The 144,179-nt window shown below is 36.3% G+C and overlaps 3 protein-coding genes across 4 annotated transcripts; 1 reads left to right on the forward strand and 2 right to left on the reverse strand.

Annotated features, from left to right (window-relative positions):
• Nucleotides 1-3,691: 3,691 nt before the first annotated feature.
• Nucleotides 3,692-8,257, reverse strand: LOC134372612 (heterogeneous nuclear ribonucleoprotein A1-like). Its single transcript, XM_063090057.1, has 3 exons — nucleotides 8,164-8,257; nucleotides 7,534-7,903; nucleotides 3,692-4,875 (listed from the first exon to the last, which is right to left on the reverse strand). The coding sequence occupies exons 1-3, from the start codon at nucleotides 8,255-8,257 to the stop codon at nucleotides 4,002-4,004; spliced, it is 1,338 nt and encodes a 445-aa protein (XP_062946127.1). The 3' UTR covers nucleotides 3,692-4,001.
• A 4,905-nt stretch (nucleotides 8,258-13,162) lies between these two features.
• CEP152 (centrosomal protein 152) lies at nucleotides 13,163-98,832 on the forward strand. Of its 2 annotated transcripts, XM_063091771.1 has the most exons (26): nucleotides 13,163-13,249; nucleotides 22,046-22,149; nucleotides 22,367-22,439; nucleotides 22,518-22,805; nucleotides 23,972-24,137; nucleotides 26,769-26,909; nucleotides 28,046-28,185; nucleotides 30,688-30,888; nucleotides 35,493-35,640; nucleotides 37,464-37,555; nucleotides 38,327-38,490; nucleotides 59,417-59,618; nucleotides 65,229-65,354; nucleotides 65,967-66,076; nucleotides 66,844-66,972; nucleotides 67,111-67,246; nucleotides 70,978-71,259; nucleotides 73,647-73,778; nucleotides 77,744-78,394; nucleotides 81,459-81,600; nucleotides 85,505-85,672; nucleotides 88,959-89,055; nucleotides 89,596-89,699; nucleotides 93,631-93,787; nucleotides 94,036-94,139; nucleotides 97,755-98,832. In XM_063091771.1, the coding sequence occupies exons 1-26, from the start codon at nucleotides 13,163-13,165 to the stop codon at nucleotides 98,792-98,794; spliced, it is 5,184 nt and encodes a 1,727-aa protein (XP_062947841.1). In that variant the 3' UTR covers nucleotides 98,795-98,832. The 2 variants fall into 2 exon arrangements, with proteins under 2 accessions (XP_062947841.1, XP_062947842.1); XM_063091772.1 differs by lacking the exon at nucleotides 85,505-85,672.
• Nucleotides 95,722-97,430, reverse strand: LOC134371720 (UPF0729 protein C18orf32 homolog). The gene is made up of 2 exons (XM_063088548.1): nucleotides 97,377-97,430; nucleotides 95,722-95,961 (listed from the first exon to the last, which is right to left on the reverse strand). Exons 1-2 carry the CDS (start codon nucleotides 97,428-97,430, stop codon nucleotides 95,722-95,724), a joined length of 294 nt encoding a protein of 97 aa, XP_062944618.1.
• Nucleotides 98,833-144,179: the final 45,347 nt, after the last annotated feature.

Consider the following 144,179-nt stretch of genomic DNA (forward strand, 5'->3'; position numbering starts at 1 on the left):
TCTAAATTTCCATGTCAACGTTCACTTCTGGGAACCTGACCTAAGACACATGTACATCAAACAACTTTAAACATGTATCCCATGACTGTACTATATTAAGCATTCAAAAGCATTAGTATTTTTAATACATTCTGTAATTCATTTTGAATGGTATCTTTATATTATGTCGTATTTTGTCAATATGCATTATGACAAGCATTATGTAAGCATTTAAAATATACACTGATTTTATAATCTTGTTTTGGTACTTTCTTTGTTAATATACTGAGTGTTTAAAGAAACAGAAATGGAATGGTCTAAGCATCTCTTGGCATTTGGAAGGGTCTGCATTCCACATGCAAATATAATTCTTGAAGCTCTAGACCTTTATCAAATGGTTAACGTCACTTCTTCTGATAGCTTTTACTGGTTTTCTGATTAAAAATCTCATTATGATTGAAAATCCTAAACATAAAATTTAGGCAGTTGGCTGTCACACTCTTTTGATCAAAGACCTTACAGAAGCAAAAGACCTGTTGTTCCACATACTTTTTATCCTGCCCACCCCTTCTTTTGGTAGGAAAAAAGAACTCAGTGACAACAAAGAACTGAAGAGGAACAATCAGAATTGTTTATTTACTTATTTTTACAAGAGGGTCATGATCTTATTCACAAGCTTTTATATTTCAAAATACTACACTGTACATTTTACAAAAAACTTATTTTACACTTGCCTCGATAATATGTTGTGAGTTATCTAAATAGAACAAATTCATAGCCAGCACATTTTCATAAAGAACAAGGATATTTTAGAGGCATTGTAAGTTGACTGTTTTAGTAAAAGATTACTAGTAATAAAGACTTGAACCTCAACATGTATATTATTTTAAAGTGAAGTTATAGGAAAAGTGCAAGTCAATATTTTAAAGTAGTTAACACATAGAGTTGGGTTAACCAAACAACTTACATCAAACTTAAGATATTGATGAAATTAAGCAAAGACAGTAACTAATAAGCAGGAATAACGCTCTCAAAAACCATGATATCCTGGGGAGTGACACTATTAACATTCTTCTCCCCATAGTGGGATTTCTAATTATCATCAAATGTGCATGAGTGTGGGCTTTGCAATATTGCACATAGAAATGATGAATAATCATTCTCGGTATCCTCATTTTAGTTTACAAATTCTAAACATTAGTAACCCCTAATATCTTATTTGGTAGTTTCCTAGTTGTATATAAAAATAAAAACCTATAAATTCGCAAGTCATTTTCCCATGATAACCAAAGAAAAAGCTTGTGTTTTATATCATTTTATGGCCCATCAGAAAGATCCTTGAGGTAGACCAGTAAGCTATGGACTATATTTGGAGAATAACAGAATCTAGACAAATATAATCTATTGTTACAAATGTATCTTAATCAAAAACATTCAGTTGCTAGGAATATAAACCCACCTGTATTAATTTCCCAGGGCTACTGTAACAAAGTACCGCAAGCCAGGTGGCTTAAAACAAAGAAGTTTATTCCCTCAGAGTTCTGGAAGCTGGAAATCTGAAATGAAGTTGTTGGCAGGGCCATGCTCCCTCTGAAAGCTCTAGAGAAAAATCCTTCCTTGCCTCTTTCAGCTTCTGGTGGCCCCAGGTATTCCTTGGCTTGTGGCAACATAACTCCAATCACTGACTCCTTCGTCACCTGGCTGTCTTCTCCTTGTGCATCTCTCTGTGACCAACCCTCTTCCTATAAGAGGACTAGTCCTTATAAGATTTATAAGATGTGGATTATAAGATTTAGAGCCCACCCTAATCCAGTATGACCTCATATTAACTAATTACATCTGCAAAGACCTTATTTCCAAATAAAGTCACATTCTGAGGTTCAAGGTAGACATGAACTTTGGAGGGTGGGGTGGGATCCTATTCGACCTCTACATGACCCAATCAACTCAAGTCAAACAGTATTTTAAGTTTCAGAATCCAAGAAAAAGTTGAACTGTCAGGTTTTTTTCAAAGTGCAGGAAACAGGCTGATCCTTGATTTTGTGTGTGTGTGTGTGTGTGTGTGTGTGTGTGTGTGTGTGATTTTGGTCATTGAATTATTTTTTTAAGTTTATTTATTTATTAATATTATTACTTTTTTACATTCTAAGATGTTGCAGAGCAGTTGGGCAGAGGGAGAGAGGGGATGGGGTAAGGAAATAGGGTGGGAGGAGGAAGGAGGGGAGGTGCGGTTGAGGCATGTGGCACCCCCCTCATTCCTGCAGGGGAGACCAGAGGGCTTCTGGCAGTGGCTTGGTCATTACTGGGTTGGATGTAGATGTAAGGGGGGTGTGGCTGAAGCCCTTGGCCCCCCACCGCCCTGACTCAGGATACCAGGGGGCTTCTGGCGGTGGCTCAGTGGTCATTCCTGGGTTGGAGGGGTGTGGCTGAGGCCCTTGGTCCCCCACTGTCCCAGCTTAGAACCTGGGGCACTTCCTGTGGTGGCTCGGTTGTTGTCACTGGGCTGGTTGTGGGTATTAGAGGGGTGAGGCCAATGCCCTCGGACCCCCATCACCTGATCCTTGATTTTGAGTGGCAGAAGTTCATGATCTTCAATCTCGGCTTCACCATATACATGACACAGATAGGGAGGTAGCATATTTCACGTAAAATATGAACAAGTGTTATATAATGCCGCTTTTCTTCTGTACTGTTACCACTGACTCTGTTTTATGGAGTCCTATTCAGTTATCTGGGAAGGGAATATGATTGGCCAGGACTGGAGGTTCTGGGGTGGTGTTGGTGATGAGGTCATAATAGCTGTGAGAAGGAGCAGATTCTATGAGAAAAGGCTTGAGCAGGGCAGGCATTTTGACCCTTTTCTATATTAAATGAGCCCTTAGAACAGTGCTTGGCACAAAGTAGACACTCAAAAACCATTGTTGAATGAACTATAAATAATGGTCTGATCTTCCTCAGTTCTTTCCAAGGACTCCTTTTTTCATCTCTAGCACTTCCTTTTTTTTGGTCCTGTTCTCATATCCTTTACATAGACTCCTTTTTTGTCCCATTCCATAAGCTCCTGTTGCCTTCTGTGCACATCCACCCTTCTCTTTCTGTGACAGCCACTCCCAGAATGCCTTAGTGTTTGGGTTGTGGCAATTATACCTTCTTGACTTTTTCTCACTACCTAAGACTCCAGTGTGTACTGTAGTCCAATAAGCCATAGTATGTAGCAACATGTTTTAAATCTTTAAGTGTTTCTACATTTCTTTTTTTGTGTGTGTGGCTGGCCAGTATGGGGATCCGATCCCATTATCTTGGTGTTACAAGGCTGTGCTCTAACCAACTGAGATAACTGACTAGCCCAAGTGCTTCCACATTGTAAGAGTGCTTTCACATAATCTCATCTCCCACCATCCTGAAAGGTAGATATTTTCAGATAAAGACTTTGAGGCTTTTGAGGGTTAAATAAATTGCTGTAGACAGAAGCTAGTAGGTAGGTGAGCTATAACTTAAACATGGGTCTTCTTACTCTAAGTTCAGTCCTCTTTTGAGGATAGCGCTCCTTGATGATACTGCTTTGGACAGCAGTTTTGTGATGGCATTGCTTTGACCTCCTGACAGCTTTGACACCAAAGAGAAGGTGGGAAAAAGGAGAAGTGATGGTTTTTTTTTTTTTTTTTTTTTTTTTAAAAGACACATTTATTCAGCGTCATGATCAGACTATTACATTTAGCAATCAACAGCATGGGTGCAAAAAAAAAAGAAAAAAAAAATCTACATTAAAAGCCTTTGTTGGAATGCTTTACACTTTCCACAGAACAGAAACTAAAATAACCTGTTATACAATTAGTCACAAATACAGTCCTCAGTTTTTTTTTCCCATACACATGAGTATTGTCTAAAACATGTCTTCTTTGTAGCAGCTAGGCCCTGCCACCACTGTGCTTGGCTGAGTTCACAAATCTGTTGTAACCTGTAGCTTCCCTGTCACTTCTCTGGCTCTCCTCTCCTGCTAAGCTTTGTTTCCTGGAAGTTAGTTAGAACCTCCTGCCACTGCCATAACTACTGCTGCTGCTGGAACCACCATAGCCACCTTGGTTTCGTGGTTTGGCAAAGTATTGGCCTCCACCACCATAAGGGCCAGAGCTTCTGCCTCCAAAATTTCCTCCCTTCATGGGTCCAAAATTTGAAGACTGATTGTTGTAACTGCCAAAATCATTGTAGCTTCCACCACCTCCAAAATTGCTCCCATCATTACCAAATCCATTATAGCCATCCCCACTGCCACCATATCCATCACCACCACCACGGCTGCCACCAAAGCCACCACAACCACTGAAGTTTCCTCCACGACCAAAGTTGTCATTCCCACCAAAACCACCTCCACGACCACCACCAAAGTTTCCAGAACCACTTCGACCTCTTTGGCTGGAAGAAGCACTAGCCATTTCTTGCTTTGACAGGGCTTTCCTTACTTCACAGTTGTGGCCATTCACAGTATGGTATTTCTGAATGACAATCTTATCCACAGAGTCATGGTCATCAAAGGTTACAAAAGCAAAGCCTCTCTTCTTGCCACTGCCTTGGTCAGTCATGATTTCAATCACTTCAATTTTCCCCCACTGTTCAAAGTAATCTCTCAGGGCATGTTCTTCGGTGTCTTCTTTAATACCACCAGCAAAGATCTTCTTCACAGTTAAGTGGGCACCTGGTCTTTGAGAACCCTCTCTTGAGACAGCCCTCTTTGGTTCTACAACTCTTCCATCCACCTTGTGTGGCCTTGCATTCATGGCTGCATCCACCTCCTCCAGAGTGGCATATGTGACAAACCCAAAGCCCCTGGAGCGCTTGGTGTTTGGATCTCTCATTACCACACAGTCCGTGAGTGTTCCCCACTGCTCAAAATGGGCTCTTTAGGAGACTCTGACTTAGACATGACGGCAGAGGTAAGACTTTAACGATGCTTCCTCGGCAGCATCCATGAACAGAAAGGGCGAGAAGTGATGGTTTAACTCCACCTTTGTAAGTGCTTGTTAGTGGGAGGGATCTCATCTCATCAACAACATGATATTTCTCCTTGAAATGTAAACAAATCAGGTAAAGTTAGCATCCCACACTGCTCACAGGTATGTTTGTTTAAAAAATGTGAGAAAAACATTAACCCAACATTCCACAGATAATCTCCTGTCCAGCATTCAAGATCTTTGGAAGCTTTCCCCTCATCCCCCATACTTGTCTTCATTACCCCAGAATGCCTCTGTTTGCTTGTGTTTCTCTGGACGTGTTAAGTTCATCTCTTGTGCACACCATGCCTTACCTCTGTAGAATGCCTTTCCTATTTCTCTGGGCTTCAAGCTCTTCTATAAACTATCTCCATACTGTCTACTTCTCCAATCCTTCTCTAAACACAAGAATCCTTCACTTTTGCTGGTCTGGTATTCACATTGCACTCACTCATGCTAATCAACCTGCCTGTTGAACTCTCTCCTTTTCCTCTTGGATCCTTTCCTGATGGATCCTTCTTTGGATGTTCACTTGTCGCATAATAATTGCCTATTTGACTTATACACTAAACTTTTTGGTGTATGTGTTATCATTAGTCTTTCTATATAAGCATCTTGCACCCCAAACAGAGTGTTGCTACCTTGAGGATGGGGGTCTTGCCCTACGCTTTACATTCAAGCATGTAGGCCAGGACTTAAACAGGATAGGAAATCAAAGAAAATTTTGTTGATTATAATATATCCATAACTTCATTCAAATCTATTTTTAGAGGTGGGAAGGCTCTGATTTCTTCTTTATTCTGCATCTTTTGTCACTTATGTGCTATATTTTATGTACTAAAATATTTTGTATGTGGTGATAAGCTTTGGATTTGGAGATAAAAGACGGGTTCAAATTCTGTGTGTCTCGTATTCGCTGCGTAGCCCTGGACAAGTCACTTATTTTTTTATGTAAGTTTCTTCAACTGTAAAATGGGGGTAATACCTGTCCTGGCCCCCCACAGGGTTGTTGTGAGGACCAAATGAGATAATGCTTGTGAATGAACTTACCAAACTGTAAAGCACTGTGTAAGGGATTATCAACACTGCCTTGTCATGTGCTTTTCCCCTTACATCTTTTGTGCTCTTATCTTTCTAAGAAGCAATTATGTGTGGGCAGGGATCACTTAGCATTCTTGCTAGAGCATTCCATCATAATCCTCATCCCAGGACACTACAGTTTGCCAATGGACTTCAGTGGGATGTGAAAAGTGCCTAAGTCCGGTTTTTACTAACAAACAGATACTTTGGCTCAAGTTTAACAAATGCTATTTACCTGAATGCCTTTTATTTGCTTTTTCTGGCCCTCCCAAATCCTCATTTATTTGCTCATTATTTCATTTACTTACTTAACACAATTTAACACAATTGTTTTGAGTGCCTACCAGGGGCCATGAAGCATGCTAGATGCCCAAGAAGCAAAGTGAGTACTTCAAGATATTCACATTTGTACAGACACACAACTAATTATAATATAAGAATGATAATAGGATACGTACACTGTGTACGGAGGTGGGAAAGATTATTTCTGCCAAGCCAGGGAGGGTGTCATGAAAGGCTTCAAAGGAGGTGCTCATCTATCTTGAAGACTGAGTAGGTGGAGAGAAGGTAGGGATATACATCTTGAAACACCTTGAGCTGAAACACCTTGAGCAGAAACAGCTTTTTCTTTTTTGCTTTTGAGAAAGAAACAGCTTGAGCAGGGGGAAAAAAAAGAAGCACTCTGGGAACATTGGTATCTCAGCCCGTGATTTAATTTGTTCCATTACTATGGGATGAGCACCGATTATGTGCCAGACCCTGTGCTAGTTGACAGGGTTACAGGGGTCAGTGTAGGCATCACAGGTTGGGATAGTGAGGTAGTAAAGGAAAACTAGCCAGATTATGAGGAGCCTTTAAACAACCATTTTACTCCATACGAGTACACATGGCAAAGGGATAAAAGGATATGTGGACCTGCTGCAACTAACTCCTTGATATTCACTGGAATCCTTTTAACCAGAGAAGGTAGATACAGTACCAGGCTTTCCTGGAGACTGGGTCGTGCTGTATTAAAGGACAGGTTACCATATACCTAACTGACAAGAACATCACCCTTGAGGAAATTAAGTAGTGAATAGATATGTGGGAAAATGTGCCGCCTTATCAGTAACGAAAGAAATACAAATTTAAGCAAGGCGGGAACGAGTAAGCTAGAAGACAAAGCAAGACAACATCTAAGGCTGTTAGGTGATGGGGAAGCAGGCGCCCTAGAGAACAAGAAGGGCAAATGCAGAAACCTCCAGGGCAACAGTTCGGTGGGGGAACGGAGGGATTCTAAGTGCTGCAGCAGAGAACCGGGTAAGTTTAGGAGTGGAATGTGCGGGGGGCACGAGTCACCGCTCCAGTCTCCTTCTGCACCAAGGGGCAAGGGGACCCTGCAAGGCAGGTCCATCCTAGCCTCAGATAGCAGGGGAGGTGCTTCGGCGTCTCTAGGCAACCGATAAGCCCGCTCACTCCAGGGTCAACCCTTTCGTAATTGGCTCACGAATCCACCAATGGGCGCATAGGGGGAGCTTCCCGCCACCGGTGGCGCCGGCTTTCAAACAGCCTTACATTTGCAACTGCGGGCCTACTTCTCAACCAAGCTTCAGGAGGGCGGGGACTTCCGCCTCCTCGCCCCGCCCCTAGCGGGCACGGCCCCGCCCACCAGGCGAGCTTCTGGCCAGCGATTGTAGGAGACGATTGCTTCTCAAGGGCCCGGGCTCCGGTGTTTGATTGTGACCAGGAAGGACCTAGTGGATTAGGGCCCGGGTAAGGGGGTTTGCTAGAAGTTGGTCTTCGGTGGGGGCTAGAGTTTCCCGCGGCGACAGCGTCCGTGTCCTGCGGTGAGTTCTGCTTCGCAGCTAAGCTTGGGGCTGGGGTTAGAGGAGTTGCGGGGTCCTCAGCATCCTGGGCGAAGCTTCCCGGAGCGCTGACCCACCCCCTCCCCCAAACCCGCAGTGGTGGACTTCCCGCGGCTTGCTGGGTTCAGCTTTTAACTTTGAAGTGTCATGGAGACCTCTTCATTCCCCCAGGGACCTAATTAGAAGTAACGCCTGGGAAGCCCTTCTCGTCTCTTCTCCAGCCTGCTGGGGTCGCCCCGAGACCCTACCCTAGGGATCCCTGCTGCGGTCACCCGACGCCACGCCTGCCTCATAGTGGGTGCTCTGTGCACGTGTGTTGACCGAGCCCAAGTGACGCTGGCACCCAAAGCCAGTAGCCCCAGGCATCCTGGGCTTCGTGCAGCTTTGGTCTCGTGGTATCTGTTGTGCTGTGTGTGACGCCAAACTGAGTTCCTTGGTAAGGTCATTCATTTATGCAAGGCCATTCATTGATACATTCGTTCAGCCTGTGGGCGCTTACTGTGTTTTTGCATTACTCGCTTCATCCCCTGGGCACCTTGAATCGATTTGTCCAAGCTGCTGTCATTAGCACTGATCACAAGAGGTTGTCATCATTTGTTTATATGTCTATTTTAACCCCCTCCATAATGTCCTGCTAAACTCTGTAATCTTGAGCAGTGCTTGATAAATTGTTGAATGAATGAATAGGCCTCCTCAGCCAGAGTTGTAGGTCAAAAACAGGCTAGTGTGTTCTGGCTGTTTCCACTGTAGAAGGGAAGCTAGGATGTAAGCAAGAAGAATTTCCTGATTCGCAGGGCCGTTCTTATAAACCACCTTTGTGGTACTTAACTCTTTTCATCTTGTAGTCATGGACTTGAGTCTGATTTAAGCTGAATGTCACCCTATACCTACATAATGAGCGAGCACTCTCAAGATAGCGAATGCCCTCAACTGAGAGAGGCTGAAGTTGAAACCATATGATCAGCATAAGAAATAGAGTCTGAAAGTGCAAATAAATGACTAATTCCAAGGGAGAACAGAATTGGGAAGGGCATCTTGAAGGGAGTGGCATTTTCATTCTAGAGGAGGTTACATTATTTGAAGCAAGGTTTCTCACAGGCTCCACGTTCACTTTGTCTAAGATACACTGAATACTCTTTGTTCTTGTAACCTCTTTTGTATTTATCAGACTCCTATTTATCAGTAATGTCATAATAGTAATAAAACTAAAATGTATTGACTGGTACACAGTGCTAAGCACTTTATGTGGGTTATCTTGCGAATCCTCATAACCAGTCTTTGAGATAGATACTGTTTTTACTACCATTTCATCAGTGCAGAAATGGAAACCATTTGTTCAAGGTTGCACAGCTGATGAATAGAAGAGCCAGAATTGAGCCCAGGTTGTTGGGAGTGCCCTCATTCTTTAGGGACTTATAACTATATTGTGTCCTTTAAGATCTATTTCTAATCTAAAAGCTCTTCTTTCTGTGAAACTTCTCTAAGGCTTTCTTTCTTCTTAGGCAAAATTAATTTGTGCTTTGTACTTTTCTCCTCTACAGAATTTGTTACAATGTATCATTGTAACTGTTAGTTTATGTCATTGTCTCTCTAAGACACTATGGGCTGTTCATGGCTGGTTGCATGTTTTAGATGCATGTAGGATGTAAATTGGCCCACAGTAGGTGTTCAATAAAATTTTATTGAAATAATGAATGCCTATAGGGTAACATGCATATATTATTTCACTCATCAAGTATTTGTTGTGTACCTACCATGTACAAGGGAGCAGATACATTCTTCCTTCAGGGTACTTATAGTTAATTAGATGAGGCAAAAATAGTGCTACTTTTGCTGTGTAATCTTTTGTCCATCTGAACATCCATTGGTCTTGTTGCAGTGAGGGCAAAGGAAAAATAACCAGGGACAACAAAATGAGTGCTGGGACAGAGCATTGTCTGATCTGAGTGTAACAGATGGACATACCTTTTATAGTCTTCTTAATGGGTTCAGAAAAAGTTACATATCTAAGAAGAAAGTCTTAACTACACTGCTATTTTTAAAAACAGTATACTTGTGTTCTTATTCTGCTTCTTGATTTTTTAAATGGTCAGCCCTCTGAGTCAATAAATACAGAAATATTTTATTATTTTTATTAATGGCATAGTATTGCCAGATTAACTCAAAAGTAATTTTACTAGGGAAAATGTTTATTGATCAGTATATTGATATTGATAGTTTTGGAGATGGTTTTAGCAGTTCATATTTTACCAGCAATTCACAGCCACACAAAATACAAAATAGCCACCACTAGTGTTATCAAGTTTTTTTTTTTTTCCAATCTAGTGGTTGAAAATTGCATTTTGTTGTATAAATGACACTTTGAATACTTCATGAGTTAAGCACCTTTTCAAATTAATTGAGTATTTACATTTCTTTTTCAAAAGAATTGTCATGTCAGTTGCCCATTTTAAAATTGGGTTGTCTTTTTCTCATTTCTTTGTGAGAATTGTATATTGCGACTTTGTCATGTGTTTTGCAAATATTTTACTCATTTATTATTTTATCTTGCGACTTTGTTATGTATTTTTCCATACATAATATTTGACTTATTAACGATGTATTTCGCCTTATACTAATTTAATGTTTTGTGCTTAAGATTCCATTAAGCTTTTCCTTTATGTCTTCTGGATTTACTATCTTGCTAATTTTTTTTAAAAGCAGTCTCTTCTATTCTGAATATTACAGTAAAGTCTCTAATAGCAGTGGTACTTAGTGGTGATTAATAAGTTAAAGAAAAGCATTCGTTTTTATTTTAAATCTCAGTTAAAATACTAATTACCCTTTTTCACCTTAAAAAACAATTTTTTTTTAACCACAGTAAATTGATCAGATTTCCCTTCATTCCTAAAATTGTTTCTTAAGGTCTCCGGTAGTTTGCAATTTTCTGAAGAAAAACTTATTTATGCCCTTTCTTCCCCAGTGGGGCAGATTCTGGTCTTTTCAGGTATTTTCAGATATCTTCTTTAATGACATGGTTTTGGTTTAAAATGCCATTTAAAATACAATTTAGTCTTTTACATTCTCTTCACTTAAAAACAAAAACACTTTATAGAGTTGATTATTCTCTAAGAAAAAGTAATTCTTTATTTAAAATAGCTATATTTAGGAATAGGCTCTTATAAATCTTAATGTTCTTTTTAAATATTTAACATCAACTGATGGCAGGTTAATGAAGGATCCAGGGGAAAAAACCTCTCTTCGTTTACCTAGTAAAGGAGAAATTAACCCAAATTCTATACTCTGTCTTGTATTTGTAGTTAAATGCAAGAAGAAGTGGAGAACACAGTAAGAATTCAGAAACAGAGAAGATTTTTTTCTGCCAGGAGGATTCAGAGATGTCTTTAAAGTCCAGCTTAATCTTATCTCTTAAGGAGATGGGATTTAAATAGGCTAGTATTTTCATATTCTGTATATTCTGTAGACTATCAAGTCCACTTTGCAGTAGTGAAAAAAACTCCAGGTAAGTGATTTTGTGTTTTTTCCCCTCTCACCATTTTGGCTATATTATAGGCTCTTTACAGTGTTCAGATCTTCATCCTATGCTGTTGTATAAGAGGATTCTTGTAGGTGCTAGGTAGAGACAAGGATTTAGACTCCCTGAGCTTATTTATTTTCCCTCTCAGTGAAAGAGTGTCCATGTCCCTTCTCCCTTTAGCCCCGGCACAAGAGTAGAAAGGAGTAGGTCTGTTCTAAGGAGCAGAGGCTGAAAGAGTTTAAGTTGATGTGAGGAATTTGAGTTGATATGAGTTGAAAGGGATGGGCTGGGTGCAGGAATCAGAGAGGAAGGCATTAGAAGGTGGACTGCAAATTAGAACTTGGCCAAAAAACGTAATTCAGTCCTTGAAAACAAAAACCAAAACTTGACATAGGAGGATTTTCAGCACTGCAATTAGTAATTTGTTTTAATCTGCAATACCGTATTTATGTATTCAAACATGCACATTTTCTTTTCTCATTTTAACATCTACAAGATAGGCTGCATTTTAAAATTAATGCGTCATAATTTAATTGGGCTGCGTCTCTGTGGTAGAAATGGAACTGCGTCATACAATCAAGGGCGCCTTAGATCTGATGAAATGGACTATCTTTTCATAGTCCATTTCGTCAGATTAAATAGCTTACATAAAAGATTGTGAAATATTTCTTAACTGTTAATACCAGGAGGCTATGTTCTTTATGGTAAAATGCATTTGGATTGCTGGGTCTCTATGCCTCTTATTTTACTTCCAATTTAGTGATGTTTTAGAACCCAAAAGGTGTAGTGCATGAGTAGTGGCTCAGGCTCCCATCAAAGTGCACTTTACTGGCACGAACAGTGGACTGAATGGAGAGCAATATTAGGCCGGGTAATTGAGGACACCTGCCTACTTTTTTTTTGGTCAAGATTGTTCAGAGCTTTGAAATTCTGCAGATTTTGTGTGTAGTGTCAGGATCCCTAAGGGTAATTTAAATCTTCAGCATCCTTTGGACTGTAAGTAGTTGAAAACCCATTTCCTGTTGCTGCTTCTGCCCCAGCAGAGACGGATCCCCAGGGAACTCTAGCTGTTGCTTTTGGAAGTGGATCCTACAGTGGTATAGCTTCACAGCCTTCACTTCTGTTTCTCCTGACTATTTAGCCAGAACTTGATTTTATCAAGATTAAGAACAGGACATTTAACACTTACTTATATTTTTGTTGTATGCTCTAGGAATTTACCAGATTGTAAATGGTTTCTGGGTAGTAATCATTAACTCAGGATTTAGGGGCTCTCTTTTTGTGAAGAATGAAATTTGGATTTGTGATATTCAAAGAATGAAACAAATTATAGAGGGTACTACCTGTGCCATGTTTGATACATCAAGTTTGAAATTTTGTTTGAGCTTAGTCTTAAGATTTTTATCTTTGGCATACTTCTAAGTCTATTATTATTATCATATTTTTTGTGTGGGCAAAAATCTTAATGTTTAAAGTTACACTTTTCAGACCACTAGAAAGGTCTGTTCATAGTTTTATTACCTATTTGCATTTTTCTTTTCTATGAATTGCTGTTGTACATATATTTTCTACGAATCACAATTAATTTGTAAGAACTCTCTTTATGTTTGGAATACTGTCATACATGAGTTACACATATTTTTTTCCAGCCAGTTGTTGTCTTTTGACTTTGTGTATGGCACCTCTTATGTAGTTTGGTCTGGGGAGATTTTATGGGATATTTAGAAACATCATCTCGTTCCCACAGGAGAACCATGTCATTAGACTTTGGCAGTGTGGCACTACAGACACAAAATGAAGACGAAGAATATGACAATGAAGACTATGAAAGGGAGAAAGAGGTAAGTCACTCAGAGAACAGATCCTAAACCCAATCCTTACAACTTTGTTTCTTAATCAAAATGATATCATCTTGTATCATTTTGAAGAGATTTATAATTCTTTAAAAAAAAAAAAAAAAAAACCCAAAACTCTGAAACCTGATTGATACTTGAACTTCTAAAGGGTAGATGAGTGGAATGCTTCCTTTTTTGAGAAGAGGATAAAACACAACTGTGAATGATACCATCAGAGAGATGGTTGAATTCTTAAAGATCTTTTCATTTAGGAGGTAATGGTTGGCTTTGAAAGCAGAGGCCTAATTTCTAGGTGCTTGGAACATGGCTGTGGTGCTTTGGGTAGTTTACATCCTAGTGGAGGCAGACAATAAACAAGTAAACAAGTGAATAAAGAACTTTGAGTTAGTGATAATGTATTACTGATAAATGTAATAAATGATAGGGAAGCAAAATAGGGTGATATATAAGTGATTGGTAGGGGACTGCAGTGGATAGGGTGGTGAGGGAGGAGGCATTGTTTGGGCTGAGACTTGATTCATGAGAAGGAGCCAGCCATGCAGAAGACTGAGCAAGAGCATTCTATGCCAAGACACCAAGGAATGTAAATCTGGGAAGTTGGGAAGAGACACTGTGTATCTGTGGAATAGTCTGAGGCTGTGCATTCAGGAATGTGTGAGCAAGGGGTGAGTGGGGGAGGTAAGGTGAGAATGTGGGCTGGGTCCAGATCATGGTAAGTCATGATAAGATGTTTGTATTTTATTCTGAGAGTGATGGAATCCAGTGGAGGATTTTAAGAAGGGAAATGATATATGATCTTATTTTTGAAAAATCTTTCAGATTGCTGCATGGTGAGTAGATTACGAGAAGAAAGGAGTAAGAGGAGATCATATTATTTGTCTGTAAAGAGTTTAGCAGAATTTTTGGCATAAAGTAACTGTTCAGTAAATGGTAGCAGTAATATAGTTGCAGTAGTAGTGTTATTAGTGGAAGTCAATTTACTTGTTATGATTTGTTTTAGTTTGAATCAAAATTCTTTATTGACTGCAATAAAAAGCTTCCTTTGTTCTGAGACTATGCTTGACATGACCCATTTTCTTTTTTTTTTTCCTTTTTAATTAATTAATTAATTAATTTTATTTTAACTTCTCAATATACATTGTAGTTGATTTTCCTGTCCCTTTACCCATTCCTCTTTCTCCCTCCCTCTCTCCCATCCCCCTCATCTACATCAGATCTGTTCACTTGTCTTAAGAAGTTCAAGAAATTGTTGTGATTGTTGTGGATATGACCTATTTTCTAATATGTAATTTTTAAAATAGTTACTGTGGATCAGTATTAACAGGAAACAAGGAATAGGGTCAACTGACCATTACCCATGTGGCTGGAGTAGAGTTAGGGTTGAGACAGAAAACTGGCAGCTCACTGGATTTTGTCCATACTCATGCATTGTTTGGTTGCATAGTTTTTTAAAAAATTGAATCTGTATTTAAAGATTGAAAATTTTCATGTAGCACTCTGGAGTTTCTGGCTTATCTTGAAATATCTTAAGTCCTGGCCACACCTGGCCTGTATTTGCAGCTGTCAGGAGGCTGCAGGAGTTGAGCAATGTCTTTCCTTTCTCAGCTGGCCACAGTCCCCACTTGTCAGACACCAGCTCACACACTTAAACCCACCTACTTTGCTCTTGTAGATTTTCTGCCAGGTCCCGGAGAGCATTTGATATTGTGACCCTAGAGAGGGCTTCTGGATTTTGGCAGAGTCCCTCACAACAATTGTTTTGGCAAGGATGGGGATGATAATTTTCTGTTGCTTTGTGAACCTGCAGCATGAGGTTTTCATGACCCTGACAGCTTTGGGTAGTTGGCTGGGATTTAGCCCCTGTAATTCTTGAGGGGTTCAGTTGAATTAATCACTATCGTAAAGAAGAAAAAATATCTGACAGGTGATTTTTTCATTGTGAAATATATTAGAGAGATGGGTAGGATATTAGAGAGAACTTACTGCTGGGTGTATTTGTTTGGTGAAAATTTTAAAGGGGGTATCGGTTAAGAAGGTGATTAATTCTAGATAATATAGAGAATAGTCATTGTGATCACCTCTTTGAAAGATTGCATGCTGGGGAAGAGAATTTCCAGAGGAAAAGGAGCTCTTAAAAGATGAAACATAAGAGAATCAGTGTTTCTAGCCCAGTAGAAGAAAAGAATATTTAGCCAATTTGACTCTTAATGTTATGATTATGATTATATTCCTAAGAAACCTCATATTAATAAAAAAATGTTAAAAAAATTTTTTTAAATAATTGCTGGAGGGGAAAAATTGGTATTAGAAGCTAGAGAGTTTCAGATTTCCAGTGACAAAATTCAAAATTGTTCATAAAAATTCAGCTTTGTATACTTTTTCACTTCAAATGAAAATAAATGGGCTGATCAAACACAAACTTGCTTGCATATCCGGAAGGCTTTTCAACCTCCTCAGGCTCCCTAAGCCTATGACAGAACAGTTCGCAGCCTTGAGAGATTAAAGAAAAGAGTAGTCTTTTCCTTCCCACCTGGTGGGTAGCTTTGGGATCGCGGCTGGGTTACAACTATTAACAGCGGGCTAACGCATATTGCTTTCTCTGCTAAGTGAATCACGTTGTATTCACTTCACTTATGTAGGAGGAATGTCTGTATCCCCGAAGATGTGCCATAGGACTGACTAAGCACACTGCATCTGACTTAGTCCACTCTGCTAAAGATTTGTGAGAGCCTCTCTGTCAGTGGTAGGATAGTCCTGATTGTGACCTTCTAGTATGAACGGCCAGTTACTAATACAACATGCTTTACGAAGCTATGTTTAATTTTGTTGCTTTGGGGCCAGTTGGGATTTTGTCCACATTTGTCCATAACTCAATGAAAAAGCTATAGTCAAATTCCAATCTCCATGCTGTCCTAAGTAGCACCTCTACAGTTATGATCTAGCCTTTTCCATTTCTATTCCCTCCATTGTTTGCATTGAAGATCAGTTGGAGAAAGTGCATTTAATCTTCAGAAAAGGAAAGGATTTGGTAAATAAGTGATTCAATATTCAGAGAACGTTAAGACCAATGGAATATCAAGCCATGGACTGCCATGAATAGGCCCACATGTTTGAAAAAACCTCCAAGAATTGTGCAGAAAAGTAAGGCAGTATAATCAATTCTAAATTGTTACAATTCTTAATGGTACATTAGTAAAAGTCTGAACACTGTGGGCCACGGTATAGCAGATAGTTCCATAAACCATGGCCTCTCACAGTATTTCAAATGAAACTCCAACTCTTAGCAGATTAGGGTGCAAGTGAGTGAGGGTAATAATACTATGGAGATATGGTATCAAGTCAATTAATATTCATGTCAGATAATTCATATCAAATAATCAAATAGCATAACTCATATTACAACTTATCTGAGCACATTACTTGCTTGCTGTACCATTTGAGAGCTGCTGAGGTAGTTGTCCTTGCTACTAAGTAGAACTCATCTGAAGTATTTCAGGCAAACTTTTACTTATAAAACTGATTCAGAAAAGAATTCAAAACTCATTTGTTAACTCATTCATAATGTAACAAAAAAAAATGTGACTTTACAAAATACTTTCCATCTAAAGTCACTATACTTTGTGATTTCATAGTCAGATATACAGAGATATACAGTCGTTGTTATTTTTGTGGTGAGAATGGTTGCTATGAGCTTCTAAGTTATTGGGAAATCCACAATAATAACAAGCTATTGTCATTTGGGAATCTCCCAGTCTGCTGGCATATACATGTACTTTCTGCAGCATCATCAGAAGTAGCTCTGTGATTATTGCTTGGTTCTCATTGGTAAAATTATCTGTGTATGTATGTATATATTCTTCAGCTGTTGGTTTGGGACAGAAATACTTGATTATCTGTGCTATCAAGATTATACTTGCTTATAATGGTTCATTTAGTGATGATATATTGGAAAATGCTCTTGGCAGGTGTTTTGAGTAACAGATGGCAGACAGAAACTTGCACCTGGCAGTACGGATTTGGGCCTCTCATTTTTTTTTCTTCTTGGTTTTTGTATTGTTAATTCTCTAGAAGAATCATAAACCTCCATTGAGCTTAGAATCATGTGTTTTAGAGGTAAGGCTATTGCATAGCCTTTCTTCCACTTATTACGTGCCTTGTTTGATGTAATTATGGAAACATTTTGATATTTTGTCTCCACTAGAGGGAGTTGTAAAGCTAGTATTTATTTACATTTTATATTATTTGACTTATTCAGTGGAATTTTCTTGTCATCCCCCAAGAAAATCGAAGAAACAAGTGGTTGAGTCTTCACGTTATATTTTTCTCTGATGTTTTTCTTTAGCCATTTCTTATACTTTATCTGGATAGTGCCTTGTGAGTTTTCCCCCTACTATACAGGTATTTTTTAGGGATTATCATGATTGGAGCAAAGGTATTTTTTAGGGATTATCATGATTGGAACAAAGGTATTTTTTAGGGATTATCATGATTGGAGCAAAGACATTGAACGCTTGCTGGCAGGACTGAAGCTTGATTATATGCAAACAGTAAGTGTCTTCCACTGATAGACTGAATGTCACGTAAAAGGAAAGAGGAGAGTGGGAATGAGGAGATTCAGGCTCTGGTGCCAGCTCTGGGACTGTGTAACTCACTTTTCATGGGCTTACCCGTTACCTTCTGTGGGCCTTTGTTTGCTCACCGTTAAAAGGAAAGTCTTGGTTTACAGGAACTCCGGTATTCGTTCCAGGCCGACATTCTTTTAAGGATCATTTGTAGTGCAGCCGATACTTGTCTAATAAGTGTCGCCATATTTCTTTTTCAGATATGTGGCAACCTAGACAAGGTATTCCCTGCTAACAATATGAAATTTAGTTTTAACTAATGAAATGGATTTTTTTTCACAGTCTGAACATAGCGTAATTCATAAACTAAAACTGTAGCTGCTAAGTTATTTTGGCCCTTTATCGATCCCATATTGGACCTTTTCAAATATGTTTTTAGCTTGGTTCTTAGGTGAAAATAAAGATTCTGCTTAGTGTATTGTTACACCTCTTTTCCCTGTGTAATGGATACGAAGAAAAGAATTACGTGAATACTCAAGCACTGTGTATGCATTGAGGCCCAGACAGACTGCACTTCAGTAATTTCCTCATTACGAGGGGCAAAGCTGAATGTGGCAGCCACTTCCAAACTTAGCCTCTCCCTTCTATTGTAAAGACAAGGCAGTTTTACAAGAAAATTCAGTTGATTTAACCATTACAAAGACAAAAGGATATCGGCAGAATTATGGCTAACAGAGGAAAACTAGTAACATCATTTAAATAAACAAAGTGACACTCCATAATGCAGTCTTCAAAAGGTTAAGTCGATCCATCAACAAAAGCTTGATCTTAGCAAACATTCTCTCTCCCTACAGCTATTTCTCAGTATCTTTACAGTTCAATCAGTAACTTGTCTGACCTTGAGCCAGCAACCTTGCTGTGCCACAACTCTGCATCCACATCAGAGACCCTAGCCTGAGGAAAGTTCCTGTCTTTTGCGAGGTTAACATTTCTATAATTAATATTAAGAAGTTAGGCTAAACCTGAAACTGCAGGGTTTTAGAAACTGGGCCCCGTGAAATACATTTGCTTTTATAGTATTCTCCACAGTGTATAACCATGAAAGCATTATTTAATAATTTCTATTTTAAAATACCAGAATCTTTTAAGGAGTGTACTTAAGTGGTAACCTGTTCAAAGGGAATATGACTGTTGGCTACTCCATTTGCTGCTTTTCTCTTGGGAGAAGATATATTATGTGGCTTGTAACTTGAGAACTCTTGCTTTCATGAATATCGGGGATTATAGTCTCTGAAGACAGTCTGTTTAGTTAATTTCAGTTGAAAATTCTAACAAAAGGTTTACACGTTTTCTGTTTTATACTCTCCCCAGAACATAAGCTTTCTGTATGTTCTACATGGATCATTGTAAAGTGTTTTGTTGATGAAGTTCTTTGAGTAAAATGCCCCCCTCCACCCTTTTTTTTCTTTCTAGGAAAGAAAAGTGAAGTAGTAAAGGGAGAGGACTTTATAGAATGATTGAGAATTTATTTCAATACAAGCCTTTACAATGGCAAATTATCTTTTTTCTAGGGAAGGTATCTTCTAAATTTTTAAACTTAGTTGATACACAAATAATGTCTCACTGAGAAGATTGCTGCTTGCACCCAAAAAACAGTCTGATGAATTTGAAATTAATGATTGGGATTAAATATTGTCATTTGTGAGGGTTATTATCTCTGTCCTTAGATCTGTATTTGAAAGTTGATAATCTTTAGTAAGGAAAACGTATAGTTTCTAAAATTCTGTTTGGTAACATGTGCAAGTTGATAAGGCAATTTTGTATTTTATGGTACAAGGTTCAATGACCAAAAGCAAAATCTATTTGACAGTGTATATGAGGAAGGAACACTTTGATCCCGGGAAATGGAAATGTTGGGGGTGGGATTTTGTTCCTGAATGGCCTTATTAGGATACTTCACCTCATTTAGCTTCTCTCTGCCCTGAAAGTTATAGCACCAAAGAATATGAACCAGCTATGCCAAAGAACTTGATGGAGAAATTTTTTGAAGGTGAATAAAACTATTTAAAAATGTTAGTATATATGTAAAATACCTTATAAGACTCTAAATACTATAGGGATGATTTGGAAGTTGATAAGTTTACCTATGAATTCAGAAACATTTTGATTAGCTGATTGCTTATGCTCCAATTAATTTTCCCCTGTGGATGCCAATTTTGTTAATTTTGTGGTGTCACAAAGAAAGTTACAATAATTGCTTAATTATTGGGTAGTTTTTTTCTGTCTTTGGGAAGGGGGAGGGAAATGCACTGTTCAGATGTCCCTGTCAAGTTTCCCCCAAATAATAAGCCTATGTACTTGAACATCACTGAAGGTTTAGAAGAAAATATTCTTTCTGTTCAGGAGTCTTTATTTGCTGTAAATAAAAATTATTTATTTTGTTATTATTTTTCTCTGTGTAATGTGTGAAGTAGTTTTTTTCCTTAAAGCAGTAAGGCATAATCACAGACTACTTTTAAAAGAAAGACTTCATAGATGTGATTTTTTTTTTCCTAGTGCATTTTGTGTCTTTGTAGAATTGCTTTGCTATCTTTCTCTTGAGGCACGTAGTATACTATGTTGATGCGTTCAGTTTTGTTTTTAGTATTGTTTCTTTTGTGTTTCTTGTTCATTGCATCTTTGAGTCAACTCTAATATGACTAATTCTCAAAATGACTTTCAACCACCCTGCCTGAGCAGGTGGGCAATGAATCAAGGCCTTGGTTGTTAATATTAGCATCAAACAGATTTAGGGATGAGGATAATTTTTCACTGGAGGGAATATCTTTTGTTTCATCTTTACATCTTTAAAGAGCCAGGTGGATTGAGAGAATTCTTTTTTAATCCAGTGAGTATCAGAAATACATATGGGAACAGGAAGTTTTCTTCCTCTCTACCTCACATACTCCATTACCATTCCCAAATTTTATTTCACCAAAACTCCAAGTTAACAATTTGAGGCATTCTTTTCAGACCTTTCTTAGAATATGTCTTTTTAACTTTTATCATATGTATTTTGTTTAAGAAACTTTTTTTTTAGTTCTAAACATGATACTCACATGTATTTTATAGCTACACTCTATTTTTTAAAAAATACCAATGACAGAGAAAGTGAAAAAAGAAAAAAAGCTGCCAAAAAAACTAAGGAGCATCTCAGTTTTTTTCTCCAAGATTTTACAGAGTATTGAAGTCTTTAAACTTCATAATTTTATGGGATTGGTTTATGTACGTTGGAGGGACTTAGTCAACTTGTTAATTAAATTGGTGCTTAGTTTTTTAAAGATAAGTTATTGTGAGCTATCTCCCTACAAACTAGTAAAATAATATTTGAATCTTCTGATTGTTACAAATTTTAAGACACTTTATATTGGGATTTGAACAAAGACAATTGCGGATAGATTATTAAAATTCAGAGCAAATCAGGTGAGTTATTCATCTCTTTATCAGTTTATCTTGAAATTTGAATATTCATTACTTTTATCTATTTATTTAGGCAGAATGCTAAAAACATGATTTTTCTAGAGAAAAATCAGAGTGCAAAGTCAAATTGTTTATGTCAGTTTTAGTGTTATGTTTTTCAGTGTGCTATCTGTAGAAAACTGAATCTTTCAACTCTCCTTTTACTCAAATGTTCTATAGGAGCAGAGTATTATATATCTTTTCATCATTGGAATCAGAGGGCTGTCTACTAATTAGTTGCTACCCAAGGGCTTTCTATCCTATTATCAGAGCTTTTAAGGGCTTCTAGGCCACCTGCTGCTGCTGCTGTTCTCATCACCTGGGCAAAGTCCATCTGGCTACTTAGATTCCCCATGGGATGACTGATTGTCAAGTGGTAAAACAGGATTCTGAGAATCGAGTCTGCTCTGTGATAACGTAATACAAAGATTGTGCTTTTGTGACTTGCTGTTTCCATAAAGAAGTTTTTTCAGCTCTGTTGCAATGTATGTGTATTTAAATCCGAGACCTTTGCAGGAAAAAAAAGCCTAATAATAGCAATTCCCCTTTTCCCAAGTGAAATTATAAACGTAATTCATGTGAAGTTTAGGAAATTAATTTACTGGAGGAATTAGGACCTTTTTTGACTTCTACAGTTAAAAATCACTTGTTCCAAGGCAGCCTTGGTTTGGCGTCTTGTATTTCAGTTGGTGTGATATTGATGCTGGCTTTTCTGACTCAGTTGCAGCAGTTACTCACAGACCTTCCTCATGATATGCTGGATGATGACCTCTCCTCTCCCGAGCTCCACTATTCAGACAGCAGCGAGGATGGCGTAGAGGAAGAGTAAGGATCTGACATCACTGTCAATTATCTGTTGCTCTTCTATAAGTCTTTTTCTTTTGATTTTCTGCAGGTAATAATAATATACGTGATTATAAAACTGTAGACTGGTTCTTAAAATTTTGGGTGAGGGTTGGAGTTTAAAATCTTGGGATTCTTTGTGTAATCTGTGTCCAAAGAAGTGGTAGGCTTTAAATCTAAACTATTGCTTTTCCTCAAGAGCACATCATTCTGAGCAATCGGAGATGAACTGGAAAGAGCATCAAGTGCTGCCCAAATCTCAAAGTGTAAATGTAAGTATGTGGGGTGATGATGACTTTGTGGGTGGGAATAGATCTTAGTGCTTTTGTTTTACTCTTGTTATCTAATAGGACTATAATGAACTAAAGGGTTTCTATGTTGGAGAGAAATGTGGCAATGGCTGGGAAGAAAATCGAAGTAAAACTGAAGACCGGTATCCTGGGTACCATCTTGAAGAAGGAGGAGATGAAGGCGGAAGTGGTTATAGTCCTCCAAGTCCTCCTCACATTTGTGAACAGACTGATTTATATCACCTTCCTGAAAACTTCAGGCCATATACCAATGGTCAGAAGCAGGAATTTAATAACCAACCAACCAATGCAATTACATTTTCGGATTCTCAAAGGAACCATTTTCAGGTATTGCAAGAACTTGACTTTCAAGAATGTGTGCATATGTGCACATGCCTTTGCATGATGTATGTGTGTGTGTAAGAAAGGTATGTAAGTGCAATGGTAAGATGATTTATTTTAACTACAAAAATTTTTGGGAGTGCACTTATTCAGGTTCTTGCTCAATTAGTCAGGCTGTTTTCTGTTTACTGTCTAGTACAACCACGATCTTAAGTCAGAAGTTTAAAATAGAGGCTTTGTGGAAACACTTATTTTAACCTAGAAAGTTAAGTCTGCCAAAGAATAACTGTCCTCATTTACTGCTGGTTCTGGCTTTTACCACTTCACTGTGCTTCAATGAGACATTATGTTCAGGTATCTTGGTATAGTTTTTAAAGCAGTAATTCTACGTAGATGAGAGCATTTAGTTTACTCAGTTTTCTTGTTTAACGCTCTTATAACAAATTTTAGGTCAGACACTTCAAAGCTGATACCTGTTTTAGTTCAGACACTTTTACAAATTTTAGGTCAGACACTTCAAAGCTGATATATGGTGATATAACAGTAGACAGGATGAATGTTAAGGTAAAAAATGCACCTTGTTTTTACTGTGGGAGAATTTAATATGAAGTAAGACCTCAGGAGACAGTTGCTAATTTGAATTTCTTAATGACAACAAATGCATCGTATTTCCAATAGATATTCTGTCACCCAGTGACAAGATGATTTTTTGGTTCTTTTAAGGTGGTTATTTTCTCTTAATTCTATCTCTGTAGAGTGTTATTTATTCCACAAAAGTTATTGAATATTTATTACATATGAGGTATTGTATCACATGTTCTTGTTATTGAGCATGAGCATTTTTATGTTTCCAAGATGTTCACATCATCTGTATCATTTGTAATAAAATATTTATATGCAATCTCATTGAAATTCTCTAGTTTTATTTATGAAATTTGCTACATTATATGCTCAAAAGTACAATTAAGGTATCTGTAACTGATATATTATAGACTTTCCATTAACAGTGTTAAATAACAATAAATGCTATTTTTGAGCAAAGATGTATATATAAAATTTATACTTATACAACAATTAAGATCTGTAAAATAAAATTAAGGTGTCAAATTCAGATAATTTTGGAAGAAAAGGCCAAATGCTAATTGTCAATTTCGTTTGTCATCTTGTAATAGCAATTTGGTTCAGCACAAGGTCCCAGTTGTCAAGCTTTGGAACCATATAAAGTGACATATAAACCTTATCAGTCTTCTGCCCAGAATAATGGCTCACCAGCCCAGGAGATAGCAGGAAGTGACACATTTGAAGGCCTGCAACAACAATTTTTAGGAGCTAATGGAAGTAGGTATCAAGTCTATATTTATTTTTTAATAACGTAATTGGGGAATTTTGAACACTGAATGGATATTTGGGCACATTGAAGAATTATTGTTTTTTTAAGTATGACAATAAAATTATGTCTGGTATTTCAGAGCCCTTATTTTTAGAAATATATACCAAAGTGTTTATGAATAAACTGATATGAAGTCTAGGATTTACTTCAAAATAGTATGTTGCTGGGGGGTAATGTTGGGTGGCAGTATAGAGGAAGCAAAACTGGCCATGAGTTCACAATTGTTGAATCTGGGAGATGAGTTCTTGGGGATTCATTGTGTTTTTCTCTGAACTTTCTATATATGAGAAGTCTTGAAAAAATTCATGGAAAGATTCATATTGTCTTTTAATTCCATTTTTCCACAAACCTTTTGAAGTATTCTCATATTTGAAATTTTCCATAATAAAAAGTTCAAAGAAATTCTTCTCAACTATGTATTTCAGTCATTCTCGTTTTATATTTTTGTAAGCTTTATGTTTGTCTTACTAAAGTCTAATTTGGAAGATAAAATATAGTTTTCTCTTCAATTTCAGGTTTTTCATTATATAGAAATGTAATTTAATAAATCAACCATTATCTTACTTTTTAAAAAAATTTGTACAGTTTTGGTGTAATAATTACTCTATATTTAAAATTAGACTTAGATGTCAGGCTCAGTCATGTGGCACTTGATTAAAGGTTTTTTTTGTATAGTATGTATATAAACATAAGAATGAGAAAAGTGCTTATAGCTACTAGAGAATTTTGAGATGAAACACTGGTTTCAAAAGAAGCCAGAAAAAGCAAAAACAAAAAATTCAGTGACTATCCTGAATTAGTGTTTTTGTGTGTTTAACTTTTATTGTTATACTCCCTGGCATATTAAAGGATGTTTAATTGTTGTGCATTTTGATGAGCTAGTGTGATTCTTAAGTGTGATAGTGAGTTGTTTTGTTTTGTTTTGTTTCACTTTTATTAGTAGGAAAAAAGTCATACTGGAAATTCTGTGTTACCTGGGCTAGGCCAAAGAAAAAACTGGGCTTGTGTGCCAGGGCTTCATAGCATTGCTTCCATCATATGCTGGGGCCACAGGATAGTTATGGGGGAGGCCCAGAATTCCCTGTCCCCTGAAGGCATCAATAGCAAATAGGGGGTGGCCTGTCTTTGTTCATAAGTGTTTGTGCAGTGAAGAAGTGGACATCATGTATGGCATTACTGGTTTTAGGTTGAGTAAACAGCATCACAACAGTGACCTGACATCTCCTTGGTGTTCACTCTTTCAGTTCTCCCATATTCAGTTAACGTTTTTATCTCCTGGTCTTTCTGCACATGTAACCTTTTATCACTTTTCTTAACAATCAGCAATTTACAAGTTGATTTATTTTTTAAGTCAGTTACACATTTGCCTAAATTTGACATTTTGAAGTTAATTAAGTAACTTAATGGTAGTGCCAAATTTAGGGATTACAGCTTCTTAGCAACAGTGGTTTTAAAAAGTGCGTTTGGGGCCGGCCCCGTGGCTCTCTCAGGAGAGTGCAGCACTGGTAGCGCTGAGGCGGCAGGTTCGGATCCTATATAGGGATGGCCGGTGCACTCACTGGCTGAGCGTGTGTGGTGCAGACCACACTGTGCGATCCCCTTACTGGCCCAAAGAATAAAAATAAAAAAATTTAAAAAGTGAGTTTGAAGAGAGGTGGGGTTTGGAGACTGTAATTATTTTTGGGGTAGCCCTGCTATAAGGCCTAAGAGGAGTTTGACTGATAACAAAGTTTTCAATCTTCAGTTTTTTAAATTTAACCATATCTCTTTTTAAACAAAAGACTGCATTATTTTGTTAGCAAGTAGTTAAAACTCAGTAAATGCACTTAATACTGATTGTAAATTTACAGAATTATTATTCTAGTAGAAAATTAAGAGTATTTATTATTACATAGTTGAAACATTATTCTTCTGTCACCAATCATTTTTTCCATTTTTTCTCTAGACTTTTTAAAGCAATTCCTGAAATGTTTTTGTTTCTGAAAGAAGACTTCACAATTCTTTATTAATCTATTCATTAGTTAATTAATTCAGCAGTTATGTAGCAATATAAATATAAATACAGTATATTTCCTATTCCTACTTAAAGTATTTTGAGAATGGTGTCTGGAAATTTTCGTTAAAAGTGATTTTTTAAAAAGCTGATGTACTTGTTTTGTTTTTAATTTATGAGAGCATTTTACTCTGTGCCATTGTAGTTGTTATATACTGGTTTTTAATTGGCCAAAATGGTAGTGATTCAGGGTTATACTTTAAATCAGTGACTCTCAAACTTTTTTGGCAGTGACCAGCAGTAAGAAGTAAATTTTTATGTTGTGATGTGGTCTACAATATATATTTATATAAGTAAGTACCTATACATAAACGAAACATTTTATAATATAATACTTATTCTTACTACATGATGCTGTCTGATATATTCTATTATATTCTACCTTTTTTTTTTAAAATGCTAGTCACAATCTACTGAATTGATTTCATGTTACTCTAATAAGTTGTAGCCACAGTTTGAAAAACACTGCTCTAAATGACCACAAATGGTGTTTTTATCTAATAACTTGTCTTTAATTACAAAGCAGATTCTGCAGAAAATATACACATTATTCAACTTCAGGTTCTTAACAAAGCAAAAGAGAGACAATTAGACAATTTAGTTGAAAAGTTAAATGAAAGTGAACATCAAATTCGATATCTGAATCACCAGCTTCTGATGATCAAAGGTAAGATAACTGCTGGGTGCTGTCATTTATAAGGTACACTAGAGCTAGATATCTTATTTCCAATAACCCCACTTTAATATGAAGCTTAGAGAGTTGAAGCACTTGGTCAGAGGGCTCAACGACAAGTCAGGCAGAGCAAAACAAAAACCCAGGGCTTCTGAGTCCTTGCCTTGGATTACTTCTCTCCAGAACGTACTATTTTGTAGTCCACATTTTTTTCCCTTTTCTTCTTTCCCTTCTTTCTATTCCCCCACCTTCTTTCTTAGGCTGTTAGAATCAGTGAACATTATTTAACTATGCTGATGGCATTCTATCCTGAAAGGTAGTTTATTTCTTATGTCATTACCTTGGAATGATGTATTCTAATTCCCAGAGTGACTTGTATTTAGTTTGCAATGCGACATTTTCTGAGCCTACAAAGTAGCATAAACATTTTAAACCCAGTAAGAGTTAGTGATCCTGAATTGTTTTAGGTGTGCCAGAGAGAAAATGGTGCCATATCTAGGATGAGCACGTGGAGTAAACACAGATTCACATTATAATTTCTTGCTCTTTGTGCTTTCTGTAGTTTTGGTCAATGTTGAACTTTCATTTGTAGGATCATTTTGTGACTGAACTCTAGCTCATTTCAAAGTTAATTGATAGTGAAAAAGTCTTTTTCTGTATTGCTCATAAAATTTACTTTGAGAGAAGAACTTGTGAGGTGTTATAGCAAAGTATGTGGGAAGATCTTAAGATTAGGTGTTTTGAAGAGTTCATTGCAAGTATGTGTAGGAGCTAATTAGTCTTCAGATACCTTCTTTGATTAGCAGGGGTTTGTTATATCTATGTAGCTTCTCAGTAAACAGATGCTGAAATTATTAATAAATCTTTTGGACCCAGAAGGGATACAATAAGATTTTTAAAGGAAGTGGTTCTGGTTCTCTAAAATTTTTTTGTCGTCTCTTGGGTTTTTTTGTTTTTAATAATTTCTTTATCTGGTTTTCTGTAAGTCAACTAAAAGTCATTTGTCTGAATTGAATTTAATTCAATGACATTTGTGTATGATATAGGTCTGATATCTAATAGGGATTATGACAATTGGAGTTCCTCTACAGTAATATATATTATTTAGGTAAACATTTTTAATGCCCTAGATGAAAAGGATGGTTTGACCCTCAGCCTTCGAGAATCACAGAAACTCTTTCAGAATGGAAAAGAAAGAGAGATACAGCTTGAAGCACAAATAAAAGCACTGGAGACCCAAATACAAGCACTGAAAGTCAATGAAGAACAGGTAAATAGTTTAACTTGATTATTTATGGTAAAAAAGTTAAGTGAAAAGGTTAGTTAGGAAAACTTTTGGTAGGGTAAGACTAAATTTAGAAGAACTGTGAAGTCTGTTGTCTTCCTCCACAAGAAGTCTGCCTACCTTGGAGGAGTGGTACTGAGTCCACCTGGTCATCTACAGCCGACATCTGGAAGAGAGAGACTTCACGTCCTCTGTTCCCCTTTGTCCAGTTAGCCACTCAGTTCTGTTGAGTCTCATTTTTGTCTATACAGGATTTTACCCTCTTATTGCAAAAGTTTCTTACTAGTTTCTAGTCTTTTACCCTTCCACAAATTCTCTCTTTTGATCATCTGAGTCATCTTTCTAGAATGCAGTTCTGATTATGTCCTTTCCTTGCTTAAAGCCTTTCAATCACCCCACTTTTCCTGTGGGCTGAAATATGGTATTAAGATGACCATCTGATCCTGGCCTATCTGTTCTCTTACTCTCCCCAAACTCAGTAGTCTCTCTGGAATGCCCTTCCCATGGCACAGGCACACTGCTGTGTAATTAACAGGTGCCTGCACACAGGTTTCCTTTTTCATCCAAGCCAGATGAGCACTTCTGTTATAATAGGCTGAGAACTCTTGAAGGCAATGGGGCTGCCCTCATCTTTGTACCCCCACCACCTAGGCTCAGCACGTGGCATGTAGTTGGTGGTCAGTGTATGCCAAGTGAATATTGCTGTTCAAAATTGATCTAATCTATTTATATATAGATTTTCTTATTTATTTCTCTATTCCCACTCTGATACTATCATGATTAGAGCTTTATATGGTGTGTTTTGTAATTTGGTAAACAAAGGCTACCCTTAATATTCTTCAAAAATTTTGCAACTCTTTTCCACATTTTCTCTTCTAGATTTTGCAAATCAGCTTCTCATGTTTGTTAAAAAAAATCTTGGAATTCTGATTAGGAAGGTATTATATCTTACCATTTCATAGATGAGTTTACCAAGTCTTAGAGAGGTCAAATTACTAGCCCAAGGGTATAAAACCAGTTATTGACAGAGCATCAGAACCTAAATTTCCTGAACCAAATAGTTCCCCTTCAGAGTTGTCACCCCATTTTTCTTTGAGGAAGGCAGAGATAATCTTGCTGCTTTTTAAACATTTGGGGGACTGTTTTTTAGACTTGCCTTTAAAGTGGTGACACATTCTTTGATTAATGAGATAGACAGCAATATGATATATGGAAATAGTCACAAGTCATTAGTAGCCAAGCCTGGTTGGTGGACAATTTGTGTTCTTTATTGAGCAAGTGAATAAATGTCTTGGCAATGAAAATGGTATTGGAATAAATAGGCAATCTCTAGAATAGAATGAAGAATAATTCTCATTTGAAATTTTAATTTTTGTAGGTAATGTGAATTATTTCTAACTTTTTGAAAACTGACAAAGTTATTAGATTAAAAAGTTCAATTGCTTTTATGTAGTAACAGGCTATAACTTTGTAATATTTTATAATCTAGAAATTGCATTTATAAATAGAGTAGCATAAATAAAAAGTGAAATAAAGGCAACAGAATCACCAAGTATATTAATTTCCTACTGCTGCTGTAATAGCAAATTTAGTGGCTTTGCTTAACACAAATGTATCTCTCAGTTCTGGAGGTCAGAGTCTGACATGGATCTCACTAGGATAAAATCAAGGTGTCAGCAGGGCTGCATTGCTTTCCGGAGGTTCTAGGGGAAAATCCATTTTCTTGCCTTTTCCAGCTTCTAGAGGCCAACAGCATTCCTAGGCTTGTGGCCTATTTCTTTCTTCAGAGCCAACAGTGACTTGTTGAGTCTCACTGGATCTGACTTTTCTGCCTCAGTTTTCCGCATTTATGGACCCTCGTGGTTATATTGGGCCCACGCAGATAATCCAGGCTGATCCCCTAATTTTAAGCTTATCTGATTAGCCACTTTAATTCCATCTGCAACCTTAATTTTCTCTTGCCACGTAGCCTAACATATTCACAGGTTTTGGGGATTAAATGTGGACATCTTTTGGGGGCCATTATTTTGCCTACAACACTGTGCAGTTCTAGCTTTCAAAACTTTGTTTTTAGTAAGTGACCATTGGCAGGTTTCATGCCTTTCAAGAAACAGTCATCATTTTTCTATGACCTAATAATTGGGTTGCCCCATGCTTTGCTCACAGAGCAATGCAAATAACACTGGGACCAATACAGTAACAGCAAATTCCTTGCCTGATACATACATTGCCATCATGCTGCGGCTGCGTAAAATCCTCTTTCACTCTCCTCAGGTAACTACAAAATCTGTTTTCTCAATAAATATTATTTCCAACAACCACGAGCCTGGCAGGTTCCAGCTAGGGAAGTTTTAAAGAGCTGGAGCCATGATGGAGGGGAGACCCCTTCTTTATTCTCATTAAAGTGTGGTAGTTTCAGAGTTAAAGTCTACAGAGCGTGCAGAGTAAAAATGCCATAGACATGGGTCTCCTGTGTGTATTTACCAGATGATCAAGAAGTCCAGAACAACAGAAATGGCTCTGGAAAGCTTGAAGCAGCAACTAGTGGACCTTCACCATTCTGAATCACTTCAACGAGCCAGAGAGCAGCATGAAAGCATTGTCATGGGCCTCACAAAGAAGTATGAAGAGCAAGTGTTGTCCTTACAGAAGAATTTGGATGCTACAATTACTGCACTTAAGGAGCAGGTTGGGATGATTTCAAATGAACAACTGTTATCAACAAGTAAAGCTGGTTATTCTTTATAACTGATATTTTGTGGTTCATTGTATAGAAATCTTGGATGTTTATACTCGATGTTAGACTGTGAGTGAAACTTAAGAGCCAATGATTTTTTAATCTATGAATACATCCTGAAGGTATAATTTTAGAAACTCTTCTTCTTGTAGGATTGGTTTGTACTTTCTCCATTCTCACATTACTTGTGCTTTATTTGTAGAATATTTATGCATATTGTTTGTATGGTCCTAGAATAAATCTGGACCGAAAGGAATGAGTGTGGGGGCTGGCCAGAACCTGTGAGGTTGTCTTGAGAGCTTAACCAGTAGAAAGCCTATCTGGGGCCTCCCAGCATTTGGTAATACACCTGTCAATAAAGACTGTCGAGATATGGCTTTTGGGAGAAGAGTTCATTTTGAGAATAGTGTAATATATAAAATAAGGGAGAAAGTCCACATTGACATTTGAAACTTGAGCATATTGCACAGTCAATTTTTATTATTTTTTCCCAAAAGTGAATAAAATATCGTTAGCTGTGGATGAGTCAGGTGATGGGCTTGTTTGTGCTCCAAAACTCTAGGTAATCACTTGAATGAATAAAATTTTAGAATGCATTTTTTGTAATGTAATTCAAAATTGATTTCACCCAAGGGAAGAAGAGAAGAAAAATATGTTGTGAGGTTGTGGAGAAACCCACCACGCTTAAAATTCATCCTGATTTGTTATTTCTGACTTACATAGCTGACTAAATTTTTCCATGCTTTTAGCTAGAGCTATAAAAGATCGCATTATTGACAATAATAATTGTTTATATACCATTTTATTTTTGTATGTATTTATATGAATTTTTATTAGGTGTATTTTACTAATTATGTTGTTATTACTTTTACATAGAAACATTGTAAATTTGATTAATGTGGAAGATATATAGGGTGGAGAAAGATGAGAACTATACTAAATTATTAAAAAGTCTGCTTTATAGAAAATTTAAACAAAAATAATTTGAGATATAGTTTCATTAATTTTTATTTGATTTGATCATTTTAATTTTAAAAGTTTTATTGTTAAAATTAATTTTGGCCAAACACAAGGTAGTAGCATTAAAGTTAGTTGGACTTGGACAGTGGTCCATTTTGGATGACAAGAGAAGAATGGAGTCTGGTGGCTTTTCCATGCTGGGTTATTTGCCGATCTCTCCATTCTCTGTTGATTTAGACACAATTACATTGGGTATGGCCTGGAGCGAATTCCTAGTGTGTTCTACTCTATTGCTCACTGCGTTCTTTATTCTCATTCCCCCATCCCACGCCCCATACCCGCTTGCTTCAATAGAAGAACCCTAGACTAGAAGACAGAACAAAATATTGATTCTGTGCTGAGTGGGCTTCAGACTCCTGAACCATAAATCGAAGGTGTTGATTAAGATCTTTCCCCACTTTTATGTTCTATAAATTTTTATTTTATTACTTTTTTAACAGAGCATGGCCTGATGTTAGGTTCTGCATTTAACTGCATAGCTGCTTTGCAAAGTAGTGATTCTGAAGTGTTTACAGTTTGTTCTTTCTGGGAATATTTCTTATGGTGTCACTTTTGTGCTGTGAGTTTGCTATCAATTTGCTCAGCAGTATTTTTCAAAAAAGGTCAGGGTATGTTTATTCAATCTATATTATCTCAGAGTCCAAATTTAAATTCCTGGTTGGAGAGGTACTATAAAAATCAGCCAGGACCTAGAAAGATGCCTGCCTATAATTAGAAAAATGCATGAATGTGTTGCACAAAATGAATATGGTTTTCTTACATACCTGGTAACCATATACACATGCTGCATTTTGCCCCTTGCCCTCTTTTTTCTTTACAAAAGTTATTGAGGAGAGGTACAATATTTCCCTTTCAGATAAATCTTTTCCCAGTATACTCCATTCAACTGATTACAAAGAAAAGTGAAACAACTCTTGGAAAATAGTAGCAAGGTACAGATAACTGGACAATTTACCCAGAGAAACTTGAGTAAATTTTCCATTGTCTTGGTTCTGAGTAGCTCTCATGTAATCATACACAACTTCATACCTATGTATTGTGTGTACGCAGTGTTAACAGGGTAGATATTCACACACAGTAAATTTTGCTACTTACAGAGATTCTTAACCCAGTGTCTCCTAAGGCAGTTCATGACTAGGCCCCAGGAAGCCCATTAATCCTATGAAATTGTGGGTAAGATTTTCTGTTGGGTGAGAATATGCAGTTTTTTTGAGAAGACCCATGAGCTGATTCAGATTTTCCAGGAGGTTTATGCCATGTCTCACAAAAGGTTAAAACTCACTGCTTTATAAAAATGTTGTTCTTGGTGGGAATAGATGATAACTACATTGTAGTCTAATATTATTTCATCTGTTTAACAAACTTTTATTGAACAACAGCTAAATATCAGGATGTAAACAGGCTTATGTATGTTTAATTTTTAAAATATATATATGTTAATAGGCCTTATTTTTTAGAGCAGTTTTTACTGTTAAGTATGATGTTAGCTGTAGCGTTTTTTTTGTTTTTTTTTTTCAAGTTGAGGAAGTTCCCCTCTACACCTAGTTTACTGAGAGTTTTTTTTTTTATTATTATTATGAATGGGTGTTTAATTACATTTTGAAAGACAAAATTCAGTACAGGGACTGTTTAATTCCATGTAATGTGAGGAATAGCAATCTATGATATAGTTTTTATGTTTTTATGTCATTACCGTCACCTGATCTATTTTCTACTTTTCTTATTTTTATATTTAAGGGTTCCACTTTGAGCACTTTCTTTTGACTAAGAGACTACACAGACCTCTCTGTGTGTGGTCTAATTCTCATTTTTCTGTGCACTAGAATCCTGTTCAGTTCTATTTTCTCTGCAGATTCAGCTATCATCTCTTTATAACCACACCTGTCTTGTTCAGTCTTAAAAGATATTTGCCCTTATCAGTCTTGAACTGAGTGTTCACACTTAAGCTAATCATGGAAAAGATGAAACTACTACATTTTTTTGTTTGTTTTTTGGTATTAAAACTTCATAGTTTTATAAATATAATCTGTTTCCTGGAAGTCAGCAACAAGAAACACCATGATTTAATTGATAGTTGCATACAGTCAAATTATTGCTAGAGTCTGCCTTTTCTTTACAATGTTTTTTCGTACTTACCTTTTCTTTAACTTTTTTTTGCCAGTTCCCATTCTCTTGTAAAAACTATCGTGACCTCCCCAGAACATAAATATTAGTGGTCTCCCGACTCCGTCTTGCACACACATTCACACTGTCATTAATATTAGCTCATTCATTGTGTTTGCCATGTTGCTTTGGCACTTTAGAACCATGCTTCTCAAGCTGGCCTGGGAATCAGCAGCATGTGCCAAGAGGTTTGCAGTGTTGAATAAACATGGACCAGTTTCCAGAAGCTTCATTTTGCTCAAAAAATTGGTAGAAAAAATTTAAAGCAAACACAGCTACATTATGAAATAGAATACAAAATTCTTGTGAATTTTTAAGCTAAAATGGTAGACTTCAGAGTCCCTTTCCACTGCTGAAGGAAATTTCTGTGTTAGTACCATGATGGGGCGTGCCTTGTGTTAATATCCTTAAAGTAAATTTTAACCAATTACCTCAACTCACTCTTCTCTCTCCCATATTCTGCCATTAGCCTGGAATTCAGCCTGTGTAGCCTTTTTAGAGTGAGCAGTGATTTCTTCAGTGATGTTTCCTCCTACCTGGACTTGGGACTCCCATGGCTTGTTACTCCCAAACACATTTCCTTTTTGGAGGAACTTGAGTATGTTGTATACAAACTATGTTTTCTATATATGCCCATATAATTACACACTTGCACATACACATTTAGCCTATTTATTTTACCTTGTCATTCATTTTTCAAGTGTCATAGTACTTGCCCCTCTATAAGGCACTGCAGAGGTACCTTCAAGGAGACTATTAAGAGAAATAAGACATGTGAAAGGTAAGAGATTTACAGATCAACTTTAAAAGAAGTTCAGATGAGGGAAAGATTATTTTTGCTGCTTGAATAGAATGAGCTTTTGGCTACTCAGAGTAGAGTGAGTTTCCATGTGTTTATCTGTGTCCTTGCTGTCTTGGGATACAAATTCCATGATTCAAAGTGGTCTGCCTAAATATGTATACATGTACTGATATATACTGATGTAAATATATATATCGGTATACTGATATAAGTGTCCCTAATAGCATAATGCAATTAGAAATGTAATATATTTCCTCTGGCTTGAATAAAATCTAATTTGAGAATAACAGTGTCTTATGAATGTAGAGTAGAAGGGGACTTGGGAAATCATCTAATTCAATCTTCATTAGCATAATTACAAAAGAAATAGATTGAGAAGTTGAGGCCTCACTCAAGATCACACAAGTTTGTTTTCCTGACTCTTGATCCTGTGCACTTAACCCTGTAAAAAAGGTGACGCTGCCATGTGATGATTTTATATTTGACTTAAAATTCAATTATGTATGATAATTTTTTGTTTACTGTTTATTAAAACTGATCATGAAAATGACTTGAACTCTTTCTATTTAGGAAGACATTTGCTCTAATTTGAAAGATCATGTGAAACAACTGGAAAGGAATGAAGAAGCAATCAAATTAGAAAAGACTGAGATCATTAACAGGTTGACGAGAAGTCTAGAGGAGAGTCAACAGCAGTGTGCCCACTTGTTGCAGTCAGGTGGGTGTCTGGTTGGGCTACTGTCTCCCCAGAAGGCCAGTATAAGATGCAGAGAGAACATTGAAGGATCTGTGAATTCTAAAAATCCAGAAGAGACAGAAAAGGCAATTGATGATACACTTTTTTCTTTCCTTTTAATATTGATATATATAAAGGTGTAGTTTATTTTTATTAGATAATTTGTAAAATGAAGATAAGTATAAAGTACCAAATAAAAGTAAACAATAATCATACTAATCAGAGATACTTATTGTTAACATTTGAATGTGTTTTCTTCAAGTGAAATGAATGCACACACATAGATAAAACATTGCTTCTGTGTGTAGTGCATTTCTGAAAACATACTAAAGCTGAATGTGCAGAAATTGAACAATAAAATATATCTTGTAAGGTAAGTTCTATCCCTGAAAGCTAAAAATGATTATAAAGTCTCATTATATTTTGCTTTTTTCAGGCCCACTGTTTGATCATATAGTTGTTTCCTTTTATCAGCACCGCACTCTCCCGAGTGAGCCACGGGCCGGCCCTTAGTTGTTTCCTTTTATATAACTTCTTTATTTTTTTCCCTTCACAATGGAATAGCCATCTAACTGGTCAATTGAGGCCAGAGAGTTACATTTTTTGTCATGCTTAAGATTTCTTGTATGGTCTCCATTGTATTAAGTTTGAGACTTGATGCTTCCTATCATATTAGTTCAGTGGTAGTTTTCTTCTTTATTAATCTGTATAAAATGCTATTAGGTTAAAGGTAATAAAATAATCAAATGTTTGTATGCACACTGCTGTACATTTAAAACTGCCCTGTTTACTAGTGAGTAGCTCACACTGTGAAAATAGGTCAATGGTTGTTCATTAACTGATATATGAAAATCACACTTTGGCATATGTAAGGCAGTCAGACTGTTGATACAGTATGAGTATGTGAAAGGGTGGGTTAGTCAAAGTTGAAAATGCTAAAGTCAAGGACTGCCTTAATATGTGTGTATGTTTAGTTGGGAGCAAAATTTGGATTATACTCCCCGTTTAGTTTTTTTTTTTTTTTTTTTTTTTCTCTTGTGGTGGCTGGCTGGTACAGGGATCTTAATACTTGACCTTGGTGTTATAACACTGTGCTCTAACCAACTGATCCATTTAGTTTTATATCCTTTCTTTTCACTTGGCATTACTTGGTGAACCTTTTTCCTGGCCCTGAAAGGTTTTGAAAATATGATTTTCTTTAGCTGCATAATATGTCATCACTTCACTTAATCATTTCCTTGATGGTCATTTTCTTTTGAGGAAACTCAATAAAGTTCCTTTTAAATGGGAATCTCCCCTAGTACATTTAAAATATTAGGATTCTAAAGTTCCAGAAGTAAAACCCTAATATACTTTGTTCAAATGTAGATATGGGGATGATGAAAATAAAAGCATTTAAAAAGAAGCTAAAGGCTGCTACATGTAGTTTCTTATTGGAGGGTGGAAAGGGGTTTCAAAATTTTTTTCCTTTGGCTTTCTATGAGTTGGAATGTTATGCACCTATTAAAGGACTTCTTTATGTTAAGGTCTATAGACATGACTGATGTGATTCACAACATGGCCAAGTAGCCCATGCCTTCAACTCCCCATGGACATACAGGAAACCATACAAAATCTTAGAAATGTTGGACTAGACCTATGCCTTCTGGGTCTCAACAGCTCTATACCCTTTATGCCCCTAAAGTGATAGTGGTAACAAAGCAGAACTTCACTTTCTGTAGCCTCAGTGGATTCAAGTTCTTCTGTAGATAATAGGTGCTTTGTCTCCTTACATTTAGTGTATCCTATGATTCTTTCCCCTGCAGGCTCAGTACAGGAGGTGGCTCAGCTACGGCTCCAGCTGCAGCAAGCACAAAAGGCACACGCTATGAGTGAAAACATGAACAAGGCTTTGCAAGTGAGTATTGTTACTTGGAAGAGACTCCATGGGTGACTGAATTAGGAAACGGCTAGATCACCGTTTTGAATCTTGGATTTCTCTATATAATTGAGGTGGTTGGACCATCTTCAGACCAGCCCATGAGAGTTGTTCACAGTCTCACCCACACAGCTGGGTAGTCAAGCCCAGGTCTGTGGAACTGCAGAGCCAGGGCCGTGTCCTCTTCTGCCCACCACCCTCTTCACATGGCAAATGCTTTCATCTACAGGTGTAACCCAGAGATAAGTTTACCTACAGGTGTGTGGAGCATTTAATTTAGTTGCAGTTCTCACATCTCCGTTGCCACTTGCATTTTTCACTGGAGGGGGAGGAAAATACTGGGGAAGAAATATTCCAGTATTACATCCACTGAAAGAGATCTTTTGCTTTCTCACCACTGACAGTTCTCGGCACGCCAGTCTACTTTGTCCTTTACTGTTGTAAGCCAAAAATGTGCTGCCATCAGCCTTGTAGCTCAAGGGGTGCTTTTCATAGATGACAAAATGTAACAGAGGGAGGTGTGAGAGAAACTACTTACATTTGCTTTCTCATTCATTCATTCATTTGTTCATTCAGTTTACTTAAAAACCTTGTGCTGGCCTTGATGAAGGTATTTATAATGTCTGCTAATGTATTTGAAGAAGTTTTCTGCCATCTATCATTAAAACAAATTTTGAAACACAGATGGATTGAATGATTTCTTCATATAGGAAAATAATGAAAATGATTTTCAATAATTTTGTGTTGTAGGAAGAATTAACAGGACTCAAACATGAAATTTCTCTCTATGAATCTGCTGCAAAACTAGGAATACCCCCAAGTGACTCAGAAGGAGAATTAAATATAGAACTCACTGAATCATATGTGGATTTGGGTATTAGAAAAGTCAACTGGAAAAAATCCAAAGTCAACAGGTATTGAGAGAATAGTTTACTGTAGAAGAACCTATAGTAATTAAACTGATGCTGCCTGGTAAACAGGTGGCACCAGGCGTGAACCATGAGCTGACTAGTGGTTCTTGAATGTGGGACAGTATGTTTTAGTAGTTTTTATGAAGTGTAAATGTCTGAAATCAAAATGAATAGAAATCTCAAGAATTGCCATTATATTGTCTTCAACTTCCAAGTAGACACAATCAATTTTAGAAGGGTAAAAAGCAATTCATGTTGTTAAAATATACAAAGTAAATTCTGAAACTGAGATTATATATCTGTTTTAACTATTAAGGTAAGGGCATATTACTTTTATATGTTAGTTGAAAACAGATACCCTGCGTTACTGTGACCTTGGTTTTAAAAAAAGATTCTGTCTTTTATACTGCTGCTTAATACAGATATGTTAGCCATCTCATGGAAAGCAGTGCATTACTGTCCTTCTCAGGGACTGATGTGGGACGGGTGGTGTGGTAGAAGGGGCAGTATTATATACTTAAAGAATGAGTGAATGAGACTTTCATTCATTCACACTTTCGAAGCAATTGTTACATTGAGCTTGCTATTCAAGGCTCTGGGAATAGAGTACAAAAGGTGAGATAGAAACAGTCCTCCCCACAGGGAGTTTCTATTTTGTCTGGTTGAGGGGAAGGAGGCATACTTGTAAACAACTAAGTGCTATGTGTTCAATGTTACACTTGATATGCAAAGGGGGGTTTATCCATTCCCTCCACTGGCTTTAGATAGGAAAGAGAGATGGGGTGTTTGGAAGAGATTGCATTTAGGCTACGAAAAGCTTTTCTTGAATGCATTTGGCTCTCACCGCTATTATCTGGTTTATAGTTTACCATCATTATTGCATGATTGTTTAGTGAGAATGTTTAATACATGTTGTGTTTCAGGTATCATGCAACTAAATACAAATAAATAAATCTCTTGAATAGTTTAGTCTATGATAGGTTTTGTAAGTTATATATTTTAATATTGTTATTCCATTTTAAGAACTGTAAGATGAGAGTTTGGTAAATCGAAATCTAAAGTGATCAGGGGATACTGTGAAAGATACTATATTTGTTTAATACAACTCCATTTACCTGGAGGTCTGTTTTCAGGGACTCTCATCTCTGCAGATCACAGCTATAATCCAGAAGGAAGCAAAGAAGAAAATAGCAGAACTAGATTATATGATGTATTTAGTAGGAACCACCTTCAAGCTCTTATCCGAGGGCCATATTGACTTAGATTTATTTATATACCATGAATTATCTGATTTCCTAACTGACTGAAAAGTAACTAGGGCACGGGTTGGGAGAAGTACTGCCGGTGCTCATGCCAGATGGCTCAGCGTTAGCAAGGAGAGAACTGTGGAAATCCTAGGGGCTGGAGTTGCTGAGCAGCAGGGCAGATAGCTTTACACGTCTGCAAATGTTTTTTCCCCCCCCAGGTTAGACTTTTTATTTATTTATTTATTTTTTAATATTTTATTTTATTTTATTTTGTCAGTATACAATGTGGTTGATTATTGTGGCCAATTACCGAAACCTCCCTCCCACCGCCCTCTCCCCCCTCCCTCCCAACAGTGTCCTTTCTGTTTATTTGTCGTATCAATTTCAAGGAATTGCTATTGTTATGTCTTCTCCCCCCCCCGTTTTTTTTGTTTACTTATTTATTTATTTTTAGCTCCCACAAATAAGTGAGAACATGTGATATTTCTCTCTCTGTGCCTGACTTATTTCACTTAATATAATTCTCTCTAGGTCCATCCATGTCGTTGCAAATGGCAGTATTTCATTCTTTTTTATAGCTGAGTAGTATTCCATTGTGTAGATGTACCACATTTTCTGTATCCACTCATCTGATGATGGACATTTGTGCTGGTTCCAACTCTTAGCTATTGTAAAGAGTGCTGCGATGAACATTGGGGACCAGGTATACCTTCGACTTGATGATTTCCATTCCTCTGGGTATATTCCCAGCAGTGGGATAGCTGGATCATATGGTAGATCTATCTGCAATTGTTTGAGGAACTGAATGTTCTGATACACATCAGAATGTCCACAATTATGAGCCAAAGTTGTGGAACAAAGGCTTCCTCTTTGGTTAGTTAATTAAAGCAAAACAGGAAGTGCATTTTATATTTTTTAGATTTACATAAAATTTTAAACTTAAGATGTAGTCATCTGGAAAATGCACTGCTGTGAGTGCCTCCTTTCCTGTTAATGCCAGATTAATTCTAAGGAGCTAGTGGAAACATCATAGGCTTTAGATCCAGACTGTTCTGAATCACAGTTTTGCCGTTTATTACTAGGTTTGTGACGTTGGGCAAATTTCTTAACTTTTATGAGCCTGTTTTTCTTATCAGATATTATCAGGCTTGGAGGTTAAAGTGAGAATTAAAATAGTGAATATAAAGGGCCTCATATGATATGTTCTAGCATATTATTAGGCACTTAATAAATAGTAGCTATTATTATTTAATAGATGATAGGTTAAAATGTACCATAGATCAGGTTTTATATTAATTCACCTTTAATTGAACACATACCTTGTAAAAAGTTCTTGATCCTCAACCTTGTGAAAAGCATTGGATCCAATATTATTCTGTTAGAGTTGGGAAAACCAGAGCTCAGAGAGGTGAACTCCTTTGCTCAAGAAGACAGACAATTAGCAACACAACCAGTACTTGACCCTAAAACTCTTGAGGCTGGGTCCAGCTTTCTGTTTGTTCTCATTTGCACAACACTCAAAGGAGATATAGGAGCGAAGAGATTTGTACCTTTCCTCTGGTGGACTGTAATTCTTAGAGTAAGAGGAAGCAACAGTTTTCCCAGTGTCGAGGATTTTAGTTCTTTGTTGACTTGAGTTGCTTTCAAATCACTGACCCAAATATTAGCAAGCTTTTATTACCAAGCTTTTATTACCAACTACCATCTCCCTCAAGTTACTGCCTAGTAGATATTAAGGGTTTAGCCTCAGTGTTCTATTTTACATTCATGGAATTTGAGTAGCTAAATCTGCATGCAGCTTGCAGACTGCTTCCTCTTTCCCTTATTATAGTTGGCTGCTAAGCTCAAATAATAAACATTTAACAAGTGGAATGCCTTTTCCCTTTGGTCTTCTCAGCAGGCTTCATAAGGGACTACAGTTTGTTTGGATTTAGGGGAACCTACTTCCATAGGGCTTAGTAGTGAGCTTTGTGCAGGATTGGTCACCACCACTGACTTTTTCCCTTTTGAGGGAAGAAGAGAAAATTATTTTAGTAAGCACTTTCTCTGCTGTCTGACTTGGCTCCCTCTAGGAGTAGAGGATGTGCTATTTCAGTGGTCAACATTTAGTAAGAAAAGAAATTAGGGATGCATAATTTGTTAACTGAGCAAAATGAGCATTCTGCCTAAAGTTAGTTCACCACATCTTACAGTATGGGAAGATACATTGTAATATATTTTATATTTCTTAAAAATTGTATTTCTATTCCTTATAATTATTTATAACTTATTTTCTAACTCTACATAAAAAGAAATAGTTTAAATAGATGAGATCTATATATACAGACATACACAATATATATTACATATACAAAAGTTGTGTATATGTATTACAAGGAGCTCCTTTTATTAAATTAAAAGAAAACCTACCTAATATTTTGTTCATTCTCTCTCTCTCCGTCCACACACGCACAGTATTCTGACATTTTCTTTGGAATCATCTGAAACTGAAGAACAGTAAAAATTTTAACTCAGATACTACTATTTATTTATTTTTTTAAAATGTACTTTATTTTTTAGAACAGTTTTATTTATTTATTTATTTTTCTTTCTTTTTTTTTCTTTAATTTTATTTTGTCGATATACATTTTCGCTGATTATTGCTCCCCATCACCAAAACCTCCCTCCCTTCTCCCTCCCCTCCTTCCCCCCAACAATGTCCTTTCTGTTTGCTTGTCGTATCATCTTCAAGTAATTGTGGTTGTTATATCTTCTTCCCCCCACCGGTTTTGTGTGTGTGTGTGTGTGTGTGTGTGTGTGTGTGTGAATTTATATATTAATTTTTAGCTCCCACCAATAAGTGAGAACATGTGGTATTTCTCTTTCTGTGCCTGACTTGTTTCACTTAATATAATTCTCTCGAGGTCCATCCATGTTGTTGCAAATGGCAGTATTTCATTCGTTTTTATAGCTGAGTAGTATTCCATTGTGTAGATGTACCACATTTTCCGTATCCACTCATCTGATGATGGGCATTTGGGCTGGTTCCAACTCTTGGTTATTGTAAAGAGTGCTGCGATGAACATTGGGGAACAGGTATACCTTCGACTTGATGATTTCCATTCCTCTGGGTATATTCCCAACAGTGGGATAGCTGGGTCGTATGGTAGATCTATCTGCAATTGTTTGAGGAAACTCCATACCATTTTCCATAGAGGCTGCACCATTTTGCAGTCCCACCAACAATGTATGAGAGTTCCTTTTTCTCCGCAACCTCGCCAGCATTTATCGTTCAGGGTCTTTTGGATTTTAGCCATCCTAACTGGGGTTAGATGGTATCTCAGTGTGATTTTGATTTGCATTTCCCAGATGCTGAGTGATGTTGAGCATTTTTTCATATGTCTATTGGCCATTTGTATATCTTCCTTAGAGAAATGCATACTTAGCTCTTTTGCCCATTTTTTAATTGGGTTGCTTGTTTTCTTCTTGTAAAGTTGTTTGAGTTCCTTATATATTCTGGATATTAATCCTTTGTCGGATGTATATTTTGCAAATATTTTCTCCCACTCTGTTGGTTGTCTTTTAACTCTTTTCATTGTTTCTTTTGCTGTGCAGAAGCTTTTTAGTTTGATATAATCCCATTTGTTTATTTTTCCTTTGGTTGCCCGTGCTTTTGGGGTCGTATTCATGAAGTCTGTGTCCAGTCCTATTTCCTGAAGAGTTTCTCCTATGTTTTCTTTAAGAAGTTTTATTGTTTCAGGGTGTATATTTAAATCCTTAATCCATTTTGAGTTGATTTTAGTATACGGTGAGAGGTATGGATCTAGTTTCATTCTCCTGCATATGGATATCCATTTATCCCAGCACCATTTGCTGAAGAAGCAGTCCCTTCCCCAGTGAATAGGCTTGGTGCCTTTGTCAAAGATCAGATGGAAGTAAGTGTGTGGGTTGATTTCTGGATTCTCTATTCTATTCCATTGGTCCGTGTGTCTGTTTTTATGCCAGTACCATACTGTTTTGGTTATTATAGCTTTGTAGTATAGCTTAAAGTCAGGTAGTGTTATGCCTCTAGCTTTATTTTTTTTTGCTCAGCATTGCTTTGGCTATGCGCGGTCTTTTATTGTTCCATATAAATGTCTGGATAGTTCTTTCCATTTCTGAGAAAAATGTCTTTGGGATTTTGATGGGGATTGCGTTGAATTTGTATATCACTTTGGGTAGTATGGACATTTTCACTATGTTGATTTTTCCAATCCAAGAGCATGGGATATCTTTCCATCTTCTTGTATCCTCTCTAATTTCTCTCAGCAGTGGTTTGTAGTTCTCATTATAGAGATTTTTCACCTCCTTGGTTAACTCTATTCCTAAGTATTTTATAGTTTTGGTGGCTATTGTAAATGGGCAGGCTTTCTTGATTTCTCGTTCTGCATGTTCACTATTGGAGAAAAGAAATGCTACTGATTTTTGTGTGTTGATTTTGTATCCTGCTACTGTGCTGAAATCATTTATCAATTCCAGCAGTTTTTTTGTAGAGGTTTTAGGCTGTTCGATATATAGGATCATGTCATCTGCAAACAGGGACAGTTTGACTTCATCTTTTCCAGTCTGGATGCCCTTTATTTCCTTCTCTTCTCTGATTGCTCTGGCTAGTACTTCCAACACTATGTTGAATAGGAATGGTGAGAGTGGGCATCCTAGTCTAGTTCCTGTTCTTAAAGGAAAAGCTTTCAGCTTTTCCCCATTCAGGATGATATTGGCTGTGGGTTTGGCATATATGGCTTTAATTATGTTGAGATACTTTCCCTCTATACCTAACTTATAGAGGGTCTTTGTCATGAATGAGTGCTGAACTTTATCAAATGCTTTTTCAGCATCTATAGAGATGATCATATGGTCCTTGTGTTTGACTTTATTTATATGGTGTATCACATTTACTGATTTGCGTATGTTGAACCAACCTTGCATCCCTGGGATGAATCCCACTTGATTGTGGTGAATAATTTTACGTATGTGTTGCTGTATTCTGTTTGCTAGTATTTTAGTGAGGATTTTTGCATCTATATTCATCAAGGATATCGGCCTGTAGTTTTCTTTTTTGGTTATATCTTTACCTGATTTTGGTATCAGGATGATGTTTGCTTCATAGAATGAGTTTGGGAGATTTGCGTCCGTTTCAATCTTTTGGAATAGTTTGTAAAGAATCGGTGTCAATTCCTGTTTGAATGTTTGGTAAAATTCTGCTGTGAATCCATCTGGTCCTGGGCTTTTCTTTGTTGGGAGCCTTCTGATAACAGATTCAATCTCCTTTATTGTTATTGGTCTGTTCAAATTTTCTACATCTTCATGGTTCAGTTTTGGGAGCTTGTGTGTGTCCAGAAATTTATCCATTTCCTCCAGATTTTCAAATTTGTTGGCGTATAGTTTTTTATAGTAGTCTCAAATGATTCCTTGTATTTCAGATGAATCAGTTGTAATATCGCCTTTTTCATTTCTAATTTTTGTTATTTGAGTCTTCTCTCTTCTTTTTTTTGTTAGCCATGCTAATGGTTTGTCAATTTTATTTATCTTTTCAAAAAACCAACTTTTTGATTCATTGATCTTTTGAATTGTTTTTTGGTTTTCAATTTCATTCAGCTCTGCTCTGATCTTAATGATTTCTTTCCATCTGCTAACTTTAGGTTTGGATTTTTCTTGTTTTTCTAGTTCTTTAAGGTGAAGTGTTAGGTTGTTCACTTGCCATCTTTCCATTCTACTGAAGTGAGCGTTTAATGCAATAAATTTCCCCCTTAATACTGCTTTTGCAGTATCCCACAGGTTTTGGTATGATGTATCATTGTTTTCATTAGTTTCAATAAATTTTTTGATTTCCTGCTTGATTTCTTCTTGGACCCATATGTCATTCAGTAGAATGCTGTTTAATTTCCACGTGTTTGTATAGTTTCCAGAGTTTCGTTTGTTATTGATTTCTAATTTTAATCCATTGTGGTCTGAGAAAATACATGGGATAATTCCAATTTTTTTTAATTTATTGAGACTTGATTTGTGACTTAATATGTGATCTATCCTGGAAAATGATCCATGTGCTGATGAGAAGAATGAATATTCTGAGGTTGTTGGATGGAATGTTCTGTAGATATCTGCCAATTCCAATTGGTCTAGAGTCTTGTTTAGACCTTATGTTTCTCTACTGATTCTTTGCCTAGATGATCTGTCTAATATTGACAGTGGGGTGTTCAGGTCCCCTGCTATTATGGTATTAGTGTCTATTTCCTTCTTTAAATCTAATAGAGTTTGTTTTATAAATCTGGCTGCTCCAACATTGGCTGCGTACATATTTATGATTGTTATGTCTTCTTGATGGATCAGTCCTTTTATCATTAAGTAGTGTCCCTCATTGTCTCTTTTTATGGTTTTTAGTTTAAAGTCTATTTTGTCAGATATAAGAATAGCTACTCCAGCTCATTTTTCTTTTCTGTTTGCATGGTAAATCTTTTTCTATCCTTTCACTCTTAGTCTGTGTGAATCTTTATGGGTGAGGTGGGTCTCTTATAGGCAGCATATAGTTGGGTCCTCCTTTTTGATCCAGTCAACCAGTCTGTGTCTTTTGATTGGGGAATTTAAGCCTTTTACATTAAGAGTTGTTATTGAAAGGTGTTGATTTATTCCTAGCATTTTATTGGTTGTTTGGTTGTCTTAGGTGTCTTTTGTTCCTTGCTTTCTGATTTACTGTTTGTTTTCTGTGTTTGTTGGTTCCTTAGGTTGTAGATATCGTTTTTGTTTGCATGTTTTCTCTTCATGAATGCCATTTTTATTATACTAGTGGGTTTTGATTTTTCTTAGGTTTTATGGCAGTGGTAGTTATTTTTCAGGAACCAAACCCAGTACTCCCTTGAGGATTTCTTGTAAGGGTGGTCGTGTGGTAGTGAACTCCCGCAGTTTTTGTTTGTCTGAGAAATATACTATTTGCCCTTCATTTCTGAAGGATAGCCTTGCAGGGTAGAGTATTCTTGGCTGGCAATCTTTGTCTTTTAGTATTTTGAATATATCATCCCATTCCTTTCTAGCTTTTAGGGTTTGTGATGAAAAGTCTGATGTTAGCCTGATTGGAGCTCCCTTATAGGTGATTTGATGCTTCTCTCTTGTAGCTTTTAAGATTCTCTCTTTGTCGCTGAGTTTTGCCAGTTTGACTATAACATGTCTTGGAGAAGACCTTTTTGGGTTGAATACGTTTGGAGATCGTTGAGCTTCCTGGATCTGAAGATCTGTGATTTTTCCTATACCTGGGAAGTTTTCTGCCACTATTTTGTTGAATATGTTTTCAGTGGAACCTCCATTTTCCTCCCCTTCTGGAATACCCATGACTCAGATATTTGAGCTCTTAAGGTTGTCTGATATCTCTCTCAGATTTTCTTCAATGTCTTTGATTCTTTTTCTTTCTTTTTGTCTGCTTGTGTTATTTCAAACAGCCCATCTTCAAGTTCAGAGGTTCTCTCTTCAACTTCCACAATCTTGCTGGTTAAACTCTCCATTGTGTTTTTTATTTCGCTGAATAACTTCTTCAGTTCAGCAAGTTCTGCTACATTTTTTTCAGGACATTGATTTCCTTGTACATTTCCTCTTTCAGATCCTGTATACTTTTCCTCATTTCATCATGATGTCTAGCTGAGTTTTCTTGTATCTCATTCAGTTTCCTTAGAATTATCACTCGAAATTCCTTGTCAGTCATTTCAAGGTCTTCTTGTTCTATAGGATCTAGAGTTTGAGATTTATTAACTTTTGGTGGTGTACTTTCTTGATTTTTTGTATTTCTGGTATCTTTTTTTTGATGTTTATTCATTGTGGCAGGGTGTTTCACAGTCCACCGGTTTGAGACTAATGACTAACTAAGATGTTGCTGTGGTTGCCAATTTCATATGGCTCCCTCTGTGACTGCTCAGTTGGCCTCTAGTGCCTTGTGTGTATGGTTGCCTTGGGTCTTGGGCTTCTCCGCGAGCCACCTTTCTGGTCAGCTTGGACTCTGCTGGGCTGGTGGATCACGTACCACAGGGTGTGTGATCTCTGTTGAGCTTTCACTTCCTGTGCAGGACTCTCCCTCTTCCGTGTGCTCTGGCCCAGGCTGTTGGATCATGCAGTGGCGACCCCACAGGGTGTGTGTTTTCTGCGAGTCTCCGCCTCCCTGGCCGCACGTCTCCCCACTCTGTGTGCACTGTGCTGGGCTGGGGTGTGTCTTCTGCAACCCTGTCTATCAGCTGGGCCTTCAAGACCCTGCTCGGCACCGCCTCACCCAGGAAGTCTACCAGGTTTCTGCTAGGCACAGACGACCAGTCGCTCTGGGTGCCTTTGTAGCACTGTGTAGATCTTTCTCGGGACTTGTTCACCTTTGTATCCCCCCGGCATGGATCGAGTCTAGCGCCTGCCTGCAGCCAGCTCTCCGGCAGGTTCAAGCGGACTTGGGAACTCTCCTACCACACTATTCCCAGTCAGAAATTGGTTAGGCGTTTTTCCGAACTGTTGGCTGCAGAGATGGTAACTGCCTCCCAGTAAAAGGAAGTTTACTGTGGGCTGGATTCCAGGGTGTGTTGGAGTGACAGTCGGCCCCTCCCATATTTCCTTGCCCTCCCGATGCTGGCGAGGGACGCCCCACGCCACCAGCCCCGCCAGAGCACTGCGGAGGGAGTGGGAGGGGAGGCCGGCCCGCAGGCCCCGGGGAAAATGGAGGCAGCCCCGGGGCGGTGAGTGGTCGGGTGGTGCAGGCAGAAGCCGGGTGGGCGTCAGCCCCCCCAAGCAGGGCTGAGCCAGGGGTCACTCAGAGGGTTGTGCCAGGTCGGGCGCTCACTCTCTGCCTCTGGTTGTCGCCTTCCCTGTTCTCGGTCGCTGCCGCCTCGGGCTGTTCATTCGGTCCCCCGGCGCAGCTCTGACGTTCCCAGGAATCTTCTTTAATGCCGGCCTGAAACCTCGAATCCTGAATAGGGCCGCTGGCCGCCTTCAGCGCAGCCCCAGCCTCCGGGATCCTGTCTGCATCCACAGCAGCCCTGGCACCATGTTCCCTGTTTAGAGACCCGCTTTTGCAGCTAAGAAACAGTTCTTTTCCTGCTCCACACTTCAAAGCTCTTGCCTGTAAATGAGGCAGCCTCTCCTGCCGGGGGCAAAGTGGCGGTCAGCCCCCATGACCAGCCAGCAGCAGCGGTCCTCCCTTAAGAGATGGCGAGAGGAAGGTCCACAAGTTTCCCGGCTGCCTGAGGCCCAGTGGCCGCCTTTTCCACCTCAGCTACTCCGCGCCAACCGCTGCAGCCACCGCCATCTTGAAACTTGCCCGAGGTTCTGTTTTTAATCACAGCATATCAATGGCACATACTATCAACTATTTATTTCTTTAAAAAAAAAACTTTAAAAGTAAGTTTCTCTTCCGTTATGGAAAACTTAGAAAATACAAATGAAGAAAATAGAAGAAAATAAAAATCATCCATAATCTTTCCTCACTTCCCATGAAGACAACCACCAGTAACATTTTGGTATATAACGTTCACATTATTTGTTTTGTATGTTTCTAAAAGATAAAATAATGTTGAATATAACGTCTTTTAACTTAGTACATTCTGAAATCTTTTAATGTCAGTAAATATTATTATATATAATTTTTAATCAATATGTAGATGAATGAACCATATTTTAGTTAGTAATGTACTGGTGTTTAAAATTTTTATTATAAGTAATGTGATATCATTATTACAAGCATCTCTGATGTTTATTCATGTCCTTATTCATGTCTTTGATTATTTCCTTAAGATGTAGAATACTTTTCTTGCTACAGGGTATGCATATTATTGAGGATTTTGATACGTTTGCCAAACAACCCTTAAATTTACGTTATTATCCACATCATGTGGCAGTACCTGTTTCTCTGTACCCTAGCCAGTGCTGAGAGTTATCACTTTTCCTGTTTAAAATTTTATGTAGTTAGATCACTCTTTTTCTTTATGGTTTCTTAATATTTAAAAAAGGTGTTATTTTTCTAGTACTTTTTATAGTTTCATTTTACTATTTATTTATTTAATTTATTATTTATTTTTTAAATATTTTATTTTATTTTATTTTGTCAATATACAATGTGGTTGGTTATTGTGGCCAATTACTGAAACCTCCCTTCCCCTTCCCTCTCCCCCCCACCAACAATGTCCTTTCTCTATGCTTGTCGTATCAACTTCAAGAAGTTGTGGTTGTTATGTCTTCTCCCCCTCCCCCCATTTTTTTTGTTTATTTATTTATTTATTTATTTTTAGCTCCCACAAATAAGTGAGAACACGTGATATTTCTCTTTCTGTGCCTGACTTGTTTCACTTAATATAATTCTCTCAAGGTCCATCCATGTTGTTGCAAATGGCAGTATTTCCTTCTTTTTTATAGCTGAGTAGTATTCCATTGTGTAGATATACCACATTTTCCATATCCACTCATCTGATGATGGACATTTGGGCTGGTTCCAACTCTTAGCTATTGTAAAGAGTGCTGCGATGAATATTGGGGACCAGGTATACCTTCAACTTGATGATTTCCATTCCTTATTTTACTTTTTAAAACTTTAAAATTGTGAAGTATAACGTAAAGAAACAAAGTGTACAGGTTAATGAATTATTTTAAAGTGAATACTCATGGGACCACCACCCAGGGCAAGAAATTAACATGCCAGCAGTAGCCCATATTCCTCTTTCCAGTCATAACCTTGAAGGTAACTACTGTCTTAACTGTTATGGTAATCATTTTGTGGTTTTTCCTTATCCTTTTAACAGCCAATTATTCATACCTAAACACTACAGATTATTAGATTTGCCTTCATATTAAAGGAACTCATACATTAGGTGTTCTTTTTTTTTATTAGCTTTATTGAGATATATTTCACATACTATCAAAGTATCCCATTTAAAATGTACAGTCAGTGGTTTTTATATATTCACAGAGCTGTGCAACCATCACCACAACCAAATTTTAAAACATTTTAACAGCTCTCAAAAGAAACCCCACCTATTACCAATCATTTCCCACTACCTCTTTCTGCCCCCACAGCCCCAGGCAACCACTAATCTACTTTCTGTCTCTATGGATTTGCCTACTGTGTACATTTTACATAAATAGAATTATATAATATGTGGTCTTGAGTGGCTGGCTTCTTTCACTTAGCATAATGTTTTCAAGATTCATCCATGTTGTAGCATGTATCAGTACTTCATTTCATTTTATAGCCAAATAATATTCCATTGAACAGATATACCACATTTTGTTTATCCATTCATCATATGCTGGACATTTATTTGGGTAGTTTCTATTTTTTGGCTATCATGAAGAATGCTGCTATGAACGTTTGTGCACAAATTTTTGTGTGGATATATATTTTCATTTCTCATGGATATCTATATAAGAGTGGGATTTCTGGGTAATGTAGTAACTACGTTTATCATTTTGATGAACCATGAAAATGTTTTCTAAAGTGTCTTCACCATTTTACATTCCTACCAGCAATGTATGAGAGTTCCAATTTCTCCCTATTCTTGCCAGCACTTGTTATTTTCCATTAAAAAAAAATTACACCCCTTCTTGTGGGTAAGAAATGCTATCTCATTGTGGTTTTGGTTTGACAGCTAATGGTATTGAACATCTTTTCATGTGTTTTTTTGCCATTTATATATCTGATTTGAAGGAATGTCTGTTTACATCTTTTGCTCATTTTAAAATTGGTTTGTCTTTTTGTTTAGTTTTAAGAGTTCTTTACCTATTATGAATACAAGTCCCTTGTCAGATTTATGATTTGCAAATATTTTCTCTTATGGGTTGTCTTTTTACTTTTTTGATAGCATCCTTTGAAGCATAAAAGTCTTTAATTTTATGAAGTCCAATTTATCTATTTTTTTTCTTGATTGCTTTTGCTTTTGGTATCTCATCTAAGAAATCGTTCTCTAATCCAAGGTCCTAAAGATTTATACCTGTGTTTTCTTGTAAGAGTTTTATCTCTCACATTAGGATTGGGATGCATTTTGAGTTAATTTCTGTATATGGTGCAAGATAGGGGTCTAACTTCACTCTTTTGCATGCAGATATTCTATTATCCCAGTACCATTTGTTGAAAAGGCTAAGTCCTCGTAAATTGTTTTGGCACCCTTGTTGAAAATCAATTGACGGTAAATGGGAGGGTTTATTTCTGGGCTCTCAATTCTGTTCCATTGAGTTATAACTCTGTCCTATGCCAGTACCACACTGTCTTGACTGCAGTGTTTTTGTAGTAAATTTTGAAACTGGGAAGTGATTCCTCCAACTTTGTTCTTCTTTTTCAAGGTTATTTTGGCTATTCTGGATCTCTTGCACATTAGGATCAGTTTGTTAATTTTTGCTAAGAAACCAGCTGGGATTTTGATAGGTGTAGCATTGAGTCTAGATCAATTTGGGAGTATTGCCAGCTTAGCAATACTGTCTTCTGATCCCTGAACATGGGATATTTTTTCCATTTATTTAGGTCTTCTTTAATTTCTTCCATCAATGTTTTATAGTTTTCGATAAACAAGCCCTGTACCACTTTTGTTAAATTTATTCCTAAATGTCTTATTCTCTCTGCTATTCTTTTTGCTGGACTGTTTTCTTAATTTTGTTTTTGGGTGGTTTGTTACCAGTGTATAGAAATGCAATTGATTTTTGCATATTGATTTTGTATACTATTACATTGCTGAACTCATTTATTAGCTCAAATAGTTTATAGTGGATTTCTTAGGATTTTTTATATTCAATTTTATGTTTCCTGAAAAAAGAGATAGTTTTACTTCTTTCTTTCCAATCTGGATGCCTTTTATCTTGTTTTATTGACTAATTGCTCTGGGTAGAATCTGGCTACTACTACTGTTGAATTGAAGTGGCAAGAATAGAAATCCTTGTGTGGCTTCTTATCTTAGGGGAACACATTCAGTCATTCTCCATTAAGCATAATGTTAGCTGTGGGTTGTTCATAGATACAGGTGTTCTTTAGACTGTCCTTCTTCAGTCAACATTTTGTTTGTGAGCCTCATGTTGTAGCATGTAGCTGCAGTTCATTCATTTTTATATATAAATGTGTGTGTATTTTTATTTTTATTTTTTTGCATGAATATTCCACAGTTTATTTTCTGTTCAACTGTTCATAGCTTCTTATGTTGCTTCCTGGTACAATGTGCATACATTTCAGTTGGGTGTATACTTAGAAGTGGAATTGCTTATGGTATGTGGGTTTCAGCTTTAACAGATAATGCCAAACTGTTTTCCAAAGTGGTTGTGCCAATTTACATCCCCACCAGAAGTTTATGAAAGTTTTAGGTGCTCTGTCTCCTTGCTGATGCTTGATATTGTCAGCTTAATTTCAGCCATTTAATGTGTAGTTATATCTTATTGTGATTTTAATTTGTATTTCCTGTATTATTAATTAGGCTGAACTCCTTTAAAAAAAATTATGTCTATTACATTTATTGGCTGCTATAGTGTGGGGTGTGTTTGTGTATGAGAAGTACCTATTTGTGTCTCTTCTCAGTTTTTGTTCTTTTTTTATTGAAACATTGATATTTGTGGGGTATAGAGTTGAAGATCATTACATGTATACAAAGTATGATGATCAAATCGGGGTAATTGTCTTCTCAGTTTTTAAATGATTTTTTGTGTGAGCATGTGTTTTGTTGATTTGTAGGAGGGTTTTTTTCCTCCTTTTTTAATGTATGTTCAGGATGTGAGCTCTTTGGTCGTTAATATTTTCTCTCACTCTGTGGCTTGCTATTTTACCCTCTTAATGTGTCTTTTAATGAATGGAAGTGTATTACTTTAATTTAGCCAAATTTATCAGTCTTCATGGTTGGTGCTTTTTATGTTCCATTTAAGAGACCTTTCCTTCAGGGTCATGAAGCCATTCTTCGATGCTATCTTCTAAAAGCTTTATTGCTTTGCCTTATATTTTAGTTTTACCATATTGCTGGAATTGCTGTTGTTAGGGTTTTCCTGATTTTTCTTGCCTGTTTATGATTCCAAATGGACTTTATAATTAACTTGTCCTGCTCCAGGAAAAAAATCTTGATAATATTTTTATTAGGATCACATTAAATATATATATTAACCTAGGGACAAATGACATCTTTATGATTTTGCCTTTTGTTATCCAGGAATGTAGCAAGTCTTTACATTTGCTTCAACTACTTTGTGTCTTTAAAGAGTGTTTTGGAGCTTTTCACATTTAAGCTTTGCATAATTCTTGTTAATTGAGGCTTAGATATTTAATTTTGCGACAGCGAATGGGGTATTCTTTTCTGTTTCTTCTAACAGCATGTTGTTTGTATGTATAATTTCTGTATTTTGTATTGTAACCTGTTGCCTGCCTAATCCTCTTATTGTTTGTAGTAGTTCTTCTGTTACTGGGGTTTTCTAGGTATATCATGTGCTAGTGGAGATCATTTACCTATACCTTTCCACTTCTGCTCTAACTTGCTTTCTCTTTTTAGTTATATTAGAGGAGCTATATTTAGATACCAATGGTATACATGCTCTTTTCCAAAGTGATTGTACCATTTTGGATTCCCAGCAGCAATGTATGCTAGTTCTAGTTGTTCCATATCATTGCTGAAACTTGGTATTTTCAATCTTGTTAAATTTAGCACTTCTAGTTTGTGTGTGTGTGGTGATATCTTATTGTGGTTTTAATTTATTTCAGGTGTGTTTTCCTTTACTTCATAAAGCATAGATATAATAGCTGCTTTAAACTTTTTAAATGTTCTTTGTGATAGTTCCAGTCTTTGGATTATTTATTGATTGTCTTTACTCTTAAGAATTGGTCATATTTTTCTGGTTAGTTGTTATATCAAGTAATTTTAGATTGTGTTCTAGACATTGTGAATTTTATGTGGTAAAGAAATTTGTATGCGTATTTAAAATTTCAGTTCAGTTCTCCAAGCCTTTGCTGTATTGGTTTGGATCTGACCTGTGTATACACCCCTCAGGGGTTAGTCATTGTAAAACTTTTGTGTGTGGCTCAAATTTCAGTTAAGTTTTCCAAATCTTTGCTATGCTGGTCTGAGGGTCTGTTCTGTGTATGCATGGTTCAAGACTTAGACTGAGGCTTGAGTGAGTTTATATGCAGAATTCAGGATTCCTTTCTCTGGTTCTTTCTTCTCCATGAGTCTTCTGTACTCTTTTTATCACTTGTTTTCAGTAATTGGACATTGATATGACTTATGGTGGCTTTTTAAAAAAGTTTTATTCAAACTATTTTAACATTTACTTGTACATATTTGTGGGATATGGTATGTTGTTTCAATACATGCATATACTGTGCAATGATCACTTAGGGTAGATAGCATAGTTTTGTGTCCCATTAGTCCATTACTCCCTGCCCCTGGCCTCTGGTAACCATTATTCTACTCTCTACTTTTATGAAGATCACTTTTTTTTTTTTTTAGTTTCTACATATGAATGATATCATGCAGTATTTGTTTTTTCATGCCTGACTTACTTCACTTAACATGATAGTTTCCAGTCCATCTATGTTGCTGCAAATGAATAGATATCTTTTTTTTTTTTTTTAACAGCTGAATAGTACTCCATTGTGTGTATATACCACAGTTTTTTTTATCCATTTATTCGTTGATGGACATTTAGGTTGATGCCATCTCTTGACTCTTGTGAGTAGTGCTGTGATGAACACGGATGTGCACATGTCTTTGGCTATATATCCAGTAGTGGCATAGCTGGGTCGTGAGGTAGATCTATTCTTAGTTCTCTGAGGAAACTCCATGCATTTTCCACAGTGGCTATACCAATTTACACTCCCACCAGCAACATAAGAGAGTTCTTTTTTCTCCACATCCTCACCTGCACTTGCTATTTTTTCTCTTGTTGATAATAGCCGTTCTAACTGGAATGAGATGATATCTCTTTGTGGTTTTAATTTTTTCATGTTTTTCTCTTTGATATTCATTGAACTTCTAGGTTTTATGGGGTTTTAGTTTTCATCAAATCAGGAAAATTTTGGTCATTATTTTTTCAAAAAATTTTTTTGTTCCCCTTGTCTCTCCTTGTCTGGGACTTCAATTACACATAAGTTAGAAAACTTTATATGCTCTGTGTATTTCTGTTCTAATCTTCTTTCTCTCTGTGATTAATTTGGTAGAGATTTTTGCTATGTTTTATTTTTTATTATTTATTATAAGCATATCATTGTTACAAACTGTGATTTTTCTTTATGCCTTTTGCCCAGCCTACTCTCTCCAACTTCCTCCCCATCTGCCTCCCCACCATTTCCAATATCCTTATTTTTTTTTTGCTGTGTCTTTATGCTCACTGATCTTTTCTTCTACATTGGTAAATATGCTGTTAATCACATCCAGTATATTTTTCATTTAGATATTGTAATTTTATGTCTCTATAAGTCCACTTTGGGTCTTTTTATATTTTCCATTTCTCTCCTCATCATATTCATATTTTCTTTAACCTTCTAGAACATATGAAATATATTTGATTAATTCTATTGACTATATCATTGCTGTGTCAGTTTCTATTGATTTTTCTCCTGGTTGTGGTTCACGGGCTTTTTTCCCTCATGCTTCTTTGCATGCCTGGTAAATTTTGAATGAATGCTAGACATTTTGAATTTTTTTGTTCTAAATGCTGAATTTTATTTTATTTTATTTTATTTTATTTTTGTTTTTATTCTTTTTGCTTTTGCTTTTCTATTTTTTAAACATATTTTTATTTTATTTTAACTTCTCAATATACATTGTAGTTGATTTTCTTGTCCCTTTACCTGTTTCTCTTCCCCCCCTCCCTTTTTCCCCTCCCCCACCTACTACATCACATCTGTTCACTTGTCTTAACAAGTTCAAGGAATTGTTGTGATTGTTGTGTCTTCTCCCCCGCCCTTTATTGGTTTGTATATTTATTTATTTATTTATTTTTAGCTCCCACAAATAAGTGAGAACATGTGGTATTTCTCTTTCTGTGCCTGACCTGTTTCACTTAATATAATTTCTTTTAAGCCCATCCATGTTGTTGTGAATGGTAGTATTTCATTCTTTTTTATAGCAGAGTAGTATTCCATTGTGTAGATATACCACAGTTTCCTTATCCACTTATCTGAGGATGGACATATGGGCTGGTTCCAACCTTGCCTATTGTAAATAGTGCTGCAATAATGGGAGTAGAGGTATCCCTTCAGCATGATGATTTCTATTCCTGTGGGTATATTCCCAGCAGTGGAATAGCTGCATCATATGGTAGATCTATCTGAAATTGTTTGAAGAATCTCCATACCATTTTCCATAAAGGCTGCACCATTTTGCAGCCCCATTAACAGCGTATGAGAGTTCCTTTTCTCTGCAACCTTGCCAGCATTTATTCTCAGCCATGGGATTTAGGATATTAGCCATCCTAACTGGAGTGAGATGGTACCTCAAAGTGGTTTTGATTTGCATTTCCCAAATGCTGAGTGATACTGAGCATTTTTTCATGTGTCTGTTGGCCATTCATATATCTTCCTTTGAGAAATGCCTATTCAGCTCCTTTGCCCATTTTTTAATCGGGTTATTTGGTTTTTTGCTGTAAATTTGTTTGAGTTCCTTTTATATTCTGGATATTAATCCTTTGTCAGATGTATATTTTGCAAATATTTTCTCCCACTCTGTTGATTGTCTTTTCACTCTCTTGATTGTTTCCTTTGCTGCGCAGAAACTTTTTAGTTGGATATAATTTAATTTGTTTAGTTTTCCTTTGGTTGCCTGTGCTTTTGGGGCTATATTCATGAAGTCTGTACTCTCTCCTACTTCCTGGAGTGTTTCTGCTATGTTTTCTTTAAGGAATTTTATTGTTTCAGGATGTATATTTAATTCTTTAATCCATTTTGGTTGATTTTGGTATATAGTGGGAGGTACTGGTCTAGTTTAATTCTCCTACATGTGAATATCCAGTTTTCCCAGCATCATTTGCTGAAGAGGCAGTCTCTTCTCCAGTGTGTAGACTTGGTGCCTTTGTCAAAGATCAGATGGCTGTAGGTGTATGGGTTGATTTCTTAGTTCTCTATTCTATTCCATTGATCTGTGTGTCTGTCTGTGTGCCGGTACCATGCTGTTTTAGTTATTATAGTTTTGTAGTATAGTTTAAAGTCTGGTAGTGTTATGCCTCCTGTTTTATTTTTTGCTCAGGATTGTTTTGGCTATGTGTGGTCTTTTGTTATTCCATATAAATGTCTGGATAATTTTTTCCATTTCTGAGAAAAAGGTTATTAGAATTTTGGTATTGTAATTTTATGTCTCTATAAGTCCACATTGGCTCTTTTTATATTTTCCATTTCTTTCCTCATCATGTTTGTATTTTCTTTAACCTTCTAGAACATATGAAATATATTTGATTGATTCTATTATCTGTAGCATTGTTGGGTCAGTTTCTATTGATTTTTCTCCTGGTTATGGTTCATGTTTATTTTTTTTTCTTCCTCCTGCTTCTTTGCGTGCCTGGTGAATTTTGAATGAATGCTAGACATTTTGAATTTTTTGTTCTAAATGCCGAATTTTATTGTATTTTTAAAAATACTGCTGGACTTTGTCTATCACACACTTAAGTTTCTTGAAATCCATTTAATTCTTTCTAGTGTTTTTTTGTAGGCTTTGTTAGATCAGGTTTAGAGCAGCCTTTATTCTGGGGCTAATTTGGCTCCAGTATTAAGACAATATTTGATGCCCTGTGAATTAGGAGTCTTTCCACAATGGCTCATTTGAACACAGCATATTCCCAGCTCTATTCTTTTCCTATGTTTTTTTCCCCCTGGCCTTAAATACACATATCTCCAGAGCTCTTTTCCTGTGCAGCTCCTTTTTCCTCAGTATTCTCCCTTCCCCCTCAAATTTTATCCACTTTGGCCTCCCCAAACTCTGAACTCTTTCTCTTCAACTCAGTGAGATTATTGGGCTCTGTTTGGGTTTCCCCTCACTGTGCTATAGCTTGGAGATTCTCCAGGCAGAAAGCTGTGGCAATCATAGGGGCTTATCTTGCTCGTTTTCCTTCTCAGGAATCACTGTCCTGTGCTGCCTGTTGCCTAATGACTGAAAATGACTGCTTCATCCATTTTTTTTTTCCAGTTTTCCAAGGAGGAAAATAAACCTATTTCTTGTCAGTCCCTCTTGGCAAGAAGCAAAAAATTTCATCCCAACCTTTAAATTTATTGAAACTAAATTTGGATTTAAATTAGCGTGACTTTTATGTTTGTGTTTTTCCATTTGGTCAGATATCTACCCAGACTTGTGTCTTAGTAAGTTAAAAGGGAGAATGGAAATTGTTGGTTAGGTTGTCTAGTGTTTAGTATTCTTTTCCTCCTTTATATTCATGTTGTTTCTCTTGGAGTCATGAAGGACACGTATATACAGCATGCAAGCTACTAAAAACACAAACGGAAGCCATGTCAAAGTTAACATCTAAACTTCTACAGCAGCGCAGCAGGACTAAGCTGGAGAATGGTCTTCTCAAGAATAAACTTATTTCTGTATATGGGGACATGGCAAGGGTGATATCCTTGTGTATGACAAAGTTTAAAATTGTTTCAAAATACTGCTGTGTTATTGTACAGGTAACAAAACATGGTCACCACTATAGTTACTGCATTTAAGGAATAACCATACTTGATTCATTACTTGATTTAGCCTTAAAAATCACAATTTCTTCATTAGCAGTGTGCAGCAAGAAGACCCGAATGAAGAGCTTTTGAAAGATGAGGTCATTCTGAAGTTGAAAGCAGAAGTGCAGCGTTTGCTGGGTAGCAACTCAGCAAAGCGTCATCTGGTATTTCAGTTACAAAATGAGCTTAAAGGCTGTCATAAAAAAATTGAAGATCTCCAAGTGAAGAAGGATGAAAACAGCATTGAAATTGAGGTTTGTAGAGCCTGTAGACTTAAAAAGACATTTAAAAAAGGCTTAATAAAGAAAACTTTTACACTTCTTACATTTAAATCAAACCTCTGGCTTTCAGGAGTTCATTTGACTTTTTAAAGAAGTTTAAAGAAGGAAATTCCATTTAAAGAAATATGCTTTCTGTTTACTCTTAGCACCTAGTAAATGAGAAGCCAATTAGGTAACATTCCTTTACCACAAACAGAAGGAAGCATTCTATATAACAAGATATCCACATTTCTTCAAGATTGGCTTGTACCAACAGTGCTCTAGAATCTAGTTAAAATAAATCCTGCACAATGAAATCCTCTAGCATTTTGTCTCTGAGATTTCTCTGGCCCATGTTCTTATAAAAAAAGTAATTCTATATCAGGATATTAATTATATAGTGGTGTGGTACAGATGGGAAAGGCACAGAATCGGGTTATGTCAGTCATTGGAATCCGCGTCTATATTCTTCAGTCAGTCTCCTTTCTTTATAATAATGAAAATGAAACTGAAGGAGTATGTGACCCTTTTGAGGTTACAGAGTCAATCTTAGGCAAATTAAAACTAAAACACATGACTAACAACTAGGTTGAGGATATTGCCACAAGATCTTACTATCACAGAAATCTTTAGGGCTGCCCTCCTATAACAGCTGCCTTTTTACCCTTCCGTATTTAACAAATTTTCACCCATCTGTACTCCCAATAGAAAATAATATGTAAAAGACCTAATAACTGAAAAAGAAAGAAAAGGGGGAAAAGGGATATAGGTAGTATACTTCCTTTCCTTTTGCATGGAAATAATTTTTTATTTCCTACTTTAGTGCTGTTTTATCTCCTGATCCTTTAAACTAGGAGTTGTGTTCATTAAAACAGTCCTATTAAAGCAAAGTATGTAAGATATTCTACAGTGCTAATTATTATGGAATTTTAATTGTGACTAATATATTTTGCAGAAGTAATAGTGTGTTTTTACTGTCAAAATCCTGCCTAGCCTGGTTCCCTTGTCTGAGTAACCATACATTTGATAAGTCCAACATAGATTTTAATGTTAACAACAAACGAGAAAGAGCAACACACTCCCACCCCGCAGTACATTTAACATCTTTAAATCAAGCTATTTTAATTGTTGCCATGTGCTTTTTTTAAAAGGACAGGAATGAAAGCTTGTGTCTCAAGTTGTGTTAGGAGATTAGAGTTGATTAGCTTAAGCATTTTGGTGAGAGTAGCCTAAAATGTAGACTAGGAACCCAATTTTGAGTCTGCACCTTAGCTCAGGTATCTTGGTGTTTTCTTTGTTCTATATTGAAGTTACTAATGGCATTTGCTAAAAGATACATTTTTCTCATATGTGGCAGTTGATAGTGGCTGTGCCTTGTGTTGTTTTTTTAGCTTTTCCCTTTGCCTCCATAGTCTAGTTGAGTAATAGATCAAAGGGAGCTACCTCATCTTCAAATACTCTTTTTGTCCAGCTACTCTTTTGCCCTAGTAATTTCTGAGTAGTCTACATCTAAACTCTGATTTTTCTGAAGTGTTACTTCAGCCCTTCCTGTTTATGTCTGTTCTGCTTTACCTTACTATATAAGGATTTCCTGGGAATACTGTCTTGATAATTCCCTGCATATTTGCCCAGTAAATATTTGTTGAATTAATACACATATTGATTCACATCCTAGATGGGGGAAAGGGAGAGGAAGTAGTAACTTAACCAACAGTTTTTTTTTTTTTTAAACACTCAAGGTCATAGTCATTTAATTAGCCTGTGAACACTTTCAAACTTTGCCTTTGCTTCTTATTTCCCTCATCTTTTCTGATGGAGTGTCCTATTTGGTCTGTAAAGTTCAAAAGCATGGTTGGGAGGTATGTGGAGGAAGAGCAAATCATTCTTTTTTTTTTTTTTTTTTTAATTACTCTGAGGTCTTGTGCGACTCAAGGATAAAAGAAACAATGGCCATTCTTTGAAGGAGCTTAGCATCTAAAACATTGCTATCAAATAGAAATATAATTTCTATTAATTTAAAATTACTAAACTAAAATTTTAATTTAAAATTTAGCTTTAATTAAAAATTTTCTAGTAGTCTCATTAAAGTAGAAGTAATAGTGAAATTAATTTTAATAATATATTTTATTTAACCCAGTATATGCAAAGTATTATCAACTCAATATGTAATTAATATAAAAATAAATAGTGAGATGGATTACATTTTTTGTGTGTGCTAAGTCTTTGAAATCTGGCATGTATTTTATACTTGCAGCACATTTCAGTTTAGCCACATTTCAAGTGCTGAAGGACCATAAGTGGCTAATGAGCTACCATATTTAGCAGTATAGATCTATAAGGAAATGGGCATCTATAATTTTGTGTAACATGAATGATACTATTTTGAACAAAGTACTTTGAGAAGAGATAACTAACTAGGTTTGGCAGTGAGGGTAGAATGGTAAGGTGGCCTTAGTGAAGTCTTTAAGGAAGGAACATTTGATCTTTGTTCTGAAGGACAAATCCAGGAGAGAAGGTGGGGAAGGACGTTGCAGCTTGAGCAGAAGTTCATATATAAAAGGATGAAGAAAATAAGCTGGTGTGTCTAGAGAGAAGGGCATGTGAATAAAAATCTATGTTATACAACCTAAACCTTTCTGAAATCTTTATGGAGGCTGAAACAATTTAGATGTCTCAGTGTCTACTTTTACAATGAATTATAGCTGTCATCACATCCTGAGGTTAGTGAAATGACATTGAACTTCTCTGCTTGCTACAGGGAAATTTACTAAGAGAGAGAGCACATCAGATTAAACTTCCCTGGATATCTTTTTATTTTTGGCAGCTGTCCAGTACAGGGATCTGAACCCTTGACCTTGGTGTTATAACACTGGGTATATTTTTAAAAAGAACTAGGCCATCAAAATTTTCCCCTGTGTATTTCTAAGCATACTTTTTAAGTACAGAGGCCAGCAAACATATTTACTATGTAGTTTATTTGGCATGTTTCTTTTATGAATGCTTTAAAGATACTGATATATTTATTGCTTTATACATACTTTGTAGTACATTTTATATTCATTTATATCCATTTTATATGGAACAATTTAAAATTATTTCAGAGAGTTAGAGTTTTTTGCTTTCATGTTATATGACTGTTCGTAGCAGTAGTTTATTTAAAGCTGAATTCTTGCTCAAGAACCCTATCAACTATTATAAAATTGTTTATGTATAAAACCAGAATATGCTGCTTCATGCCATTTCCAGGATAATATGTGATGAAAATTAGGAGAGTGCCTGTACATAGCACTATGCACTATGCGGGAGTTGATCAAATATCATGCCATTCATTCTGATTGACCAAATGGGTCATTATGGTAGAATGTGGTAAAGGCCTTAGGAAAACCAGACAGGCTTACTAGCAGTCAGGGCCCACATCTGCACTGAACTTTTTATGAATATAATAAAATAATTTTAATGAACATATTAAATACATAAAGCCTTTTTGTGTCTAGTATTCAATAAAGATTGTTACCTTACTGCAAGTTGTGGTTAAAGCTATAGTCTGATTCCAAAAGCACTCAATAGGCAGTGTTCAATAGCCAACTCAGAAGGTTTTTAGCTAAAATCTTTTTAGACATAGAGATTAGGAAGATAGTATGAGAGTTGGCGTATTAAGTTTCTTGTTTTCTTGAAGATAATGTATTCGGTATTCCACCTTTAGAAAGAAATTTTGTTGTGACATTCAAGTAGTCCATCTCTTTTTGAAGATCTTCATAAAGGTACTGTGCTGACAGGTATAGGTAACTCAGTCCCTGTGTGCCTACAGTGTGATCGGTCAAAACTGAGTATAAAATCTAGCCATGAAGAGTTTTTCAGTATGTTAGTACCATGTTACTTTCAGATCCATCAATAAAAACTCACTAGTCTGGAAAGAAGCATAAGTGAATATCATAAACTTTAAAAAGTAGAGGCCAAGTTACAAAAAATGAAAGCCATTCTAGTGCATCTTTTGACTGGTAAGGGGATCGCAGCCCTCGGCATGGTGTGGTCTGCACCACGCTCAGCCAGTGAGCACACTGGCCATCCCTATATAGGATCCAATCCTGCGGCCTCGGTGCTCCCAGCGCCACACTCTCCCGAGTGAGCCATGGGGCCGGCCCAGTAAAATTCTTAATATTCTCATTAGTACCCACCTCCATCTGGAAAGAAGCTAACAGAGTAGGTATTCTTAGCTCTTCTTTCTTATACCTGGGGTGGTAGAAATAGTTTCTGGGAAAAGATGGCAAGTGGAAAGGGAGAACTCAAAACTGGAGCTGTCTCCCTCAGAAGGAAGTGAAGACTCTATTGCTCTACACTGAATTGGAAGACTGATCCAAAGCCTTGTTGTTCTGTCACCCTACATGGGAATGAGATATAGATGCCTCCCCCTCTCCCAATGAGTACACTGAACCTTAATAGAGGATATTTTCTAAACATTGTAGAAGAGAGCTCAGTCCACATACCATCATAAACCAACAAGACAAATAAAGTAGATGTATTTTTAAAATCTTTGTGAACACCCCTCAATGAATAAAGAACTCATAAAAATAGATAAGGAAAACACTCAGATTGTAAGAGGAAAATGTACAAAGTTAAACAAATGGAGAAGTCTGGGAAGATGAAAAAAACTAATGAACAGTAAAGTAAGGGGTTCCACTCTGGTGGCAACACAAGAAGTGCAGATGAGAGCAATTGTTAGATACCCTTTTCCCATCAAATACAATAATTATTTAAAGATAATCACTGCTGTTGGATGTGAAGAGAGTTGGACAGATTCGTGTACTACCTGACAATATACATTTGTATGACCTTTCTGGAAAGCAATTTGCCAAGGTTTATCATGAGTCTTAAAATTTGTACCTATTGAATAAAATATATATCCATGAGTTAACACTGATATAAATAAATTATACATAAGTAGAATAAATGCTGATCTTAGTGGATGAAAGTATGATGAGAAATAGGATAGTTTCAAAGTAACTTCTCATAAGATACTAATTACAAGTCAAAAAATAGTAAATTTGCAATAGAGATGCCTGACTACCTTCATCAATCAGTCATCACCAGTAACAAGGCATATTGATGTCATGGGTTTCCTGCAAAGAGCACACATCACTTCTTGGCATTTATGCCAAAGATGCATAACCTGAATTTAGTAAAGAAACATCAGAAAAACCCAAATCTAGGGACCTCCTACAAAATAAGTAGTTAGTACTCTTAGAAAATGCCATGGGTTTGAAAGACAGACTAAAGAACTGTCCTAGACAGGAGGGCAGCAATGAGACATGACAACTAAATGCAATATGGAATTGTGGAGTTGATCTTGGACCAGAAAAAGGACACTAGATGAAAATTGGAGGCATTTGTATAAAATCTGTAAATTAGTTGGTAGTATTACAACCATGTTAATTTTCTGGTTTTGGTACTTGTACTGTGGTTATATTTGGGGAAGATGAGTGAAAGATATATAGAAATTATTTGTTCTGATGTTGCAATTTTTTTTAAGTATGAAATTATCTCAGAATGAATATTAAAAATTTTTTTTAAACCTGAATAATTTTTTAACTTCTTTTTGACATTCAGATTAAAACAGATACCTCAGAAAAGACAGCTAATCAATTATGGCCTGTCTCGTCTTCCGATGTGATTGCCAAAGATGACATTCTGCAACTTAAAAATGAAATTCAAGTTTTACAACAACAAAATAAGGTGATTAAAAAAAATCCTGTATTTTATGAGGATTTTGATAGTCTCATTAAATACAAAGATATGATAGATTTTTTGAGAATACAGAGGCGATGAGTGAATTAGTAGACAAGTATATTAGTAGGTGGTTATGGGTTCCAATTATTTACCTTTACTAGTGGTTCTTGTGTAGTACTGTCATTGGAAGGTAAATTAGTATAATTCCAGTTTCCTTTCTATATAGTAACGTGGCTAATCGAGGTATTCTTTTCTTCCTAGCCAGGTCTTGACGAAAAACGTAAAACCTTGCTTATTTGGATGGTTGTTGAAGATCATTGAATTCTAAGACTTATTTTAAGGCATTAGTTAGCCAATACTTCTCTGGTTAAATGTTTTTATATATTTCGAAATAAATACATAATTTTAACTTTTACTCCTATCAGAAAGCTACTTGTCAAATAAATGAATCTATGCTCTTATCAATGCATGAAGAGACTTTTTATTTTGTAGATTTATGAAAATGATGTGTTAAATAATGTTATAGGGGAGAGATCAAGCACAGAGGATGTTAAAAATGAGATTAATTAATGAGAATAATGTTTATTTCCTCTAAATACTTTATTCTTTGGTGTCTAGGAACTTAAAGAAACTGAAGAAAAACTGAGAAATACAAATCAAGACTTATGTAATCAAATGAGACAAATGGTTCAGGATTTTGACCATGATAAACAAGAAGCTGTGGATAGGTGAGGTCTATACAGGTGCTTGTCTCCTGGGTGCCCTTCCCTCCAAGTTCCTCCATGCCCCCAACAAAAAAGATTCAAGAGAAATGATGGTGTGAACTCTCCATGGTGAGATCTTTCTTCATTGGCTGAGATGAGTCCCTGGCTTCTCAAATCAGAATTTGGAACATATTTTCCCTAGAAACAATATTATGTAGTAGGTTGGGTTCTATAGCACCATTGAAACTGAAGTTCGCTGAAATATTATAGCTTAGTGTTTGTTTTGTTTTGTTTTATTTTTTAAAGCTAGCCTGGGAACTATTCTGTATAAAGAAAAAAGTCTGTGGGTGGGAATATGTCTTCCAAATACCAAATCATAAACTTGGAAACAGACTTTTGGAATATAACTTACTTGTGAGTTGGGTACTACTAGTATTTATGTTTAATGTAGATGACTTGTGATTTTGGAACTACACCCTCAATTATTTCAATTAAGTTTTTATAAACAGAAGTCCTCAGCATAGACTAATAGCTCCAATTGAAAGACCAGAGCATTCTCACGTCCAAGTTCCTAATTTTTCTGTAGAAACATTTGAAGAAAGAAAATTTCAAAGATTCTCATAAGATCATTTATTGTAAATTAATTATTACCACTTTTGGCCTGGCAAAAGCAATCTGACCTTACTTATAATTTGCATTAGAGGCAAGGGGTGGGAAAGATGGGAGGAAAACCATTTCATTTTGGTGTTTCTAGTAATGCTGGGCATGGCCTTAGATTCTGCTGTTTCTAGGTGTGAGAGGACTTATCAGCAACACCACGAAGCCATGAAAACCCAAATACGTGAAAGCCTATTAGCAAAGCATGCTTTGGAGAAGCAGCAGCTCTTTGAGGCTTATGAGGGGACTCACTTACAACTTAGGTGAGATTAAAAGAATTTAGCTACCCTTTGAGCTGTAAAGACTACATTTTCCTATTCCATAATTTAGAGGAAAATTGTTTATTATGCAGCCATCGTATTTTTTTGTGGTCATTTAGTTGCTGGTTTTGTGTATCTAAGGTCTGACTTAGATAAGATGAATAAGGAGATGGCTGCTGTTCAGGAATGTTACCTAGAAGTGTGCAGAGAGAAGGATAATCTAGAATTGACTCTCAGGAAGACCATTGAAAAGGAGCAACAGGCTCAGGAGAAGAAGGTACAGTACAAGGTTATGTTTTATCTACATCATTTCGCTTCTTATATCTCACTGTTGTCATTTAAACTGATACACTTGTTCTGGGGAAGTGAATAGGGAAGGTATTCATACATCTTTTTACTTTTGGCTGTATCACACTAATATAGCTCACAAAATGCAGTAAATATTGAAATGATTATTAAAACCTTAGTGGAAAATGGGATATATATAGAAGAAAATGATTTTTACTTATAGATTTATTTTAGAAGGCACAAAAGAGTGGACCAGAGTCACTTTAGTTCTGAACCCATGGATTCTCATTTTTCAGTCATTCATTGACTATTCAGGAGACTCTACAGAGTCCTATGAGCACTGCAAAAAGTATTCCTTCAGAGCCCTTTTGCTCTGACCCACCTCTCTCTCAGTACGTAGTTGTCATTTTATTCTGCTGGGAAGAAGGGCAGGAGTTTGAATGGAGATCTCATGATAGGGAAGGTGCTGATGTGGAAGATATGGAGAGGAAGGGCAGAGTGTTAGGACGACCTCTTTCAGGGAAGCTGGAGGGGCTATCAGAGATTCTCTAACTCTGCCCAGTTCTTCCAAGTTGCCCTTGATGAGTGTTCTGGAGTAAAATCACAGGTAAACAGTCGCCCCTCCTCTTTTTTTCTCATCCTGGCTTGGAGCCTCACCCAGACAAAGGGTCTGACTCTTCCTTACACCTTGGACCAGCCAGCACAATTTGAAAGCCACCTGCCTCAAGATTAGAAAATGTTTTTAAAGGCTTGAATAAATGTTCTATACAGAGGTTTTTGAATAAGTTATATTAAAGCAAGCTGTTGCTACCACAGACTTAAAAAGAATAGTAAAGAGCATGTGAGGAATTCAGTTCATTTAATATTTTGATTATTTTCGAATAGATTAATATGGTAAAAAAAATGCCTTGTATACATATCATCCAGTGGAAAAAGAACTTCTAAAGGGAGCTGTTTTAGTTAGTGCTGGCAGCATAAAAGTTAGAAAGGATCTTAAATTACTTAGAAATTGAAGACTTAGCTTTCAGTAACATTTTAAAAATTAAAAGAGGGAGAAGATCTCCAGTGTGATTCTTTTTTATAAATATAAATTGGCAAGAACATAAGAGTAATTCTCTCAGAGGTTGTTCTTTTCAGTAATATTTTTTTGGTACTTTTAGAATAATCAATTTGACTGTAAAATTGGATCTTATATAATAGGTCAGTTGCAATTAATAGCTGCTACTGACTGATAATTTGGCTCATGAGTGTTTGTGCATAAGTGCCAGAAGGAAAGTTAAAACTACAATTTGGCCCTTCCAACAAAACCCCACAAAACTTAGAAGTTGAAATTTTTTTTCTTTAAAAATTTTAAATTGTCATGCATTAAAACTGACTTTTTTTTTCCCCCCTTTGGGTGTAGTTCTATAAAATTTTAACACATGTATAGATTCATTAAGATTTGGAACAGTTTTATCACCCTAAAAACCTCCCTTGTGATATCCCTTTGCAGTTACACCCCCACCCCCATTTAAAGGGACAGTATACTGAAAGCATTAGAAGTTTAATTTCTTCACTGGGAATTCTTTAGTATTTTTTATCATAGGTTTATAAAAGCCCTTGGAAGTCTTTATAAGCCAATCAGAACTGAAATACTTTTATATTTGGGAGACTTTATCTAATCTTTTCATATCCTCCAGAGGTAGGCAAAATGATACACCGATTTGTTTCCTAGGAAATGTTTCACACGCATGCAATGGAAGAATCTTGCTAAACTCTAGAGCAAATTAGAGAACTTATGGGGGAGCTCTTCTCTGCAGGGCCTAAGCCATTTCCCTGCAGTTAAGCTTTAAGTAGGGAACTTAGTCTGGACACAGAATTTATGAGATAGGTAGCACCAAGAGTCCAAGGGTATATTTTCTTATTTCCCAATGGGGCTGTTTTCTGAAACACTTGTTGAGCCACTTGTTGAGTGGGTAAAGGAGGAGCTCAATTTCAAGTTTTAAAGCTTTTATTAGGACATAGAACTTTCCTCACACGTTAAACTGGCTCATTCAGAGGAAAGGAAAAAAAGTCATATACAAAGAACCTTCAGATTGGGTAGTAATCAGCAGAGGCCATGAATTTGCAGGCAAGGCAAAGATGATCAACATTCCCATTCATAATGCCATTCCTATTTACTTTGTGGCTTATTTATACAATTGTAATACAAACTAAGTAAATCCTTCTGAGAAATTAGAGGGATTTGTTTTGTTTTGTTTTTGCTATTCAAGCCATGCACAACAAGTTTAAATGTTTTGAGCTTGGAGACTTAATGTTATGCAGAGATAATTACTAGAATTTTGTTTAAAGAGACAGCTATTGGAGGAAAGAGAAGAATATGTAAGCAAACTGCAGATGGAACTTAAAGAAAAGTACCAAGATACTCTGATGATGGAAAAGAACAAGTGGCTGAAAGAACAAGAAACTGATATTAAACAGCAGGTTGAAAATGAAGTGATGTTAGCCAAAGCACACTGGGACGAAGAACAGAAAGTGGTATGTATTAAAATTTCTTTCTAGTCACCATGTTTAAAAAATATAGTACGTGTTAACTACAGAAGACAGTTCTTCCCAAACAAACACGTAATTTTTAATTGCCAGGTACATACATAATCCCATTTTACCCTTTTAGAATGGGCTATTATCAGCTTACCCAACTAGCTTAATTTTTTAAAAATTACCCCCTCATAACTCCTTAACCCGATTCAGGATATAACAAGTTTATTAGGTACTTCTTTGACTCCCCAAAATTAAATCTACTCTGGTAGCTCTAGATTAATATCTATAATTAAGAAATAAATAATCCGTACTATAGATTAGAAGAAGATGTAATAAGCAGGCTCAGAAGCACAAAACTTATTACCTCTTTTGCCTACTTAGCAAATGGGATTAGGAAATGCTAATAGTTTCCTAGAAAGTAAAGGACCAAATTATGATCTTAAAAACTCATTTGGAAATGAAAAAAATTCTCAAGCTTATTTAAGCTAGATTCTCCTTTCCACAAAATTGCTAGTAATCTGGAAGTCAGGGAAGCAGTTTGAGAATTCTGGGTATTTAGGAGGTGGAGAACAGGAAAAGAGAAAAGCAAATTTTGCTATTTCACAATTTTGCTGATGACTGTGTTTAGATCCGTCTTACTAAGTTAAAAGTGGAAAAACATCATTAAGATATTCTTCCAATAATACCTCCACTTTGAAAGCAGTCTACTCAGTAAAATTTAACATCATAACAAATAAGATTCTAATGTGTTCAAGTAAGTAAAACTATTTTTTAGATTGTTCAATTTTAGTTTCATTAATTAGATTTACTCAGTGCCTGCTTAGTGGAAAGTGTGGTGTTGATGCCAAAACACATATTAATAGCAAAAGTTTTTTTATTCTTTTTTTAATCATGCCATCTTTGTGGTGGCAATATCAAAGCTTCCAGAAAGTTGCATATTGAGAACAAGATTGACCTAACATACCATACTTAAGTTTTCCTTGTGACTTTTGTCACATAGTTAAGGTCAAAGAGTAACTTTCCAGTTTTACTTGAGAATATATTTTCATTGACTAAATTTCTAAACCTCGTATAATTACTACAACAATGTCTAGATGGTTTTCAAACACAACTGTGGTTGCTTTTTTGGCTAGCTATTAATTCTAGTTTTTACTTAACTCAAATATTTTTCTGCTCATATGATTTTTCTTCTGAAAACAGATCAAACAAAAACTCATTCAACAGCTTGAAATGGAGTGGCAGTCTAAGCTGGATCAAAGTGTAAATGCAATGAAAAAGATGATCTCAGACTGTGGCAGCCAGACTGACCAAGTAACCACCACTGATATCATTTCCAAGAAAGAGATGGCAGTTGTGATAGAAGAGCAGACGCAGAAGATCCAGCAAGAGTTAGAACAAGAGAAAGAGATCGCTGTCAAGAGGGCTTTGAAGAAACTCGAAATCGAATTGGAACTCAAGTATTGTGAAAATATTGCCAAACAGGTATTAGAAGTTATTGGAGGCAGGGTTATTAGAGTAAAATACTGGAACTGCCTGTCTACTAATGAAAACCTGTAAAATGCTACCGTTAAAATTTTGTGCATTGCTAGAGTAGAAAACCTGTTATATTGTTCCTAAAACTTTCTTTATTATATTTCTGTCACAAAACTGTCACCCCCTCAGTTTTTCTGTATTTTTTTTTTTTTTTTTTTTTTGTCGTTTTTTCGTGACCGGCACTCAGCCAGTGAGTGCACGGGTCAGTCCTATATAGGATCCGAACCCGCGGGCGGGAGCGTCGCCGCGCTGCCAGCGCAGCACTCTACCAAGTGCGCCACGGGCTCGGCCCTGTATTTTTTCACTTTACAAAATGTTTGCTCCTCTAAGATCAGTCTACGCATTAAGATACCTGAGGTTAAAGATGCTAGTTTTACAGCTTAACGAAGCACAATTTAATTATGAATCTTTCATATCTACTTTTATAGAAAGTCTTCCATTACAGTAGTTATATAGGTACATATACATAAGCAAATAAGCTATTTAACAATATTTGTGTTGAGACTTGATACAGAGTTGAATCTGTAGCCATGCTCCTTAAGTGGAATCTTGTCTATAATTCCCACCAGCTGCCCCAAAGAGGTGCCATCATCTTTCCTTTGAAGCACTCACAAAACTAGTTTTTAACTTGGGCAGCTTACTTGATTTCAAACAAATGTCATACTGAGAAAAGTATAGTCTGTGTTAACAAAATAAAGATGAGTTATCTGTTGTATTTATGCTATCTATTACAGCGATTCTCACAATTTTTGGTATCAGGACTCCTTCACACTTGAAAAAATTGAGGACTCTAAAGAGCTTTTGTTTGTGTGAGTTATATGTATTTACTACATTGGAAGATAAATCTGAGAAGTTAAAAAAAAAAAAAAATAACCAAGCACACATTCCATAGGCTGTCAGAGCAACAATGACATCATCACAGAGCATGTAGCCTCTGGGAACTGTGCTGTTTATGCATTACGGATGGGAGTGAAAAAGGCAGAGAGTGTCTTGATATTATTCTGAAAATATTTTTGACCTCATGGATCAACTGACAGGATTTCTAGCCCTCAAGAGGTCCTTAGACTTTGACATATCTATTATGTATTTATTATTTTAGATCTGTTACTTATTATAAACTCTTAAACAAGATAATACCTGAAGTAAGATTTTTAAAAATATACTCAGCTTTTGATAAATACCTGAAATTCTCTTATTTGTTACATTGTTCTGCATGATTTTACAGGGCATCCTTAAAGTCTGGAAACAGACAAATTATGTAATGGTATCAAGGACATCTCCAATCAGTTAAAGAAAACATTTTCTGAAATGTTTACTAAAAGGCTTGAACAGAATTAGGAAACTGTTCCATCGACAAAGTGTTTATGGGTGCTTCTCTGGCATTTATGCGATTATATATCTTGTGAAGAAAAACAAATAGCATAATATAGTAGAAAGGAAATGTTTCATAATAACTTTTTAGGGAATATAAGTTTCTCTAAGAGCTTTATCTTTTCCCCATATTTTTAACTCCCTGGAATTTACATGTGAATGTATTTAGCACTTTAGTGAGAAGTACTGCCTCATATATCAACTCTGCTTTTGTATCTATGTATGTATATATATGCATGTGTGTATCTGTGTGCATTTTAAACAGAGGCATAGGGGGAAATTATTTAATAAATGATCTGATTACTGGTGACCGATTTACAACCAGATCACCCTCATAATTCATCGTCTTAACTTTTTGCCCGAATTGAGATATCACCCTCATTCTTTAGTACAACTCATTCTTCACAGTAGGAAGATTTGGCAGGTATAAGGCTCTAGCCTACCCTGGTGCATCTGTGCATGTGTATATGTATGTATGTGTTGGGCATGAGAAGTGAGGAGGGGGTGGGTATATTGATTGGACAGCAGATGGCACCAAGCAGTTCTCCAGTGGGCCTTCTCCTTTTACGTGAGTTTAATGGGAGTTGTTGGAAATGGCAGTCAGTACTTTGTATAAAAGTTTTCTAAGATAATATTGGTCATCAAACATTAATATGAGGGTACTTCAAAAAGTTTTTGGAAGGATTCACATTGTCTTTTAAAACTGTATTTTTCCATGAATTTTTTAAAGTACTCTCATAGATTCCTACTTCCTATTGTGGCATTTGCATGGGACAGTATGGGAAATTTAGAACAGAAGGATTAAAATCTACTGTTTGGGATAGAGTTGGGTATCTAAGGTCAGTGTAACTGTGATGTAGTGAAATACAGTGTAAAATACACATGAAACCATAGTTGCTATTTGAAAATGGGGCCATTTAAAAATTTTATACGCACTTTACTCTTTCTCTTGCTATTGCCTGCAGGTAGAAACAGCCGTGCAGAATGCTCGTCATCGATGGCTGGAAGAACTGCCTGGGCTTGCAGAGTACAGAGCACGTGTGAGAGCAGAGCAGAAGAAGTGGGAGCAACAGCAAGAGATCTCTGTGGCCAAGCAGGTAAGCAGTCTCCCGGAAAGGAACTTTAGGAGGTCTTCTTGCCACATCTCTTCTCTCATCTCAGTCCCAGGAATTTGTACCTACAAATAGTGTTGAAGGATTAAATATGAGAATGTGTGTTAAGCATTCATTCAGAGCCTCAAAAGTGGTATCTGCTCTCTTCTTCATCAAGTAGTTCAGGGAGAGAGAATGTATTTTAGCTTCTTAAAATTCTCATAGTCAGGAGGATAACCTTAACTTAGAAATTAAATCCCATTGCATCTTGCCCTATCTTTGGGCGAGATTGAGAACAGATATTTTTCTGTTTGTTATTAGCTATACTTTAGCCTTTCACATGCTTAAAGATTGTTTTCTGTGCTTTGTCAGTAGTCTTACCTTATCACGTTCTCTTTGATAAACAGCCAACTCTCCTTTCAGAGATGTTATATTCCTTGACTGGAAAACTTGGATATTATATCCATGTGTACTCTCCCAGCTTAATTTACTGGCCTAAACCATGCTAATCAAAATGACAACAAACAGAACATAGTTTTGAAATTTGACACAATAATTCTAAAATCTATTTGGAAAATAAAAGGACTAGAAATTTTTTTAATTTCTAGAAAAGAAGTCATAGTCCAGCCTTTAACACATAATAGAATATATTGGAAAGAAACAACTAAACACTATGAGTCACAAAAACAGAATTATTTTTAATTTAGTGCAATATAGGCTTCAGAGATAGGCCAACTATGAATAAAAGCTTACTAAATAGTTTCAAAACAAGGGAATGAGGAGTTATTTCATAATAAATAGTCTCATGAGAGACAGATAACACTTTGGAAAAATTAAGTTTACCCACCCCGTGCATCACAATAAACTCTAGGATGATGAAGACGTTAAATATTTTTACATGAAAGTAGGGAAAAATTAAAAGAAAATGGAATATTTTATATTTGTATCATACTAAGTCAATTTTGTGGTAATGGATGCAATATCAAAGATGAAGTAATAGGTTAAAATGACAAACACTTAAAACATTTTTGTTTTTGTAATAAGTAATAAAATAAAATTAAGCGGATAATAAAAATAAGGAAAGTAAATTAATCAAATGTGAGAAATATTAATACTAATATTTGATTAAGGAGCTCATACAGAGCAGATAATCTTCATAAGTCCAAGTAGCAAAAAAATCACTGGAAGAACATTCATAACCTACTAGTATTAGGGAAATGCAAACTAAAACAAACTTAAGTTGCCATTTTACAACACACGTATCAATCCTCTCTTCTGAATTGACATAACACGCAGTAGAGCAGATTGTAGCTTCAAGTCTGTGCTGCCTTCCTAATGTCACAACCATTTTGGAAAATAAAGTGTTGTATAATAGAAATGGTTCATACCTTGTATTGATCGACTTATTTTGAAAATTAAGGAAATAAATAATTCAACAAATAAAAATCTACTTTAATATTTTTCTTAAGTTATGTGATAGTACCTAGTACATAGGTGTTCATTACATTATTCTCTATACTTTTTAGTATGTCTGAAGTATTTCAAAAGGAAATTTGAGGGAGAGAGAAGAAGAAACAATACGATGGTGAGGATATGTGTCTCAGAGCTCAGACACCAAGTAAAATAATAAAGTTGGGTAGAATATAGAAAATAAAATATGCCAAGAGATCATTCCTTATGAACACAGAAGGCCTGAAATGTATGTGAATGCAGAAATACAGAAATGAGAGGACAGAGTTTGTGTTGCTTCTGAAATTTTATCAGAAATGAGAATCACCTGTAGAGTGTTCTATATTTGTTATAGCCTAGATTCCTGGGCTTTACTCCTAGGGATAATGATTTGGTAGGTCTGGAGTGAGTCCTGAAAATGTGCATTTCTAACAGGCTCCCAGGTGATGTGATACTGCTGGTGTTTGGACTACATTTTGGTGTGACTACCAGTATTCTAAATAATTATATCAGCCACACAGCCTACTTTTTTTTTTTTTTAGTAACTGATATGTCATGGAGCTCAATTGAGCAGTTCTGTTGTAGTCTATGAATAAAAAAGTGAATCATTTTGTAGTTTACGGCTGTATCACCCTGAACATGCCTGACCTTGTCTGCTCGGTGAAGCTAAGCGGGATCAGGCCTGCACACAACCTAATGTTAACATGTGCATCTTTCCTCCAAACCAGAGGAGGTGTGGAAAGGGCCAGCTTCATAGCATTGGCTGGAGAATTCTTTTAAGATTAGAGTAATTAATCAAGATCGGTGACAGTTTAAAGCCAGTTTCTAGAGTTCAGAAGTAGTCAAATTGGTTCAGTGGTTCTAAAACTTTGCTACACATTGGAATTAAATTGAGGCTCTTTAAAAATTACTGTTGTCTCTCTCCCACCCTCAGACTCTTATGTTTTTATTGGTATGGGATATGGCCTGGACATCAGGATTTTTAAAAGCTCCTCAGGTAATTCTAATGTGCGGCAAAGATTAGGAACCACTGAATTGATCAATGCTGTCAAATTCCTCTTGTAAAACTTCATGTGAGAAGATGCAAGTCTTTGGTAAGGTTGCGCAGGTCATCCGAATTGATGGGATCCATCCCCTCCACCCATATCACCTGGTTCAGATTTCCAGGCATCCATTACAAGGTGACCTGCTTTTTCTAAAAACTATTTAAACATGTTTCAAATCAACTACTGAATTATTCTTCCAGTAGCACAGGAATTTTGTGGTGAATTTTTTTAAAGCTCACCTTAGATAATAGATTCCTTTAGTAGAAAATTTAGTAAGCAGATACCGAATCTCATCATCCCAAGCATATACAGTACTGATAGCAATTGACACTGTCCAGGCCAAGCCTTTGGAGATGCCCAGTTCTGTCTTTTGGCACTGCTGTGTTCTAATGACTTCTTTGAATTCATTCAGGGGCTGTTAGAAGTAAAATGGACTCAAGGTCATTATCCAACTGCTCATTATATAGATGAAGACACTAGGTACGAAAGAAATTAAATAACTTTTCCAAGGCCATGCATCCAGAGTAATAATAGCTGTATAACATTTATTGAGTCCTTATTTGCCAGACTCTGGGCTAAGTACTTTAAATGGATTATCTCCTTATGTTCTTTAATCATAAACAATCCTATCAAATTGGCATTGTAACTATCCCCATTTTATAGATGAGGAAATTGAGGCTCAAGAAGCTGAGGAATGGGGCTGTGGTTCCCCAGCTGGTAAATTAATTCCAGCAGCATGTCTCCAGTGTCTGCTCTGTAAGCACCTGTGCTGAGCTGCCTTTGTAGTCAGTGGCAGAATTAGAGCTAGAGCCAAGGTTCTTGATTTCCCTATTACTTTTTGGTTTTGTACTGTTATTTTTTGGATCTACTAGTCTTATTATTCAGTTATAAAAGAAAATTAGATGAATGAAAAATGACTTTTCTGTTTGGCATTCTAATTTAGCATTTTAATTTAATGAATTCATCACTAAAATTCTAACCACTAAATTGTATTTAAATGCAATTACGTTATTAGCAAATAAAGTGTGTTGTATTCCTCAGTGAGATAGTAAGATTTCCTTATGACAGGCTGTTGCTTTAGGTAAAAGATACTTAATTTGATGAGGGTTTAGATAAAGTATGAGACTGTATCTACATTAAAAAAAACTAATATGAAATCTTTTTCTAACAGTTGTTTTGGCTATAAATGTATATATTTTGGCCAGTTTCAAGCTCTAGTTCCCCATCAAGAAACAAGTGTTTAGTTTTTTAAATAACATGATGTAAACTATTAGATGATTTAAAATGAAGGAAAAGATCCTTAATTCTAGTGTAAGTATATTTTATAGAATAATGTCTTATCTAAATTCACTTTTTCCTTTAATTTTGATTTTAAGGCTTTTATTAAGTTCAGAGGTTAACCAAAAGAGTTACTTTAATTTTTTTGTTAATGAAGAGATTCATAAAGACTTTTTAAATGTATGTTATGTTTTTTAGATATCAATGGCCGTTTCTGAAGCTAAAGAGAAATGGAAAAGTGAGCTTGAAAATATGAAGAAAAATGTAATACCCGGTAAGGAATTGAAAGAGAAGATTCATTCTCTTCAGAAGGAACTAGAGTTAAAGAACGAGGAAATCCCTGTGGTTGTCAGGGCTGAGTTGGCTAAGGCTCGGAGTGTATGGAACAAAGAAAAGCAAGAAGAAATCCACAGAATTCAAGAACAAAATGAGCAAGATTACCGGCAATTTTTAGATGATCATCGAAATAAAATTAATGAGGTGCTTGCGGCAGCTAAAGAAGACTTTATGAAACAAAAAACTGAGCTACTTCTTCAGAAAGAGACAGAATTACAAACATGTCTAGACCAGAGTCATAGAGAATGGACTGTTCAGGAAGCCAGGCGGATCCAACTGGAAATCTATCAGTATGAGGAAGACATCCTAACTGTACTTGGATTTCTCTTAAGGGATACCCAAAAGGAGTACATCGGTGGGTCAGAGGACAAGCAGCTTATGGAAATCATGTCGACTTGTTCTTCAAAATGGGTGACTGAGCAATATTGTGAAAAATTAAAGGCCTGCATAAAGAAAGCATTTCAAGATACATTTTCCCTACTTATAGAAAATGCTGACACAGAATGGGAAAAGGTATGTTCCTGAGAGTGAAAAGAGCTATTGAACCTCAGTGATTATTGTAGAAGTTGTATATGGTATTTTTTTCTTCCTTCATTTCTTGTGTTTTTAACAGTGGTTTAAAAAGCTTTTTGTACCAAATTGAAAGGTTTGTATATTTTTTTGCCAAAAAAACTTTATTACTTCATAGTGCCACAAATATGAGGCAAAGCTTTTAGCCTTTAGACATCTTTTTTTTCTATAAAATGTATATTATTCTTGCAAGGGCCTGAGATTTCAGAAACTGAATAACTCATTTCTATTTTTGTCTTCTGGGCCTGACCACATCAAGAAGTATGCATCATATTAAAGTAGAGTTTCTTAAAAGCTTCTAAAGAATTTGGAAGCTTATTTCTTGCCCTCAAGGAATTTATATCTCATTTAGGCAAAATATCCAACCAAGTACAAAGAATATTGATATGGAAACAAGCAAATAGAAGTATGGTTTACTCAAACAAAACTCTGAAGCCCAGTTTTGTTGGTGTACTATGTATGTGTGTGTATAGGTAGTTGTGGTCTTTTAGTTATGTAAGTACTCCCTGAGACGAGCTTTTGGTTTATGTGGAAGATTTGGTAAGACCAAAGTCTTGCTACTTTTTGATTAAAAAAATTAGGTGTGCATGAGATATCCAGAATGATATTTTAGGTATTGTGATCAGCCAATTTCGATATTTGGAATTAGAGAAAAATTCTGATGTAAGGTTTGTCTGATAGAAGTGTTGAGACAGAAGAGTTAAGGACCATCAGGATATTGTGATTGAAGGTTTTTAAGGCCAGGATTGAGCATTTAGTATTAATACTTACTGGAAAGAGTTATAAACTAGGAAGAAAATGAGAGTTCCAGTCTCACACTTGATGATAAATAGCTTATTACTTTGGGAAGTCATATACTGTAGTTATTCATCTGAGAAAGAAAATATAAATTCCTGGCCTAATTACTTGGGTTTTGGTAGGAGATGCATGATACAGCTTGGCCTTTCTGCATCCTGCATTTGAAACAGTACAGAATTTTAGAGCCAGAAGGAACCTGAAAGATCAGTCCACCCCATCCAGTTCACCCCAGTTGATTATTTTTATCCTTGATTTCACAAAGATGTTACTAAGTAGTTGCCTTTGATGTAAAAATAACTGAGCAAGATAATATCCCATGAATACTGCTTAGTACCTTATTGAGAATTTTTGGAGAAAATAGGCAATTAAGAAGAATTTGGAGAAAACAGTTGAAGTAGAAAAATTATCTGTAGCAGGTTTTGAGGATAAGTGAAGGGAAGATCATGTTATATGCTTTCAAGTTTACTTTCCTGAAAAGTCAATCTCTGGTATAAAATAACACTTTTCTCCTACCACGTGTGTGTGTGTGTGTGTGTGTGTGTGTGTGTGTGTGTATTTCATAAATTTATAAAATCAACCCTGGAGTGTTTTTATAGGGCGTATAATTGTGCAAGCGGTATAAGATCATCAGTGTGACTTATGTGGCTCACAAGTCTAAGGAGACAGAATCACAAAATCTGGCTAAGAATTTAGACTTTTGTAGCTTTTTGTTGGGTGGGTCAGATTCCATTCCTAAGAAAAGGATGGCTTTGAAATGTCTAATCTGGTATTTGTCATAGAAGTAATACTTGATCTTCTGCCATTTGGGGGCTAACTCATCTCAGGACCTTGACATAAAGCAACGGTTATGAAACTGATTATAAATTTGCAATATAGGTGCCATAAATGTGAAGAACTGTGATTTATAATTTATTAAATTTGTAGTTTTTAGAAGTGGTCATAGAAATTAAAACAGGAAAGAATTGTTTATCAGTGTATATAAGCAGGTCCTCACCAAAATAACTGAGATGATCAAAAGTTTTTTAAAGTGGAAAGGATGCAATGAATGAAAAAGTTTCCAAGAAAATGAATGCCTTATCAAAATATACTAATACAACAGTTCATAATGGATGAAAGAAAACAGAAATATCAGTTGGAACAAAATTTTCAAGCAAACTTAAGGATATGTGCACTGTCTCTTTTTACCACCAAAGTCAAGTTAAAACTAACACAAAAACGTTGCTGCTTTCCTACCATTTTTGCCATCTTGGATTTTTCCTCCAGTTTTGACTAGAAACCGGAAACAATGATTGCCTTTGGGTTCAGCTTTTATTACTGCTTTTGGCCTCCACCTCATAGCCTCTTGATTGCATAGAGTTTGCCTTTTCTATATAATTGCTGACCTCTGCTTCTGTTCCACATCGTAGGTAGGTTTCCTGACAGTCATTTAAATAAGTTTTTTGTGATTGAAGCCAAGGCTTCTAAAATCAAGCATATATAATGTGTTTTAAGAAATTAAACAAAACTGCTTTCTGAATATCACACGGTCTGTTCCTTTGGGATTTAGTAATGTTCAGAATCTGAAAATATTGCCTTAAAAATTTGTTAATGAATTTTGTAGCTGTACTGCCTGTATAATGAACACAAAAAGCATTCATAAGTGTTTGTGAAGAAATGGTCTTGTGCAAGATGTTTAATTTAGCTAAGCCTCAGTTTCTGTCTTTAACTTTGATATTCAATTCACTTTCCTTACAAGATGACAGTTGTGTTAAAGTATTTAGAAGCATATAAAGTACTATATAAATTCAAAATTATTTTTACTGTAGTTATTTTCAACTTGTGGGAGGTATTATGGTTGCTAATGAATTTGACCCCTGCTGCAGTGAAAATGTTCTAGATTTTCAAGAACAATTCTGATTTCATATTCTGTCCTGTGGTTTGATCACATAAACCATTAAAAATATCTCAAATTTATGTATATAAATGTGCAAACTCTATCTCCTGTCTGTCTCACAGCAGGCCCACCAGTCCTCTGTCAGACAATGTTATAATGTGGAAACTATGGTCATAAGAGACTAGTTCATAGTATAGTGACAGTATTCATGTAATAACCTATGAAAAAGATTTTTTGCAGGCAGTGTTTTCTTTTTGTATTTTTAATATTAACTTTTTAAATAGAAAATTGTATAAAGATTGCTACGGCATTAACCATGAAGATAATTTATTTCAGAGAAATATGGCCGAGATCTCTAAGGATCCTGCCAGCGAGCACATTGGCAGAGGAGACCCTGGAGTCCCGGCAGCCCTTCCTGCACCCACTTCTGGACAACACATTCAGCCCCTGGCCTTGCAAGACACGGAAGCAGAAGCAGGTAATTGGATTTTGTTCCCACCTATCTCTGTAACATCCAAAAGCACCATTCCAGAAGGTTGCTCTGAGGGTAAAAGGAGATTAAAGATGTGAACAGTTTTCTGAGCAAAAAATGTATAGTACTGCTCTGACTTAATATATATCCTCTCCCTAAGATTTCATTTTGTATTTAGAGGACAGGGTTGAGTCTTTCTTCTTTCTGTCTTTTGATGGTTTTCCCCTCCATTCACAAGTGATTCTTTTTTTTTTTTTCTTTTTTTCTTTTTCACAAATGATTTTTATTACAGGGATAATAATGAGAATTTTAATAGAGCAGTCATGTTTTCATTCCCTGACTCAAGAGAAATCAGGGCTTCATGTAAGAAAATTGCCAAATAATAGGGACTTTTTCATTGAAATTACTGAAGCTTATTTCAACCCCTTTTTAATGGGAATCTTTCTGAAGTGTATTAGATGTTTTCTAATTTATTTGTGAGTTTCTTGAAGGCAGGGGCAGTGTTTTTAATCTCTTCCTCTCCGACACCTGGCAGAGTGAATGGTATGTTGTCTGTGCCCTTGAACATTTGATGAATTAATAGTTTTTTCCTTAAGGATTTAGACTTGTCATTATGAAAAAGAATTATTGTACTGTGCTATAGCCCCTGGTATTTAAAGCTCATGAGGAGTATAGGGCTTATATTGCCTGTTCACTGAGATTTCTGAGCTAGGAATTGGTGAATCCTTTATTAGCTCCATCCTTTTTAGGATATTGACTTCTTGCAGTCTGCTCCTTCTCTCCACACACAAACATACATCCTTTCTGCTTCTTACTTGCTGTTGCCATTGTAACTTGGAAAAGAACTAACACTTACTATGGCAAATCATATGTACTAAGTCAGTGACCTTATTTTCCACACTTTTCTAATTCAGTAGGCAATGTTACCAGAATCTTAGAGAATCTCTCCCTGTCCTGAAAAGTCAGTCGACAGTTATTTTTCTCATTGTTCACAGATCCTTCTCCCTTACTTCTAGGTTCTAAAAGGCTGACACTGTCTTATGGCCAATTAGTTGGATGGTAACACGGCCTTCATTTATATTTTGCTTCTTACTTTTTACGTTATATTTGGATTAGCCTGAGAATTATATTTTAATCTGTGAAATGGGTAGAAACAAGTTTTAGATGTTATTGGGCTTTGGGAAGTCCTGTCAATATGAAAGAAATTAGTTTGAAGACAAATCAAACTATAAAAGGATTCATTTTACTTTTTTAGCCTTTTTTTCCTTAAAAACAAACATGTTAACAAAAGAAAGGATTAAATAATCCAAAACACGTATTAAGTGATAATCCTTTACAATCCTACCACCAGACAGTACCATTGTTGACTGGTTATATTCTTCTAATATCTTATTATTTTTTAAAATAATTTTAACATTAATTATGAAGTACTTGATACCTGCAAAGAATAAAGGTAAGATGTATATAAGTTAAGAAGCCTAAAAACCAGGAACCCACTATTCAGTTTAAGAAATAGGACATCACCAATACTGTTAACCACAGTTCCATTGCCGCAAACTTCCTTCCAACCTGAGCTAATAATATTCTTGATTTTTAAAATTTATTCTCTTGCTTTTATGTTTTGACCAAATATATATATCCTCGAAAAGTTGTTGCTTTTTTTTGTTTTTGTTTTTTAACATTAAGAAGTGGCATAATATTCATTATATTCTTTGTAACTTGCTTTTTTCCACTTAACATCATGCTACTAAGATTTGTCTGTGTCAGTGTACATAGCTCAAGTTCATTCATTTTCATTGCTATATAGTATTTCATTGCATGAATATACTATAATTGATCTATCTGTTCTCTTTTCAATGGGCATTTCCAATTTTAAATGATTTCCAATTTTACAATATTGTCTTTAATGAAAAATATAAATGCAGTGTATGGTACCAGTGTGATGCTTCTTTGATCCTTTGATGCTCATGAACATAAATGGCACCATTTAAATGGAACAAAAAAGTCAGGAGAGAGCTAAGAATAATTTGTGCCAATTTATATTCCTATTTTCTTATATCACTTATACTAGTAGTAATAATCTACCTTTTGTATCATTTTTTATATTATTTTAATTTTATTAATTATATTATTAATGAGAATAGCTATTACTTATTGTGCGCTTGCTTTATGCCAGGTACTGTGCCAAACAGTTTTTATAGATTTATATCTCTCAATAGTTTTAAATCATTTTTTTAATTTGTAGATAATTTCAAACTTCTAAGAAAGTAGCAAAAATAAAAATAGTTGCAAAGAACACTCATATACCTTTTAACTAGATACACCTATTGATAACATTTTACTCCATTTTGTGCTCTTCTGTGTGTATGTGTATGTGAATATTTCATTTTTTTCCTGAACCATTTGCGGGTAAGTTGTATAAATTGTGACCTTTTATGACTAAATACTTCAGTCTGAAATTTCCAAGAAAAATATTTTCTTGCATAACCTTAGTGTACAGTATATTTAACATTAGATAAAAGTATTATATCAATCTTCTGTTTGTATTGTGATTTTGTCACAATTGACCCGATAATGTCTTGTATAAAATAGCATTTTTTCCCCTCTAGTACAGGAATCTGTCTGGAGTCAGCTATTACATTTAGTTGTCGTGTGTCTTTAGCCACCTTTAATCTAGAACATTTTCACAGGCTCTGTTTGTCTTTTATGACATTGATATTTTTGAGAGAAATTTCTGCTCCCCCTCTCCAAACTTTTTTTTAACAGAATTTTTTTCGTTTGGAGTCTGTCTTGTATTTTGTCATGATTAGATTCAGGTTGTGCTTTCTTGGCTAGAACACTGCATGGGTGATGTCTTATCACATCTGGAAGCACATGGTGTCCATTTATCCGTTATTGGTGAGGTTAATTTTGATCATCTACTCAGACTGTTGTCCAGTTTCTTCACTATATAATTACTTTGGGGATTTTCCCCTTTGCAAGTAATAAGCAGTCTGTTGGGTAGATACTTTTAAGACCATGCAAATATTCTTCTCCTCACTAAAACTTTCTCTTAGATTGAGCAATTATTGATGATTCTTGCCTTATCCAGTCTTCACTATGGTGGTTGCAAAGTCATAATTTTTCCAACTCCAGACCTCCCTCCACATCTACCAGTTGGCATCAAGAATCTTCCCCTCTCATTTGCCTTATTTATCTGTCTGTCTGACCATCCATCCATCTATCTACCTATTTACCAACCTTACTTACCCATCCGTCCATCCAAATGTTCATGCATCTATCAATCCATCTATAGAATTATTGGTATGACTCACAAATTCCTATTTTTCAGTACTTTATATCATTGCTATATTTAATCAGTGCTCAAATTGTCCTGGATACAACTAGTGGAGCCTCTTCAAACTGGCTCCTATGTCCTTATAACATGGCTGTATTTTTGAGTACTTTCTTACTTTCCAGCATAGCAAGATATTTTCATCTCATTGTATATATACCCTTTCCTAGTACTATAGTCAGCCATTTTTTGAAGATCCCTGGCTCCTTTTAGTAGAGAACAGTATTCAATACTAAGATCTGAGCATTAGGTTTCATAGCAATTTTAAAAGTAGATGGTATTATCTAATTTTATGTAATAAAAAACTAAGCCTCAGAGTGGTTAAGAAATGTGTTCTGAGTCACACAGCCAGTAAGTAGTGGAAACAGGATTTCAATGCAGATGTCTCCATCTTAAGCATCATGTTCTTTCAGTTATACTGTAGACTTTAGTTATGAGTCATGTCATCTAGCTTTTTCTTCCTTCCTTCCTTCCTCCCTCCCTCTCTTCCTCTCTTTTTTCTTTCTTGCTTGCTTGCTTTTTGGTAGTTCCTAATATAAACTGATATGAAAGTTTTCTATCATTTAATTTTTACAGATGAGAAAAAGATCCTTGAAATTAAAAAATTATCCTGTGGACACTGCTTCCAAGAACTTGAAAAGGCAAAGCAGGAATGTCAAGATCTGAAAAGAAAACTGGAGAAATGCTGTAGGCATCTTCAGCATTTAGAAAGGAAGCACAAAGCTGTAGTGGAAAAAATTGGAGGTTAGCATTTAAAGTAGCTCTGCTACCAGTATTTTTGATCCTTGTTGAAATGTTGAAATGTGACATTTTAGTTAATGTATGCACTGATTTTCTTTTGGGATTAATGTCAACTAATTTTGATTTTATTTTTACTAACCAAATTATTATTACTAACCTCAAAAGAGGAACATTTCAGCTCAGATTAAAAGGTCACATTCCTCCTTTCTTGATGGAAGAGATATTGAGGGCCAGGTGCAAGTATGTGTCAAATAATATTCTAGGCACTGGGGATACAGCAGTGAATAAATCAGACGAAATCCTGGTTTTCACAGTCATTTTCCCTCCTTCAAGAAGCTTATGGTTAAGTGAGGGGAACCAAAAGAAGATTAATGAATAATTCAACATTGAGTGCTATTGGCAGTGTGTTATGTATACTTAGAAGAAAGGATGTTAACTCTGCCTCTTATTAGAGTTAAGGAAGGCTTGACTAAGCCTTAAAAAGTGGAAGAGAGAGAAGAGAATAACGGCATTTTAGGCAGAGGGAAAAGACATAAGCAAAGGCATATGTGTTAGGTCAGGCCTCCATCCAGTCCATTCATCACAGTGCGGTCAGGGTACTCTATGGGGTAAAGGGGTTTCTTCTGCCATTTCCCATTGCCCTTCTGAGGAAGGGAAGGTCTTGGGCTTAAATGGCTACTCCCTCTTACCTTTCACTATTCACTTATACCCTGTATACTCTACTCTTTACAGTTGAGATATTTCAGATTCCTGAAATGGTCATATTTTCTTTTATTGCTGAACGTTACATATGGTGTTGTCACTCTGTCCTGTACTTTACCCTACTATTTACTTTTTGGTCTAACTCTCATCCTTTAGGATTCAACTCAGAAGATGCTTCCTGTGCAAAATGCTCTTTGATTTTCCTGAGTCTGAGTTAGGTAGGCTGCTCCTGTGCAGCCCTACAGCACTTGGATCTTTCTCTGTTATCATTCTGTATTTTAATTGTTTGGTTACTTGCCTGGTACCTTCTCCAAACTCTATGTTCCCTGAGGATAAGGAATATGTCTTGTGTTGTACATCCTCGTAGTCATGGTACCCGCTACACACCAGACAATAAATGTTCGAATGAATAAAAAGTTGAATGCCAGGGTTCCAGATAATTGTGTCATCCAGAAAAGACCAGGTGTGTTCATTTATTTTCCACATTTGCCTCTGTCTCTTGCCTGGACAATGGCAGTCACCTCCTGAGTCTTTCTGTTTCCAGTCTTGCCCCCTACTCCATTCTCCACAGGGCAGCTAGAGCAACCTTTTAGAAAAGTGAATTGGATCATGACACTCTTGTTTAAAGCTCTTCAGTGGCTTGCCCATGGCCCTTGGTATGAAATAAAAACACTTAATTTAACATGGTTTAAAAAGCTCCTCATGATCCAGTGCCTGCCAGCCCCTCCAGCCTTGTCTTCCACCAGCCCTCTTATTCTCTCAGTAGAGCCATAGCGTGGACTTCATTGTCTCTTGTCTCTGAGCCTCTTATCTTCTCTTATTACTTAAATATCCTGATCTCATGGCCTGGCTACCTCCTACCATCTTTTCCCCACTGCGTAACTTCCCCAGGGAGGCTTTCCTAACCACTGCACACCTGGTTATGTCCTCCTGTTATACATTCCCCATTGTTCCTGTGCTTTTTATAACATTCATCATCCTTGTAATTATTTATTTTCTGTACTCCTGTTTGGAATGTAGACATCATGGCAACAAGGATCAGGTCCTGTCTCAGCACTTAGCACAGTACCTGGCATCACAGCACACGCTCAATAAATATTATTGACTAAGATAACCCACCTACTACCACCTACAGCTTACTAGGTCTGTTAGAGACAGATAACAATTACTTGTAAGATCAGATGCATCTTAAGAATTTTGAGATAAAAAGTTTAAGAACTACAACTCCCCTTTGTGATTACTTAGCTCTTCAGTAGAGGCCAGGACAGTAAATGAGATATTTGTCCACCTGTATATATAGGTACAATATAGCTATTGTAAAATTTGACAGAAACCAAGAAAATTTGTTTTACATAGTAAAATGACAAGGACAGTGGGGTATGATTATTATTTATGAATAATAATATTTAGCACCATACATTGTGATCATATAATAGTTATCCTACATAGTGCTTTTTGAAGCTGATACCTTCTACAATTTGTAGACTTAGAAATAATCCAAGAAAATAGGTACTTTCCTCAAAATGATGGGCTGATAAAAAGGGTCAGGGTCAGAAGTTGTCATTTAATAGTTTTATTTAAATTTATGTCTGAATATAAATCTATTAGGTGATAATATCTTTGCTATTATAATTGCTTCTTTTTTGTTTCTTAAATTCCACGTTCCATTCTTCTTGGTAATATTTATTGGAAAGTGATGGAGTAAGAGTGAGTGGTTTAAAAATGAATGTTATATCAACCACTAGGCAGAATAGAGTGATTTCGTTTCCCAGCTTATGGGGTGTGTTGAACAGGTGGCGTAGCAGGGAACATGAGATGCCGTGTTCACATTGATTGAATATTGCTGTTGCCAGACCTTATATAAGGTGTTGTGTGTTTTTTGTTGTTGTTGTTTGTTTGTTTTTTATGTTGTAATCTGTAAGGTAACTAACACTTTCCTCGTTGTACATGTGAAAAAACCCAGGTTCAGAAAGGTTAAATAATTGGCGTTGGGTCATCCGACTTGTAAGAAGCAGAGCTAGGATTTAAACTTACATCTCTCTGACTCTGAAATTCACGCTCTTTCCTTTAGTCTACTCGTCATCCTTTTAAAAGTTCTATCAGTCTATCAGTCTCTTCATCTTCTTTTTAAAAGTTTACAGAATTGAAAATCTTACATTACTTCTGAAAATGGCACCTACTTAAGGTTAATTTTCATTTTATTTTATATTGAGGTGCTTGTTCAATGATCATTTATACAAACATAGACTGTATACCAGGATCCACAGGGAACAAGGAATTAGAAAACCTAGTAGGTTTCTACAGAGCTTCGATCTAGCCGGAAACCAAAACACATGCATATGAGACCATTGGAAACCAATTTGAAGACAGTGTGTAACGCAAAGCAAGATGAAGGTGGAATATAGATTTTAAGTGCTGAGAAAACAGAACAAGGGATGGTCACACTAGGGTGTATCAGAGAATGAATGACACAGGAGAGCAACTGGAAATTACGCAGTCTCCTTTGTAAACATTTGTTGGGAACTTAAGGGAAAAGAAGACTGGATAAAAATTAACTGACCAATATACTGTAAACTTTCTTTCATAGAAGAGAATAGTAAAGTTGTTGAAGAATTAATAGAAGAAAACAATGACATGAAGAATAAATTGGAAGAAATGCAAACACTTTGTAAAATACCACCAAGGTAGACTTTTATTATTTTAAAGACACCATTTATTTCTAAATATCTTTAGCTTTTTAAAAATACCAATTATTTTTTTGTTATACAGCTAAAAGTATAAAAAAGAAAAAAATCTCTCACAACCCTATCCCAGAAGATACCCTCTGTTGACCTCTCGTTCTATATCATTTAAGTCTCTTTACACACATGCCATGTGCACAATGTGTTTAAAAAATTGAGATTATTGATAAGGTATTTTGTAATCTTTTATTAATATTATTAGATAAGCATTTCCCCATGTTATTAGTTATTCTTCTACAATATGCTTTTCAATAATGGCATAAATTTTCAGATTTTGTGGATTTACCTTTATTTATTTAAGCAACCATAACATTTAAGTTGTTTCCATTTTTCTCCTGTTTCGAATAACTGTATAGTGGAGATCCTTTTATATGAAATTTTTAGCACATCTTACTTTATTAGAATATGTGGATACATATATATTTTTCTAATGAAATTTTTTACTTACAATCTCTGTTTTTGCAATCTTTGGTCTGTTTTTAGGTCATTGTCAGAAGGGGCCATTGAAAATGCTTGCCTGCGGTGCAATGGGAGGGCCTTGGAAGAACTTCGCGGGCAGTACATTAAAGCTGTAAAAAAAATTAAGCGTAAGTCCCTAAAGAGATTCCCAAGATTTTAAGGATGGTTGGACCTTTTTTATTGTTTTTCTTATATGTAAACTCAGAGTTTATCAGCAGTATGCTTTTAGGAAATTTTCCAAACTCTACCTTATTCTTTAATCTTAGAAGAGATCATTGATACCTTTTCAAAATTATGTAGTAATGGACCACTTTGCCCAAATAATCTTTTGGAAGTGATGTAAGAGAAGTGTTATTTTTATAAATGTCACATGAGTTTTAATTTAGCAATTATTACTTCCTACCATAAACTTTTAAGGACTAAGGCATGGACATAGTTAGCAGTTGTTCTGTTGTTTCTCATTATTGTTTCTCATAACTGTAAATTTGGTTATCAAGCCCTTGTCAGGACCAGGTGGTGCCAGCATACTCTGCAGAACATTCTCCTGTTGTATGTCTTCCCAATATAGAATACTTCCTGGTTTTTAATTACAAAATTGCATAGAATGGATGTATGTTCTAATACAATAACCAGTGTTTATATGGGAAAAATGTATATTTACTTCCTAAAATTGCATGCATTTTTAACAAAAAGAGCAGGAAAGGTCTAAAGTTCCAAATATAATTGGTAGATTCACTATCAGTGAAGGGGATTTGTATGTCAGTTGTTGCTGGTGCTAACAAAGGCATTTTACCACAACAAAGCAACTTTTTGTTAATAATCTACTAATTGGTAAGTGAAATTTTAAGCATTTTTTCATTCAATATAACTTGTATTAACGTGTATGAATTGTTTCAGTTAATTTTAGAAAGTTAATTAGAGGTTTTGTGTTGACATGTACTGCATTTTAATTTTTCCCATTTCAAATAATGAAAAATGGTCTACAAGTTAGTATTTTTGCATAGAACATCTACTTTTCAGATGCTTACTGACATTAAAAGGAAGATTTCTGTATGAATTGGCATCACAAATATAAAAGGGATGGTGAAAATTCTAGCTGTAGGATGTAGTCCTGGATTTAGTAAAAATGTTAGCTTTAGCTAATAGTAGTCCAGATCAAAACTGTGTTTAATTAAAGATAAACAGAGAACTTGAAAGCTGTGAACTATATTTGTATGTAAATTTCAGGAGCCAACTATAAGTAACATTGTCCTCTCGTGGATTGTAATATTAAATTTAATTAGATACTCAATAAGTGCTGCTTTCAGAACTGAGTAAATAATGGAACATGAGTTTTCAGAGCATAAGAGAAGAGTATGAGTTTCTCCAGCCCATATTGCCTCCTTTTCTTCTGTCTGTCAGTGTCTGCTTTTCTCTTTCTTTCTGCTTCACCCTTTCTGCATATTTCTTTTTTCCTTCTTTTAACCGGACATATTATACAACTGATTTGCATAATTTTTGTGTCTCATATTTATGGTAGTTTCTTGCCTACGTGTGTTAGAGTATGATAAAATTTCCCTGGGGAATATGCCATGTTTCCTTACCATATGCAGCTAGTATCATTCCTAAAGGACTTATAAATTACTTCTCTCATGAGTCTACCAAAATGGTGATCTGAAATATTCCATTTTATTTTATTTTTTATTTTATTTTATTTTATTATTATTTTTTTTACAACACTAGTTAAATCCTCTTGAAACTCTGAAAAAGACAATGTTGCTGATTTTAGTGTCTACTTCAGATATATGAGGGGTCTTCAAAAAGTTCATGGAAGGATTTGTATTATCTTTATTATTTTTTTTTTTGATTTTTATTTTTTTGATTTTTATTTTTTGCAAATTCAATATTTTATTTTATTTTATTTAGTCGATATGCAATGTGGTTGATTATTGTGGCCAATTACCAAAACCTACCTCCCTCCTCCCTATCCCCCCTCCCTCCCAACAATGTCTTTTCTGTATGCTTGTCAAATCAATTTCAAGGGATTGCAATTGTTATGTCTTCTCCCCACCCACCACCCCTGATTTTGGTTTTTTGGGGGTGTTTTTGGTGTGTGTGTATTTATTTATTTACTTTTAGCTCCCACAAATAAGTGAGAACATGTGATATTTCTCTTTCTGTGCCTGACTTGTTTCACTTAATATAATTCTCTCTAGGTCCATCCATGTCGTTGCAAATGGCAGTATTTCATTCGTTTTTATAGCTGAGTCGTATTCCATTGTGTAGATATACCACATTTTCCGTATCCACTCATCCGATGATGGACATTTGGGCTGGTTCCAACTCTTGGCTATTGTAAAGAGTGCTGCGATGAACATTGGGGAACAAGTATACCTTCAACTTGATGATTTTCATTCTTCTGGGTATATTCCCAGCAGTGGGATAGCTGGGTCATATGGTAGATCTATCTGCAATTGTTTGAGGAACCTCCATACCATTTTCCACAGAGGCTGCACCATTTTGCAGTCCCACCAACAATGTATGAGAGTTCCTTTTTCTCCGCAACGTCGCCAGCATTTATCGTTCAGAGTCTTTTGGATTTTAGCCATCCTAACTGGGGTCAGATGGTGTCTCAGTGTGATTTTGATTTGCATTTCCTGAATGCGGAGTGATGTTGAGCATTTTTTCATGTCTATTGGCCATTCGTATATCTTCCTTTGAGAAATGTCTATTTAGCTCTTTTGCCCATTTTTTAATTGGGTTGCTTGTTTTTTTCTTGTAAAGTTGTTTGAGTTCCTTATGTATTCTGGATATTAATCCTTTGTCAGATGTATATTTTGCAAATATTTTCTCCCACTCTGTTGGTTGTCTTTTAACTCTGTTAATTGTTTCTTTTGCTGTGCAGAAGCTCTTTAGTTTGATATAATCCCATTTGTTTATTTTTCCTTTGGTTGCCCATGCTTTTGGTGTCGTATTCATGAAGTCTGTGCCTAGTCCTATTTCCTGAAGTGTTTCTCCTATGTTTTCTTTAAGAAGTTTTATTGTTTCAGGGTGTATATTTAATTCTTTAATCCATTTTGAGTTGACTTTAGTGTATGGTGAAAGGTATGGGTCTAGTTTCATTCTCCTGCATATTGATATCCAGTTCTCCCAGCAGAGAGGCAGTCTCTTGCTAAAGAGGCAGTCTCTTCCCCAGTGTATAGGCTTGGTGCCTTTGTCAAAGATCAGATGGCTGTAGGTGTGTGGGTTGATTTCTGGATTCTCTATTCTATTCCATTGATCCGTGTGTCTGTTTTTATGCCAGTACCATACTGTTTTAGTTATTATAGCTTTGTAGTGTAGTTTAAAGTCAGGTAGTGTTATGCCTCCAGCTTTTTTTTTTGCTCAGCATTGCTTTGGCTATGCATGGTCTTTTGTTATTCCATATAAATGTCTGGATAGTTCTTTCCATTTCTGAGAAAAATGTCATTGGAATTTTGATGGGGATTGCATTGAATTTGTATATCACTTTGGGTAGTATGGACATTTTCACTATGTTGATTCTTCCAATCTAAGAGCATGGGATATCTTTCCATCTTCTTGTATCGTCTCTAATTTCTCTCAGCAGTGGTTTGTAGTTCTCATTATAGAGATTTTTCACATCCTTGGTTAACTCAATTCCTAAGTATTTTATTTTTTTGGTGGCTATTGTAAATGGGCAGGCTTTCTTGATTTCTCGTTCTGCATGTTCACTATTGGAGAAAAGAAATGCTACTGATTTTTGTGTGTTGATTTTGTATCCTGCTACTTTGCTGAAATCCTTTATCAACTCCAAGAGTTTTTTTTGTAGAGGCTTTAGGCTTTTCGATATATAGGATCATGTCATCTGCAAACAGGGACAGTTTGACTTCATCTTTTCCAATCTGGGTGCCCTTTATTTCCTTCTCTTCTCTTCTCTCTAATAATCATGGAAAGTATAACGCTTAAAGTATACCTCTAATCGTTTCGTCTTCCAGAAAATTCTTCTGAAGTCTGCCCCTCCTATTTCTGAAAAAGTGCTAACAAACATGCATTCTGTGGGAATTTTCTCACTGCCTGTAGGTGACATGCTTCGTTATATTCAGGAGAGTAAGGAAAGAGCTGCAGAAATGGTAAAAGCAGAGGTACTGCGAGAACGTCAAGAAACAGCCCGAAAGATGCGCAAATATTATTTGATTTGCCTCCAACAGATTTTGCAGGATAATGGAAAAGAAGAAGGGTAAGTTCAGACTGAACAAACAATGTGTCCTGAGAGCACCAGGGCAGTGTGTTGTCATTTTCTAAGCATTTCCCTTAACCACAGAATTAACTATTTCTTCATGATCAGCCATTGGGAGTTAAAAGAGGCTCATGACTATGCTACCCTAAATGTTGGCAGAGCTAATAGGAAAACAGAAATCCTGGGGCTAAGGAAACTCATTTTTTCCTTTAGACTATATTAATTTAATATTCTGGAATTCCCCACAGGGCTGAGAAAAAGATTATGAATGCTGCTAGCAAACTTGCTACAGTGGCAAAATTGCTGGAATCGCCTATTTCCAATAGACCCCAGAGCAAAACTACACAGTCAGGTATGTCAAAATGAGTCACTTGAATTGTTTTTCTCTCTTTTCTTTTCTGAATATTTAATACGTTCACTATGAAAAAGAGCAGGGAATATAAGTGAGAGTTAATTTATGAAGTTGTGTGTGTTACTTAAATTTAAAATTTATAAAGAAAAGTGTAGAACTTCCAGTTCAAGTAGGCAGACTGAGCAGCATATCAGCTTCCCATTCCTGCTTCCGTCCCTAGAAATGATAGAAAAGATTTTAAACAACAATTGAAGAATGAGAAAAAGAAGACATTATAACCGGGTTTTAAAAGGTTGTGATAAATAGACCTGAAGCTATAAGAAATTCCTGAAAGAAAGAAGACAGTACAGGACTCAGGATGGAAACCTCAGTTCAAAACTGCCAGAAGATGACAGCCGCAGGTCAGAGCAATATCAAAAACTGTTCCACATATGAAGATGGTATGTTCCAGGAAAAGTAGTGAGCCTAGGTGATACCAGTGGGGTAATCAATTGGTGTCCTAGAGAAAGAACAAGTGGGACCACCCTCTATTTCTCCTTTTCCCCTCCCTTCCCCAATCCCAATACTGGGCTAGGCAACAGCAACAGGAACAGAGTCTGGGAGCAGGGCAGTACTCTAGGTAGCTAGCCACCAAGGAGAAACTGGGAGCCCACATGCCCAGAGTACCAGCTACTATGTCTTTCTACCTGGAGCTTCCTTGCCCCCCTTCTCCCTGGTCCCCCTTCCAAATCCCTTTATGCAAGAGCACAAACAAATATGGTGTTCAGGACTAAAAGATAAGCATTTAACCAGGAATCACCATATCTTTATAGAAAGCCGTCACCATCACACACACACACAAAAAGAATAAGAAAATAACCAAACAGAACTTATACCTAAAGAAACAGAATTAAAAAAAAAAAAAAAAACTGAATGTTTAATACATTTGTAGGGATAGAAGGAATGCAACAAGGATTACAATTTTATAATATACATTAGACATATATGTAAAAGATGTTTCATTTTTCAAAGAAGTTTCCTCTATTTCCTTGTCTTTTCTTTCTCAGAGAAATTAAATATTAATTACTACTCTCATGGGTAACCTGTTCCATTGTGTTGGACAGTAATTACATCTTTATTTTTCACATCATTATCATCTCCCAAACTCTGCCCTTCAGAGTACCTTTACAGTATAGTCTCACAGTAAAATTGTATTCCGCTCAAATTAGGAGAGCCTAAAGAAATTAGACCAAACAGCACTCAAATTCCTGTGAATGAGTGCTAGAGGCACAAGGATTTTAAGTACAGATTTAGTAACAGAATGTCTACTGGTGCAAACCTTCTATTTATTCATATTATTAAAACTGCGATAATAGAAATGAAAGTTATGTTAGTGAAAAAGTAACTCAAGAATGAAGTCATTGAATATAACTAAATACATTTGAAATATAAATACCATATATTTCTTAATTTGTATCAGGTAAATATCTGAAATATCTATCCTGAATTCTGGTCTCAGAGAAAAAAGTCAGAGACAACTATAATGGTGCTTCATATTTTCAGGTCCGTTTTTAAAACAATGAGATCCTTTGGAAAAATCACTTCAGTCTTTATTTTTATCAGAGATTTCTGATGGTCCTTTTGTTGGTAATCCATTTATGTCCACACCCTTGTAGTCTACTTTCCCTTTATTTTTATCATTGGATTCCTGTACAGCTTTTCTAGGCCATATGCAACTAACAAAAGGGGAAATCAGAGGGAAATCCAGGAATTTTTTGTAGATCCAGAGCGGAACTGAAACGACGATACAAGGAATGCACACCGTTGTCCCAGGCTTGAGTTCCTAAACTGTTGCAGGATATCACTTTGGAAGCCTTTTAGGCTGCACATCAGCTGGCCTTTCCCAGGCAACAACTTTTTGTGAGGGCGCAGGCAGGCCACAAGGCATGGAGGAAGGCAGGAAGGAGAACCATGTGCCATGCTAAGGACCCATGAGTGTAGCCCGTGCTGGAACCTGCCCCACAGCTTGAAGGCACGGGGGGGAGTGCCAAGGCCAGAGCCCACCCCTGGGCTCACCCCTAGGAAACAGAATTAGTAGAACAGACAGCAGGACCTGAGAATAGTACAAAGTATAGTATTCTTCGAGAGATACAAGAGGATATGGTACAGGAAACTAAAAATATGTTAAGATTTTTACTGTTTTCAAGGAGAGAGTATATAGATACTAACTCTAGCCATTGCTAGAAAAACAGAATTAAGTATGTGTGTTAAAATTTAAGGGTAACAAAGAATATATAGCTTTCAAATTGATAGGGGAAATACTTGGAAGAAAACACTTTCAATCTAACAAAATAAGGAAAGAGAAAAAAACAAACAAACTAGAATTGGTAAATAGAACATAATAGTAGGTTGAAACACCAGCAATTTCTCTAAATATGAATAAGTTAAACTCATTAAAAGACCACAACTTCCAAATAGAATTTTAAAAAATAAGGACATTTGCTATTTTTACAAGAAAAACATCTAAATTTCAAAATAAAGGGCTGGAGAGTGATATACTAAGCAAATGAGGTGTTGATGTTAGATTAATTATAGAGATAAATACAATTATTAGGTAAATTAGAGTTAGCATTAAGAGGAACTGTAACGATAATGGAATAGTCACCCAACAAACTATAACAGTAATGGAACAGTTTATAATGATAATGGGACAGTCTCCCAAAAAACTATAAATTGTTTCTTTCTGTGTATAATAACATAGTTTTAGAGTATATAAAGCAAGAGCTGAAAGAAATACATCATAAAAAAATTTGGTAAATTCCCAATCACACTGGGAGATTTTTAAACATATCTGTGGGGAAATGGGGTTTTTGAACTTCTGGAAAATTGAAGCAGAGATTATTCAGGAATACATGAGTCTGCTGTTGGTAAACATTTCTCATGTAGAAACACAACGATTATTTGTGTCAATTTTTGAATAGTGACATGAACCTTAGGTATAAAGGGACAGTGGCATATAACAAGAAAATAATTTTCTATATCTGGGGAAACAGTGTGCAAATAATGTCCCCAGTGGAAGCAAACCCTTTTCATGGACTCTAGGGACCAAGGTACACTACTCTGAGATCTGAGATATATCTCTAATTCTGTGCTATATGGCTCCTTTGTCTCTGATTGGATTTAGTGCCCTAGCCAATTAAATCAGAAACTCAATTTAGCTTTTACAAAGTGTGTGTGTATGTGAGGGTGTGTAGGTGCGGGTGTTGGGTCGGTGGGGTTCTTCCGGCAAACTTTCTTCATCAGAAACTCCATACTTGACATCAGAATCAGAGCAAGATTGAAACATTGCAGTTGGCTTTTGAAATGCTATAACATCTATTGAAGAAAATGATAGATTAGGTGGATAACAATAATAATATATCAGATTTTAGTAAAAAAAATTACTAAGCTCTATCTAATGGATATGTGTAAAAAAATATTTTTAAATGTCCAGCATTGGTGTATGTTCTTTAAGAATGATTGAAATATGTATGCGTTCTTTGAGAATACATAAAAACATACATTTTTTTCTGTTCAAATGTTAACTTTCTCCAAATTTTGTGTTTCCCTAATTTTGTGTTCCTTTGCACATAGTAGCACTGCCCCTGACTTCCGTGATGCTGATTGGAGTTGAAAAATCAAAAAGAAGTGATGTGAATCAGAATATACCACATTATATTGAAAGCAAATCAAGCAGTGTAAAAACTGTCCCCAGAAGTATGTGCGAACAAGTTCCTAAGAGGAGGGCTGCTTTTAACTTACGGAGGCGGTTAGAGGACTCAGAGCACGGGGACAGAAAGCATGTGGATTCCAAAGAGTCACATTTGGACTTTCAGTTTGGGGACAGGAGTTGCAAGCACCTAGATATTTTGCCAAGAAATGTTTCTCTTGAGTTTGTTCCTTGTGAAGGTGAAGGAGGCTTTGGTTTATACAAGAAGAATGACCTACTTAGTGATACTGGTTCTGAATCACTTCTACACTCAGCCGCATACCCCTTTCTTGGAACCTTCGGAAATAAACCCTCACCTAGATGTACCCCTGGTCTTTCTGAATCAGGATCCACACATATAACCTTTCAAGGTCCTGATGAAAGACCTGGTTTAAAAGTATATACTTGTAATCCAGTAATGGAGAGTGAAAATGCTGCATCTGAGAAAAGTCAAGGTTTAGGAGTTCAGGAAGCTCCAGTAAAGGATGGAGGGGATCTTAGTGACTCCTTAGGTTGGCATTCCAAAAGTGCAACTTTACCCTGTAGCAGCAATGAAGTGTCATTTTTACACAGTAGGCCGCAAGGAACTCAGGATATACTAGGTGAGTTTGTTAATTTCAAACAGTTTTCAGCAACCAATTGTCTTTCAGATACAGAGAAAAATAATCTGATTTGTCAACAGATGAAATGTCACAGTGATCACACTCCAGACCTGTCAGAAGAAGCCATGTATTCTCAGCCAGGGAAGATCAGTGTGACCCTTGGACATCCGTCTTGTCATAAGGCTGATACATTAAAGTCAGATTTCAAAAAATTGAGCAATACAGTACCATCTTCAGCGTGTCGGCAGCCTTCACGGAAAGTAATTGCTCCCTTGTCTAGCCAACAAGATAGTGGCTTTGATAGCCCATTTGTCAATGTAGACTAATTGTTGTACAGTATTTAAGAAGAATCATTAATATATTGACAAGAAACTGGAAGGGAAGACTTCATACTGAAAAAATTGTGAGCTCTGCCTATTTTGAGATATTTTAATAACATACATGAGTAAAGTAATCTCATAAAACTACTTGAGATACTTATTTTCCCTCATGTGGTGCTTATATTGGTTGCTAATTCATCTGTTTTTATACTTCTAAATTGGCTCAATCTGCATTGTTAATTTAAATAAACTTGCCTATTGTCTGTAGAATTGTTATGAATTATTTTGTAGTTTATTATATAAGAAATATTGACATCATGTTTGAAATTCACCCAGAAAAAAATGTAACTTTGATTATCGGCATCTGTGATCAGCCATTTACTTTTTGAAATTAGCCATGTTTAATGAGGCTATATGCTTATTCTAGACAAACTTTTCTTGGGAATATCTACTCTATTTTGATCCTTGCTTTTAACGAGAGAAAACAGGTTTTCAAAGGTTTGCTACAAAATACATAGCTGTGTGCTAGTTTTATTATTTGAAATATTATCTGAACTTTTTCAGTTGTTATTTGCATTATTTCAAATCACCTGTGGCATGCAGAGACTTAATCTCTTTATGGTTTCACAGTTTTTCTTTCATCTGAAATATTGCTTTTTGAAAATTGAAATAATAAACTTCGTTATGTAGCACATTCATTTATAGTGCAGAGTTGGCTAACTTATTAATGCTGAGTTGACGGTTTTAATTTTGAACTGAAGAACACATGCAGAAATGAATAACTACCTAAATAGCATTTGTTTCTAGATGAATTCTTTTGCAGATTCCTAAAGATGGATATGAAAGTTTTAGGTGTATGCAAGTGCTTCCTGAAAATAGTTACCGTAGCTTTCTCTCATATCTCTCACTCCAACCATATAATGGACTGTATTTTGACTTTGTTCCAGTATATTTTTCTACTCAGAACCAGGCCAACTTGGGTGGTCATGGGATAGATGGCAAGATGCATCCTTTTTCTCCCAAAGACCATCGCAAAAAGCAAGAACTTAGAAATGAAACTTCTGGGGCCTGGAAAGCTCTGGCACCTTAACTGGTGATTAGAAGTAGATAAGTGTAAAAATTAGCACTGGATTTCAGTGCTTGAGTTCACATGCAGCTGTAGTGAGGAACACACCATCTCTTTAAAGTATTACTTATATTCCTGAAGATACAATGCCCCTTTTCCAACAGCTAGGCTGTCATTTCTCACTCTAGGAAAACCTCTAAATCAGCCAGATTTATGCTCCCCATGGATCTGCTTGGTGCTGGATTGTTTTAAGCCCTGCATAATACTAAACTGAGAATCTAACTCATTGCTTCCCTACTTTTTCATCTTTGTTCTAAATCTGTGTCAGGTATTTAAACCCTCAGCATCAAGGTTGAAATTGGGAATCTTGCTTTCTGCTCTTTTAAGTGTGTCCTTTATCTTTTTTGATACTCATAATAGGATTAGGTTACTTTGTTTTAAACACCCTATACCCAGCCACCAAGGAAGGCATAAATTTAACAGTGTTCAAAGGGCAGGCTAACACAAACTATGACTAATGAATTGCACTGGTCTGAAAGGTGATGGCAGAACAGAAGGGAGGCAGGAGCCCCATAGACATCATGATCACATAAATCTCACTTTGTTTTGGTGTGTAGTCCTTTTTATTTGTTTTCTTGTCCTATCTCTGCCTTTCTTTGGTAAAAGAGTAATACTGGTCTCATAGAAATAGTCGGAAAGTGTTCCCTTGCCTCTGTTTTGTTAAAGAATTGGTATAGGATTGGTATTATGTCTTCTTTTTTGGGTGGAATTCACTAGGTGAAAATATCTAGCCTGAGCTTGTGTTTGTGTGGAGGGAGATTTTTCAGTAATAATTTATTTTCTTGTTATAGAACTGTTCATCTTTTCCATTTTTTTTTTTTTTAGCCAGTTTTGTTAGTTTTCAGTTTTTGAGGAATTTGGCTATTTCATCTAAGTTGTCTACTTTGTTGACATCATTAGTATTCTCTTATAATCCTTTTAATTTCAGTAGGTTGGTATCCCCTCTTTTTTTCCTGATTTTGGTATTCCGTGTCATATCTCTCTTTTTCTTAGTCAGTCTACCTAAAAATTTAACGAGTTTGTCAATTTTTTTCCCCCAGAGAACTTTTGGTTTCTTTTATTTCTCTTTTGTTTTTCTGCTTCCTATTTTATTGATTTTCTCCTCTGATCTTTATTTCCTTCCTTCTTCTACTTGCTTTATGTTTACTTCACTTTTATTTATCTATTCTTAAAGTGGAAGTTTAGATTATTAATGTGAAACTGTTCTTTTCTAATATAGATGTTTAAACTCTGAATTACTCTCTAAGCACTATTCAAGCTGCACCTCGTAAGTTCTGATATGTTGTATTTTTGTTTTCATTTAGTTCAAAATGTTTTATAATTTCTCTTGCAATGTCTTTTTGGAACCATGGGTTATTTAGAAATAAATCTCTTCATTTCCAAGAAGTGGGATTTTTCCAATTTCTTTCTGTTATTTTTAATTTCTTTGTCGTTAGAGAATATACTTTAAATGATTTGTTGTTTTAAATTTCTTGAGACTTGTTTTATGGCCTAGCATATGGTCTATCCTGGAGTACGTTTCACATACGCCTGAAAAGAATGTGTATTCTGCTCTCGTTGGATGGAGCATTCAAAAATGTCAGTTAGTTCAGATTGGTTGACAGTATTGTTCAAGTCTGCTATAGCCTTGATGATTTTCTGCCTATTCTGTTAGTTATTAAGACTGGGATGTTGTAATCTCTGACTGTAATTGTTAAATTGTCTGTTTTTCTTTTCAGTTCTGTCAGTTTTTGGTTCATGTATTTTGGAGGCTCTGTTGTTAGGTATATATACCTTTGTATTTGTTGAAACCTTCTAATATATGGACCCCTTATTATTTTAAAATATCCCTTAGTATTTAGTAATATTTCTTGTCTTGAAGTCCATTTCGTCTGTAATTACAGCCACTCCAGCTCTTTTATGATTACTGTTTGCATGGCATATCTTTTTCTGTCCTTTTCCTTTTAACCTATTTGTAACTTTTAATTTTAAGTGGGTCTGTGGCAGACAGCATATTGCTGGATGTTGTGCTTCTTTTTCCCAGTCAAACAAGCTTTGCTTTTTGATTGGAGTTTTTAGTCCATTAAAATGTAGTCTGATTATGGCTGGGTTTGCATCTGCCATTTTGCTATGTGCTTTCTGTATATCTTATGTCTCTTTCGTTATTGCATTGTACTTTTATTGCCTTATTTTGTTTTAAACAGATATTTATTAGGGTACCACTTTAATTACTCTTGATCTTTTACTATTTTCTAAGCAGTGTTATCTTCTAAGTTATTTTCTAAGCAGTGGCTTTATGTATTACAATAGGCATCTTAACTTATTACAGTCTACTTCAGACTTATATTGACTAAATTCTGATAAGATATGGCAACTTTGCCCCAGTTTAGCTTCTTTTTCTAGAAATATATATTTATAGTCCTATATATTTACTCACATGTTAACCATTTCTGCTGCTCTTCCTTTTTCTCACTGATTTAAGTTTCCAAGTCTGTTGTTATTTCCTTTCATCTGTAGTACTTTCTTTAGTATTCCATGTATGGCAAGTATGCCTGCAACAAATTCTCTCAGTCTTTATTTTGTAATAGATTTCAAATTCATTTTTGAAGGGCAGTGTTTGATGGATTTAGAGTTCTTGGTTGACATTTTTCCCCCAGCACTATTTTTAAAAAATTAATTAATTTTATTTTTAGTTTTAGTTTTTTGGTTATGAATATTCATGGGGTACATAGCTGATTATCACCACTTGTGCCCAAGATGTGATGGCCAGATCCATACTGGCAGCATGCCTATCACCACAGATTGCAATTATACCCGATGTCCCCCACCCAATTATCCCCATCCTCCCTTCCCATCCCCCTTTGTATCCCTCCACTTTGTATCCCTGGGTATGTTCTCTCCCTCCACAAGTCCAATGCACCACTGTGGTCTTTCTTACCTTCCTTCTTTCTCTCTTAGCTCCCACTTATGAGTGAGTACATGCAGTATTTATCCCTCTGTGCTTTGCTTATTTCACTCAACATGTTTCTCCAAGCTCATCAATGTTGCTGCAAATGGGAGAATTTCATTCTTTTTTATGGCAGAGTAGTATTATATGGTGTATATATACCACAGTTTCCTTATCCAATCATCCATCGATGGACATTTAGGTTGGTTCCATATCTTGGCTATTGTGAACAGAGCTGCAATGAACATGGGAGTGCAGGATATCCCTTCAACATAGTGATTTCTATTTCTTTGGGTATGGATTGCTGGATTGTATGGAAGATCTGTAGTTGTTTGAAGAAACTCCATACTGTTTTCCATGGTGGCTGTTCTAATTTACAGTCCCACCAACAGTGTAGGAGCATTCCCTTCTCTCCACATTCTCGTCAGCATTTGTTATTCTCCTCTTTTTTATTATAGCCAGTCTAACTGGGGTGACGTGGTATCTCAATGTAGTTTTAATTTGCATTTCCTTGATGACTAGTGATGTTGAGCATTTTTTCATGTACCTTTTGGCCATTTGCCCCCCAGCACTTTGAATATGTTATTCCACTGCCATATGGCCACCATTGTTTGTAATGATGGTCAGGTATTAATCATATTGTTCTCCTACATGTGATAAGTTGAGATTTTCTCTTTGGCTTTCAGCAGTTTGAACATGGTGTGTTTAGGTCTGCATTTCTTTGTGTTCATCCTGCTTAGGGTTTGTTGAGCTTATCAACAAAATTATCAAATTTAGGAGATTTTTCAGCCATTATTTCTTCAGTTATTTTTTTCTACCCTTTTCTCCTTTCACTCTCCTTCTGGGGCTTTCATGTATATTGATTATGCTTAATGTTATGCCACAGAACTTTGAGACTTTGTACATTTTTTTTCAATCTTTATTATCTTGTTTTTTATATTGAATAATTTTTATTTATCTTCAAGTTTCCTGATTCTTCTGCAGTCTCAATTCTGCTGTTTAGCCTATCTGGGAATTTTCATTTCAATTATTATATTTTTTGACAGTAAAATATTCATTTGGCTCTTTTTTATAGTTGCTAGTTTAAAAAATTGATATTTCCTCTTGAGTTATTGTCATTGTGTTTTTTAATTCTTTAAAATATTTTTCTTTACTTTTTAAAACATTTGTAATAGCTGTTTTGTAGGGGGGTTTTTTTGTGGTAAGAACACAAGAAGGTAAGATATACTCAACAAATTTTTAAGTGCACAACACAGTATCATTAACTGTATTTACAATGTTGTACAGCAGATCTCTAGAACTTACTCATCTTGAATAACCTGTTGGATAACCTTTATACCTGTTAAACCTTGAATAACCTTTATACCTGTTGAACAGCAACTCCCCATTTCTCCCTCCCCTCAGCACTTGACAACCACCATTCTATTCTCTGTTTCTATGAGTTTGACTATTTAGATATCTCATATACACGGAATCATGCAGTGTTTGTTATTCTGTGTGTCGTAGTCTATCAAATTCAACATCTGAGCACATACATGAGTTTTCTTGACAGCTTTTTTTTGAGCATGAGACATTTTTCTATTTCTTTACATGCTTCAGAAATTTGTTGAAAACTGGAGACTTTATGTAACATATTATATTGACTCTGGATTTGATATTTGTTCCCCTGAGGATTGTTACTGCTGGGTTTGTTATTATCTGTTTGTTTTGTAATTTGCTTGGACTTAATCTGTAAAACCTCTCCTCTTTGGTGTGTGTCTGCTGATTTCTCTGCTCAGTTATTTTAATTTGTGTTTCTAGTTTTTAGGTGGGGTTTTTAGGGGATCCCCCTGTGTCTGTACAGTTAGTGACCATCCAGTGATTGGTCAAAGGTTGTGTTAAAAGACTTTGAGCCAGTGGGTCTTCCACCCTCTGCTGATGTATCTGCAGATGTGTTGGGGCATGCATGCAAAATTCAGGCAGTTTTCTAGTTTTCTTCGTCCACTTTTACTTCCCTCTGAGCCTTTCCAGGTCTTCCTTGCTAATGTGTACATCCTCCCTGTCAGCCCAGGGGTACATGGCAGGCATGGGCCCTCCTAGGTCTGCCCTATATATGCTCACAGCCTTGCCACTCAGGCAGAGATGTGTGGAGAGCTTATTTAGCCCCTCGTTTCCAGGCTTTTTTCCTGTTAATTATTATTTTTTTTATGGTGTTTATTTTGTTCTTCTTCAAATGTACATATTTGTTACCTGTATTCCCCCCCCCCCAGGTTTCCTAAATCTTTTTTTTATTATTATTGAAACATAACTGATAGGATATATCTGTGCCTGTTAAGTTTGAAAATTAGTCTGCCAGTTTCTTGCCCGAAATGGAACTGCAATCTCAGGCTAACAGAGTTGTGCATCTTCCCTGTTTTTATTCCTCTAACTTTGCCATTTTTACTAATAACAGTACCACTTGGCATGAACTCCTTACCTTCCACTCCAGGTCAAGTGAACCCACTGTAGCAGAGAAGCTGCCAGTTTCCACTGCGATGGCTGCCCTATCAGCACTACCTCACTGACCACGCTGGGGAGAGGAATGGGAGTAGCCCCAGACACGAATACCTCAGAGTCCCAGTGACCTTGCAAAGTTCAGCAGCTTCTCAATTTGTTTTCCTTTAGTTGATTTCCAGAGCCCTGAAGTGGTTGTTTGTATTCTTTTTTTCTAGTTTTATAGTTATTTTGGGAGGAGAGGAATTGCTGATCTCTTCACCCCACCATCATCAGAAGTTCCCTTATTTTTATTTATTCTACTAAGTACTGGGGTTCAGTCTCTTTTCTATGTATTTACTTATTTTTTCTTTATTTTTCCAAGTTTTTATATTGAGAATTTTCATAATTTGTAGCAAATAAACACCTGTATATCCTTTAACAATTCACCAATTGTTAAATTTCTATATCTGCTTTGTATTTCTTTGTAAATATATGTATACATGTTCATGCATATACATTGTGTGTGTGTATAAAAAAAAGTTCCCCTTAACTATGAAGATTAGTTGCAGCCACAATGACTGTTTCTCCTTAAATACTTCAATGTGCATCTTCTAAGAACAAAAACATTTTCTTTCATAAGTATAATCATATTTAGGAAATTGAATATTGGTAAACATATACACAATCTATATTCAAATTGCTCCAGTTATCCCTATAATATGTTACAACATTTTTTTAGATCTTTGCTGTTCACCTTCAAACTGAGGACTTGTCACTTTTCTTCAATTATGAAAAATACTCAGCCATTAATTATTAATTCACTCAACAAATATTTATAAAGTGTCAACAATTGCTTGTTAATGTTCTAGGGGAATACAGTGGTTATCAAAATAGATGAGTTTCTACCTTCATAGCTCTCACATTCTAGACAGGGGAGGCAGTAAATATACACAATTTATGAGGTATGTTAAAAGAAGATAAGTGCTATAGAGAAAAATAAACCAGGTAAAGGCAAGAAAGAGGAGTAGGAGTGGTGATCACAATTTTAAATAGAATAGTGATGGTAGATCACACTGAGATGGCAACGTTTGGGTAAAGGTTCGGAGGAAGCAAATTCAACTTTTCCACCATTCCTTATATTCCTTACTTCTGGAATTCTTATTAGACATAATCCCATCCCCTTAATTGTTCTTTTGTACATTTTTATCTCTTTTTTTCTTTTTTCTGTACTGCTTTGTGGAATTTCTTCCCCACCTTCTTCCAGTTGGCTATTTCTGTCTTTGTTTATTCAATTGAATATTTTGTTTCACTTATAGAATTTCTACTTGGTATTTTTATGTTTAAACTTTTTATATGATTTCTGTTTGTTTTGTTTAGTAATCTTGGTTTTTTAATAATTTGAATTATGTTTTTTAAAGACTTAAAAATTATTAATTTAAGATTACTTCTTGAGTAGTTTATTGGTGTTACTCAGAAGTGAGGCCATATCCAAATTGTTGCTTTTATTGCCTTACATAGAATTAGTTTCCCCCATATGTATGGAATTTTAACTTGTAGTACCGAAGAGGACTTTTCTTCTCTTAGTTCTCTCTCTCCACCCTGTCTAGTTTTTTTTTAGTTGCCTCCACCTGGACCCTTGGGTCCCCAGTCCAAGATTAGGTCTTACATAGGTGGTTTCTGATATATTTTAGTTATCCTGAATCTAGTCACTGAGCCAGTAGGCAACTTGGCCCAGGTCCTGGCTTCAAAGCTCTGCCTGTATCCTGTAGGCTCTCTAGGTGCATAGCTTTCATATAACCTGTGGCCTCAGGCAGAGATTGTAGCTTTTTCAGCCTCCCTGAGGTAAGGGAGTTCTACCTGGGCTGCTAGTAAGGCAGCAAGCTTGTCCTTTGTCCTTTACCACTTTGGGATTCAGAGCAGGTAGTACCTTACTTTTCAAGTCCTCAGAGATATCTTGTTATTTAATATCTTTTTTCTCGTATATGCTTTCCATCATTGCTATATGTTTGCAGATGTTGGGTACTTCCAAAGTATAAACTTATAATGTCATCAAGGACCTAAAGTCTGCTTTTCCATTAACTCTACAACTTTTAGCTATTTTCTTACCCTCCCTTGGCCTCAATATCTGCTACTATTAAGATTTAGTAAAAGACTAGTTAATGATTCAGGTAAACTAGATTTAAGAGTATACAAAGGGGAATAGTGGGAAATACAGGGTGAAAGGTAAATTGTGGCTAGATCATGGATGGTCTTGAATGCTAAGGCCAAAGAATTAGAAATGTGGTTCATAGAAAATGCAGAGTTGTTGAAGATTTGGTAGCATGACTTAGATTCATGAGACTATATTGTAGGAAGACTTATAGGAGAAGAGAAAATAGGCAAGGAAGCTAGGAGGGCAGTGTCCTGTACTGTCAGCAGGAACAAAGCTAGAGCCAGGATAGAAGTGGTAGGAGTGAAGACATTATGGCAGTAGGTTTAACAGGACCTGCTTACTGATTGAATGCAGGTTCAAGGGAAAGGGAAATACCTTACAACCTGGGTGATTGGGAAGATTGTTACACTGTCTATCAATAGGTATTGAGAAATCAGGAAGGAAACAGGACATGGTGACTGACTGTGACTTCCATTGAATACCAAAATGCCCAGTCCTCTGGTGGGCACACAGTAATGATAACCAGTTTATAGATAATAACTTCAAAGTAAGCATTGTGCCAAGCACTTCATCAAGTCACTTAATCCTCACAAGTCTTTTGAATTAGACTCTGTTTGAGCACTTTTTGGATGGATAAAATTGAGGCTGAGAGGGGTTAAGTAATTTGCTCATGGTTAACATAAGCTAACACATGGCAGAGACAGAAGTTATACCCAGGTCTTTTTTTTTTTTTTTTTTAACTTTCAATTTTAGTTTACAAAAAAGTGGCAAAGATAGTACAGAGTCTCCATATTCCTCTCACCCAGATTCCTGCATTGTTAACATCTTATGTCATTATGGTATATTTGTAACAACTAAGGAGCCAGCCAACATTTCATTTAGGTCTTTTTTTTTTTTTAATAACTCCAGAGGCCATGGTTTCAATCTCTGTACTGTATTTGGTTTGGCTTTTAGGTGAACTGGAATTCACTTTAAAAGGTGAATCGTTCCCTTTTCCTCTCCTTCCATTTCTCCCCCATGCTCCCAAGAAGGCAAATGAGTTCAGCAGGCTTCTCCACATGTGAAATCAGTATAACTCTCTTTCTTTGTAGGATGTAGAAAAAAAAATAGATCTTACTCTTCAGTAGAGGTTTATGGAACAAGACAGTATATGGAGGTTGTGTTGCAACTAGAAATTTGCCAACACTACTGGAAAGCCTATAATACAATAGAACCATCTTATGTGATTTTAGAATTCAACCAGTGATGGTTCATCTTAAAAGAAAATTAAAAGACATTTAGACATTTCCTAATAGTAAAAAGATTTTAAAGTCTCTTGATATAACAACTTTTTCCCTTAAGTACCAGAACAGAAAATTAATTAAAAATCAAAATGGTTAAATGTCATTAAACAGAAACTTCTTTGTTTTTCAAAAGGAATATAAATGGAATGGCTTCTTCCATAAAGGTCAGCAATAATATGGAAACTTCAGGAACAAATTAAATCTTAAGCTCTTAAAAATGTTGTCTGGTGAGTAAATTGAATAGAACCAACAACAAAATTTATTATTATTATTATTATTATTATTATTTGTTGTTGTTTTTGTTCAGGCATAGTCCTTGTCTGAAAGATATTGTTTCCTCACAACAAATTTGATTTCATAATTTTATTAATCATGTTGTGTACATATTGTACTGGATGAAATTTTGCTTTCTATATTTCCCTGACCATATGTGCCCTAGAAATGCAGTTCATTTGTGTAAGAACATAGGGTGAACCTAGTTTATGTATTATCACAATGGCCCTATAGATGTTAATAATTTTATTGGCTGCCAAATTTCCTGGAAAAATTTTTTAAAGTGTGGTACAGCGTCACAATCTATTCCATAAAGTCTCCAAGCTTATTCATTAAACAGTTACTTTGATTTGCAGATGCTTTTGTTCACATATTAATGGTTTCTAACTTTTTCATTAATTCACATTTCTGTTTTAATTGGTTAAAGAATTCTGGTCTGTTAGCTTTCTTAAGGTTTGGCCTATGTATAAGCACAAAATAATAGCATATGCTTTTTGTATATCAAAAAATGATATGATCTGTTATTATACAATGGATCAGTTATCATATCAAGCTCTGTACATACACTTTTGTATGTAATTCCTCCAATACCTCTCAAACTAGGTCTTGTTACTGTCATTTTACAGACGAGAAAAGGAGGTTGAAAGAGGTCAAAGAATTTGTGCAAGGACTCTCATCTGCCTGAGCACCTGTCCAAAGAGCCACGGAGTTTTGCAAGGTGGATATGAACTCATTCTGACCAAGAATTGTCAATAAACCAAAGCAACAATGTATCTCCAACATGAACACAGCATTTTTTCAAATTATGTAGATGCTATTGTATTATTAATAAGAGGCCTTTATACTAAAAACATTTAGGAGTTGCTGCACTGTCCTGAAAAATGCCTTCTTTGAATTGGGTTAGAATTGTGCTGAACAGCTTAAATCCAGTTAGTTCAAAGCAGACTTCTCTCAGGTTAGAAGACTGGGGTAGTGACTAGGACCAGACTTTGGAATCAAATATAAGTATCTTTCAAATCTTTATTCCATCACTTACCAGTAAGCATAAATCACAGATCTGAAAAATGGGGATATGTAGCTGTTGGTTATCTACCCAATGTTATTTACCTACTTCTAATATGTTGGCGAGCAAGGAGGGATTTGTGTCCCTTCTCCTCTGACTCAGTCTCATCTCTGTTGCTGCCTCCTGTTTGGCCTGAGCTAATCACAGTGGCCCCAATTCCTGTTGCCAGTGATTGGTTTTAGAGATGGGCATATGACAGTTTTGGAAAATATGGTATAAGGGAAGGGTTAGAGGGCTTCTGGAAAATGTTTCTTCCTAAGAAGCATTTTCTTCCACACTGGAAGGGAGAATTGACCTACAATGACCAATGTGCAACTTCTAGATAAGTGATGTGGGAAACTTTCTAGATGGTGCTGTGTCTGGTTGTGATGCCTTCTTGCTTCCATCCTGAAGATGAAGTGAACACACTGAGGAGCATGACTACAGCCCTAATATACTGTCCCAGAGCTGACCAACCTCTGCTTCCTTCTTATGTGAGGCAATACATGTCTCTATTGTTTGGGAAACCTAAGTCTTCCTGTTACTTGCAGCTGAAAACATCTTAACATAATAGTATCTGCTTTGTGGGATTGTTGGAAAGTTCAAATAAGAGTTTTTCAAAGAACCTAATGTACCTGACACAGTAAAAACACAATAAGTATTAGCTATGGTTGACAATAATAAAGCGATGCTTTTAATTTTTTTAAGACTCAATCTGGTATGAAATCTCCCCCATGGAACACTGTCATTTTTTCCACATTCTCTAGTACTCAGTAAAAATTGCACATGGGTATATCAACTCTAGATCAATACAGAATGTCACAGGCTTGTGTTCCCAGAATGCTGAGAGGTTGAGAAACACCTACAACGAAGTTTTAAGAAAGGAACCTTTTTTTCTTCCCCTCAGATCAAGATAAATTTGGCCCATTCGCAAGAGAAGTAAGCAATACTCCCATTTGGAGATAGAAAAAAGGTCTCACCTATTGAAAACAAATTATCGTCTTCAAGTCACCTCCTGAATAAATATTGTAGGAATTTTACTTTCAAAGGTCTTTTTCCCTGGAGCAAATCAGATTATTAACATGTATTTGCCTGCTCTGAAGCAAAAACGCTTGAAAACCAGAAGAAAGAAAGAAAATCTGTACTTGCTCAAAATCAAAATACCTAAAATTAACCGAAGAGGCTTCCTTAGGAGAATTGAAAAGTTTTGTTTTTGGAAGAAGTCTTTAAAGATTTTAGAGCCAAACACATGTGAGTATGGTCATGGGCACCATAAGAAAGAAAAGATCTCAAAAAATGGAGATGTTTGTCTCTAGTCCCTTAGAGTAATTACATGTTGCTGTAGCTGACAAAATCTGTGGACAAATAGAGAGAAACCTGCAAGTTGAAAAATTTGGAATCCTCGAGCTTCCCATCTCTGCCTAAGATCAAGGCCAAACATCTGCTCTCTTCTTCCTTCCCAGAGCCATCAGACTTTTAGAGGAGTCAGGTCAGCTGTCTTGCAGAGAGGGTGCAAAAGCAAGTGGCAGAGAGGCCAGAGCCCAACGCCAGGCTAAGCTTTCAAAATGTGCTCTCTGACGGATGCTCAGTTCAGAACACCCAGCTGGCCAGAGAAAGGCTTTTGGAAATGACAGAGTGATTGACGTTCTTCAGTGCTCATTTTCCAGCAAGGATAAATATTTGATTATATAATGAAGAAGTTATGTTTCCTGGCACCCAAAGAACTGACCTACAATGACAAATGTGCAACTTATTAAGCAAATTCCATTGAGCCTGCAACACTACTAGTCATTTTCTCAAGACATGTAGTTGCTTTACCACCAAGAGCCCTTTCCTCAATGGTTCCAGCTGGCAAAACCCACTTTCATTTGGATCCTTGCTTTGTAATCACACAAAGCTTCTCTGTGGGTTTTTTAAAATACAAAATAAGTTGATCTGCTCTCATTTCTCTTTGCTGCCATGATTCTAGAGACCATAGATAATTATTTAAGCCCAAATCCATAATGCAAGTTTCTGTTGGAGAAAAACCAGAGAGGGCCCTTCCATGATGTGTCTTGCACATGCTGCTTCCTCTGGGGTGGGTGCAGCTTTGTTTTCTTAATCAAGATGCACACCCTCAGCAGAGATCCCTGTTTCTATTTAAATGGGTACAAAATGTGTTCCCTTTGTTCCGGAGCTCTCATTAAAGCTAGTCCAGAAACCTAGGCTCATAGTTTTTTAGGTTTCTCCTTTTCCCACAAAGCACAGAGGATGGATGGTTGTGCCAGTGGTGAGGAGTGGGGTCATTGCAGCCCATTAAGTTAACTGACACAAGTCATTTGTTTGCTGAAGAGGGATAGAATATAAGTGGAAATACCTTCATGAGGAGCATCACATCACTGTCACCACAGATTAAGCTTTGGAGAGGCTTAGGAAAGAGAGAAAGGGAGCAGTGGCTGTCTGCTCTGTGCATTTTACTTACATCCAAAGTCAAGTTGCAGATCCATATATGGTGATAATTTGTTCATAAGCTAGTTTATATTTTTTCAGTTAATATATGACGGTACTTCAGAAAGTTCATGGAAAAATGGGATACAAATACGAATTTTTCTGTGAACTTTTTGAAGAGCCCTCATGTATAAATGGTGAATTAAAAATTACAAGAAGATATAGAGTGAAAGTTCCCTTTCCCAGCTCTTATCCAGTTAGCTAGTTCTCCACCCTTGAAGCAGAACCAGTTATTCAGAGTCTGTGTACACAGGTATATATGAGTAAATATCCCTTATTTTACATAAGTAGTAGCATATCATACCCACTCTTCTGTACCTTTTACCTTACTTTTATGTCAAGAATTTTCAAGTGAGTATGTGAACAACAGATTGTCATGCCTTTTTTTGAAATTAAAGAATGAAAACCTGAAAAGAGTGAAAACTGTATTAAAAAAAGATCAGCCATTTATCTGTATGGGGTGGTCCTCCAGAGATAATTTATAACTGAAGTGCAGGGTGACCTAGTGGAGACAGACTTCCTAATCCCAAGGAGGGGGTGGTAGCAAAAGAGGACAAAGCCAGACATAGGTGTAGCCTGCTTGTCTCCCCCTCTTCCCTCCTGCTCCACTCTGTTCCTCCAGATCTCCTCTTTGTGCCTCCCCAGGCTGTGCATACTGCTTCACCACCCCTCTTTTTCCTTTTCTCCTGACTCTCCCCTCTTCTGATAATCATTCTCTCAGTTCTTTGCATCTACCTTTTTCACCTCCGTCCCTTCCACCAGGCCATTCTTCTGGATTCCATGGCTTCTGCCCTTCTTTGCCTCTGATGTCTTCCTTCTTTAGTGGAAGTGGGGGAATGCCTGTGGCCTTGGGGGTCATGAGAAAAAAGTCACAGAAAGGCTGAGTCTAGAAAGGATGACACTGAGTTGGTGGTGGTATGTAGAAGGCACGGGCTGGAATCAGGACTGTGTTCCACTGCCTTCCTTGTCTGCTCAGGTGTCAGAAGTAGTGTTATCAGGGTTCAACCAGAGAGGCAGAACCAGTAGGATATATAGATGATGGATGGATGGATGGATGGATAGTAGATAGATATTAAGGAATTTTCTTAGGCAATTGTAGGGGCTGGACAAGCAAGTCCAATGTCTATAGGACAGCAGTCAAGAAGGGAAGAATATGAGAAAATTGGACCCCCATGTCCAAAGCTACTGTCCACAGGCAGGGTATCTGTTTGTTGTAAGGCCTGCCAACCAATTAAGTCAGACCCACAAAAGATAATTTCCCTAATTAAAGTCACCTAATAAGGGACTTTATTTACATCTGTGAAATCCCCTCACAGCAGCACCTAGGTTAGTGTTTGGTTGCATAAGTGGCAGAAGCATGTTGAATGCAACATGATGGCTGCCATTTCCCTTCCATCCTCCAACACTTGCAAGAGAATCTCTCTTATAGCCCACCTTATGCAAAATCATACTAGAAAGGGAATTCTGGGCAACGCTGTTTAACCCAAACAAGTTGAGACACTGCAAAGCCATAACAAATAGTTAACATGACAAGAAGCTGCTGGGCTAATGCCTCAGTCCTTGCAGGCCAGCCTCATCCTAGAGGAACATACCACTGTTTATTGGTCCGCTGCTGCTTCTGCAGTGGTCCTGCATTGGCTATCCGTAAGGAACAACATAGTGGAAGTAGAACATTTCAATATGCCCTCTATCCTTCCTCATGGAGCTCCCTAACCCCAGTACTTCTGCTAAAAAAAAAATGTGCCTTTCCTCCCAAGCCACAATTGGAAAGTAAGATGTTGAGGAATAAGTTTGTGTCCCTATGTAGCGGAAATCAACAGTTTGCTCTCCCAGACTCTCCCTTTATTCTCCTCTTGCCTGCTCTGTATGCTGGGGCTCTGATGAGTTGGAACTGCATCAACACTGCTTCCCACCCTGTCTCTGGCTTCCAGTTGGGTTTGGCCAATGGGCAGCACTGGCAGGAGATAGGATGGAAGAAGAGAATGAAGTCCAGGTGTTTAATTCCATGTCTTTAGCCCTGCAAGTTTACCTCAGGCTGTCTTATGTCCCTTAACCAAAGGGAGGGAATGCTTGCTTCAAGGCCTTCTGTCTACCAGTGCCTCTCAGTCATCTGTGGTGAAGGAACCATTTTGTTATAGACTGATTCTGTTTGTAAAATAAACTGATCACAGGCTTAGCTATCTCAGCAATGTCAAATTGTTATAAAAGTTTCTAAATACTTTCCATTTCTATGCTCTTATCTCATTGCAGACTGCTAAGTTTGCATACTGGAACCAGTTCACAGGCCACAGTTTGAAGAGCACTGCTGTCCATGACTTTCTCCAGATTCCAATAATCTCTACCCCCTCATCTTTTAGAGCCTAGGAGTGGTATCAGCTTTGGCGTTACTAGCCCTAGGATTTCTGAATTATCTCTTATGGCTAACTCTGCATCTATACATTTGCACGTAGAATTTTTGTAAATAAATCATCCTCAAATCATCTTGTTTTTGTTATTCTATGTTCCTGTTACCGAACATTCTTTTTTTTCAAAGCATATGAAACAGTCAGTGCTTTTACCACCATTAGTACCAAATCACTTGTGGTATACCTCACAAATGATCCAGACCCACTGGACTGTTGACACCCCAGATAACAGCTGTTGCTACAGATCCAAATATTTTTATCAGTTCAAATAATTATTCATTCAATATTTAACTTAGCCTATTAAAGTTCTGATATAATTTTCTTAGTAAGCAGCTATATAGAATTATTTAGATTGTAAACTCTGGAGAGCTAAGACCATACATTGAATCTTACCACTGAGGATTTGAGTAATAGGATATCCTCATTTGAGTCTGATTTGGCCTGTATAGAAGTGAGCACAAGACTTAAAGTTGGGCAATCAGAGTCTTTTTCTAAGATTTTATATGTAGTTGTTGAGAGAAAGAGGCTGTCTCTGGGATGATGTCAGTTTTGACATCCTCCTCCGTTAGCCACATAAAGGAAGCAACGTGCATTAGAATGAGATACAGGGACTCTAGAATCGAGAGAGAGAGAGAGAGAGAGAGAGAGAGAGAGAGAGAGAGAGGAGAGAGAGGCAGACCAGATGTCATTGTATGCTTAACCTAATGTGATTTGGGTTTCTGTCTCTTGTAACCCAAAATTCTGCTGTATATATTTTGATTCAGGAAAGGTTCATAAATAGCTTCAGGTCACACAGTTAGAAGAAATCAATTAATTGATCTAGGATGCAAATTCTTGTCCAACTGACTCCAAAGTTAATGGTCTCTCTATCATCCTACAACTACTGGGAAACTAAGAATTTAAGATACCTTCTAAAAATAGAAATCAAAGAAAAGGCATGTGCCTGGATTTTCTTAATCCCTGGTCTTCTGAGCTGACTCTCCAGTGGAGCCCCAATAGGGCACCACCTTCCTGTTCCTGCCTCTGTACCCCCTTCCCTGTGAACAAGAACTAAGTTCCCAGATATTCTTTTAAAACATTACTCTGAAAGAGAAGATGCACTAATTATGTTAAGATTATATTTCTTCAGAGTAAAAGAATGAAACCAGTGAGCCAGAGGTCTCTAATCATCTTAATGTGAGAGGACCCCCCACCTAAGGAATCTTTCCTTCAGCCTTTGAGGTGCAAAGAACTTGAGGTCTCTTTAAGTACCAAACTATTCAAGGGTTGGAAACACTGCAGCTGCTTCTGCCATTCAGTAAGAATTAGTTGTCAGGATGATGCTTCTATTTTGAATTAAGGTTTGGGGAATCTTTTTGGTCACCATAACTCAGTTGTAAATAAAAAGAAAACTAGAAATAAAATGGGCATGCTTTTTTGTTTGTTTTTTAATGATTACTCCATTAGTGAGTACAAAGATTCACTTAAAGAGCACAGAGACTCCGTAGCCCCAGTCTTGGAGCTTTACTTGACAGAGCAGAAGATTTCCACATGAAAATGGTGATTCTTTCACATCTTTGGGTTTTAAAGCAACTAAATAGGATTGATTAGTAACAGTAGACATTAGACAATAGTTGCAGATATACTTTATGCAGGATATCCAAGTTTAGGTGTGGTATGTTCTCATTTAATGTTTTACTCCCCTCTAGTGGATTTTTATATAGCACATGATACCCTGAGTATGGTATAGGATAGCAGATTTTAGAGGAAAAAAGTAATTTAAAAATGTGTGTAAAGCATGCTCATGTTTTATAGAATTTCTATACAAGTCTATAAAATTTCAGCTATTAAATAGATGTAAAGATCTGTGAGTTCAATTTTCTAATTTTGCAGGTGAAGAAGCTAAGACCCAGAAAGAAGAAATGACTCACCCAAGATGACACAGTTGGTTTCTGACAGATCTTCTCATCATTAGTGGCACTATTGAATGTATAAGTCTGTGCTTCCCATGGAAGTAGAAAGCTTACAGTTATCTACTCAGATGCTCCTCAACTGAGGAGCGACTTATGCCTTGGAGGACACTGAAAATCAAATTCAGTAAGTATGCTACAACTGTTGATACTGTGGGGGGGGAGGGGATTGCACCAGGAAAGGAAAGTACTAACAAGGACACCTAAAGATGAAAATACTTACTAGGTAAGTTCTGGTTTGCCTTCCTCCTTGCTACTGCAGTACCTGCTCAGAGGTGCCCTTTGGCTTGGAGACTTTGTGTTCTATAGTCTGAATTTTTGCTGTATAAGTTTTGTCTCAGTATCATTCTCCAAAGAAATTCTCCTTCCCTGTATAATTTCTAATCTCCTGTATAATCATGAAGTTCCATTTTTTTGTATAGGATGTTTTCATTTGTAATACAGTACTAATATAATGGAAAAAGATCTTTCCTGATTATGAGAGTATCTCTTGCTCATTGTGGATAACATGGCAAAGTGTTAAAAACAAAACTAAAATCTCCCACAATGGTGGTTCACTTCAGGAATGTCTGATCAAACTCCTACTAGACTGGTATTCCCACAGATCACAATTATAAGCCTTGGGCAAAATAAAAAAACAAGCAAACAAACAAAAAACCCCACAACTACCTGGAAGCAATAGAGTCTGAACAAAATCAAACTGATTCTGGAGGGAGGTTGGCATATAGGAGAAGGGAATGGCCAAAGGTGAGTTTCCTGTATTTTTACAGTTTTTACCTTGAAGGCAGATCACAGTTGACCACACGAGGTAGCTGAAGTGCCCCTAGAAAACCAGTAGTCTTTCTGGCCTAAGGAATCAGAGAACAGAGTCCAGGCTGACCACAGCCACTGGAAAGTGAAGGGAGAATCCTAGCAATGAGAAAGCTAGAAGGGAAACCAAATATTCTGGGTAAAAACTCTGCTCAAATCTCTGTTGATCCCTGAAGTCTGCGTGGATCTGGCAAGGCTCTAAGTAGCTTAATTAAGATAAAATAACTGAATTGAGATTTGGACTACTGCCCAAGAGACAACGGTTTGCAGTTTGAGTCTAACTAAGTTACTTGCCTGCTAAAACCAAACTAAAAGTAATAATCTTTGGAGGAATGTAATAGAATCTGATGTCTCCCCACAGATGTTCACACTGTTCAGAATATAATCCAAAATTATTCAACATATAGAAGCAAAAAAGTATGATCTATTCTCAAGAAAAATGACAGACAACAGACCAAACCTGAGATGATCCAGCTGTTGAAATCAGCAAGCAAGAATTTTAAAGTAGATATTGTAACTATGCACAATGATATAAAAGAAAATATTCTAATAATGAATGAAAAGATAGAAATTTTCAGCAAAGAAATAAACCATGAAAAGATTCAAACAGAGATTCTTGAACTAAAAATTAAATTATGTGAAATATAAAATTCACTTAATGGACTTAACAGTAGAAGGAAATGACAGAGAAAAGATGCACTGAACTTGAAAATAGATCAATAAAATAATCTATTCTGAAGTACAGTGATCAAAAAGACTTAAAAAAAAAAAAAGAAATAGAGCCTCAGGGATTTGTGGCGTAATATCAAAAGGTTTAACATATGTCTAATAAGAATTCCAGAGGAGAAAAGAAAAGAGAATGAGACTTTAAGAAATAATGGCCATAATTTCCCCAATTTTTGTGTATATTATAAATTTGCAGTTAAAAAAAGTTCAGTAAACCCCAAGTTATAGCACAAACTGCTGAAAACCAAAGATAAGGAAAATTCTGAAAGAAGCCAGAGAAAAACAATACATTGCATATAGAGAACAGTTATTTGAGTGACCACTGAAGTCTCATTGGAAACAATAAGCTCAGGAGACAACCAACATCTTTAAAGAGCTGCAAGAAAAAAAACAACAAAAACAACAACAACAAAAAAACCCATCAGCCTCAAATAAAATTTCTTCAAGACATGAAGGCAAATAAAGACATTTTCAGTTGAAAGAAAACTAAAGGAATTCACAGGACTTGTCACCAGCAGAATCGCACTATAAGAAATGCTAAAAGAAGTTCTTCAGGGTAAAGGGAAATAAGACCAGGTAGAAACTTGGGTCTTAAGGAAGGAAGGGAGGAAAGGAGGGAGGAGTGGGCATCAGAACTGGAAAACAGAAAAAAATTTTTCTTTTTAGTTTCTTTAAAATATATTCAACAAGGATTAATCTTATAATTTTTGTTTAAAGTATTTTAAACAAAAATTATAACATTGTCTCATAAGTTTATAATGTATATAGATGTAATGCATGTGACATGTACAGCATTAAGGTTGAGAGTGGCTGATAAGTGACTGCAAGGGTTGTGCATTTTACATGAAGCGTTACAGTAATATAAAATCTTGATAGCAGTTTGGGTTACACAGATGTGTGCACTCAACAAATGTATGCTTCAGATTCGTACATTTTACTGTATATGAAGTTTACCTCAAAAGAAAAGTACTATAAACAATGTTGAACTCTAGTTAATAATATGCATGCTGAAACATTTGGAGAGAAGTGTACTGACGTCTATTTACTCTGAAATACTTAAAAAATAAGAGACATTGATGTGGATAGAGAGATGGATAGATGAATGGATATGTGATAAAGTATAAAGTACAGTAAAGTGTTGTCAGTATAGTCCAGGCAATAGGTATACAGTTTTTAACTTTGCCATATGTTAGAAAATGTTTGTGATAGAATATTGGCAATAATAATACTGTAATATCTAATTTGCAGGATTACCTTTCAAATGAACTAAAATTCTACACAACAAAAGCATAAAACAGAAAGGTTGAAAGTAGAATGATGGAAAAAAGATACCAACCGAATACTAATGAGAAAATTTGGCATAGCTGTGTTAATTTTAAATGAAAAGGGAAAATATTACTAAAGATAATGTGGGCCACTAAGGAGTTTTTCAAAGTTTTAATAAATTAGGAAAGAATAAGGATTATAAATGTATATGAACATAGGTTCAAGATATATAAAGAAAAATTGAGATAACTGCAAGAAATTGACAAAGGCATTATGTTACTAAGAGATTTAACGTATCTCTTAAAATAACTAACAGATTGAGCAACCAAGAAATTGTAAGACTATGTCTCATAAGGGCATAAAAAATTTGAATAACACATTTGTGTAGCTTAATCAAACGTTCACATATGGAACATGGATTTTGAACAACGAATATTATTGCACATTCTTTTCAAACGCACGAGGAACATTTGGATGTTGGCTTATCTTTTCATTCATTTTAATTTTGGATCAGATTAAAACTACATTTATAAAGATTTATATTAATCTGCAATTCAATATTGATATTTATTACATGGCATTAGGACACAACTTCTCAAACCCAACTGTAAAAATAAACACAAGTTCCAGAAATGTTTTAAATACAGAAGTTACTAAAAAGAGGAAACTCACAAAATTTCATCATTCAGCTGTGTCACTTTTAATATTTTGGTGAATTACCTTTCAGTATTTTAAAACATTAGTATATTCTCTCTTTCATTGTGGTGATTTTATATTATATATTTTTAAAACAAGATTTGTAATGGCTAGATTATATGAAGATAATGAAAAGATAGGAATAAATGAACCTATTACTTGACATAAATTGTTTTCAACTTTTCATATAAATGTTCACATAAAAAGAGGTCACAGAAAAAGAATAAAGAATTAGAAGAGGATCAGGCTTCTCAGCTACAGCAAATAAAATTAGGAGACAAGGGAACAGTGGTTTTTAAGTTCTGATAGAAAAAGATCTTCAATTTATAATTCAATACTCACCTAACTGATAATAAAATGAATAATGCGATGTCTTCAAAAATGTACTCTTTTTGAGGAAATTATTTGGGGATGTGCTTTACCAAAACAACGCAGTAAATGAAGAAAGTGAAAGACAAAGGATCCAGGAAACAGGGATAAAATGCCACAGAATAGAAAAGGAAGGAAATTCCCAGAACAAAAAGAAAATTCCCAGATGGCTGTGAAGGGAAGTTTCAATGGTGGAGCAGGTGTAGAGTGCAACCAGTCTAGAGTCATGGAAAGGATGGAGATACCGTGAGAGAGTTTTTGAAGAAAAATAAAATGTATAGAATACCTGATGAGTTTGAACATGAGAGAATATTTTTAGCTCTGTTGGAGAACTGTGGATGAAATGAGAGGTACATCAAAAAAAGGAAAAGAAAGCTGAAGAAATGAAATTTTGGCAGTATTTTCTCCAGAGAAAACAAAAAGTTGTATATGGAAAGAAATATCATTGTATACTATAGGCTCATCCCTGAACAATATTTATTTTATCATAATTATGTAAACACTTTGTATTCCTTTAAGCAAAAAGAGTAATAAAGCTATATTGAGATTATCAGAGAAGAAAAATGTATATATGTTGGGGAGGCAGGGTATGTAAGTGCAAAATCCTTATTTTCCATAGTTGGAAATAAGTAGATAAAATCTAAAACTAAAAAAAGAGAGACTAAATATCATCATAAAGATGTTATTTAGAAATATGGAGATAAATACTAGAAAACAGCTAAAAGGATTGAAAGTTGCCCTGGGGGACAAGAATTGGGAGTAGGAGAACATGGGGAAGAATTTTGCTGTTTTTCATTATGTGTTTTTTATTATGACTTTTAAAAAATCTTAATGGGAAATGTGTATGTATTCTACCCATCCCAATTGAGGTACTTCCAGGTTGCTAGAAGGTTCAGGTGGGGTTTACAAAGCCTACTCACTTTTTCCTGAAACTCCACATAATTACCTTGCATGGTTACAAAATTGCTTTTAGCAAGCCCTGTCACATACACCTAACATCTGGGTTCTAGGGAGAATTTTTTACATCATCACCAGACCCATCCTGTGACACTATCCACAGACTTTAAGTAATCTCAGAGGTACAGTTGTCTCGGAGGTACAGTTGTCTCAGAGGTACAGTTATCTCAGAGGTACAGTTGAATTGCTGCTGTGGAAGAATGAATAGTTTGCAGGCATGCCAACCAGTTAAAGGCTGGGAGGGTTGGGAGGGCTGCTCAGGGACCCCCACAGTTCCCCATTATGGAGAAATTTAAACAGAAGCTAGATGAAGGCTTTAGGAGAATGCTGTGTAAACTTTTATTAGGCATACAGTTGGAATAGACCTCTGAAGTCCCTCCACACTGAGATTCTATGAAGGAGCTTCTCCTTCAGGCTTTGTGTAGAATTGTTACTAGTTAGTATTTAGGGCAAGGATTAGGACCTAGGAGGAGGTGTTAATTATCTCTTTACCTCCCTTAGTTTTTCTATCAGCGTTGAATTCATTCAGTAGCTTCTTATTGCCATTCAAATGTTCCTAGGGTGTTTGAAAAGAGTGCTCGAAATCCACGTTCCATATATGATCATTTGATTAAGTTTGACAAATGTGTTCAAATTTTCTAAACCCTTACAATTTCTTACTTACTCACCTGTCAATTATTTTAAGAGATATGTGAAATCTCTCACTAAGACAGCGCATTTGTCAATTTCTCCTTGTAGTCACCTCAATTTTTAAATGTATTTTGAGCCTATCTTATTATGTTCATACACATTTAGAACCCTTATTTTTTCCTAATACATTAAACTTAAAAAAACCTACATAGTGGCCTTCATTATCTTTAGTAATGTTTTCCCCTTTTACTTAAAATTAACATAGCTGTGCCAAATTTTTTCATTAAAATCTGCCTATTATATTTTTTCCATTGTTCTACTTTCAACCTTTCCATTTTGAACTTCTGTTGTGTAGTTTTAGTTCATTTAAATGGTAATCCCACAATCTAGATATTACAGTATTATTATTTTATGTAGTTATTTTGTTGAGATTTAGTCATTACTTATTTTTTATTAGTATTTCTTCTACTTCAGACATTTTTTCTGAGATTATTTTCTTTCTTCCTGATATACTTGCTTTAGAAGTTCTTTTAATAAAGAAATGTTGGAAATTGATTCCTTCAGTTTGTCTGAAAATTTCTTTTTTAAAATTTATTTGTTGCTTCATTATTAAAAGACAACTTTTCTGGATATAGATTTATAAATGAATGATTATTTTCTTTCAGTGCTTTGAGACATTCCATTGTTTTGCTTTTATTGATGTTGAGAAATCAGTTTTTGCTCTAATTGATGTTCCTTTGAAAGTAATTAATTTTTTTTTTACTCTCTGGTTGCTCTTTTTTGGGGGGGGTATACTTTCAAGATCATCTCTTTAACTTGATGTTCTATAGTCTCACTACAATGTACCTAGGGGAAGATTTGTTTGTTTTTATCCTGCTTGGGATTCATTAGCATTCCTGAATCTGAAGTTTCATGAGCTTTATAGATTCTGGAAAAATTTTAGTTATAATCTCTTCAAAATATTGCCTCTCCCCTTACCTCCTTCTGCAACTCTGATTAGGTGTTGTACAAACTTCTCAACCCATGCTCCATGACTTTTGATTTCTGTTTCATATTTTCTATTTCTATATCTCTTAAGTCGCATTCTAGTTAATTCCTTCAGCTCTGTTATTCCCTTCACAAAGTCTCTTTTCAGCTGTGTTTAATTTGCTGTTTAACCTATCATTGAATTTCTAATTTCAGTTTCTAAACATTTTATGTGATTTTCAAAAAATGATTTCTAGCTATTTTTGATAAACTCTTATTCCTTACCATGTTTTTGACAGCTCTCATTTTTTTCTTTAACTATATTAAACAAAATTATCATATTAGTTTTTGATTGTTCTAACATATCCAGTATTTATCACTATAATTATGCCATCTATTGTTTCTTCTGCTTCTAACTCATGGTGTTTTGTTTCGTTACGAGTTTGGTGATGTTTTTTAATGAGAGTGCAAGTTCCTTGGAACTTTATCCTTAGGAATTCACTGAAACCTGGGTTTAATTAAGTTGTGCTACTCTGCAAAGAGTTGTGTTTGCTTCGGCAACTTGTCTAGTGGCCTTTCCAACCTGAGAATGCTTTAAATAATTTTTGTGTGTGTACTTCATAGAATTTCAACTCCAAACTGTGATTTCAGTTAGAAATTTTAGGACAGAAATTTTATTTCCTTCTACTTGAGGGAAATCTGAAGGAAGCAAGTTTCCTTATAATCTGCCTCTATAGAGGAGCTTTTGTTTCTTTGTTCTGTGTTTTGTCCACTCAGAGTGTCATCTTTCAGGAGTCTCACTTTATGCTGGGGTCTCTGACCTGACTCATATTGCATGGACCCTCTGCTTTCTCTCCCATGCCCCTTTTCCCATTGGCCATCAGGGATTGACAGATGTTTTTACTGCAACCTTTGGCTTCAATGCTTGCTCACACTCTTAATTCATGCATTCTTGTGATTTTGGGCCTCTGAGGATTTTCCTAACTTTCTTGCCATATTGACTACCCATTTAATGACTTCTGACTTTAATTCTCTCTCTCTCTCTCTCTCTTTCTCTCCCCCACCCACACAATTAAAAAATATATTGTACCAGGCGTAAATTTCTGGTTAGTTAGTCCAGTATATTGAAGGAAATAGGAATATCTTGCTTCTTTTCATTCCTGATTTCTTTTTTTGATTTTCCCTCTCTCTCCCTCTCTTTTTCTCTTTTCTGTTGTCTTTCCTGTTTTTTCTTCCTTTCTCATTATTTAATTTTTCTTCCTCGTCATTCTATTTTTCTTTTCACATGTCCTTGATATTTTTTCTTTTTCTCTTTCTTTTATCTTTATTTCTCTTATCTTTCTTTTCTTTCTTTGTTATCATTCTTGCCCTTTATTTTTTCCTTTCCTTTTCTTTTCTTTCTCTTTCTATCATTCATGACATATTTTAACAAAGGCCAAATAATTGTTCTTGGTCTAATACAGAATAATGTTTTAATAATCTTTTTTTTCAGAAAATTAGTTTAGCTGTCACTAATTAGAACAACGAGGTTATACGTCATTGGAATGAGATCACATTTACTGACTATAGTGCTTTTCACATAATACATGCTCAATAAATGTTTTTGTTTTTGAATGAAACTTCATTAAAGATTCTAACTCTACTATGGTGAGCATATTGTGAGATCAAAATGTTGCCAAGTAGACTGTACCTGTGACTCAGTCAAGCCTAATCCAAACTGACAGAGAAATTGATGGAATGTTAATTGATAGCAGCTGGATGACTGGCATGAGTGCAGCCACAGGAAAGGGCCAAGGATCTCTCAGTGAGTATAAAACTCACATTTATCAAAGACCCCAGAGGCTTTTTAATGAGAATGACCTCTGATTAAAAATTAGAGTGAAGGGGAAATAAAGATAGTAATTTGGGGACTTTGGGTCCTAGCATATTTTCCACTTAATAGCCACTGCCTTAGAAAATGAAACTCATGGAATTCTCATAATAGTACAGACTTGGCTTTAATGATCTCAGAACCCTATTAGGTGGGTTCACAACTTGTTTATTAGCAACACTGGAAAATATACTAAGTGGAGAAAACATGAATAAGTCCCAAAATTTAAAATATGATTATCAGTGTCTGATAGAAAACAGGTTGTGGTGATTGGCTTTGCCTTTTAGAGTAGGCTGAGAGGAGTAGATTATTCACTGGAACTGAAAGAGACTCTAGATGGATTTGAGGGAAATAAGATCAGAGCTTTTGTGGATCACCAGCTGGCTGCACATCAGTAAAGAGCTTTTATATGAAAGTCCTAAGTTAATACTGAAATAAAGTGACAAGGCTAAACCTTAGTACAGGTTCTAGAATGTGTTTTGGTGGGGGCGCCAGGAAAATCTCCTTTTGGGGCTTGAAATTTCCTCAAGAGAAATTAGTGATCACCCTGTCCACTAAATGAGGACTCTTGTCTGTAAAATTAAAGCTCTCTGATGCAACTTGATCGTAATGTACTGGTTTGACATTGTGTATGTTCAAAATGTTAAAGTATGACAGTGTTTAAATTTATACTGATGAGTTATTTATTTATCTGCCCTCCCCAATACCCACCTTTATTTTCTGTAGCATTTTAAAGCAAATTCCTGATATCGTTGCATCTTATCTGTAAATATCCTGACTACTCCTGAGAAAAGTCAAAGTTATATCCAGTAGGGGCAACAGGGGATGCCACAGACATGAACCTGGTCCATGATACATCCTCCTCAGCTGCTGATGCTAACACATACATAGTAATTTCTATGTGTATGTCAGGAACATTTAAGTGCTTTACATTTTTTAACCCATTTAATACCTCTGACAAACTTGGAGGAAGTCAGTTTCCTTGGGGACCCATAGGCTGTCAGAACAAGTCCACCTACATATCCACCATCAACATGTTTCACTCTGTAAGAAGTGCTGAGAACTGTGACCTTTTGGACCTGTTTGGCTGTGGTTTCTCCTTTTTTCTTTCCCACTGAGCCTCAGAGGGAGGGAGGTGACTTTACTTCTTGCTTGTGTTTTACCTATACATGAAAAGCCTGTTTCTCTGGAGAAAAGACCATTCATTCATCCTTGAAACCTGAAAGGTATTCCTTAATGAGACTAATAATCAAAATAATCTTTATGGGGCAAAGCCACAGGGCCGAGGGGCCAGTGCCCCGAGGCCTGACCTCCCTGAACGTCAGGTCCCACAACGTCACCCCACTGTGATGCGCACACAGTAGGAAAACTATAGAGTCTCCACCAAGAAGATCCTTGCCAAATGTGTTCCCTGGACCTTGGACTTCCCAGTCTCCAAACTAATTAATTAAAAGGATTTACCATATATCTTATAACTCTACAGAACCTTGGGAAATAATTGGCCTTTACCAAGTCCCTGGAATCAGGTGTTTGCTTGCTAGGCCAGAAGGCTGAAGATATGAGGGTGACTCCTGCTCAACACTGAGGAATGAAGAGGATTCTGTTACTTTCAGAATAGAAAAAGGGGCCCTATTGCTGAATCATTTAACAAATATTGAAGGCCTGATATGGATAAATCAGCATTTCTTCTGGCTGAAGGCTAGAAAAGCAAAGATCATTTATAACAACACTCAAGGAGAAGAGAATATAAAGATGAATGCTACCTCTCATCCAATACTGAAGTTTTGAAGTTAGAAGACATTTGCTAAGTCAAATCACTTCAAGTGTGTTGAAGAAAGTGAGCAAAGTTCATGCAAGAATAGTAAAAGGACCACGCCCTGCTGACACCCACAGCTAGCACAACAGCGACCACTGAGCCACCACAGGAGGTACCCAGGACTCTACCGAGCTGGGGAGGTGGGGGGCCTCGGGCCTTGGCCATGCCCCCCTGACACCTGCAGCCAGCCCAGCAGTGACCACTGAGCTGCTGCAGGAAGTGTCCTGGGCTCTCTCAAGCTGGGGCAGTGGGTGGCCTCGGGTCTTGGCCACATCCCCCGACATGCACAGCCAGCCCAGTGATGACCACCAAGCCAAAACAAGAAGGGCCCCAGGTTGCTGAGCTGGGATGGTGGGGGATAAGGGCTTTTGCTACACACCCCTGACATCTGCACCCAGCCTGGCAATGACCAGGCCATCTCTGGAGGCCCCCTTGTCCCTACTGTGGGAATGAGGGGGGTGCCACAGGTCTCAATCCCACCCCTCCTACTTCCTCCTTCTTCCATCTCATTTCTGTCCCCTTTCCCCTCTCCCCCTCCCTCCCAACAGCTCTGCAGCGGCATCCCAGAGTGTAAAAAATAATATTAATAAAATTACATTAAAACAAAACAAAACAAAATTACCTTTACATTTTTTAGCATTAAACACTGTTTATTTCAGTTATGGGTTCTACTACTTTGTGATGATTAGGAAGAAATGGAAGAAGGCATATAGAACAGATAGACAGACTTTGGAATTTATCAGCTTGCTTTTCCTTAGAAGGTACAAGAAAAGTAAGTAAATCAGTAAAGTACATTACTATATCTATCTGCCATAAATTATTGCCTACTGTGGTAGTCTTTTAGGCTGGAAAGACTCCTTTTCCAACCTTACAACCAAAGGAAGATTGACGACTTGCATTTTGACTCAAAAGTGAAATTTGAGTTATTTGGATATTTTAAAGTGAATGGATGAACAAACTGTGTAATATTTTAAATGTATTATTGTATAGTTTAAAAATTATGAATGTAAAATCTGGTCTCTGAGAATTCAGGTGTACAAAGGAAGAGTTTTCATTAGAGGCCCTGAGCAGAGATCGCTCCTGGAAAGACAGCCCTGCAGTGCTATCCTAGAAGGCAGGGACAAGGTGGGGGACTCTGCATGCTGATGGGTAGCCACAGAAAAGGGGAAGGAGGTGCCAGAGTGGAAATAGGCCAAATCCGATTACTTTGTGGTAGTACGTCAGAGTCCGATGTTGCAAGGTCTGGAAGGTGGTGTCTGGGGTCAACTGAGAAGAACACAGTAGATAAGGATGATCACAGGGGTATTCTTTTTAGGAAACACTAATCTAGTTGGTGGCTTTCAAATCTGGCTCTGCATCAGAATTACCTAGAAAGTTTTGGAAAAAGTTGGATGCCCAGTCACACAGCAGACCTACTGAATCAGACTCTCTAGGGATGAAGACCAAGAGTATGTATTTTTGGAAAGCTCCCCTGGTGATTCTGATGTTCAGCCAGTTAATACAGAGCTATAGCATGATATTTAATGGCTGTATAATATTCCATTAGATGTGCATGCATTTCATTGCTATTATAAACAATATTGTACCAGACACTCTTGACCCATAGACATTTGCGCAACTATTTACTGAGAATAAATTCCTAGAAATAAAATTTGAGTCAAAGGGTATGCATATTTTTATGCATTTTGTTGCTTAATGCCTATTGACCCTGTAGAACCAAACCAGTTAACACTTCCCCTAACCTTGTATGAGAACACCCATTATTTCACATCCTTCCCAATTCTGGGCATTATGTTTAATCTTTGTTGATTGTATAAATAAAGACTATCTTATTATAGTTTTAATTTGCTCTTTATTTATATGTTTGGATATCATCCTTACATCGGACTCTATGAGAATTACCAGATATTTCTCATTGGAAGCTCTGTGTGTGTACGTGCGTGTGTGTGTGCGTGCGTGCGTGCGTGTGTGTGTGTGTGTGCGCGCGTGTGCGTGCATGTGTGTGTGCGTGTGTGTGAATCGACAGTCAACTACAGAACATTGCAAGCTGAGGCTGGAGAGCCTCAGGAAGAATGAGGAGGAAGAAGCATATCTTCAACACATGTTGTTGTATAACTCTCAAGGAGATGGGATTTGGAGTAATGGTATCCCTGTTGCACTGTTTTCCTGAATCCCTCGTGTGTTATTAGAAATATTAGTTATTTCTAATAACTTCTAGAAATTACTGAGGCCTAGAAGTTATTATCCCGGGGCAGGGTGGGGCTGGGTCAGATCATTCTGTGTGTGATATGTGAAATTTTCTGTGAACGTGTGGACATCAGACAGTTGGCTGTTCTTAAATGAGAGAGGCCAACTGGAAGGAAACACCAGTGACAATTTGGAGTGGGGTTGACTAGCAGCCACACAAACCTTTCTGAAAATTTTAGGAAATATCAGATAGGAGATTGGATTTCTTACAGTTACCTTGGGGGGGTTGCATTATTTTATTTGTACTTTTTTCATATCTTAAGTTTTATCTCTGTGTCATATATATTGCAAATATTTTCCTCAATTTGTCATGCACCTTTTGAATATTCATGGTGGTGTTTGTTTTTTGACATATAGTCATGTTCTTTCCTTTTATGGTTTCTACCCTTGGTGCATTGCTTCAGAACTTCTTGCTCCAAAATGATGTAACTATTTGTGTGTGTGTGTCCCTTTGTTACTTTTCAGGTTTCATTTTTACATTTAACTTTTAGTTCTTAGAAATATTTTTGGTCAATATATTTCCAAGTCATCAAGCAGTGGTCACAACACTGTATATTGAATAATCTATCCTTTCTTCAGAGGTATAAAATCCCACTTGCTTCCCAGAGTAATTCTTAAATATAAGTGTTTCTGAAACTTTTATTTTATTCCATTAATTTCCATAGTTCTGGTACCAATATCACACACTGTCATAATTCAGACTTTAAAATAAGCTGTTATATCCGATAGAGGAATTCTTTTTGTCCAGATATTTTCTGGCTATTATTGCATACTTTTTCCAGATAAAAGTTTTAATCATTTAGTTAAGTTTTTAAAATAGCATTGGAATTCTGTGGAATTTATTAAGTAAAGCTGACATTTTTCATTGTTGAATTTTTCAGTTTGAGATCTACTACACTTGTTCTTTTAATTTTTGTATGTTTTTCAGAAAATTTATCTTGTATTGCTTTTCTTTCCTTTATATAGGTCCTGCATATTCCTTAAGTTTATTCCTAGATATTTTATATTTTTGTTGTTTTCTACATTGTAATTTACAGCAAACTAATATTGGTATAAAAGAAACCTATTGATTTTTATGTATTAATTTAAGAGAGGTTGCTTATTAGTTTTAGTAGTGTTTCAGTCGTTTTTCTTTACCCTCTAAGGAGGTAATTATCAGCAGTAAATAATAATGATTTTTACCTTTTTCTTTCCAAAATATATAGCCCTTGTTTTGTTAGCATCTCTGATTGTATTGGCTAGCACTTACAGAATCATATTAAATCATAGCAGTAACAGAATTCCTTCTTGCCTTATATCTGATTGAAAAGAGAATTCTTTGTAGCAGTGTTTCTCAAAGTTCCTTAAGATATTGTTTAAAAAACAGTAGTGAAATATATTTTGGAAACACATTAGTATATTAAAGGCTTTGAAATCTCTGTAGTAAAGAGACTTGTTTAAACATGATTAATCTATGCTTATCATTTCCTAAATGTATTTAATAGTAAACCATGAACCCCTCATCCCTTCTTTTTTTTTTTAAACACAAGAACTATAATTTTACTCAACCAGTGCTCTACATGTGTAAACATATTGATTTGAAACTATTTTAAGACTACGTTACATAAATTCATTTGATTCCTTCTTTTACTAATAATCAAATGCTAAATTTTGTGAAAAGTATTTTAAGTATTTAATCAAGGTGATTGAAATGTATTTTTCCTTTGACGAATGTGATGAATTATATTACTTTTTTTTGGTATTAAACTATTTTTGAATTCCTAAAAGAAACTGTTCTGTGGTCATAGGGTTTATTCCTTTAATATTCTTCTGTATTTTATTTACTAATATTTTATTTAAATTTTTAGATCTATGGTCATAAATGATATTAATCTCCAGCTTTCTTTGACATGTCAATATCAGCCTTATGCCAGTTTCATAAAATAAAGTCTTTCCTGCTTTAGTTCTAAGCCCTGGCAAGTATTGTAGTATAAAAATTCCCTGTTTCTCCAGTGTCTGAAAGAACTAGCTTGTGGAAAAACAAGTGTGACACATATTCTGGAGGTAGTTCTTTGACAATCTTTTAAGTTTCTTTTGTGTTATATCCAGACTTTCTCTTCAGTCAGTCTTTGTGACAGTTTGATGGCTTTGGTGGACCCAACTGATGACCATCTTGTATCCATGCCCTTCCCAGGGTATCTTTGCAGCTCTTCCCATCAAGATGTGGATTCTCTACTACTCAGCCACAAAAAAGAATCAAATTCTGCCATTTGCAGCAACATGGATGAACTTGGAGAAAACTATGTTAAGTGAAATAAGCCAGGCACAGAAAAAGAAACACTGTATGTTCTCACTCAAATGTGGAAACTAAAAAAAAAATAATAATAATAAAATAAGGAAGAATGAAACAACAAACATGATAATATGTTGAACTTTCAGAAGGAAAGAACAGACTGTGGTTATTAGAGGGAGGAAGAGGATGGGGTAGGGGGAAAGGGAAAAATTGGTTAATGGACACAAAGAATGAGTACATTTTGTAATGATGAATATGCCAAATATCCTGATTTGAGCATCACATAATGTACACAAATGCTTATACCCCACAAATATGTACAACAAATTATGCTTCAGGAAAAAACTATAATCAATAAAGTAATATAATTCAATTAAAGAAAATATGGATTCTCTTTCTCTGCATCTTGATGTGGGCTGAACTTGTAACTTGCTATGGCCAGTAGAATCTGATAGAAGTGATAATGTGTCATTTCCAAGATTGGGTCTTGTGTAATTCTGCTCTTGCAACCCTGCCACCTCTATGTGAATAAGCCAAGTTAGCCTGCTGTAGAATGAGACACCACATAGAAAAAACTGCAGTAGCCCATCCAAGACCATCCTAGAGCAGCCTGGAGCCAGTCATCCCTGCACATGTGCGAGATCCCAGACAAGATCAGCAGAACTGCCTAATCAACCTGCAGCCTACTGTGAACTATAATGTGTGAGCGCAGGAGGACCAGAAAAACTGCTTGGCTGACACAAACTCATGGACAACAATAAATGCTTATTGTTTTAAATTTCTGAGTTTGTTATACAGCAATAGTTAACTATCGTATTGTTATATTTCCTTAGGAAAACATCCTTTACAAGGAGGTTTTAAAATTTATTTCCTTAGTTTTATATGGCATTCTCTTATGAATTTTCTGTTTCCTTGTTATCTGTAGTAATATCTGCTTTCTAAGTCCTAATGTCCTAATGTTTTTACTTGTTGCCTTTTGTGTGTGAGTATGGGTTTAGTTAGTTATAACAAAGTTTTGGCTATTTTACTGGACTTTTCCAAAAATCCACTCCTAAATATGTTTATGCTGTTCTAGTTAAGATTATATTTATTATTATTTTTTTCTTACCCTTCTGGGATTTATTTTGTTGCTATTGTTTCTAGATTTTTTGGTTAAATGCTTACTTCATTTTTAAAAATTTACTTCAAAATGCATTAAAACTGAATTTTTCCCTTAGCTCAGCTTTGGCAGAATCTCATGTTTTAAGGTATAGCATTGTCACCCTTGTTACATCGTGTTATATCTAAATTGGTAACTTAATCACTTTTATTTCTTGTTTCATCACAAAATTATAAAGAAAATGAATTTTTAGTTTTTAAGTGTTTTTCCCTTTTCCTACTTATCCTTTAGTTATAAAATTCCAATTTTATGGCACCATGACCAAAGAATAAGGTGTTTACAATTATGAGAACTTAATGAGATTTTTCTGGTGGTCTGGGATAGTTTTACTTTCTGAAAATAAACCCCTTGATTTTCAACCAAAAGCCTATTAGCCTTCTGGATCAGTAAAATGTGATACTCTTTATAGGTTTGGTGTGCAAGAATACTTTGAATAGTTAATATAATATTATAGAGGTGAATTATAAAACAAGAAAGAGGTAATGAGAATAAGAACAAGAAATGTTGATGGATTTGCCAGTATAAACAGAGAGAAAAGAAATCCTGGGTAGCCTCGTTCTTGGTTGATACATTACTTTTAATAAAGCCTCAATAATGTTTTAGTTGAGTTAAAGAAAAAAGTGAGAGCAGATTCTTTTTCTCTGAGTGGGCCTTGATACAGACAGAAAAGACTCAAAAGAACTGTGTAAATCAAACGCCACCTCAAATGTTGTCCCACCCCAACCCTCATTCTGCCCATTCCTGGTCCACAGGAATATAAGGAACACAATTTTGTATCACGTGAGGCCCACTTGGGGAAATACAGCAATTTTGCCAGGAGGTACGAAAAGGTATAACAGTCATAGAATAATCTGAGTGTGGGTTCTGTCATCTCGGCTGCCCCAGGAAGAAAGCTACAGGGTTCCCCTATTTGGGGCATTAACTGGGAAGTCATGTTTCTTAATGAGAACAGTCAGGCACTAATGATCTAGGATGCCTAGATACAAGTAATCCTCCAAAGCTTTCTAATTATATTATCAACAGTAACACAGATATCGTTGCATAAATTCAAACCACTGCATTATAGTCAAATGATATGAGTATTCTTGATATATATTGATATGATCTCAGTTGATATTCTTGCTGTTATTCACATCTTTATGAGTGAAAGACTTGTTTTCACTATCAATAACATAATTACTTTAAAAAAATCTCTGACATACATAAATACACATTTTATCCAATTTTGCCAGGTTTTAAAATTAAAAGTTAGGAGAAGGGAATTAGTAAGAGTTTGTCAATCAGCTGGTGCAAAACATCCTTGTCAAATTGGTGATTTGAAGAAGGAAAAACACTCTGGGAGAAATAAGTGTATTGTGTAACAGTAAATCTAGGTTCTGAAATAGATAAACAGAATAAAATTGTTCAGGTAACTTTCTTGGAAGGAATGCTTCTCAGCACTTTCACAGAGGAAACCACCAGGGGACCTAGTGGCATACTTGCTTGGTGAGTTCGATTTTGAGGATATGGCTGCATTCTCCCACCAGTGGTAGGATGCCAAGATCCCTTAATAACTGCCAATGTCAGTTTTTAATTTTTTTTTCTTGCTAGATGCCTATGAATATGAAAAAAAAAATGCCAACATATTTCTACAAAATCCTATATCTGAGGTAGAAAATCTAAAGCTTAAAGGGCTGAATCTAGGCCTTTGCTTAATAATGATCACATGTATGATGGCAATTCTGGCAAAATATTTCAGTTATAGGTTCAACTTCAAAGTACATGTAGATATAACCAGCATGACAGTGAGCGTAAGTGAGTAACCAATAACTTGTGAACTTCAATTGCTGATTGTATCTGTCAGGGTTTGAGTGCAAGCAACAGATATCATCCTGGAGAGGACCTTGTCCTCCATATTCCTCCTGGGTCGCATAGATTACTTTTAATGTTTCTGTGTGTCCTTCCTTTAGTTTCAGTAGGTCTTTGATTTTAACCACGTACTCCAGAAGACTGCCTAGGGTTCTTGGAGCCACTTTTGTCTGCAAGCATAGGGCATCCTTGCACCTGCATAGTGTGGCCCATAGCCAGTGGCAGATGGTTGAGGGTTTGAAAGTCCAGCTGTCTTGCCTCACTTTCAGTCAGCCTCTGAGGTGTAATTTGCCTGCAGAGCACTTCTGTGGGATCTGGCTGAGGCTGGGATTATGCCTAAAATTGCAGCCTCACTTGGCTTTTTCGTTTTCCCAGTCCCATTTCCCCCAATCTCCTTAGTGGCTTCTCCTAGAAGTACTTCCTTATTAAATCACTTGCACATAGATCCTCAATCACATCTGCTTTGGGAAAACTGTCCCAAGACACAGCATAAGTATTTAAAAAAGAAACAGATTCAATACAGGAAACTAGGTGCTTATGAAGTCATTGAAAAGGAGCAGGAATTGGAGGCACCATTAAGTTTAAAAATATACTGCCATAGTCAAAATTCAAGGGTCAGGAAGCTGCTGCCACCATGTGCACAACTACTACTCAGCAGCCAAATCTGGTGACTAGACAGAAGAATACTGTACCTGGCCACTGTCATATAGATGCCATGTCTTTCTGACCTTAATTCCAGCTGTAACCTCCTAGAATCCACTGTAAGGTGGTGTTTGACTCAATTCCAACTTCCTCATCTGTAACTGCACCTAACTGGCAGAGCCTATTTCAAATGTAGAATCTAGCTGCAAGGGAGTCTGGGAAATGTAGTTTTTACTTTCTAGTCTCAGCAGTATAGGAACATACCGTAGAAGGAAGTGGAAATGGAAGCTGATGGAAGCTGGTTGCCAATTGATCATAATCATAATACTAGGGGTGATAGGAAGTGAATTAATGTTCATTCACATCAGGGACCTTGTGTATTACTTTTTTCTTTTTTGGGCCTGGAACATGCTTCTGTTACCCTCAATCCCTACTCTACCCCAGAGCTGGCTAATTGATACTCATGTTTAGTGTTCACTTTAGATCAGCATTTTTCAAATTGCAGTTTATCACTAATCAAAGGATATTAAAATCAATATAGTAGGTACTAACCAGCAAGTATAGACTATAAATTGATTTTCTTAATATGGGTCATGGTCAAAAGGCTTGAAAGACATTTTTTTAAATGTAACTCCCTCAATTCCTTGGTATTTTATATGTGGATGAGGTACGTCTCCTGTGTGTTGCAGTACACTCTGTAATTCTCTGATTACAGTTCTTATTACACACACACACACACACACACACACACACACACACACACACACACACGTTAAATGTCTGTGCTCCTTGTTAGACTCCGGTTCTCAGAGATCAGGTACTGTGCTTATCTTGCTATCTGTTACCTTGGCACAAGATCTGTTGCATTTTTACACTTATATGTCTAATTACACTTTATATGTCTAATTGAATGAATAAAGGAGAAAGGGATTGTTATGGACTTTTGTATCACTTAGCCACTCTTGTGACTAGTAAGTAGTCTCAAGACTCAGAGAAGATTTTGAACAAGTGCATAAGCTAGAAACAAGATTTGTGGTAGGGTAAAAGATATTCCAGCACAGATCAATCAGGTAATACAGAACAAAAGCCTCATGGAACTCTCACACAGGAGAAACTCAGATAAGACCTTATAGAGAACACACACCAATCCCCCCTGCAAAGGCATGTCACCTGCTCCTTAGCTCAGGAATAGGAAGCATGTAGGAAACACATTCCAAATATGCACTGAATAGAGATCTCATTTGAGTGTGAGTTCAGTTTTTCTCAACAAGTTTTTGCATAATCCTCAGTAAGTCTTGAATTAACAAATCCCGTAATGGTACTACATATGGATTCCTTTGCTGATGTGCCTGCCTGACCAGGGAGTGAAGAATCTTGTGAGTAAAGCCAGCAAACAGCCACTTACCCCTTAGAGAATTCTGTTGGGAGAGGTATGTGCAACTACTGTGATGTTTATGACATGTACTGATGGCAAGTTGGGTAGTAGTATGATAATATATTAAAATACATTAATAAAGCCAGCATATATTAAATACTTATTATGTGCCAGGAACTGTGCTAAAAACATTATGTTGTGTAATTCTTAAAACTCTGGAAGGTTTTAGCTGCATTTTACAGATCAGACAACTCAGAGTAAGTAACTAGCTTGCTCAAGGTAGTAGAGGTAGTGTGCGTAGCAGTGAGGACTCAAACCCAGATCCATCTCACTCCTGAGCTCTGCTCTCAACCACTCTGGCAAAGAAAGTCATGACTAATTGTCTAATCCTTTTTCTAGCCCTTAATTACTGCTTTCTGCTTCTTTGTGGCCTGAAATTTATTTTAATTTTTCCTGTGGTTGATGGTCCATGACATAAGATTCCACATTCATATACTATAATTGCAAAATACTTATGTGAATGGCCAAGAAAAACTTCCCCTTCGGATTGCAATCACTTGGAAACATTTGCCTTTACTCTCAAAGCTTGCATTTACAGCTGGAATGCATAAGCATTCCTAGGTGTTCTGCTTGATCATTTACTTAAAAAAATGTATCAAGTACTTACATGTGTCAGGCAGAGTTCTAGACATTGGGGTACTGATGAAGTTGCTGATACTATAGGGATTTCATTCTAGTTGGAGGAATAGACAATTAAATTTAAAATTTGCCTATATGATATGAAAACTGGTCATAAGTACAATAAACAAGCAATGTTGGGAGACAGTGACAGCTGTTTATGAGTGTGAGTGTGTAATATATTTTTTGTAGGGTAGTCAGGAAAGTCTTTTTGATGAGGTGACCTTTGAGCAAGAACCTGAAAAAAATGAAGGAAAAGAGTCCTGTGGATATGTGGGTATCACTTTCAAGTGGAGGGGCCTGCCAGTGGAAAGGCCCTGGGGTGGAAGTGTACTTGGCTTGCTTGAGAAACAGCAAAGAGGTTGGTGTGATGGCATTGAAGTGAGTGAGTGGGGAATGGTAGAGATGAGACAGGCAAGATGTTATAGGATCTTATAGGCCCTGGTAAAGACTTTAGCTTTATTGAGAGTGAGACAATAGATATGAATTACTTTTCAGAAGGATCACTCCAGCTGCTGGTAGAAAACCTCAATATAGGGAAGCAAAGATGGAAGCTGGGAGCCATACCTGAGAGGAGGCAATGGCAGTACCCAGGTGTCACAAAGATTGGATTAGGATGGTAGCGGTGGAGCTGGAGAAAAGAGGTGGGAACCTGCATATAGTCTGGAGATAAGCTTATAGGAATTTCTGATGCATTTGTGTTATATGAGATAAAAAGGGAAGTTAAGAATGACTCCATGATGTTTGGCCTGAGAAACTGGAAGAATGAAGCTGTCATTTACTGAGAGGAAGAAGACTATAGGATGGGCGATTTTTTCCCCCCTGGGGGCAGGGGAGAGCAGTAGTGATATCAAGAGTTTGGTGTTGGTCATGTTAAATTTGAGATGTCTGTTGCTGTCCAAAAGGAGCTGTTAGATATATAGCTTAGGTGAGCAGGTAGGGCTGAAGATATTTCAGGGGAGTTGTCAGCACAGAGATGAGACTGAATGAGATCGTCTAGTGAGTGAACGTGGACAAGAAAAAAAGAGATTCTAGCATTGAGCTCTTGAGATGACAGTGTTTAGAGGTAAGAAGGATGAGGAGGAGCCAGCCAAAATGACAGAAAGAGTAGGCAGTGATGGAAGAGGAAAATCAAAAAGGGCGGCATCCTCGAAATCAAGTGAAGAAAGTGTTTCATGAAGGGGTGAAGGATCAATATGTCAAAAACTGCTGGGAGACTGAGTAGAATGGGGTGGATGATTGAGGTTTGACCATTGGGTTTGATAACAGGGAAATCGATGATAACTTTGACCAGATCTGTTTATGTGAATAGTGGCATCAAAAGAGTGAGAGGAGAAGAAATGGAGATGGAAGGTAGAGATAGCGCTTATCTGGGTGTCAGGCCTTAAAAACTAACGCCACCTTAAGTGACATTACAAGCAGTGCCATTATGGGCCCACAAGGGCGTATTAACGTGGCAGCCTAAGACGGCGCCAGGAGGAAGTAGGGTGGGAGTGTCTGCGGGAACCATTAACCTGGCAGCCTAAGACGGCGCCAGGAGGAAGTAGGGTGGGAGTGTCTGCGGGAACCTTGCCTTAGCCCTTATTGGCCAAATACGTGCTTCCACGCTTGTGAACACTGTGTGGTTGCAATAGCTAGACATTGAGACAGGATGCATGCCCTTGACCTTTAAGCTGATTGGAGGATGTAAAAAACCTCCCTTCCCCATTTGCCTTTAAAAGCAAGTGCTTGTGTGATAATAAACGGAACTGCTTGATAGAACCCCTGCCGTCTCTGAGTGTTCTTTAAATCGGGCTGGTTGGGGCCGGCGGCTGTGCTCACCTCTCTTCACGGCTCTCTTCCCCCGTCTCCTTCCAAAGGGGACGGGAGGGAAAGAGTAATACGGGCCATTTGCTCGCCCACCAAAAGGAACGAGGCTAGGGCTGTTCAGGTCAGCCGGCGGCGGACCCGACATCTGGGCATTTTGCAGAAAAATAGGCTGGAGAAAGATGTTGATAAAGAAAATTTTTATTTCATTTTTAAAGATGGAAAAAATGACAGCATGTTTGTTTGTTTATGAGATTTATCTAGCACAGAGAAGAAACTTAGCCTTAGATAAAAGAATGGATTGCCTACCTTTAAAATGGGAGGGTTGTATAGGAATATAGATGCAGGTAGATGGTAGAGTTAGTGAAGGGGGGTTTGTGGATTTACCCTGTGACTGCTTTTATTTTCTCAGTAAAATAATATCCAACATTATCAATTAAGAGTTAAGGAGAAGGCCAGAGTATTGGAGATCTAAGAAGAGAGAAGAAAGGGTGAAATTGAATTAACTAGAAAGATGTAGGCGTTTCAAGCAGAATTGAGGGCCCACTCAAGGTTCGCGATCATTAATTCAAGCTGAGACAAGTCAACATGGTGGTGTAACTTTCTCCAACCCTGCTCAGCTGCTTGGGTGCAGGCCTGGCGGAGCAGGTGGAGAGTTGGGTTTGTCAGGGTTTTGGTGAGCCAGGCAAGCACAAGAAAATTTTCCAGAAACTTCTACAGACAGCAAAGGAGTTGGGGTGAATGCAAGGGAGTTATAATGATTTTTCACTGTATTTAAACTGGATAAGAAGGGAAATCAGGGTCAAGAAGATTGATGAGGGCCGAGCCCGTGGCGCACTCGGTAGAGTGCTGCGCTGGGAGCGCGGTGACGCTCCCGCCGCGGGTTCGGATCCTATATAGGAATGACCCGTGCACTCACTGGCTGAGTGCCGGTCACGAAAAAACGACAAAAAAAAAAAAAAAAAAAAAAAGAAGATTGATGAACAGTGAAAAGGTAAGAGTTCAATAGGTTGGAGGTTTTGATGGGTCAAAGAACTGACAATGCTGAAGTGCTAAAGAGAGGCAGCTGGAGATATGGGATGTGGTGATCAGAGAGAGGAATGCAGGAGAATGAGATTATAAAAGGACTCAGTTATTGGTAGTAACTCATACTCGTGTAAATTGCGATCTGGTGGTTCTTGAACGTGATCCCAAAATGCTGGAAGTAGTCATGTGTGCCTTGGTTGCAGATAACCTACCATTTGGTTATTAAAAAATATTATTTTATGAAATATTATTAAAAATAATGTGTTAAAACAGCATGAACTTAATATTATTATATTAGTGAGTCATTTTTTAAAAAGAAGTTTTCTTAAAATAATTGAGGAAATATGACTCCTTTTGGATCCAGAAACTCAACGCCTAGAAGATAGCGATGTGTACTAAGATGTATGTTCACACTGTTTACCCCGGAATTACTTATAATAGGAAGATTTGGGGAAAAAACTAATGGGCTTATGTTAATTCAATATATCATAAAATATTTCTACAATGGAATACTATACAGACACTAACAATGACTTAGGGAAATATATGTTGGCATGGGAATATATTCACCATACATTACTAAGGGAAAAGCAATAGGTATATTATGAGAACTTTTAAGTAAATGATATAGGTATATTTACATAGAATATTGGAAGGAAACATAGCAGTAGTTAACTATGGTTGGTGACATTGTAAATCAATTTTTTCCCTCTTTGTAAGTTTTCTATGGTTTTCGAGATTTTTTAATTGAGCAAATGTTGCTCTTGAAATTAGAAAAAAAGCTAATAGTTACTATTCAAAAAATTCTAGTTTTTGTAGTAACCCATAGCTGTTTACTATTATGGCCTATTTATAATTTGATTCTTTCCATAAGCTTGAGCAGAATAATTCATCCCAAGTTATTTTTAGTTTGATTTTAGGGCTTCTAGGCCTCTAGGCAGCTCAACCTTATATTCCTGACACAATTATTCAGCTTCTGTTTTACCTGAGAGATTTTTGGTGGCCATAAACTTTTTTGTTCTTCTAACCATATAATTATCCACTTCCATCTGTCACTTCACATTGTGGCCTGAGAAAATAATGAACAAATACAGATTTCAGGTAAATTTTAAAGACACATCTGTAGTAAGAAGTCCTCTTGCTACTTTCCTAGTTATAAAAAGATGGTTTTCTCCTTTAAAAAATTTTCTTTCCCTCTTCCATCATATATTTAGCTGATAAATGTCCACTGATTGATTTCCTGAATCTGTAACAGTTGCTATCCTTGCCAACAGTGATTGCAGAGCTTCCAGATCATTTCCAAATGAGGCTTTTAAAAATGATCTGCCTCATTGTCTTTTCTGGAAACATGCGTTTAGAGACCGTATTTAGTCAGAATCAAGGATAGTTTTATTTCCTATTTCGAGAAAATTAACAATTTCTTAGCAATCTCATTGGGTTGTCATATGGATCCACTATCCCTACTGTTTTTTGTTAATGGCCCAGTTTGTTTCTGACTTTTCTGTTGCTTAATCCCCTGTGGCATTGAGCCAAGTGCATGTTTTCAACATTCAACCATTTTCTCTACACCCCAGGAAATGTGGAATGTGTGTCACATCCACTGAAACATGTGCCTCCACCATGGAGTCAGCTTCATTTGAATGTCTAATTTTTGTTTTTCAGAGTGTTCAAATTCTACCTACCTTCCTGCTCAGTTTAAAGCAGAATGAGTGGTTCTTCTGAGTCCCCTGTTCTAATACTAGATCTCCCAAACTTAACTCCCTCTTACCAATGTATACTTCTAGACTTCGATATGATGTTTAGAATTTTAATGTCTTTGTCGGTTAATTTAATGTTTTTCCTGTGTCGTAAGCAAGATTGAAATGGACATGCCAGACAGATAATGTAAGCAGAGAGATGGAAATTCTATAAAAGAATCAAAAAGAAATGCAAGAAATAAATTTTTTAAAAAACTGTCACAGAAAAGAATGCCTTTAGGGGCCCTTCAGTAGACTGGACACAGCCAAACAAAGAATTGATGACTTGAAGATATGGCAATAAAAACTTCCCAAACTGAATTGCAAAGAGAAATAATAATAACAATACTAATTATAAAAACCCAGCCAGAACAAAACATCCAAAACCTGTACGGCAATTTCAAAAGGTATAACATACATGTAATTGGGAATATAAGAAGAGAGCAGAAGAAATATTTGAAGTAATAATGGCCAAGAATTTTCCAAAATTAATTGTAGACACTAAACCACAGATTCAGAAGCTCAGTGAATAGCAAGCAGGATAAGTAAACACTACTCTTACATATTATGTTCAAACTGCAGACAAAGAGAAAATCTGTAAAGAAGCAAGAGCAAAAAAACCTTTTTGCATACAGAGGAACAAGGGGTAAAATTACAATAGACTTCTCATCAGACTGTATGCAAGAAGGGAGTGAAATATTTAAAGTGATGAAAGAAAAAAAACCTTACCAACCTTGAGTTCTATATCTCATGAAATGATCCTTCACAAGTGAAGGAGAAATAAAGACTTTCTCAGGAAAATAATAACTGAGGGAATTCATAGTCAGCAAACCTGTCCTACAGGAGGTGTTAGAGATCGTTCCTTAGGGAGAAGAAATTTGATGTAGTCAGAAACATGGCTTTGCATAAAGAAAGGAAAAGCTTCAGAGAAGGAATAAATAAAGGTAAATCAAAATCTTTTATTTTTCTTATTTTTAATGGATCCAGAAGTGAGCTGTCTGTTAAGTTAATAATAGTAGCAATGTACTGGGTGATTGTATCATCTGGTAGGGGAAACAAGGACAGCAATGTCGTAAGTGACAGCAGCGAGGAATGGGAATAAGGTAGCTGCACCAACGTGAAGTGTGATAGTGCTAAGTGAAGGTGGACATAGATTTGTTATAAATGTGTTTTGCAAACTCTGGGTTAACCATTCAAATTTTTAAATAAAGAAATATAATTGATAGGTTAAGAGAGGAGATAAAATGGAATTACTGAATATAAAATGTTTATTAATACCAGAGAAGGCAGAAAAAGGTGCGGGGCGGGGGGACAAAGAACACATACAATGAATAGAAAGTGGTTACGAACATGGTAAATAATTTTGCATTATATGTTTTTGGTTAATGTAGAATTTTTAGGACTTATGCATAGCATTGCCTGTTTTAACTGATTTTTGCATTAACATCCAGTGCTTGGTTCCAAACAGGTCAGGTGCACACCATCTGCTCTATTTGTGAGACATGAAGGAATGAAATTACCCTCAGCTTGGGTTCCTTTGCCTATTCTTTGGCTTCCTTCTCCCTTGCCACCTCCTTTGTGCAATTGACTTGAATGGAACCTACCAAACATTAGACTGGAGGCAAACCCTGGATGAATTTTGGGAAAGTTTTTCCTGCCAGAGGAAGCCCGTGCTGCCTGGTTTCATTTCTCTGCCCCACAGAGCCTTCAGGAGAGATGTCTCACTCAGAATTTTCTGATAAATTAATGTAGGTGGCAATGATAATAAAACCTTTGAGGAAATAATCGTATGATTTATGTCTTGGAATTCCATTAATACCATTAAATCTTGAGAATAACAAGCAAGTTTTGGCCCCTCCCCTCCACCCCCACTGGAATAGTCTAGTTTCCAGGTGCATATGTCAATTGTTAGTTTTGCTAAAAGGCATATACCATAAAGCTTCAAGATTTGGCAATTGATTTAAACATTCATTGGGTGAATAGAATCAATTCAACATAATGTCACTTTTAGGGATTTAAATAACGTATTTAAAAAGGCTGTCACCAGTGCATGACCTTTAAAAGATCTGCATGCTTTTTCTCATCAAACCTGTCCTTCACATGATGCCTTCCCACCTCATCTTCCTATCTTAACATTCTATTTTAATCTTTATTTTTACTGTAAAATTAATATACACTATTTGGATGTGAAAATATGCACGTGATTTACTCACATATCTATTTGTTACATGCCATTCTGCATGACCTATATAGAATTAGAATTTAATCTGATCACAACAAATGTGCTTTCTAGTAGTGAAAGACTGTTGCCTAGTACTAGAACACGCCTGAGTGACAGAAGATCCAGTTTTCATCATTCACCTTTTTCTAAGGATTCCAAGATCTATCAGGCAAGAAAG

Source organism: Cynocephalus volans, chromosome 3 (assembly GCF_027409185.1).
Source record: "Cynocephalus volans isolate mCynVol1 chromosome 3, mCynVol1.pri, whole genome shotgun sequence".
Taxonomy (NCBI): domain Eukaryota; kingdom Metazoa; phylum Chordata; class Mammalia; order Dermoptera; family Cynocephalidae; genus Cynocephalus; species Cynocephalus volans.

Coding starts and splice junctions, on each gene's coding strand:
- LOC134372612 (XM_063090057.1), bottom strand. CDS start 8,257: ATGCCTGGGGCTACTGGCTTTGGGTGCCAGCGTCACTTGGGCTCGGTC. Junction 7,904..8,163: donor TGAGGCAGGCGTGGCGTCGG/GTGACCGCAGCA, acceptor CTCTAACCCCAG/CCCCAAGCTTAGCTGCGAAG. Junction 4,876..7,533: donor ATGCGCCCATTGGTGGATTC/GTGAGCCAATTA, acceptor AGTCTCCTAAAG/AGCCCATTTTGAGCAGTGGG.
- LOC134371720 (XM_063088548.1), bottom strand. CDS start 97,430: ATGGAGTTTCTGATGAAGAAAGTTTGCCGGAAGAACCCCACCGACCCA. Junction 95,962..97,376: donor ACCCCACCGACCCAACACCC/GCACCTACACAC, acceptor GCAACAGTTTAG/GAACTCAAGCCTGGGACAAC.
- CEP152 (XM_063091771.1), top strand. CDS start 13,163: ATGTCATTAGACTTTGGCAGTGTGGCACTACAGACACAAAATGAAGAC. Junction 28,186..30,687: donor TGAAAGTCAATGAAGAACAG/GTAAATAGTTTA, acceptor TGTATTTACCAG/ATGATCAAGAAGTCCAGAAC. Junction 59,619..65,228: donor AAAACAGCATTGAAATTGAG/GTTTGTAGAGCC, acceptor TTTGACATTCAG/ATTAAAACAGATACCTCAGA.